This window comes from Saccopteryx bilineata, chromosome 3 (genome assembly GCF_036850765.1).
Source record: "Saccopteryx bilineata isolate mSacBil1 chromosome 3, mSacBil1_pri_phased_curated, whole genome shotgun sequence".
NCBI classification, from domain to species: Eukaryota; Metazoa; Chordata; class Mammalia; order Chiroptera; family Emballonuridae; genus Saccopteryx; species Saccopteryx bilineata.
In genome coordinates this window covers 161452159-161594099 of record NC_089492.1, presented here as the reverse complement: position 1 = coordinate 161594099, position 141941 = coordinate 161452159, and the positions used below count along the sequence as shown (strand labels likewise).

The 141941-nt window shown below is 43.8% G+C and overlaps 8 protein-coding genes and 2 pseudogenes across 19 annotated transcripts; 4 read left to right on the top strand and 6 right to left on the bottom strand.

The window, feature by feature from the left end:
• Positions 1 to 7180: 7180 nt before the first annotated feature.
• On the bottom strand, positions 7181 to 10045 carry LOC136328907 (histone H2B type 2-E-like). Its single transcript, XM_066264897.1, has 2 exons — positions 9650 to 10045; positions 7181 to 7271 (listed from the first exon to the last, which is right to left on the bottom strand). Exons 1-2 carry the CDS (start codon positions 10024 to 10026, stop codon positions 7259 to 7261), a joined length of 390 nt encoding a protein of 129 aa, XP_066120994.1. The 5' UTR covers positions 10027 to 10045; the 3' UTR covers positions 7181 to 7258.
• A 276-nt stretch (positions 10046 to 10321) lies between these two features.
• LOC136330762 (histone H2A.J) lies at positions 10322 to 20826 on the top strand. Of its 2 annotated transcripts, none has more exons than XM_066268093.1 (2): positions 10322 to 10766; positions 19353 to 20826. In XM_066268093.1, exons 1-2 carry the CDS (start codon positions 10381 to 10383, stop codon positions 19363 to 19365), a joined length of 399 nt encoding a protein of 132 aa, XP_066124190.1. In that variant the 5' UTR covers positions 10322 to 10380; the 3' UTR covers positions 19366 to 20826. The 2 variants fall into 2 exon arrangements, 1 of the variants encoding a protein (XP_066124190.1); XR_010730370.1 differs by lacking the exon at positions 10322 to 10766 and adding an exon at positions 11066 to 11144.
• On the bottom strand, positions 10802 to 11318 carry H2AC21 (H2A clustered histone 21). Its single transcript, XM_066268094.1, has one exon. It carries the CDS (start codon positions 11316 to 11318, stop codon positions 10926 to 10928), a length of 393 nt encoding a protein of 130 aa, XP_066124191.1. The 3' UTR covers positions 10802 to 10925.
• A 1205-nt stretch (positions 20827 to 22031) lies between the features above and the next one.
• Positions 22032 to 23211, top strand: BOLA1 (bolA family member 1). The gene is made up of 2 exons (XM_066264894.1): positions 22032 to 22118; positions 22471 to 23211. Exon 2 carries the CDS (start codon positions 22474 to 22476, stop codon positions 22885 to 22887), a length of 414 nt encoding a protein of 137 aa, XP_066120991.1. The 5' UTR covers positions 22032 to 22118; positions 22471 to 22473; the 3' UTR covers positions 22888 to 23211.
• A 4929-nt stretch (positions 23212 to 28140) lies between these two features.
• On the bottom strand, positions 28141 to 41058 carry SV2A (synaptic vesicle glycoprotein 2A). Of its 3 annotated transcripts, XM_066268090.1 has the most exons (14): positions 40943 to 41058; positions 37598 to 37659; positions 36419 to 37363; positions 34756 to 34936; positions 33819 to 33970; positions 33572 to 33705; positions 32845 to 32934; positions 32494 to 32604; positions 32222 to 32310; positions 31407 to 31571; positions 31076 to 31209; positions 29874 to 30080; positions 29135 to 29294; positions 28141 to 28731 (listed from the first exon to the last, which is right to left on the bottom strand). In XM_066268090.1, exons 3-14 carry the CDS (start codon positions 37038 to 37040, stop codon positions 28548 to 28550), a joined length of 2229 nt encoding a protein of 742 aa, XP_066124187.1. In that variant the 5' UTR covers positions 37041 to 37363; positions 37598 to 37659; positions 40943 to 41058; the 3' UTR covers positions 28141 to 28547. The 3 variants fall into 3 exon arrangements, with proteins under 3 accessions (XP_066124187.1, XP_066124186.1, XP_066124188.1); XM_066268089.1 differs by lacking the exon at positions 37598 to 37659; XM_066268091.1 differs by lacking the exon at positions 37598 to 37659 and having other exon boundaries at positions 36419 to 37143.
• A 10550-nt stretch (positions 41059 to 51608) lies between these two features.
• Positions 51609 to 57018, bottom strand: SF3B4 (splicing factor 3b subunit 4). 2 transcript variants are annotated; one of them, XM_066268087.1, is made up of 6 exons: positions 56897 to 57018; positions 56337 to 56465; positions 55558 to 56100; positions 55037 to 55243; positions 52173 to 52346; positions 51609 to 51998 (listed from the first exon to the last, which is right to left on the bottom strand). In XM_066268087.1, the coding sequence occupies exons 1-6, from the start codon at positions 56928 to 56930 to the stop codon at positions 51811 to 51813; spliced, it is 1275 nt and encodes a 424-aa protein (XP_066124184.1). In that variant the 5' UTR covers positions 56931 to 57018; the 3' UTR covers positions 51609 to 51810. The 2 variants fall into 2 exon arrangements, with proteins under 2 accessions (XP_066124184.1, XP_066124185.1); XM_066268088.1 differs by having other exon boundaries at positions 55055 to 55243.
• A 1342-nt stretch (positions 57019 to 58360) lies between these two features.
• On the bottom strand, positions 58361 to 68928 carry MTMR11 (myotubularin related protein 11). 3 transcript variants are annotated; one of them, XM_066268084.1, is made up of 17 exons: positions 68686 to 68928; positions 68245 to 68335; positions 67333 to 67454; positions 66694 to 66754; positions 66382 to 66524; positions 65776 to 65854; positions 65525 to 65660; positions 64331 to 64418; positions 64095 to 64183; positions 63888 to 64012; positions 63382 to 63448; positions 62755 to 62825; positions 61703 to 61869; positions 61223 to 61396; positions 60765 to 60947; positions 59427 to 59720; positions 58361 to 59098 (listed from the first exon to the last, which is right to left on the bottom strand). In XM_066268084.1, exons 1-17 carry the CDS (start codon positions 68749 to 68751, stop codon positions 58961 to 58963), a joined length of 2094 nt encoding a protein of 697 aa, XP_066124181.1. In that variant the 5' UTR covers positions 68752 to 68928; the 3' UTR covers positions 58361 to 58960. The 3 variants fall into 3 exon arrangements, with proteins under 3 accessions (XP_066124181.1, XP_066124182.1, XP_066124183.1); XM_066268086.1 differs by having other exon boundaries at positions 58960 to 59098; positions 59427 to 59569; XM_066268085.1 differs by lacking the exon at positions 67333 to 67454.
• Positions 68929 to 71471: 2543 nt separating this feature from the next.
• On the top strand, positions 71472 to 71609 carry LOC136332543 (U2 spliceosomal RNA; annotated as a pseudogene).
• Positions 71610 to 72983: 1374 nt separating this feature from the next.
• OTUD7B (OTU deubiquitinase 7B) lies at positions 72984 to 137330 on the bottom strand. Of its 6 annotated transcripts, none has more exons than XM_066268077.1 (12): positions 137020 to 137330; positions 98854 to 99003; positions 93062 to 93250; positions 90705 to 90932; positions 88810 to 88911; positions 87206 to 87333; positions 82329 to 82441; positions 80145 to 80272; positions 79700 to 79849; positions 78980 to 79094; positions 77593 to 77677; positions 72984 to 76680 (listed from the first exon to the last, which is right to left on the bottom strand). In XM_066268077.1, the coding sequence occupies exons 2-12, from the start codon at positions 98936 to 98938 to the stop codon at positions 75472 to 75474; spliced, it is 2532 nt and encodes an 843-aa protein (XP_066124174.1). In that variant the 5' UTR covers positions 98939 to 99003; positions 137020 to 137330; the 3' UTR covers positions 72984 to 75471. The 6 variants fall into 6 exon arrangements, with proteins under 6 accessions (XP_066124174.1, XP_066124176.1, XP_066124177.1 ...); XM_066268079.1 differs by having other exon boundaries at positions 98854 to 98999; XM_066268080.1 differs by lacking the exon at positions 93062 to 93250.
• On the top strand, positions 94925 to 95048 carry LOC136332602 (U4 spliceosomal RNA; annotated as a pseudogene).
• Positions 137331 to 141941: the final 4611 nt, after the last annotated feature.

Below are 141941 nucleotides of genomic sequence, written 5' to 3'. Positions count from 1 at the left end.
TCTTATGAGTCAGTGGCTTTGGGAGCCCCGAATGGAAAAGGAAGTGTTTTCCCACTGTGTGTATTTCTTGCCCACCAGGTGCAAGCTTCTCCTTCAGCACTCCGCCATCTTGCTGCTTCTCCTTGCAATGCTAGTTTCAGAAACCGAGGAGAGCAAGCCCCCCAGTCTGCCCCATTTTATAGTGTAGAAATCAAAACCTTTAAGCCAATATACAAATAAGGAAGTCTCTGATACAAAGCCACTTATCTGAGGCATAAATGGGGTTTCTCATAAGAGTGCACCACCCCACATCATGCAACAGTCAAGGGTGTGGGGAAAAGCTTAGTTTTGAAAAGATCTTAGTATTAAAAGGGCAGGAAAGTATTTTAAGACTAAGCCTTAGGCTATAATGACTTTGCTGGCTTACAACCTGTCTCCTACACCCAATGCAAACTATAAGTGAGCAAATATATATATCATATTTACAAACTTATTTGACCGACAGAGATCATTATTATATTCTTTTTGTTTGTGTGACAGAGACAGAGAGAGGAACAGATAGAGACAGACAGACAGGAAAGGAGAGATGAGAAACATTAGTTCTTCATTGCAGCTCTTTGTTTTAGCTCCTTAGTTGTTTATTGATTGCTTTCTAGTATGTGCCTTGATGGGGGGGGGGGGGTTACAGCAGAACAAATGACCCCTTGCTCAAGCCAGTGACCTTGGGCTCATGCCAGTGACCTTTGGGCTTCAAGCTAGTGACCATAGGGTCATGTCTATGATCCCACGCTCAAGCCAGCAACCCCATGCTCAAGCTGATGAGCTGTGCTCAAGCTGGATGAGCCCGCACTCAAGCTGGCAACCTTGGGGTTTCAAACCTGGGTCCTCTGCGTCCCATTCCAATGCTCTATCCACTGTGACACCACCTGGTCAGGCATTATTTTGTTATTTTATTCAATAATTATTGAGTATCTGTTAGATACCAGGCAATCTCCTGGGCAGTGAGGATTCAAGGTTAAACAGAATGGTGTGGTTTCTGCCTTCTTGGACTTTTCATAGCTAGACTTGAAGATGGATATAACAAGTTTAATGTGAGAAAAGAACAGATACAGAGAGTATAACCTAACATTGGTACTGATAGTGAAGCCTTCCCTGAGGAAGGAACTTTTTGGATGAGACCTGAGGAGGCTGGTAAGGAAGACTGTTCCAGGCAATAGGTGCCATCGGCAAAGGCCAGAAGGATAGTGAAAGACCGCAGGCTTAGCGAGTTAGGAGGAACTGCAAGAGTATGTATCCTTGTGAGTGAAGATTCAGAGGCCAGGGTTTAAGGTCCTCCTGCTTTTCCTGACCATTTAGGCACTTACAGGATGCTGTCGGTCAAATCAGTTTGTAAATATGATATATATGTTTGCTCGCTTATAGTTTGCATTGGGTGTGAGAGACAGGCTGTAAACCAGCAAAGTCATTAATAGCCTAAGTCTTAGTCTTAAAATACTTTCCCGCCCTTTTAATACTAAGATCTTTTCAAAATTAAGGTTTTCCCCACACCCTTGACTGTTGCATGGTGTGGGGTGGTACACTCTTATGAGGAATCCCATTTATGCCTCAGATAAGTGGCTTTGTATCAGAGACTTCCTTATTTGTATATTGGCTTAAAGGTTTTGATTTCTACAGTATAAAATGGGTCAGACCAGGAGCTCTCTCTCTCTCAGTTCCTGAAATTAGCATTGCAATGAGAGGCAGCCAAGATGATGGAATGCTGGAGGAGAAGCCAGTTTGTGTAGAGTTTGTGCAGAGAGAAGGAGATGGGAAACAGAGGTGAATAAGGCTGGTGAGCTAGAAACCTTTGATTCTAGGAATAACAAAGAGTCGGTGGCTTTGCGAGCCCTGAATGGAAAGGGAAGTGTTTTCCCACTGTGTGTATTTCTCACCCACCAGGTTCCAGCTAGGATTAAAAATGGCCCACCAATTCTTGGCTCCATTGTTTCATTACCGTCTGTTCGAATAAAATGCAAACCTGCTCAGGCCAGGTGGCTGTGACGGTGATCACAGCTACTGGCTTTATAATCTCATACCTAACAATGCTTAGGAGTCAGAGAGGAGGACTGATCCTAGAGAGCCTTTCTTATAAAACTTAATAATAATATTAACAGATAATATCTACCAAATTAGTAGATATAGATTTTCAATCACCCATATTAAATGAATGATTAAACGTAGTTTACCTAATCACATGAACAGTTTCTCCAGTAAGGGTCAGTTTCTGAAACCTAAACATAACTGCCCCTCAGACTTAGTTTCTGTGCCAGAGTTACTGATTAGCCATGTTGTAAGCTCTTTAGCCTCCTTCTTAAAGGAATAGGACTCCTGTAAAGCCAGAAGCCATGGCCAGAGCCACTATCACAGCAGCCCGGCCCATGCAGGTTCGCATTGGATTCGGACAGTCGGTAAAGAAACCATGGAGCCAAAAACTGGTGGGCCATAGTCTTTAATCTAGCTTGCACCCGGCGGGCAAGTAAAAATACACACTGGGCTCCAAAACCCAGTCACATTCAGTGCTCACAAAGCTACTGATTTATCCGAGTTTCCTAGAATCAAAGGTTTCTAGCTCACCAGACTTATTCACCTCTGTTCCCCATCTCCTTTCCTTATCCCAGATACAAACTCTACACAAACTGGCATCTCACTCAGCACTCCGCCATCTGCTTCTCCTGGCCTACTCCACATGGCCTCCTTCTGCTGCTGGCTCTACTCTCTCCTCTAATCATCCCAGGAACCAAGAGCCAAACTCCCGCTCCGTTCCTATTTTATAGTGTAGAAATCCAAACCCTTAATCCAATATACATAATAGGGAAGTCTCTAATACAAAGTCACTTCTCTGAGGCATGATAGGATTGTACCACCTTACACCAAAAAGGGTAGGAAAGGCTTAATCCCAAAACCAAGCCCCAGGCTACAAGGATTCTCCCTGCCTTTAGCCCACCCCAACACACATTAATATCACCTGGGCAACGGCCTCTTTAACAAAGTGAGCATAATACATTTTATCTGCCCAACAACTCCCCAGACAACATTATGAAACCATAGGATATAAGAATTACCAATAGCTCTGGCTAGTTTGCTCAGTGGATGTCTTGGGTTCGATTTCCAGTCAGAGCACACAAGAGAGGCAACAATCTGCTTCTCCACCCTTCCCCCTGCCCCTTCTCTCTCTCTCTCTATCCTTCTCTTTCTCTCTCTCTCTCTCTCTCTCTCTTTCTCTTCCCTTCCTGCAGCCAAGGCTCCATTGGTTTGAGCATATAAGCCCCAGGCACTAAGGATGACTCCATGAATCCTCAACCTCAGGTGCTAAAAATAGCTCAGTTGTGAGCATGGCTTTTGTAAAGCCAGAAGCCATGGCCAGGGCCACTATCACAGCAGCCTTCTGGCCCATGCAGGTTCGCATTGGATTCGGACAGTCGGTAAAGAAACAGCGGAGCCAAAAACTGATAGGCCATTTTCTTTAATTCTAGCTTGCACCCGGCGGGCAAGTAAAAACACACACTGGGCTCCAAAACCCATTCACATTCAGTGCTCACAAAGCCACTGACTTATCCGAGTTTCCTAGAATCAAAGGTTTCTAGCTCACCAGCCTTATTCTCCTCAGTTCCCCATCTCCTTCCTTATCCCAGATACAAACTCTGCACAAACTGGCATCTCACTCAGCACTCCGCCATCTTGGCTGCTTCTCCTGGCCACATGGCCTCTTTCTGCTCTCTGCTCTGCTCTCTCCTCTCTCATGCTAATCATCCCAGGGACCAAGAGAGCAAGCTCCTATTCTGCCCCTATTTTATAGTGTAGAAATCCAAACCTTTAATCCAATATACAAAATAGGGAAGTCTCTAATACAAAGTCACTTCTCTGAGGCATGATTGGATTGTACCGCCCCACATCAAAATGAGTGGGAAAGGCTTAATCCCAAAACCAAGCCCCAGGCTACAAGGATTCTCAATACACATTAATATCACCTGGGCTACAGCCTCACGTGGGCAGCACCATCTTTAACAAAGTGAGCATAATACATTTTATCTGCCCAACAGCCTTAGATAGGCAGAGCATCAGCCCAAGACAGGGGTTGCTGGTGGATCCTGTTCCAAGCACATGTGAAAGTCTATCTCTCTGTCTCCTTTCCTCTCACTTGGAAAAGAAGAAGAAGAAAAATAATTACTGATAGCCTGACCTGTGGTGGTGCAGCGAATAAAGTGTCAACCTGGAATGATGAGGTCACTGGTTAGAAACCCCAGGCTTGCCTGGTCAAAGCACAAACAAGCAACTACTACCAGTTGATGCTTCCTGCTCCCCACCCCTTCGCTCTCTAAAATTAATAAAGTATTTTAAAAATAAAGAATTACTAATAATGTTTTACATTTTTAACTTTTTTTATGTTAAACTGAGACAGCAAGGCAGGTCTGGAAGTCTGTGAGCAAATACGTCAGATCTGTGTTTTAGGTTACTCTGGCAGCAAGTCAGAATGAATTAGAGCACCAATTTTCAACCTTTTTCATCTTGTGGCACACATAAACTAATTACTAAAATTCTGCAGCATGCTAAAATTATATTTTTTTTGCCAGTCTGACCAAAAATATAGGTACAATTTTGATTCATTCACACTGGACAGCTATTGTGTTGGCTGTTATCATTTTTTATTTGACAATCTAAGTTCAGTGTCCCTAACTAAACAGCCAGGTATTGCACACTTTAAAAATTCTACTGGCATTCCAGTTGAACATTGCTGGATTGCAGAGGTTTTGAGCCTAGGAGAACAACTGTAAAATCCTATCACTTTCTCCCACTTGAATAGAATAAGTATACTGCTCACGAAAATTAGGGGATATTTCAAAATGAATATGAAGTGATAAAATATTTTCTAATTTTTATAGCAGAATGTTGGTATATATGTTTCATTCCTCATCTGAGTCCCCTCCCAATTGAGAGCAGAGAATTTAATCATGTTCATCTGTGGAACCACCATGACACAAAATTAAAGTGCACTAAAAAGTGCAGGAAGGACTAGAAACAACCCAACTATCCATGAACAATGACTAGATTAACAATTGTAGTGTAGCTATATGATGAAATGCTACTTTTAGTAATAAAAATGAATAAACTGATAAAAAAAATGAATAAACTGATACATGCAACAGTATGAATGAATCTTAAAATAATTACACTGAGTGAAAGAAGCCACATACAAATGTGTATGATTCTGTGGGTCATATAAGTTTGCAAATATGATGTATATATATGTTTGTTCGCTTATAGTTTGCACTGGGTGTGGGAGACAGTCTGTAAGCCGGCAGGGTCTTTATAGCCTAAGGCGTAGTTTTAAGACTAAACCTTTCCCACCTTTTTAATACTAAGATCTTCTCAAGACTAAGCTTTTCCCCACACTCTTGACTATTGCATGATGTGGGGTTGTGCACTCTTATGAGGAATCTCATTTATGCCTCAGATAAGTGGTTTTGTATCAGAGACTTCCTTATTTGTATACTGGCTTAAAGGCTTTAATTTTTACACTATAATATAGGGAGATCAGGGGCTCTCTCTCTCTCTCAGTTCCTGAAATTAGCATTGCAGAGAAGCAGCCAAGATGGCAGAGTGCTGAAGGAAAAACCAGTTTGTGCAGAGTTTGTGTAGAGAGAAGGAGATGGGGAACAGAGGTGAATAAGGCTGGTAGGTAGAAACCTCTGATTCTAGGAATACTCGGATAAGTCAGTGGCTTTGGGAGCCCTGAATGGAAAGGGAAGTGTTTTCCCACTGTGTGTATTTCTCACCCACCAGGTGCAAGCTAGGATTAAAGGTAATGGCCCACCAGTTCTTGGCTCCGTTGTTTCATCACCTTCTGTCCGAAACAAATACAAACCTGCACTGGCCAGGTGTCTGTGATGGTGGCCATGGCTACTGGTCATACAGATTCCATTTACATAAAATTCTAGAAAGTAAAAATTGTTTATAATCAGCTAAAGCAAACTAGTGGTTGCCAAAGGACAGGGATGGGAACAAAGGAGAACATTGGTAAAGGAGGCAGGTGAGAAGAATTATGAAAGAATATCAGGATACTCTGGGGCAAGGGGTGATGGGTATGTTCATTATTTTGATAGCAGTGATGTTTTCATAGATATGTCAAATTTTAGCAAATTATACTTTAAACACATGCAGTTTATACCTCAGTCAAGTTGTTGTTAAGTACAGGTGGGCATGGAAGGGAATGAGTTATGAAGTGTCATTTGAGCTAGAAAATATGACCTTAGCTTGAAAGAAAGCTCTGGCCATATTTTCTAGAAGAAGTTCAGTCCAGACCTAGGAAGGAACAAACAGGTTCAGGAGAAGGTGAATAGACCATTTTAACTGGAGCAGAAATTTTTTTAAAAAAGGAAAAGCAGATGATTGAGGGCCTTGAATATTAAGCTTTTTCAAAGCGTACATTGGATTGCAGTTCCAGTACTTACTCCCTAAACAATGCTGGACAAGCATTGTTTTCCAGCATTGTTAACTTTTCCATGACTCAGTTTCTTTTATGTATAAAATAAGGATGATAATAATGGAAGGTATCTTAAATGATGGCTGTAAAGATTAAATTAGGCAATACATGTAAACCACTTGGCAGAAGACCAGGTAAATAGGTACTCTAAAAAGGATACAGAACCTAAAAAGCAATTATTATTATAACCATTATTATTATTAAACTCAACATCAGCAAATGTATACAGATGTTTGAGCAGGAGAAAGAAGTGACCAAGGAGGAGATTCCTTAGGAGAGTTCATCTCACTATTTTGAATTACCTCCCCACCAAAGTTAAAATAATACCAAGCTCTATCATCTCTACCCTCTTCCTCACTCTGAAACGTCCTTCCTAGTAAACACCATGTCCAGGAGGAGCCCATAAACAGCAACTAAGTTTCTCTCAAGTTAGTGAAGGGATTCTAGCTGATAAATCCTACCACTGTGGGGACAAACTAGACTGAGTTGAACTATGGCCTCTGGGATAGACAACCAGAGCCCTCACCCCCAATCCCATCCTCAAGACCACCACCACCACCACCATAGAGGTATATTCAAGGTGCATCCTGTAGTGAACAGAGTAGGTAAAAAAAATTTATTTTAATTTTAAAGCATAGATACTTCCCTAAAAATTTCAGAAGGAGGCCCAGATTTTCAGTTACCTTACTTTCTCAAGGCCTTTAAACACAACTAGTTTGTTCTCTGGAAAGTTCCTGGGAAGAAGCCTCTGTGCTTCATTCAGTCTCCTTGCCTATAAAATGGGAGATAATAATGGTAACTATTTCATGAGGCTCTTGTGAGTATTAAGAGTCAATATGTGTAAAGGATCTAGAACATTGTCTGGCACATAATAAATGCTCTGTGGGTGTTAGCTAAAATTTCATAAGGATTTTATTTCTTCTATCTTGTTTATAATGCTTCTTATTTTTTACTTTAAGGCCAGTGGCCGTGGCCATTGTCATGCAGGTTCCCATTGGATTCGGGCAGATGGTTAAGGAACTGTGGAGCCAGATAATGGTGGGCCATTCCGTTTATTCAAGTCTCCTAACTGTGGACGAGCAAAGAGGCGGGGAAGGCCACTTCCCCCTCACTCCGGGCTCCCAAGCCCCTCAGCACTCTGGACTCACCGGATTCATTCTCCAGATTTACCAGACTCATAGGCCCCCACCAGCTTCAGCAGCGCTCCCAAGCCCCTCTGCCCTCCTCTCTTTCTCTAGGCTTTCTAGCAAAACAGGCTGGGGGGGGTGGGGGGGGGAGGACCTTAGGCAGCAAACAATTGCCCCTCCCTATGGCAGGGCATCAGGCAGTTCTCAATTTGCAATTTACCCTACCGCCCTGAGAGCAAGCACCCTCAGCCTTCCACAGATCATACACACATGGTGCTGCCCAATACAAGTAAGCAAACCTAAAAACACTTGTTACAAATGTATTTGCCCAACAGTGACCATGTATTTTTTCAATTACTAAGTATTAATAGAGTCTTCATAACAGATCTCAGTGCACCTCTGAGCTAGAAGTTTGATGTTTTACAAACATCCATCCTGCAAGCTGGAGGTGCCCAGCTTGTCCACAGGTTCACTAGTGGTTATATGTGCTAATATCATTTAGTTAAAAAAAAATATGGCAGATAAAAGAATTTTAACTATTATTTTAAATATAGTCCAGATAAAAGAATTTTAAGTTAACTGCTAACTTTATTAATAACAATACCATCTGCACACATTTGAAAACACACAAATAGGAAACATACCCCTGTAATCAACTCCACAACCCCTTAGCCAAAAGCAGAGCTGAATAACTGATCAGGCCATCAGAGTCTGTATAGCAAAATGAAGGGTTGGACAGAAAGATTTAACAAAATAAAACTAAAATGTAATGTCCTCACATCTGAGGACACAATGGTGCACAATGGTAGCTGCTTTACCAGTGGATGGATCACTTTGCTTCTCTCAACCTCGTTTATAAAAGGGTTATTAACCTTGCCTATCTTACAGGGTCTTACATGGTCTCCTGAAAAGCAAATGAGACGGTAAGTGTAAATTAAAAGCTGATCTAGCCCTGGCCGGATGGCTCAATCGGTTAAATCATCCCAAAGCACAGAGGTTATGGGTTCGATCCCATCAGGGCACATAGAGGAACAGACTGATGTTCCCATCTCTCTCACCATTCCTCTCTCGCTAAAATCAATAATTTAAATTTTTTTAAAAAGAAAAACTTATCTCGGGGTGGAGCAGGAAAGGAGGGGAGGCATTGGCAGGATTCAGAAAAGGGAAAAGGGTCTTTGCAGTGACCAATGTTCTCAATGTAATGAAAACCCAAAAGACGTTACACTAAAACATACAAAAACCTACCACTGCCACCTCCTCTTTCTGGCAAAAGGAATCTTAACAGGAACCTCCTCCTAGCTGTTGCGAGGTGACCACAGACAAATTTGGGGAAGGAGTTCCGAAAACATATCCATTATCATGTTTTCACATGCATCTAATGGGAATGAACCGCACCCATCCATCGTGGAAGTGATTAAGGGGTATCCGCTATGTGCCAAACACTTAATGGCACTCATATAATATTAATGTAACCCAATCAGGAAAAGGCTGGGACCTGGCATAAGTGCCCAGAATGGCTGGTGTCCCCAGGAGGCCACAAAGCAGCTATCAAACTCTTGGGAAAAATTCTTCAGGGTTGTGACTCAGTGTTTAAGAAACCTGGGCTTAGTTGTGTACTGGGTTCTTCCTTAAATGAAAACGGCTGACACCACTTCGTTTTTAAAACGTTGACGAAACATACCCAACAGAGGCACCAAGACATCACATTCTACAACTGGAGTGTGGGAAGAGCAGACTTCAATCTTTAGAACCGACTCGTATGGGGAAAAAGACACAGGGACGGGTTTAAAACGCTCCTCAGATTCGAAGAGCAAAGCCACTCACGCGCCAGGAACCTGTCAGAGGCTTAAAAAGCTACGCGTAGTATGTCCCGTGAACTTTAACTAAAATAACTTACTTTGTGAGAAATATGAAAATCTAACGTACAGCTCTTTCTGGTGACTAGGTGGGTGGCTCTGAAAAGAGCCTTTGGAGGCAAGCAGCCAGCGACTCGTGGGAGCGCCGCGTCCCGGGAGGGACTCACTTGGAGCTGGTGTACTTGGTGACGGCCTTGGTGCCCTCGGACACGGCGTGCTTGGCCAGCTCGCCGGGCAGCAGCAGGCGCACCGCCGTCTGGATCTCCCGGGAGGTGATGGTGGAACGCTTATTGTAATGCGCCAGGCGGGAGGCCTCGCCGGCGATGCGCTCGAAGATGTCGTTGACGAAGGAGTTCATGATGCCCATGGCCTTGGAAGAGATGCCAGTATCAGGATGCACTTGCTTGAGCACCTTGTACACGTAGATGGAATAGCTCTCCTTCCGACTGCGCTTGCGCTTCTTACCATCTTTCTTCTGGGCTTTAGTAACCGCCTTCTTCGAACCCTTCTTGGGCGCCGGAGCAGATTTCGCAGGCTCCGGCATGGCAAAAAAGTACACAGACGCGCCAGAGAACGAAGTGAGAGGTTAGGCGAGACTGGTCCTTTTATAACCACCCTTTGCAAATTAGGGCTCCAGAAGTCTTTCATTTCCATTGGGCCATATAGTAACTTGCGTTTCCTGTAGTAGTTACGTCACAATGCTTACACTGGACTTTATTGGTCATTTCTGGAGCCAATTTAGAACCAATGAAGGACGCGTTTCTGACCCCACCCCTAGGAAAGCTTATAAAGGCTGAGTATTGGGTTGTGTTTTTTTTTTTTCTTTTGTTTTTATTGTATTAATTTTGTTTGGTTGTGAAGTTCTGAGTTCTAGTAGATTTTAATCTCATTTCTGATCATGTCTGGTCGCGGGAAGCAGGGAGGCAAAGTTCGTGCTAAGGCCAAGTCGCGGTCGTCCCGCGCCGGTCTGCAGTTTCCAGTAGGCCGAGTGCATCGTCTACTGCGCAAAGGCAACTACGCTGAACGGGTCGGGGCCGGCGCTCCCGTCTACATGGCGGCAGTGCTGGAGTACCTGACAGCGGAGATCCTGGAGCTGGCGGGCAACGCCGCCCGAGACAACAAGAAGACACGTATCATTCCTCGTCACCTTCAGCTGGCCATTCGCAACGATGAAGAGCTTAACAAACTGCTGGGTAAAGTCACCATCGCCCAGGGCGGCGTCTTGCCCAACATCCAGGCCGTTCTGTTACCCAAGAAAACCGAAAGCCACAAGGCCAAAAGCAAGTAAATACTGACAAAATAAGCCAAAGACTAAAGGCTCTTTTTAGAGCCACCCAAGTTTTCAAAATAAGAGCTAATGCGCCGTTTTGTGGTCAGCCCTTCATGTGACACGTTGGTGGCTCTTAAAAGAGCCTTTGGGTGAGTGGGACTGGTGTAACCTAATTATTTGTTCTTGCCGGGCTTATGACTCTCCGTTTTTTTGGGCAACAAGACAGCCTGGATATTGGGCAAGACACCGCCCTGGGCAATGGTAACACCCCCAAGTAACTTGTTGAGTTCTTCGTCATTTCTCACAGCTAGCTGCAAATGGCGAGGAATGATACGCGTCTTCTTGTTGTCTCGGGCGGCGTTGCCGGCCAGCTCCAGGATCTCTGCTGTCAGGTACTCCAGCACCGCCGCCAGGTAGACTGGCGCGCCGGCCCCTACCCGCTCGGCGTAGTTGCCTTTGCGCAGCAGGCGGTGCACACGCCCCACGGGGAACTGCAGGCCAGCGCGGGATGAGCGCGATTTGGCCTTAGCACGAGCTTTGCCTCCCTGCTTTCCGCGTCCTGACATCACGGTTAAAAGTACAGTTATAGCTTGTTTTACAATGAGAAGGATGTGGAAAGAATAACGAATTTGATGAAATTTATAAGAGTTACCGGGAGGGGCTGAAGGGAGGTAGTTTGATTGGCTAAGACAGGCTGTCAAACAGCCAGTAGGAAAGCAGAAAACAGACTTCTGTTTGCATCCGGCATTACCAGGAAATGACGAATTTCGTAAATACCTACCAATTGCCGGGAGCCACATCAAAGCTCCTTATTTGCATGCCAGGATTTTTAGAAATTTTCAAACAGAGCGCTGTTTGAGGGAGGGGGGTTCCGAGTGGCATATTTTCCAGTTTAGGGTGGTAATTGTCTTCTTTTGATCCAGTTTAGAGCTGGGAGGGAGATCCTAAGAAGTAACCAAAGGGACTGCAGAAGGCTTACTCCCACTCAGGGATACGAGATTATGAAGACGATTATCTCCTTGAGCCCTAAATTACCTTCCAAATCCTGTAGTGTGGCTTCGCCCCACTCCTACCGCCTGCGCTCCGCAGAATCCGGAGTGACTAAGGACTACAGTAGTTTGGTCTCTTGACCTCCAGGAGGCGTCCGATACCGCCTTGAAACTGGCTTCCTTGGCTTTCAAAATGTCCTCCAGCTTTCTTTATCCTCCTCCTATTGCTCTGTCGGTCCCTAAATCCGCGTGTCCCTTCGGACTGTGCCTCACTCCCGATTCATTTTATTGTTCATTGTTCTCGAAGAGTCTTACCCACTTCCATTGCTTTAAATTGACATCCAGACTTGATACAGAAACTCGGACCTTCATACCAAAATATTCACTGAGTATTTCAACCCATATGTTCCAACTACTCGACCTATACAAATGCAAATTTATTCCAAAAATGCCCACCCTCCACTCTTTGTTCTTTTTCCTGAATTGCATCAACAGTCTTGCAGGTATCTAAGCCAGAATCTTCTTGTTAGATAGGATAGTTATTTGGGCAGGAAAAGAGAGGTTTTTTTCTTTTGTTTTGTATTTTTCTGAAGTTGGAAACTGGGAGGCAGTCAGACAGACTCCCGCATGTGCCCGACCAGGATCCACCCGGCGCGCCCACCAGGGGGCGATGCTCTGCCCATCTGGGGCGTCGCTCAGCCGCAATCAGAGCCATTCTAGCGCCTGAGGCAGAGGCCACAGAGCCATCCTCAGCGCCCGGCAAACTTTGCTCCGATGGAGCCTTGGCTGCGGGAGGGGAAGAGAGAGACCGAGAGGAAGGAGAGGGGGAGGGGTGGAGAAGCAGATGGGCGCTTCTCCTGTGTGCCCTGGCCGGGAATCAAACCTGGCACTCCCGCACTGCCAGGCCGATGCTCTACCACTGAACTAACCGGCCAGGGCCGGAAAAGGGAGTTTTATCTCACCCAGTCCTAAGGTCTGCCAAAACAAAATCACCAGACATTCAAATCGCCTTGAAACCCTGTATGTTAGTCCCAGTATCAGGGAAGGGGAACCTTGAAACCCTGCTAGCCCTGATAAGGGGAAACAAAGCCTTAAAGCTAAGAGTATATAACTCCTATGACCCCAACAGGACAGGTGCTCAGAATAGCTGTTTGCCCACTGTGTTTTGTGCTTTGCTTAATAAACTACTTGCTTTCCTTAAACATTGTGTTATAAAGTACCGTACCCCAGATTCCGAAAGGCACCGTACCTCACTCCATCAGGTTCACGTAGAGACACCCAGTCCAGATGAATTTTGAAGAGTTTTATTAAAGGAGGAGGTTTATTAAATATGCCGGCCGCATATGGCTGACACAGAGCAGCAGACCCAAATCATGTGCCCCAAAAATATTTCAGAGGCTGCTTATATACCCGTGATCACACTTGGGTGGGTAGAGCATGACATCGTGGCACAAGTTGACAACATTTGTTTAGGGGATACACAGAAACATTAAGACTTTCAAGGTAACACAATCAAAGATGATTACAAACCTTTTAGGGTTCATCTTCTCTCATTAGCCTAGAGGTATTTTACTCTCAAGATTCCAGGAAGGGGTAGGAACCACAATCAATGCAAGGTGGTATGTAAATTCTGTCTCCAATTGAAAGAGAAGAAGTTTCTGGGTTAACCTTTATTTTAGATTTAAAACTAAATGACCCATTGTTCTTGCAAGCCAGAAACTTCTATATTCTTCTCCCTCCCCTCCCCAAAGGAGGGATGGGACAGGAAAGCCTAACTTTTCCTCCTAGAATATCAATATTAATTTTTCAGCTTTTTGGTACCTTACAACAGTTGCAGAGAAAAAAAGAAATAATAAAAGCCAACCTGCTACCTCACTTGGGACTGGCACTATCATCTTGGTAACCTGGCCCTTTTCTCTGTTGGAAAGTAATAAATTCTGCTTCAGCATTTCTACTCATTGTGAAATTTCTCACAACCCGTGTCACCAGTGACATAACAGTACTCCTCCCTATATATCAGCATATGCAGTTACTTCCTTAACAGATATCTCTTCAGCCTTTTTCTCCACACTCCTCCTGAATGCTTCATCATCCTCTCTTAGATCAGCAGCAGAGCCTTGCAGAGTTTGCAGATTCCTAATCCTCTACCTGCCTTTCATAGACATCTTGCCTAGAAGTTCTTTTTCTTCCTATTCAGCTTCCCATACCTGGGAGTTCTACATCCCACACAACATTTTTGCCCTTTCCTGAGTATCCCATAAGGACATGAAATAGAATGCTATAGAGTAAAGAATAAACAAATTCTATTCCTTGAGCCCTTTTCTGATGTTCTCTTTTATATTCACTTTTATTCAACATTTATAGTATACAAGCTATCTATCAAGCTATGGGTATACAGAATGCACACTATTACAAAAAAACTTTGTGATGAGATGCCTCTAGAAAATGGAAGAATTCTAAATTCTGGAAGTTAAACTAATATCAGCTATCTATAGAGGTTATCTCTGGTATGAATGCTGGCATAGACTTGTGAAACACTCAAATCCAATCAAAGGTGGTGGGAGTGTTTCCTCAGTAGTAGAATGTAACTTAAGATATTTCTACCTGACCAGTGGTGGTGCAGTGGCTTGAGTGCCAACCTGAGATGCTAGGCCCCCAGTTTGAAACCCTGAGGCTTGAGCACAGGCTTACCAGGTTGCGCATGGGATCACTGGCTTAATTGTGGGATCATCAACATGATCCCAAGGTCACTGGCTTGAACCCAAGGTTGCTAGCTTGAGTAAGGGGTACCTGGTTTGGCTTGAGCTCCCCATCAAGACACATATGAGAAGCAATCAATGAATAACTAAAGTAAAGCAACTACAAGTTGATGCTCATCTCTCTCCTCCCTCTCTCTCTCTCCCTCTCCACTTTCTGTCTCAGTCTCTCTCTCTCTCTCTCTCTCAAAAAAAATTTTTTTAATCAATTATATCATTTCAGAAGACACATGTGTTAATAAAAGATATGTTCCACATAGAGTCTAAACAGGGCAATTATAGTAGGTTCTCCAACACTGAGTATATGTCTGCTAGACACAAAAGTTTGGGCAGTTATAGAGGGCTCCATAGTTATGAAAGAATCAACCTTTTGGCCCTGGCCTGTTGGCTCAGTGGTGGAGCGTCGGCCTGGCGTGCAGAAGTCCCGGGTTCGATTCCCAGCCAGGGCACACAGGAGAAGCGCCCATCTGCTTCTCCACCCCTCCCCCTCTCCTTCCTCTCTGTCTCTCTTCCCCTCCCTCAGCCGAGGCTCCATTGGAGCAAAGATGGCCCCGGCGCTGGGGATGGCTCCTTGGCCTCTGCCCCAGGCACTAGAGTGGTTCTGGTCGCAACAGAGCGATGCCCTGGAGGGGCAGAGCATCGTTCCCTGGTGGGCGTGCCGGGTGGATCCCGGTCGGGCGCATGCGGGAGTCTGTCTGACTGTCTCTCCCCGTTTCCAGCTTCAGAAAAATACAAAAAAAAAAAAGAATCAACCTTTTGTCACAGCCTGAATGAAGTATTTCTGAACACTATCTAATTCTTAGTTCAGATTCTATGCTCAATTAACAACTTTCTGATTATTCGATTTCAAGATAAAAATACGAGGCTGAGAAGGGGAGGTCCAGTTATGGGAGGATGCATCTACTGCTAGAAGTTAATAAATTTGCATTCCGGACTATTCATAAATTTCTTGTGTATTGTATTAGTGTGAGTCTCTCCCCAAGAAGCCAATCAACTCTAGAAGTTCTGATAGTATCAAATTTACAGACCTACAGAGTCTGAACCCAGACAGTGGAGACCCCACCACAACTCTAGCATCCAGAAAAGCCCTGCTTGAGGAACCAGTTGACTTTCTGGACTCTGATGTGAGTCTCTCCCCTAGAAGCCAATCAACTCTAGAAGTTCTGATAGTATCAAATTTACAGACCTACAGAGTCTGAACCCAGACAGTGGAGACCCCACCACAACTCCAGCATCCAGAAAAGCCCTGCTTGAGGAACCAGTTGACTTTCTGGACTCTGATGTATGTTTTTACTTCTATCACAGTTAAGGAAGATCAAAAAGAAAAGAGTTTATACTGAATTCTTATTATGTGAAAATTTCTATGCTGAGGGCTACCTAAGAAGTAGATATAATTGTTTGTTTCACAAATTAGATGTTAAAGGACTTGCCATAAGTCACACAGCCACTTACTAAGACATGCTTGGAATCCAGGTCTGCCTAAGTTAAAGACTGCTCTTTATCACTTTATTCTCACTGCTCCACTAACTAGATGTTGGGCTTCATGAAGTAACTTAACTTGCCGAGCATTGCTTTCTTACTCTGTTAGAGAGAGAATTAGACAATACTATAGATTCCATCCAGCTGTAAAACCTTATTAATAAGTCAAGATATGCTAATATCTTTCAAATTATCCCAGGCTCAATTACTATCTATTGCTCCCCAGAGGTCCTTTTCCAACATCCTTACAAGAGCTATTAAAAAGCAAAGCAAAGCAGGCCATTTATAAAAGTAGTACAACATCACAAACAGGCTGGATCTTCATTCCTTAACACCTCTGGGATTTTTAACTAAAGGAAACTGAGTTCCTTCCCAAGCGATCTAGATAATCAAACATTTATTTTGTACTCTAACTCTATCCTACCATTCTACCATAGTCCTCTCCCTTCCTCTTTCCCTCCACCTCTCCCCAGCACCAACCCAGCCTCCTTCACATAGAGCTGCTCACCATTCAGGAGATGAGCAAGGCCTTTCCACAGCTCCCTGCCATTGTACATGCTGTTACCCCTGGCTAGAATGCTTCATCCTCATCTTGACCTACAAAATCTTCCTCATCCTTCCCATTTCAGCCCAGATATCACCTCTTCCTTCATAAGGTCTTCCCTATTCCCACACACAGAGCCTCAGTGTACTCACATCTCTGTTCACATCCTGGTCAGAGCACCGCGTTTAACTGTTCTTTTTTTTTTTTTTTTTTAATAATTTTATTTTTAATGGGGTGACATCAATGTTGGGCAGATAAAATGTATTATGCTCACTTTGTTAAAGATAACACAAGGAGGCCGTCGCCCAGGTGATATTAATGTGTGTTGGGGTAGGCTAAAGGCAGGCAGAATCCTTGTAGCCTGGGGCTTGGTTTTGGGATTAAGCCTTTCCTACCCTTTTTGATGTGGGGTGGTACAATCCAATCATGCCTCAGAAAGTGACTTTGTATTAGAGACTTCCCTATTATGTATATTGGATTAAGGGTTTGGATTTCTACACTATAAAATGGGGTCGGAGTGGGAGCTTGTGCTCTTGGTTCCTGAGGTTAGCATGAGAGAGCAGAGAGAGTAGAGCCAGCAGCGGAAGGAGGCCACGTGGAGGAGGCCAGGAAAAGCAGCCAAGACAGCGGAGTACTGAGTGAGATGCTAGTTTGTACAGAGTTTGTATCTGGGATAAGGAAGGACATGGGGAACTGAGGAGAATAAGGCTGGTGAGCTAGAAACCTTTGATTCTAGGAAACTCGGATAAGTCAGTGGCTTTGTGAGCACTGAATGTGATTGGGTTTTGGAGCCCAGTGTGTATTTTTACTTGCCCGCCGGGTGCAAACTAGGATTAAAGGCTATGGCCCACCAGTTTTGGGCTCCGTTGTTTCTTTACCGACTGTCCGAATCCAATGCGAACCTGCATGTGCCAGGCGGCTGTGATGGTGGCCTTGGCCATGGCTTCTGGCTCTACAATCAATAAATCAGAATACATATATTCAAAGATAACAACTCCAGGTTATCTTGTCGTTCACTTATGTTGCATACCCATCACCCAAAGTCAGATTGTCCTCTGTCACCTTCTATCTAGTTTTCTTTGTGCCCCTCCCCCTCCCCCTTTCCCTCTCCCTCTCCCTCCTCCCCCAGTAACCACCACACTCTTATCAATGTCTCTTATTAACTGTTCTTTAAACTTGGTCTCATTTCCTTTCTGCTACCACCTCCAAGGAGGAACCATGTCAAGGGGACAGGCTGTATACGCAGGCAGAGGTGGTTATAGCCTCAGGCAGGGGTCAGGAACCTTTTTGGCTGAGAGAGCCATGAACACCACATATTTTAAAATGTAATTCCGTGAGAGCCATACAACGACCCGTGTACATTACACATTATCCAATAAAAATGTGGTGCTGTCCCGGAGGACAGTTGTGATTGGCTCCAGCCACCTACAACCATGAACATGAGCGGTTGGAAATAAATGGATTGTAATACATGAGAATGTTTTATATTTTTAACATTTTTTTTTTATTAAAGATTTGTCTGCGAGCCAGATGCAGCCATCAAAAGAGCCACATCTGGGTCATGAGCCATAGGTTCCCAACCCCTGGCCTAAGGCTTAGTTTTAAGACTAAGCTTTTCCCCACACCCTTGACTGATTGCATGATGTGGGTGGTGCATTCTCATGAGGAATCTCATTATGCCTCAGATAAGTGACTTTGTATCAGAGACTTCCTTGTTTGTATATTGGATTAAAGGTTTGGGTTTCTACACTATAAAGTGGGGCAGACCGGGAGTTTGCTCTCTCTCAGTTCCTGAGATTATCAGTAGAGGAGAGAGCAGAGAAAGGAGAGCAGAGTAAGGCCACGTGGAGGAGAGGAGAGGCAGCCCAGATGGAGGAATGCTGAAGAAGCCAGTTTGTGCAGACAGAAGGAGATGGGGAACAGAGGTGAATGAGACTGGTGAGCTAGAAACCTTTGATTCTAGGAAATCTCGGATAAGTCAGTAGCTTTGTGAGCCCTGAATGAGTGGGTTTTGGAGCCCAGTGTGTGTTTTTACTTGCCCACTGGGTGCAAGCTAGGATTAAAGCTAATGGCCCACCAGTTCTTGGCTCCATTGTTTCATTACCGTCTGTTCGAATCTAATGCAAACCTGCATGGGCCAGGAGGCTGTGATGGTGGCCGTGAATACTGGCTTTACAGGCATCCTGTTCTTAGTCCCATCATAACATTTAGCAATCATCCTCTCACTTGTCCGTCTTTTCCAATGTTCTGTTAACTTTTTGAGATCAAGATCTGCTTTATTCCCCAGCCCGCCAAACTGATCTGATGCACAATTACACTGGGGAACTTTTTTTTTTTCATTTTCAGTTGCATGAGGTTTTAGAACTGTTTCTAAATATCTCTGCATCGCTGATTCCAAATCTGAAATCTGTTTTTTGGTGCATGCTCTAGTTTTTATACAATTTTAATTTCTTTTTGTTACAGTTAATGGCATGCATTGGGTTTTAAATTGTTACAGTTAATGGCATGCATTGGGTTTTAAATTGTTAGTTAATGGCATGCAATGGGTTTTAAAGGGCAATGACTCCTGGATTGAACATAACCACAAGGCAATTAATGTTTTATAAACATCACTTTTACATAATTGTAGTTGTTTTTAAATGTAAAAAATTATTATCTGATAAAAACACCCTCTTATTTTGTTTTAAGATTGAATCATGGCTTCTTCAAGTAGACATAAATGTAAGAATAGTCCTGACACTTTCTGTTATATATATGGCTGTTACACACTTCAACATCAAAGATGCAATATTTCATCATTTCTGACACATGCATATATTTCCTATTTTCAAGTTCCCCTTCGTGATCAAGACAAGAACTGGGCTCCTCATCTTGTGTGTCATAATTGTGAGGAAATGCTTCATGACTGGACAAAAGGAAAACACAAAGGAATGCCTTTTGGTATTCCCATGGTTTGGCGTGAACCTAAGGCCCACAGCAGTGACTGTTATTTCTGTCTGGTCCATACAAAGGGTATCGGCAAGAAAAAATGGCATATGATCACATATCCTAATATTCCTTCAGCAATACGACCTATCCCACACTCTGAGACACACCCGGTTCCAGTCTTCAATGGTTTTATTTCTTCTAAGGTCAAAGAAAGTGAACATGGTGATCAAGTGTATTTTGATAAGATGCATGAGGAAATGGTTGTAGAATCTGAAGGGTCTTCTGATGCCAAGCAGTCATTAACCCCTCAGCAGTTTAGCCAACCCGAATTGAATGACTTAGTAAGAGTTGGGCCTATCAAAGAAAGCAGCTGAGTTATTAGCCTCCAGACTTCAAGAAAAGAATGTACTTCATCAGTCAGCTAAAGTATCCCATTTCAGGAAGCGTGAACAAATTTTTGTGGACATTTTTTCCGAAGCCAAACACTTTATTTACTATCATGATATCAGTAGTCTTCTCAGCCAGCTAGGTGTTACCACTTACAGTCCAACAGAATGGCAGGTCTTTCTTGACAGCTCTAAACGGAGCCTGAAATGTGTTCTCCTACACAACAGTAATGTTTATGCAGCGGTTCCAATTGGTTATTCAACTCATCTGCAAGAAGATTATAATGACATAAAAATTGTCCTCGACTTTCTGAAATATGAGGAGCATAACTGGATCATTTGTGTGGATCTTAAAATGGTAAATTTCCTGCTAGGACAACAGAGAGGTTTCACGAAGTATCCTTGCTTTCTGTGTTTATGGGACAACCGAGCTTGGGAGAAACACTGGACACAGAAGGAGTGGCCAAAATGTGAAGCTCTGGAAGTAGGGATGCAAAATATTGTGAATGAACCTGTAGTTAATCGAGACAGGATCATTTTTCCCCCACTTCACATCAAACTTGGCTTAATGAAGCAGTTTGTTCAGGCTCTGAATAGAGAAAGTGAATGCTTTCAACATATTATTTCTGCTTTTCCTGCCTTGTCTTTCAAGAAGATAAAAGGTGTATTCGATGGACCTCAGATTCAAACCCTCATATGTGACAAAGAATTTGCCAGGAAGATGAATAAGGAGGAGAAAGCAGCATGGCAGTCTTTTGTGGCAGTTACAAAGAACTTCCTTGGCAAGAAAAAAAGCAGAAAACTATGAACTTCTGATTCAAAGGATGCTGTTGGCTTTCCGTGACACTGGATATAACATGAGCGTTAAGATTCACTTCCTGAACAGTCAGCTTCATAAGTTTCCTGAAAATCTTGGAGCTGTTAGTGATGAGCAGACTACTGCTGGAGCATCAAACGAGATTGTCCTCAACAAGTACAAGTACAAGCATGAGCTACAAATGCAAACTTTTGCCTGAATAGAATTTAGTTTTGCACAAATTTTATGATTAAAATAAGTGTTTTAATATGTTCTATTTTGAAATTGTAGACAAATTCTGATGCAATCATATCTTTAAGTGTATTAGTGTATTTACTGCATTATATAAATTATTATATTTTCACAAAGATGATGCCCAAGAAGACATTCTATCTACTTCATTATGTTAAACTAAATGTTGAAAATTTTACAATAAGATGAAAACCTAAATCTTGAATTGCAATAAAAACTGTAGCTTACAGAGAAAAACTAATGTCAGATTTGAGAACAACACTCGATTTAGGTAAGAACAAGTGTTTTTGTGGATGCAACAAAAATTTTGTTCCCCAGCATTGTGTTCAATAAATGGAATGGAGTTCTATTTACTTATATGTAAAATAAAGGAGTGGAGCTATATGATTGGCAATAAAATGCATGGAATAACCCAATCCCAATTGCGCAGGTTTCCAGAGTTTTTGGGTTTGTTTTTTTTTTTTTTTTTTCTTTTTTGTACTTTTCTGAAGCTGGAAACGGGGAGGTAGTCAGACAGACTCCCGCATGCACCGGACTGAGATCCACCCGGCACGCCCACCAGGGGGCGATGCTCTGCCCATCCGGGGCTTCACTCTGTCGCGACCAGAGCCACTCTAGCGCCTGGGGCAGAGGCCAAGCAGCCATCCCCAGCGCCCTGGCCATCCTTTGCTCCAACGGAGCCTTGGCTGCTGGAGGGGAAGAGAGAGTCAGAGAGGAAGGAGAGGGGGAGGGATGGAGAAACAGATGGGCGCTTCTCCTGTGTGCCCTGGCTGGGAATCGAACCCGGGACTCCTGCACGCCAGGCCGACACTCTACCACTGAGCCAACCGGCCAGGGCCTTGGTTTTGTTTTTGGTTTTGGTTATTTTTATTTGTTTGGCACCAGAGTTTAGTACTTTTAATTTGTCCCAAAGCAAAACCAAAGTGGCTTAAGCAAAATCTTGATAAAACATTCTGCTCTTCTTTATACCTCCAATGTATTTTGTTTTTGTTTTTGCTTTTTTGTGAAGAAGGTAGCATTCTTCCACTGCCCAACCTCTGACGACCTCACAAATTGGGAGAATCAGAGACTACAATTCCCGTGAGGCCTCGGGGCATCACGTAGCGTCTGCCCATTCTGTCGCGTAGCAAAAACTCCATTTCCCAGCGTGCCTCACTCAACGCGAGCAAAGCATTTCGCCTGCATCAGGAGTCGTGTACCTGCGCCGAAACTGGTGTGGCTAAGGCTGAGCCGAAGGTAGACAGGGTCCTGTCCGGGGTTCAGAGGGGATGCTGGCCCTGCGGGAAAACCCGGAATTTCACGTACCTACTTTTGCCACCCTTGTACCATACCTTGTTAATCCCCTTATTAACGAACGTGCCTCGTGCACGGGCCTTCTCTAATCGCCCCGACACCCGCTGCCAGCGGCAGCCTAATTCCCCGACGTCATACAGGAAGGGGGCGGGCTTCGGTGTCGCTTCTCGGCCGGGTTCCCTGCAGCTACGGACTGTGGACAGTGACCGGTGGGGGTGTGAGGGTGGAAGTGGGGGTGTCTCTCACCGGGCGGGAACCCAGGCCCTCACTGCTCTGGCCCTTGTCCCTGTGTTAGCCGATGCTGAGTGGGCAGCTGGCCAGACGCCTGTTCTCCATGGCCGGCCCCGTCTGTCTGCCCCGGGGCAGCGCGGGATCAGGGACCATAGGTCCCGTCGAAGCTGCCATTCGCACGAAGTTGGAGCAAGCCCTGAACCCCGAAGTGCTGGAGCTGCGTAACGAGAGCGGCGGCCACGCGGTCCCCCCAGGCAGCGAGACGCATTTCCGTGTGGCGGTGGTGAGCTCTCGCTTCGAGGGACTGAGCCCCCTGCAGCGGCACCGGCTGGTCCACGCTGCACTGTCAGAGGAGCTAGCTGGGCCGGTCCATGCGCTGGCCATACAGGCGCGAACCCCTGCCCAGTGGAGGGAGAACCCTCAACTGGACGCGAGCCCCCCCTGCCTGGGTGGAAGTAAGAAAACTCGAGGAACCCCCTAAACTCCAAGAGAGAAAGGACCAGGATCCGAATGGGTTAGGTGAGAGTAAACTACTGGGGCCTTCTCTTCAATACAGTTCAATATTTGTAAGGAATTTGGGCCGCTGGGACCCATTCAACCGGTATATACATTAATTATTCTCTGAAGATAGCAACTCATTTCAGATCGAAGCTAACCCAAGAAAAGAATAAAATTACTAATTACTGCTTTAGCCCTACACTATTCAGGAAAAGCTACCTGGTCGTTTTATGTTAAATTGTGCCTTTGCAACCAACATATCTGATGAGTTGGAAATAATCCTGTATATTAAAAGACATATGAAGTAGTTTCTGTGTTATTAATGTCATGTTGAATTAGTACTACAGATGTTCTTGAGATCCTGTAGCCTAGAGTAGTTTGGGAGGGCTTCATGGTGGAAGTGACTGACGTAGTTGGCTCTTTAAAGGAAAGTACAGAATTAAACCAGAAGTGGGTAAAAAAGGTGTTGCAGGCAAGGGGAGGAGCATATACACATTTCTCTACCCCTGCCCCCCCAAGGACAGGAAAAGGCTAGACTGGGCAGTGACTGACTGGGTAAGACAGGACTAGCCGACACATTTGAGTTTTATGCTGGAGTAATGTGCCTAACATCTAGTCCATTTCCAAAAGGATTTGTGCTTTTAAGAAAAATCTTTAGGTGGAAGGGAGGCACACCAAAGCAATGAAAAGATAATAACCTAAAAATGAGTATAGAAGATGAAGAAAACTTTAGCCCTTTTTCCTGAGCCTTCCGAATGTTAAGCCTTACTTCTGATAAATGCTCAAGTCTAGATCAGCAAATTTATGATGATCTCAATGTAGAAATACAACCTAGATACCAAAGAAACCCCTTGATTAACATGTGTCTTCACCATTTAGTGGGTCAAGAGTTTAGACTGCATCTGGTTGGGCGGTAGGGAGTCAGTGAAGAGTTTTGAGGAAGAGTATGCCAAAGAGCATTGTGGGGCAGATTGATCAGGAGTGATGTTTATAAGTGAGTTGGCATGGGAGCTTGAAGACAGATATCAGCCAAGGCTGAAAGTGGAACCCTGACTTAGAAATCAGCTGTGGGAATGGAAAGAGTTGATTTGAGAGCTACCATAAAAAGTCAGAAAATAGCTTAACTAGAACAAAATAACGAGTGAGAGGGGAGTCAAGGATAAACTTGTTTTCAGATCCCCACACAGATAAGAATTGCCAAGGGAGCTTATGTAAAATGGAGATTCCAGGTCTCTTCCAAAAACAGAATTCTGATTCCACAAGAATGGAATATGGAAGCTATATATTTAAAAGACAGGGCTCTGGCCGGTTGGCTCAGTGGTAGAGCATCGGCCTGGCGTGCGGAAGTCCGGGGTTCGATTCCCGGCCAGGGCACACAGGAGAAGCGCCCATCTGCTTCTCTGCCCCTCCCTCTCTGTCTCTCCCCTCCCACAGCTGAGGCTCCACTGGAGCAAAAAGATGGCCCGGGCGCTGGGGATGGCTCCTTGGCCTCTGCCCCAGGCGCTAGAGTGGCTCTGCTCCCAACAGAGCGAGGCCCCGGATAGGCAGAGCATTGCCCCCTGGTGGGCGTGCCGGGTGGATCCCGGTGGGGCGCATGCGGGAGTCTGACTGCCTCCCCGTTTCCAGCTTCAGAAAATTAAAAATAAATTAAAAATAAAAAAGACGAGAGAATTTGGAGAAAATTGATTCAATTCCCAATAAACATTACTACAAATATTTGTTTTTGTTTTTGAGATTTTTATTTTGTTTCTTAGCAAGAGACAGGGACAGACAGGAAGGAAGAGAGATGAGAAGCTTCAACTTGTAGTTGCGACACTTTAGTTATTCATTAATTGCTTTCTCATATGTTCCTTGACTGGGGTCTCCAGATGAGCCAGTGACCTCTTGCTTAACCCAGCGACCTTGGACTTTAAGCCAGCAACCATGGTGTCATGTCTAAGATCCCATGCTGAAGCCGGCAAATCCAAGCTCATGTTCAATGAGCTCACATTCAAGCCTGTGACCTTGGGGTTTCGAACCTGGGTCCTTAGCATCCCAGATCAGTGCTCTATCCACTACACCACCGCCTTGTCAGGCTCATTTTTGAGGTTTTTAAAAAATATTTAAAAATTTAGTTTTGGTAAATTTTATTTTACTGTGATGAGAACAGTTAAAAAATGATACCTTCTGCCTGACCTGTGGTGGTGCAGTGGATAGTGTTGACCTGGAACACTGAGGTCACTGGTTTGAAACCATGGGCTTGCTTGGTCAAGGCACATGGGAGTTGATACTTCCTGCTTCTCCCTCCTTCTCTTTCCCTCCCTTTCTCTCCTCTCTAAAATGAATAAAGTCTTTTTAATAAATAAATAAATAAATAAATAAATAAAAATGAGATGCCTCCCTAACAAATTTTTAAGTGTACCATTCATCATCACTGACTATAGGAACAATGTTGTATAGCAGATCTTGAGCTTATTCAGTGTGCTTAACTGAACCCTTATGCCTGTTGATTAGTAATCCATTTCCTTCCTCCAGTCTCTGGCAACTACCATTACATTCTCTCATTATATGAATTTTTTTTTAAAGATTTTTTTAAGGTTTTATTTATTCATTTTAGGGAGAAGAGAGAGAGAGAAGGGGGGAGGAGCAGGAAGCATCAGCTCCCATATGTGCCTTGATCGGGCAAGCCCAGGGTTTCAAACCAGCGACCTCAGCATTCCAGGTCCTTGCTTTAATCCACTGAACCACCACGGGTCAGGCCATTATATGAATTTGATTGACTATTTTAGATAACTTATATAGGTGGCAGCATGCAATATTTTGTCTTTCTATGACTGGCTTATTTGACTTGGTATAATATTATACTCATGGTTCATCCATGTCCCATGTTGCAGTTTCCCTTTCTTTTTAAAGGCTGATTAATATTCCATTATATGTGTCATATATACCACATTTTCTTTATCCATTCATCTGTCAGTGGACATTTTGGTTGTTTCCACAGTTTAGCAGTTGTAAATTGTGCTCCAGGATCCTGACTTCAATTCTTTCAGTTAAATACCCAGAAGTGGGATTACTGGAGTATATGGTTAGTTCTATTTTTAATTTTTTTAGGAACTTCCATATTCTTTTCCATTGCAGCTGCACCATTTTGCATTGTCACCAAAATATGTGCAAGGATTCAAATTTCTCCACATGTTTGCCAACACTTTTTGTCTTTTGGGAGTTTTTTGGTAATAGCTATCTGATGTGAGGTGATAGCTTGTGGTTTTGATATGCATTTCCCTGATGATTAGTAATGTTGAGCATTTTTTCATATACCTGTTGGTCATTTGTATTCTTTGAAGAAATATCTCAAGTCCTTAGCTTGTTTTTTGTTGTTGTTGTTTTGTTTGTGACAGACAGAGGGAGGGACAGATAGGGACAGACAGGAAGGGAGAGAGATGAGAAGCAACAATTCCTCATTGCGGCACCTTAGTCTCCTTAGTTGTTCATTAATTGCTTTCTCATTTGTTCCTTGATGGGGGGGGCCTACAGCAGAGCAAGTGGCCCCTTGCTCAAGCCAGTAACCTTGGGCTCAAGCCAGCGACCTTGGGCTCAAGCCAGCAACTGTGGGGTCATGTTTATAATCCCACACTCAAGCTAGTGACTCCGCGCTCAAGCCAGATGAGCCCACACTCAAGCCGGCAATCTTGGGGTTTCGAACCTGGGTCCTCTGTATCCCAGTCCAATGTTCTGTCCACTGCAGCACCTCCTGATGAGGTCTTAGCTCATTTTTTAAATCAGGTTATTAAGTTATTTGCTATTGAGTTGTAGGACATTATCCCAAGTCTTCAAATCTGGGAGACTGAGAGGGCCTTTCATCTATAGAAATAGGAGGTCAGAATAGAGAAGCCAATTGAAGATACCTCAATGTAATACTTCGTGTTACTCTGGCTTTCAGTTTGGAGAGAGATGAATCATTTTCTATGTCACCATCTTCCCTTCCAGCAGGCAGAACGGACTTGGATGTATGTGAGTGGAGAAGCAAAGAAGCAGACATAACCATTTTGGATTTTAAAGATTGGTTGTTTTTATTTTTCAACAATATTTTTTATTTTATTTTTCACATCAACAGAGTTGAGTTTAGGGTTCCCCAGGAGATCAAGAGAGATGGATGGGGTCTGTCCAATGGGTGCAGAGGAGGGCTGCAGTGAAGGGTGAGGAAAGGGCACACACACACTGGGCACTGGGGGAGAAGGTGGTCCTTTGAGCACAGACACCAAAGAGTTAAACAGTCACCTCCTGGTTCAGTGTTTCAATATAGGGGGAGTGACCATAGAGGGTTGGGACACCAGACACAGCATGAGGACGGTGAATTTGGATTTTCTGTTTTCACTTTTTTCCTTTTAACATTTTACAGCTAAAAACTACAACAAACACATCATAGCTGCAGTGGTGGGGAGGGAGGCACCAAAGAAAGCAGTCACACAAAGTAGGGTGGGGCAGGGGCAGTTTAACCTACAAGGGCTATTGTGTGGAAAGGGTGAGATGGGGAAATTGAGACTCTGGTGCCTGCATCAGGGCTCCCTGGCTTGCTACCCAACCTCTTTCCACTTCAGAGGAGTCCCTGGGAGGGCCCCTGCTTCCTGCCCCTGCCCCAGCTCCTTGTGCTTGTTGATCTGCTGGTTTGACCATGTGCCTGGTTTCTTTCCCTCCCCTGTCCCCCTAGGGCCCTGAGAGGAGACAGGTTGGGGGTGGGAGAGCTGCTGTGCTGTTATCATCTGTGCTATAGTAGGTGGACCCTTTCACTCCAGAGGAGCCCTGTGCTTGAGAGGAGGGAAAGTACCCTCAAATCTCCCTCTAGACTGTGGTACTCTTATCCCAGCCTGGCCTGGGGCTCCTCCCTCTCAGGCCCAGCACAGAAACAAGATTAGGGGAGGTACTGTGGAAGGCAGGATTGCGTGTGTGTCCACTGAAATTACCCTTGGCTTTTATTTTAGGGCAGTATAGTGACACCCCGCCCCATCGTGCGCTCACACACACACACACACACACAAAGTACACATGCAGTCCTGATGAGCTGCCTCAAACCAATATATAAATAAATAAGAATCATAAAGTTAATTTCATTAAATTCAGGCTTCTTATAGCCTAAATTGACGGGGAAGTGGAGGCTAGGGGCTGAGGTTTATTGCTACTCCCCCAGCATTCAACAGGAGGTGTAAGAGAGCACTCAAGGCCCTTCCCACTTTAAGTTCTTCTTTTGGTCCATGATCTACACCAAGCTCCAGCCCCCAGCATAGCCACATGCCCATGATTTCACCCGGGCCCAGGCAGAGGGAATGAGGGGGAAGCCTGTTCTGGAGCTCCTGGAGCTGAGAAGAGCAAGGACCCCCCCTCACTAACACTGGGGGAGCAGGATGGGGCCAAGTCTTCTCTTGTGCAAAGTCAATGGTGTAAGGAGGTGGGGAGTAGAGCTGCATCCCAAAACTGGGATGAAGCAGCCTTCCCTGTAGTCCTTGCCCACATACATGCACACATACACACACACACAAGGAAGGCTAAGACAACAAACATGGGCATGGGTAGTGAGGGCTCTGGGAGCCAGGATGGCAGGGCAGGGAGAGGGAAATAGTTGTTGGTCTCACAGTGTGCCTGCCACCCCTGAAGCCCCAGAGACCCCCCTCACTGCAGCACCTGCCCCCGGGTCTCAGGCAGCTTCAGAGCCAGAGAGCTACCGAGGGCAAGGGCAGCAGAGGCAAAGAGGATGGGAGCAGCCTTGGTGATTCCCACAAAGGACGTGAAGATGCTGATCCCCAGCACTGCTGCCAGCTTACACAGGGCATTCAGGAAGCCGAAGGCTGTGGTCCTGTTCAGGGGTCCCCCAGTGCAGCATGGGGAGGCCAGCCCAGGAGGAAGACAAAGGAAGAGGCATGGGAGGGTTCATGGGGGAAGGCAAGGCGTGGGCAAGTAAAGGAGAGATGACAGGCAGTGTCCAAGAGGAAGAGGAAGGTCAAAGGTCAGACAGGTGAGGGATGCATATCAGGGAGTATAGGTAAATTGAGAGGCAAGGGGTAAGGGGACCAAAAAAATAAGTTAAGATTTCAAGGAGTGAATACAAAAACTACCAACTCTTAGAGGAGAAACTGAATAGGAATGTGTATCCTTTCACCCCTAAAGATACTTCTCCCATTCAGCCCCTTCCTCACCCCACTTCTTCCCCACCCTTTAGGCCCTCAAACTGCTGCCCGACCCCACCATACTCCAACTACCTCTTGTCCGAGGGGTAGAGTTCAACAGTCAACACGTCCAGCGCGTTCCAGGATGCAATGCTGACCCCCCCAAAAAGGCAGAGCAGAGCGATCATGGCTGACTCGCTGTTCCCAAAAGACAGGAAGAAGCAGGAGACACACGACATCACGCTGGAGCCAGCTAGAGCCAGGAAAGGATAGAGCAGTGTAAACCCACCACCACCCACCCTGTCTCATCAACTGTTGTGGAGGGCAGCCAGGTGACTCTTTTCCGAGTTACCCAAAAGGAAGGCTTTTCACTCATCCCCAGCCTCCCTTATAATTTTCTTCTTAGTAATATCAGTACCAACAACTTCTTCAGCGCTGGCTATGGGCCAAGCAACTCAATGAATTATGTGCACTGATCTAATATGTCAACCCTAAAAGGCAGGTTCTGTCATCACCCCCATTTTCCAGATGACACAAGTGAACTCACAGAAGTTAAAGAACTTGCCCAGGGTAGGTGATGGAACTGAAATTCAAAACCTATAACCTCAAACCCTGCACCCTGAGACAGATGCTATCCGATCTACCTCCTTTACCCACCAAACTTCCAGCCCAGGCCCCGCCCCATCCTGCAGCCACCCCCTTGAGCAGAAAACCGGAGAGAAACTTCTCTGGCTGAGCTCTCTCACAGACGAAGTTAAAGACAGTTGACAGTCTCCCTTCCCCACAGCACCCTAGTCAGTCCTGACACCACCACCCAGCTTCTCCCCCTTACCAAGCATTCGGAGTCTGCCAATCTTGTCCATGAGCAGGGCAGACACGATATTCCCCGGAAGCACAGCCAGTGTCCCCAGGAAGCTGACAAAGTACACCATGTAGGCACCTTCTCCCGTCCCTGTCACATCTAATGGGCAACCTTCCTTGTTGTGCAGGAATGTGCTATTCACCAGACGACTATTCACAAACTTGTACTCAAACAGATCTGAGGATGAAAGGATGAGGGTCAAGACAGACAGGCAGTCATGTCAAGCAAGAGAGGGTGGCTGCTACAGCTTATGGCTCAGGGCTCTGCCTCTATGGGGTTTAGCACGCATTACAAAACATCAAATAACATCACCATAGGAACTAACAATCTTAACAACAGAAAATGTCCATAGTCTATCCAATGAAACAGTGTGACCATCTGTTTCCAAGTTTTCTTATCAGTAATCTGCTTCCTGTTCATTTTTTTGTCAGCCCTGCTACTAGCAGTTAGCAATGCCATAGGTTTAGGAAAAAGTGAGAAAAATATTTAAAATCATTCAAAGTCCTATGCACTATTTTTTTCTGCAAGATGGGAAAAGCTCACAAGTCCTCCATTAAGAGGTAGGGAACCCAAATTAAACTCACAATTCCAAAATTTCTTGTACATATAGTTCAAGAATCACTGTTAAATGGATTCATGCAATGATTCCCAACCTTTTCCCCATCAAATATTTCTTTTATTGTTTTTCTTTTCCCCAAGGGCCCTGTTTTGAATGATTTTTGCCCTCTTCAAAAGTGCATTACTGCCCTGGCTGGATACCTCGGTTGGTTAGAGCATTGTCCCAATACACGAAGGTTGCGGGTTCAATCCTCAGGCAGGACACATACAAGAATCAACCAATGAATGCATAAATAAGCAGAACAACAAATTAATGTTTCTTTCTCTCTGTCCCTTTCTCTCTCTCTAAAATCAATCAATAATTGTTTTTAAAGTGCATTACTATCACCATATTTTGTTTTAATTCCAGGCAAAGGCAAAGAAATTAGATATCTTTGTCAGATATTCTATTACAGGAAAAAGTTCAATTTCCATTAGATTTTTAGAATTATTGGTGGTATCTTGTAGGCCCCATACCACCTTCCTCCATGGCTCCAGAGAACCCTGAGCTAGGGACCACTCCTCAAGATGTTCCCAACCCTGTGGTCTGACAGCCACTGGCCACTCCACTTTACCAGTGTTATAGAACACGGTGTTGATGAATGTGCAGTTGCGGAAAAATGTGTTGCTGGATGTGACATCCTCAAAATAACACTCCTCAAAAAGGGAATCTTCAAAGGACACTGACTTCAGACGCAGCCCGATGAACCTGGAAGACCAGGATGGTGAGAGGCACTTCCCCTCCTCCTGAGCCCCTCCTCCCAGGCTGGAAGTTCTAGGGAGCTGTGGCATTACAGAGAAACCACAGATCTTCACCCCAAAATATCTGTCTCAAAACTCCCAAATGCATAAGAGACGAGGAGTAGAGGGACAGAGGAAGACTACAATGTGAAGGTCCCCACATACTTGTCATTGAAGTACTGTCCCCCTCGGTGGATCTGGTTCTCCAGGGTGAAGTTAAAAGTCACATGCTCTACATGCTCCCCAGGGAATACTTTGGTGCGGGCTGCATAGTCCACCGCCTGGAGATGGCGGATCATGTCAGGAAACCAGACAGTCAGGCCATAGTAACTGAAGAGTCAAGGGCGATGGAATCAGACAGGGCTCAGGGATTGGAACCAGGCAGTCCAGGGTAAGGAGGAAATCAAGGATCAGCCCACGTCAGGACCTTGCTTACCTCTCCGGCTTCACCCCTCATCACTCCTCCCTTCATTGATTACTGTGGTTCTTCTGACCCTCCCGCCATATAAATAAAAGAGTACTTTATCTTCCAGGCATTTGCTCTTCCCTCTGCCTAAAACAGCCTCCTCAACCTACCTTCAGCCTAACCCCCATTCATCCCTCAGGACTCAGATCTGGGCTAGGAAGCCCCTCTGCTTTGCCCAGGACAGTGTGTACTTCCCCCATGTGGCACTTATCACACTGCTGTATGCTGGTTTTGTCTAGCTTCCTGACCAAGAGGTAAACTCCATGAGGACTGAGTCCAAGTCTATTTCAGCCTAGTACAGTACCTGACACAGAATAGAAACTTAATACAGTTCAACCTGTAATATAAGTTTGTTGGATCAGTGAATGCTGTAGAGGAGCAGGATGGAAGATCACGGGATCTGAACAGCACCATCCCTCATTACTCGCCTCCTTCATTTCCATCTTCCCCACCTCCCACCCAAACCACACACCATCATGTCGACCACAAACCACAACCCCACACACCTACTCACCTGAACGACATGGTGAACCACACACCCATCATCATCAGAGTGATGCGTCGATATTCTGTTCCAAAACAGGAGAGGAAATTCCCCCAAACCTAAGCAGAATAGAACAAAGTTGGATAGTGGCCACACTAACTTCAAGCACCCCAGATCCCCATATTTCTCCCCTACCACCTCCCTTCAGTTTACCCATCCCTGCACACACAGGTCAAGCCCTGACTTCCTCTCCACCTCTCCCACTTCCTTCTCTCTCTCTCCACCATCCAATCCTCCATTACCTGCCCCCCCAGGCTCAATGCTCGGACCCCCCAGCGCTGGTACCAGGTCCCTGTGTCTGACTGGATCTCAATCAACTCATCCTCCTGGTGAATCGTCTTAATGTGGGTTACCTGGGGTCAAGAGAAGGGGTGAGCAGTCACCTATTGTCTGCATTTCCCAACCCCTTCCAGGTGCCTGGCTTTCTCCTACAGTAGCAAAATGGGAGGAAGGGGTGGACAGGATGCCTTAAGAGATGTCATTGAGGGAGGGTGTGTTCAGAGGTGCCTACAAAGGTGGGGGTATCCAGAGAGGGCCAGGTGGGGGTTGGAGTGCAGTGGCTTGGAGGACTGAGGGGGAAGACTGTAACTTACTGAGAAGACTCTCTCGGGATGCCCCTTGGCTCGCATGTTGGTGTCATGAACTTGCTTCAGCACCATCCATGCCTCATCATGCTTCCCATTCTAGAGCCGACAGAACCCCCACATCCAGGTTAGCCCTTCCCTGACCCTGGGTTATAGACCCCATCCCACCAACCTAGCTTCTAGAGTTATAGAACACAGAAAAGCTGCTACCCCAACCCCTGACCTATGGGCACATCCATCACCCACTATGAAAGAGACCCAGGGAAGACATAATCAGACTTGGGCAAGAGTGGCAGGAGTCTAGGAAACAGATACAAGCATACGTCCTAGGGATCCTTGGTACAATGGAAAAGGAAAAGAAAACAAGTGGGTGGGAAAGCATGCAGTCAGAGAAGGAGCAGCATTCTAGCCCTGCTGGACCAAGGTATAGTTGGAGGGGAGAATTGGAATTAGAGGGGTTAGTGGGGAGAAGAAACTTCTGTGAAGCTATAAGGTCAGGGCCAGGTCCCCGCTTGTCAAATTCTAATCCACCTATGGTTGAACAGGCTTCCTGGTTTCTCCACCCACAGACCTCTTCTAGTGATACAATCTACACAAAGGAAGTAAGATCAAGTCCAACAGAGTATGGGCCCCCTGAGGAAGGAAGGCATCTGTATAGTATCAAACCCCACCCACAGCGGTGTTTGAACTCAGGAGCCCCTGTTGCCACACCCCAACCCAGCCCCAGCCCAGTCACCTCCAGGAAGAAGCGGGGACTCTCAGGCTGTGTGGTTAGAGCCCCAATAGCAAACACAGAAGGAAAAGCGCAGACGAGGACAAAGACCCTCCAGCTGTGAAACTGGTAAGCAGACCCCATCTGAAAGCTCCACCCTGGCAGGGGACAGTCATAGAATCAGCAGAGAGGCCAACTGGCTGGGAGTTCCCACCACAGGGAGCACAGGGGAGGAGGGAGACAGACGGGGCATTCCTGGCGGGCTGCTCACCGTAGTGGGGGATGATGGCCCAGGCCATGGCAGCTGCGTAGACTCCACCAATCATCCAGAACATGCAGAGCCAGCTCAGATGCTCCCCACGTTTCTCCTGGGCCAGAAACTCCGAGAAATAGGAGAAGACAATGGGGATGGACCCTCCAATCCTGGAGGGCATTGCAAGAATTCAGCACTGAAAAACAGCCACATTCCTGATCTCCTGCCAGGGGTCTCCCCAGCGCTCTGGATTCCCAGTCCCTTTCATTGTCCAGACCTTTCTAAAGAGGTCCTTCTCACACCTTGTGCCCTATAAGCTCCCTCACCACCAGCCTTCAGGCACCCATCCTTGGAACCCTGGAACAAGACAGCAGGTCTCAGGGAAAGGGAAGGGACATTGAATCTTAAGGATACTGCAGAGGTGGAAGGGAGGGAAGATAATTACGGAAAAAGGGAACATTCCACCCCCCCAAAAAATAAAGATGAGCAAAGGAGAGTCTGAGGGCAGGTATATGGGGCAGGCCAGAGAAGAGCTTGGAAACAAAGAGGCAGTATGTGCAGGTAGAAGTGCAGGAGTTGGATGGGTCAAGGCTTCAGAGTTCAGGGTGTCAAATGCAGGAAATACATAGACTCAGGAAGGGGATAACTCAAGAGTACACAGGTGCCCTGGGGTGAGGCTAAGACCCACTAGCCTTCTTCAGGGAGCCAGACTCAGAAAGGAACTAAAGGGAGGGGTAGAGGAATCAGGAGTGGAGCAGAAATGGAATGGCCTCTGGACGGGTAGTAGACAGGTCCTGGACAGGGAGAAGCTGGCCTGAAGACAGTGGGAGAAGAAAGGAATTTATTCATTCAACTCACACATACTTGAAGTGCTGGCACTATGCCGGGCTCTACAGATATAACAGTGACCAGAGCACAGTCCTGTCCTCCAGGGGCTTAGGAGGTGGACACTCACCCGACCCCAGAAAGGAGGCGGCAGAAGAGGAAAGTGCCATAACCCTGGACAAAAGATGAGAAAAAGGCGAAGACGCTGTTGACGGAGAGCGAAATGAGTAGACACTGCCTCCGACCCAGCCGATCAGCCAGACCGCCCCAGAGGAAGGCTCCCACCATCATGCCCAGATAGACGATGAGGCCTGATGGGAGGAACACAGAGGAGGAAGGATATGATCAGACCCACTTTAATTTTCCCATTCACTGAACATTTAATGATCTGAAACTGCAGCAGAATGTGCCAAGGACCTGAGGACTTCAAGAAGCTGACTGAGTCTACCCAGAGGTGAGAGCAAATGAGAGAAGCATTTTGAGAGCAATGATGGAAGGCCATCTCTGTAGGCCCACAGCTCAGGGTCAGGAATACAGACACAGCAGGACCTCAGAATTCTCCTTTCAGAATTCTCTCGCTCTCTTGCTCACCCTTTCTCTCTCTTGCTGTCAGCTAAACAATGTCCCCATCTCTGGCTTGCCTGGAATGAGGAATGGATCTAACCAGACTCCTAGACCCAACCAGGATCCCTTCCATCCTCCCTGCCTTGAGACCCTCAAAGTAGCAGGAGGGGTCTCTCATGTTCCCTGGGAAAAGAGCTCTAGTCCTTTACTTCTCCCAGGGAATCCTCCCCACAAAATCCATCCTTCACTCCTTGTAGTTCCAAAACTTCTGGTCCTAAAACTCTCCTGTTTCTTCCTTCATAAATTCAGAATTTGAAATTGTTCTTAAAAATCATCTACTCCAGCCTGATCTGTGGTGGTGCAGTGGATAAAGCATTGACCTGGAAATGCTGAGGTCGCCAGTTCGAAACCCTGGGCTTGCCTGGTCAAGGCACATATGGGAGTTGATGCTTCCAGCTCCTCCCCCCTTCTCTCTCTCTGTCTCTCTCTCCTCTCTCTCCCTTTCTGTCTCTCTCTCTCCTCTCTAAAAATGAATAAATAAAAAATTAAAAAAAATAATAATAAAAAATCATCTACTCCAAACTCCCCATTTTACCCATGCCTAATCCATGCCCCAGGGAAAAGGGACCTGCCCAAGACCTCACAGCAACTTGGTGGCAGAGCAAGACTGAGATCCTTTATGAGTGAGTCTAGGCATTTCCTCCCTCAGGGTCCTCATCAGAAAGGACCATCAGGAACCATTCACTGGCCTGTGACTCCCAAGGCTGACCTAGAGCTCCTCAGGCTGGAGACAGGCCCAGGATTCTTCCCCTGCCTCCACCACCCCAAACCGACCCTTCCCAGATAATCTAGGGAGTTTGAATACTGACTTCTAGTCGCCAAATCCAGGAAAGGGAGCAGGATAACAAGAGGAGAGGCTCTGAAGAAACACAAAGTGGGGTCCCTCCCACCATGGCCACCTCCTGCAGAACTAAGCAAGTCACCACCCAATCACCAGCCCAAGCCCAGCTGTCCTCCCCCAGGCTTTTCTTGCACCAACAACCTCACTGTGACCCAAACTCAACGGGAAAGTTGTGTGAAGGAGAGTACAGAGAAACCCTGAGCCCTCTGGAGACTTTCTAAAAGCAGGATCCTAGGGAGCCCAGCAGTGAGGACAGGAGTTCTCAGAAGCATGGGGTATTTACAGAGTTTGGGGCAGGATGGGGTGAAGCACCCCCAGCGTGTCTTACCCAGCATGCCTTTGTTGGAGTCAGACAGGCACATGTCTTTCTCAGCACTGGGCAGCACGAAGACCACCACAAAGACCTCAACACCATCAGCCATCAGCGCCAGACCAAGCACGAAATAGAGTGTCCACTGGAAGCGGCCATGACCACACTCCTGGAGGATGGCTTCATACTGCTGGGCCAGTTCTTTCCGTTCTTTCTGCCGCTGTGCTGGCCCCCGGCCCCCAGAGGGGCCTTCTCCATCACCCAAGCCTCCCCTCACTCCAGCCAGGGGTGCCCCATCTGCCATCTGCTCGCCTTTGCCCCCCGACTCTGCCCGGGGGATGCCCTGATATTCCCCCTCGTAGATCTCATCATCGTCGTCATGGCCCTCGGTGGCATCACTGGATGCGCCACCTTCCTCCTCATCCTGGGTCCCTTCCCCATGATAACAGCCATCAGCAGGGGCAGGAAAGTCATCATCATCATCCTCCTCCTCAAAGCGGGAGTAGGATCTGCGGGAATATTCGTCCTGGACTCTGTCCAGGCCTTTCACCACCTTCTTGGCCGCATGCTTCTTGACTTCCTTGGCAATGTCTTTGGCCCCACGGATGAAAGCTGCTCGGTCTCTGAAGCCCTCTTCCATGATGGGTCTCCACCACACCCTGCTCCTTATTCAGCTTCTGCTCAAGGACTCTGGAGTCAGTAAGGTCCTTCTCCCAGTCCTTAGATGAAGTACGTTCAAGTATCTTTGGGCACAGAAAAGGAGAAAATAGGACCTGGCCAGTGAATGTCTAGGAGAAGAAAGGAGGGAGAGGAGGTCTGGCCTCTATCCAGTTCATTTGGGTGAATAGGAAAGAGGGCAGGGGAGCAGGAAGGGAAGGGGGACCCAGCTTGGAGGTGCTAAGCTGGGGAGCCAGAATAACTCAGAAAAATCTGCCTACTTCTCTTCCAGGCACCACTGGAGATCTAGGAACAATAAGAGGGAGAAAAAAAGAGGTCGTAACACCCAAAATTGTAAAGAAGGCCAATACAGAGCTCCTGTCAACCCAGAGCCCCACCTGCGCCACGTGGTACAGACCTGGTCTCCTTGCTTCAAACCCCCACTATTGGGACCAACTGCAGGTCATTCAGTATAAATGCCCTTACTTTGAACTTGGAGACTAGACCCATGGGGTTTGCTCCTGAATCACAGTCACCTACACAGAGCTCTCCTCCTGACCCTCTGCCCCATAGCAAGGTCAGGCCCCTCCTTTACCACCAACCTGCAAAAAACAAAACAGGAAATGTTAGAGACCATAATTCCCTCATATTCCAGTCTGGTCTGGGTTTCTTACTGGGAGGAGAGCTTGGGGAGAATGTGTAAAAGGAGAAGAACCAAGTCATTTAACCTATTTCCTTCAGTCCACTGAAGGCATCTGAGGGGAGCTTCCAAAGTCCTCCCCTCAGGTTCCATGTTTACACACCTCCCAAGGAAAGGTCTTCTCCCAACATTGCCCAGTGAGAAAAAAGCTCGGCTTCCAGAGTCACACAGACCTGAATCTGACTTCCTGCATCAGCACTTACTAGCTAAGTGACCACGGGCAAATCTCTAAACTTCCAAGCCTCAGTTTCCTCTTACTTAAGGGGAAAGTAATGATTAGGTAACATAATACATATAAACTCCTTACCATAGTATCTAGCATATAAAAAATGATGAATAAATATTCGTTATTACTGTTTGTGGTGATTATGATATACTGAGATGCCTGCTACTCCCTCAAAAGACCTCAGAAAAAGCCACTTCTGAGTGCTCTTTTGGGTGAGCCGCAAAACGGGAAACTGGAACAGAGAAAGCCGGTCCTGCACGAAGTGCACCACGGTTATGTGATGTGAGCCGAAATCCCAGCTCTGCTATTTACTTACTAACCAATCTTGGGCAGGTTACTTAACTTCCCTAAGCTTCAGTGTCCTTATATTTAAACTGGGGGTAATAATCTCTATTTCTCCAAGCTCATGTGAGAATTTAATCTCGCAGTAAATATTCTATAAATATTAGCTTTCTACCTATGAAACTGATAAATGTGAAAGAAGCAGGAAACAGCAAAGGAAAAGTAGGGGGTCATACTCAGGTGCTCTTGCACCCAAACATACTTGGGTGATATTGAGCCCTTTCAAAACAGTCCCACGACCCGTCTGTCTGTGTTCAAACTAACTCCACGTTATCTCCAGTCAGACAAACAAGAGAAGGCTAGGGAAAAGGGAGACCTAGAACCTGAGGCCATGGAGAAGAGGACAGATCAAAAGGGGTAATGACTGGCCGCTGCTGCCTTCTTCCAGGGTATCATACATGGGCCCCCCTTCACTGGTGGGGTAGGGATGGAGATGACTGATCAGCACATACTTCCAGCAGGGGGGTCTAAAGTCTGTAGGTGCACCTCAGTCCTCCAGGGCCTCCTTTCCTAATCCCCTTTAATCCTTTCTGTTCTACCTCCAGGACTCTAAGGATAAGGAGTCCACAGATACCGCATTGCGTAGGAGACTGGTGGAGCATGAAGGGGCCTTGAACCTCCCCCAAAAAAGACATTCTCCAGAGAGAGACATAGGCGCACTCTCCCTTCCTTCATGAAAGCAGAGGATTCAGGACTAGATTCTCATCAGAGATCATTCCTCTGAAATATCCTGCCTCCGTTTGCTGGCACCCTCTTCATTAAGTGTCTCACACACATGCACAGGCACACACAGGCACGAGCACACTCGCACAGGCACGCACAGGAGCCAGGGAAAACAGGGTAAGTAACGCTGTGTGGTTCAGACAGAAGCACTGGCAAGCAGAACCTTAAACCCTCAGGACAGATGTGAGCAGTGGACCACAATGACCAGAACCAGTGACCCCTACGTCACCTTTTCTTTGTGGATCAGAGCCCAAACCATCCCCCATGAAAGACGGAACTGTGGAATTCCCTCACTATGTGGCAATTTGCTTTCCTCTTCTTTCTTTCACGGCTAGGTTCATCCCCTAAACCCCAAAGGCGGCAGATGGACTCACCAGAAGCCATACACAATGTTTGTTATCACTATTTACCCCTGAGGGTACATGTAGGGTGGAGAAGGCCCCAGAGCCACAGCAGAGCATGATGGATCAACAGCCAGTACCCCCAGGGCCAGCAAGCCCAAGCGGTCAGGAAGGAGAGAAAGAAGACAAATTCTTTGAGCTGGTGAGAAAGTGATGCTATTTTTAGCCCCAAAAGCAGCACAGGGTGGCTAAGCCTATGGGAAACAGACAAGCCTTGGAGAGGTGGAAGCTAAAGGAGGCGAGATTCAGGGTACACAGCCCTTTAAGGTGGGCTGGTTCCACCTGACCAAAAAAAAATGTGCCCAAGAGATTCTCAGCAGAGGAGGGGGGACTGGGACTCCTGAGCAAATGCTGCCTTTCAGGACAACTCACTCATACCTGGATAAGAGGAGGATCCAGAAGAAGCCCCCCACTCACCCATTAAAGCACCTGACTTTGGGAACCACCCAGATTTTCCAGCCTACCCTAGCCCGGGTGACAAGGTCATTAAGAAGCAGTCTGTTATCAAAACATCCACAAAGGGGGAGGTGGGGGGACCATGAGAGAGAAGGTACTGGAGCATCCCTCCCTGTTAAAACTGGGCTATTGAGCCTCAGCCCCACCCCAGGACAGCCAAGGTTGCAACTCCCCTCCCTATATCCCACCCAGGAAGATAAAATACCCACAGTTCTGAGGGGGAAAGAGAGTCGGCTGAGAATGCACACGTTGGAATACGGAGGGCAGAGAGGCAGGGATAAGGAAGAGACCTCTACACACTCACAGGCATCTTACTTCCCTACCCGCATTTGTGGTTACCCCCACTTCCATCCCACCTGGGCTCTGCAGTGAGGGATGAGTCCCTAGAATTGACTGAACTGATTGTCAGCGTCTCCCCTCACCCGTGGTCCTGCTGCTGGACAAGTGCCCAACATCACTCAACACCCCTTCCCCCCACCCAGAGCAACTGCCTCCAAACCCACCATCCATGCCCCCAAACCTGATGGTTTACCATCTCCATCTACCCGGCATTTCCATTCTTCACCTCCCCCTTCCCTCCCTCCTTCACTGTCCTTCCTCCACTGCACCCCCCAAGTCCAGGCAGGCAGACTGAGGCAGCATCAATTCTCTGGCCCCAGCCAAGGTCATTTATCACTGGGGGGGGGGGGGGAGGTAGTAATCGCCAAGGTGAAGAGGGGATTACAGTCTGAAGGAACCCTATTCCGTCTAACGACCCCCCCACCCCGTCAACATCTAGAGAAGGGAGGAGGGAGGGTAGTAGAGCAAAACACCCCTCTTGCATATATATATATATGTAAATTTTATTTCAGTTAGTATATGTACAGATATAGTAACTGAAATAAATGTCCATTCAAGCCACTACCGATCCCCTCACCCCTAAAGCGGGGATGGTCATCCTCCCCACCAGCAAAGCATCTGAGAATAAAATGGCTGCAAAGCAAGGATGCTTCTGCTACGGGCGGGGTGGAGTGAGAGTCTGAGAGGAGGGGTCTCACCTGGGCTGGGTCCCCCGGGTAAGAGAATCCCGGGTGAGGGCGGAGGTCCCTGTCGCGAGGCTGACGGCAGCGGCGACTGCTCGGGTACCCGGAGAAGCAGCAATGCAGACCTGCACCCCCCCTCAACTACGCTCCGGCCCCGCCCCCCCCCCCATGCCGCTGAGCATAGGGAGAGACCATTGTTGGGGGTGGGGGTGGGGGGTAAAAGGAAAAAGGATGAGGAGGAACGCAGGGCAGGAGGGAGAAAATGATGGACTAGGGGAGTTGTCACGGGGACAAATGGAGATGGCACACAGCTCTTCCCAGCCTCTTCCTAGTAAAAGATGAAAGAAACTAAGGAAATAGTGATCTCAGGAAGACAAGTGGGAAGAGAGAACGGGGAGGTGGTGAATGAGGCAGCCCCTTCATCAGTGCCCCAGTCCCAGAATGTCAGACCCACATATTTGAGGGGTTCTCACTGCCTTCAAAGCACCTCCCTCCCCTTTCTCCACTGCTCCCAGCCAAAACCCTTTCCCACAAGCCTCTCCCAAATGTGGAGTGCTCAGACTTCAAGTTTATCTGGCTATTTTAGAGAAGGCAGGAATAACAAGGTGTGGTTTCCACCCTGAGCTGCCAGAGGCAGAGACTCCTGGATCCCTGCCAGTCTCCAGAAACAGTCCAGATTATTTACTCACATGCAGACTTCTCCGTCCTCCATTCAGGTGATGGCAGCAGAGGTGAGTACTGAAGAAGCCGGGTTTCACAGGCCTGACCGACTAAACATCTCCCATCTATTCATTGACTCCAGTGACTCAAAAAGGCACTCCTTCAGTACTCTTCCCACTTTCTTTTCACACAAGCACATTTCTGCTTCCAGGGCAGGAAGGAGTGCATCAGTTTTATCCTTTCATCTTTCCTTTGTCCCTGTCAATAACCTGGGCTTGGAGATCCAAGACATACCACTCAGTGACCATCCTGCTCCAGGGGCAAGGAGCTATGTGGTGGTTTGGGATATATGCTGAATGTGTCTACCTATTCCAGGTAAGGCTGTAGCATATTCTGAATGGAGCACTGACCTGGGGCTCTAACCTGGGTTCTTACTGCTAAAACATTATGGGCTTTTGGTCAAGTTCTCTGCCTCTCTGAAACTCAGTTTCTCACCTGGAAAATGGGGCATTTGGATGAGATGCTGCATCAGACCCCCTGAGATCTAATGGTGTGTGGTACTGCTTTGCTAAACCTGGGTTTCTTAATGCCAGGGTGCGTACATGGAGAAGACTGTCCCAAAAGACCCCACAGGTGGCATTTGTGGTGTTGAATGTACCACTGACAGGGATGTGGGCTTGGGTTTTGAAGACTCCACAGCTATATCTAGGAAATACTTATTGTGCCAACAAAGTTTATAATTTACTGAAATATAAAGCCATAGTACATACCTATTAATTTACTATAAGAAATTTAACTGTCACTCAAACTGAATGAAAACTCATGTCTGTATGTCCAGCACATTTTCTCCCTTAAGCCAAATCAGAATCATGTCTGCATATAAATGTGCAATGACATAACTGAACAGTATTTGTATCTTTAATGGCATCTGGCCATTCCTAGTGAGGAGGCATGCGAATGGATTCAGAAAACTCTTCTTGGCTACAATTCTCCAACCCCATCTCTATGTTATGGGCAGCCAGGCCAGTGCTGCTGGACTACTCTAACTGTTGGCTAAGACATTCTTCCCAGGATGGTACTTGGAACAGCTGTGCCCATGTCTGTCTCAAGGACTCTCGCATTACTAGGCTTTCATCACTGACCCCTCTTCAAGGTTGACACATTCTTCATTTAAGTATGTTAACATTTTCAATTAGGTTATATACTCTCCACTGATCCATTACTTGCTAAAATAGAAATCTTGCACTTTTAGAAAGAAAGCTTATATTTTTTCTTTTTAAGTTCTGAGGGACTTCATTGTTTATCCCAGGTACCCTGGGCCCGTGCACCTCCCCAGCTACTCCTTCCGTTTCCTTTTCTGGGTCCATTAACATTAGAGTTCGTAGGGGCTCAGTCCTGGGCCTTTCCCCCTTCTGCATACTCTCTCCTTGGCCATCTCAGGTAGTTCTATGACTTTAATGCTATCTATATGCTGATGATTCCCACATTTACATCTGCAGTCCAAACCTCTCTCCCAAGCCCAAACTCAAAATCTCCATCTGTGAACACATGGATGTCTATTAAGTATCTCAAACTTAATAGATCCATAAGCAAACTTCTGACCCAGGTCTTCCTTGACTGACTCTTCACTAAGGTGTTCAGGCCAAAAAAACATGAGAGTTGGTTGTCATTTTTTCCTTTCTTTCTCTCTCTTTACATCAGCAGCTCTTGTCAGCCCTACCTTCAAAATGTATTCTGAATCCACTACTTCTAATCAGTTCCATCACTGTCCCCCTAGCCTAAACCACATGGTCTCTCCTCAGCTACCACAACAGCCTCTTAACTGGTTCCCATGCTTCCAATCTTGCTCCCCTAAAACCTATTCTCAGCAGTCAGGTGATGCTCTAAAAACAAATCAGATCTGATCCAGCAGAAAAATGAGTGCATATATCCCACAAAAAGACAAGTATTTTCATAGCAGATTTGTAATATTCAAAAAATTTGACTATCAGCCAGCAAATGGTTAAATTGGGTAAACAAATAGTGGTATATTTATATAAGAGAAAACAACGCAACAAATTTTTATTTATTTATTTATTTATTTATTTATTTACTTTTAGGTGAGAGGAGGGGAGATAGTGAGGCAGACTTCGGAATGCACCCTGAACCGGGATCCACCCAGCAACCCCACCATCTGGGGCCCATCAATGACATATTTTTAGTGCCTGAGGCTAATGTGCTTGACAACTGAGCTGTTCTCAGTGCCCCAGGCCAACACTCAAACCAATCAAGGCACTGGCTTTGAGAGGGGAAGAGGAAGAGAAAGGGGAGAGGGAGGGGAGGAGAAGCAGATGGTCATTTCTTCTGCGTGCCCTGACTGGGACATCCATATGCCAGGCCAACACACTATCCACTGAGCCACCAGCCAGGGCCAGCCACAGTTTTTTAAGATTAAACTAAGTAGCAATGGCATAAAAAGGTCTCCCAAATATTGAACAAAAGATGCCAGACCAAAAAGAGTAAGTACATACTATATGATTCCATTTATATAAAGTTCAAGAAAAAGCAAATTAATCTACAGTGATAGAGAAAATAGTGGTTACCTCTGGGAAGTGGAAATTCATTGTGAAGGGGTAGTGGGAGCCTTCTAGGTTCTGAAGTGTTACATCTTGAGCCAGATGGTGATTATAAGGTTGAATACATATGTGAAAATCAACTGAAGAGCTGTGTGGTTTCCTGTATATATGTTATTTTTAAAATTGGATTTATTGTGAGACAAAATTGTGTTAACAAAATTATACAGGTTTCAGGTGCAAAGTTCTACAACACATCTTCCATACACTGTATTGTGTGTTCATCCCCTTGTATATATCTCACAATTTTTAAAGAAGTTTTAATGACATTTTATCACTTTCCTTTCTTCAAAACTTCCAATAGCTTCTCATTATACTAAGGATTAAATCCAAACTCCTAACAAAGGCCTAAAATGCCCTGCATGGCTTGGTCCCTGCCTGCCTCCCCATCCCCTTCACATTTCTGCGCTTCTGCCGTGGAGGTCCCCCTGCTGTTCCTCAAACATGCCCAGTGCATACCCATCAGAGGATGCTGGCCCTGAGGACCCAGCTGCCTGGAACCGTCTTCTCCCAAATCTTTACTTTATCATTCAGGTCTCTACTCAAGTCACCCCATCAGACTAACCTTTTTAAAAGAACTACCTCCTTCCCCACTTCCCAGTCACTATCCTGTAACCGTCTTACTTTTTTTTTTTTACAATATGTCCCTACCTAAAATTATTTTTATGTTTTTACTTTTTGTCTTCTACTTGATTATCAGTTCTTAGGGAGCAAAGACCTTACCTGGGTTATTTGCTGCTATACCCCCGGTATCCATTAAGTAAACACTTAGTGAAAGACTATTCCAAATAAGTTAAATATTACCTTTAGTGTATGTAATAAATTTCTTTACTCCTACTAAATATCAGTGTTGAATTGATAGGTAAAGAATTTCTGTCTGGCCTGGCCTGTGGTGGCACAGTGGATAGAGCATTGACCTGGAGCACTGAGGTCGCCAGCTTGAAACCCTGGGCTTTTCCAGTCAAGGCACATGTGCAAAGTAACTATGAGGTGATGCTTCCTGCTCCTCTCCCCAACTCCCATCCCACCTTTCTCTTTCTCTAAAATCAATAAATAAAATCTTTTTTTTAAAAAAGTATTTATTTGAAAGAAAATAATTGCCTACTGGAGAGTTGCCCCAAATTTTGGTCTAGACATATTCTTATCTCCCGACTCAGCTTTTCTCCACCAGTGGCTTATACTGGGTGAGGGGTTAACAGGACTATGGCCCAGGAGGTGGTAAATAGGTATGTGGGTAATGATGATGAACATTGGTAGAGCATTTAGCTGACTTGGGCACTTCTCTGTCACTTTACATTAACTCATCCCACCTCCCCATTAACCCTGAGATAATCACCATTAACAGATGATGAGATTGACCCACTGACTGGTTAAATAACTTGATATTATCACACAACTGAGCAATGGCAAAACTAGGATTTGAACCCAGGCAATACAGATCTAGAGCCCTTATTCTTTTTAAATGCGTCAGTTTTAAGTATATAGTTTTGGAAGTTTTAAGAAATGAATTAGGCTTGACCAGGAGATGGCACAGTGGATAGAGCGTCGGACTGGGATGAAGAGGACCGAGGTTCGAGACCCCGAGGTCGCCAGCTTGAGCGCGGGCTCATCTGGTTTGAGAAAAAGCCCACCAGCTTGAACCCAAGGTCGCTGGCTCCAGCAAGGTGTTACTCGGTCTGCTGAAGGCCCGCAGTCAAGGCACGTATGCAAAGCAGTCAATGAACAACTAAGGTGTTGCAACGCGCAATGAAAAACTAATGATTGATGCTTTTCATCTCTCTCCACTCCTGTCTGTCTGTCCCTGTCTATCCCTCTCTGACTCACTCTCTGTCTCTGTAAAAAATAAATAAAAATAAATAAAATTATAAAAAAATAAATAAAAAAAGAAAAAAAAAGTTTAAAAAAAAAAAAGAAATGAATTAGCCATGTAAACACCTCCCCCCATCAAGATAAAGGACATTTCCTTTGTCCCAAAATGTTGTTATGCCCTCCACAGTCAATCTTCCCATTCTTGACAACCACCGATCTCCTCCTGTCACCGCAGATAGTCGTCTTTCTCTAGAGTTTCATATAAGTAGATTCATACAGTATGTGGGTCTCGGCTTCTGGTATAACTTCTTTCCCCACTTACCCATCAAACTGGCAATTCTTCAACCTTACCCCCCCCACTCCAAGTACATGAGATTGTCAGGATAGGGAAGGTAAAGAGAGACAAACAAGGTCAATCACAGCACCTTTAACACATCATAAAGCTCCAATGAGAGACGCTAACAAGTACAACACCAGAACTCCTACCTTTTAGGTAATCACAACCCAGTTAGAGAGGTGATACCTCACACAGAAAGCCAAAGTAACAAAAGCAAAACATTCATTCAACAAGTATTTATTTAGTAAATATAATATAGTATAATGTGACTGATTAAGTAATTGGCTCTGATGTTCAGACAGCTATTGGTTCGATTATTGAATTTGCCACTTGGCAAATGTGACCTTGGCCAAGTAACATGACATCAGTTTCCTGATATTAAAATGGGGATAACAGAACCTACCTTGGAGGTTTAAGGATTCAACAAGATAATGTATGTAAAGTACTTAATACAGTGCCTGGCACCGAGTAGGAGTTCAGTAAATATTAGCCATTACTATTTTTATCGCTGTTGTATATGCCAGGCACCTTTCAACATTCTCATGAAGCTACCAATTAATGGAATAAGATCCCTTAAGGCAGTGTCCCCAACCTTTTCTGGGCCACAGACCGGTTTATTGTCAGAAAATATTTTCACTGACGGGCCTTTAGGGTGAGACGGATAAATGTATCATGTGACTGAGACAAGCGTCAAGAGTGAGTCTTAGACGGATGTAACAGACGGAATCTGGTCATTTTTTTAAAATAAAACATCGTTCAGACTTAAATATAAATAAAACAGAAATAATGTAAGTTATTTATTCTTTCTCTGCAGATCAGTACCAAATGGCCCATGGACCGGTACCGGTCTGCAGCCCAGGGGTTGGGGACCACTGCCTTAAGGGCTCTTTTTTATTTTTTAATTTTAATTTTTTTTAATTTTTTTATTTATTCATTTTAGAGAGGAGAGAGAGAGGGAGAGAGAGAGACAAAGAGAGAGAAAGACAGAGGGGAGGAGCTGGAAGCATCAACTCCCATATGTGCCTTGACCAGGCAAGCCCAGGGTTTCAAACCGGCGACCTCAGCATTTCCAGGTCGACACTTTATCCACTGCGCCACCACAGGTCAGGCTGTTAAGGGCTCTTAAGTGATTCAGTATAATGCAGGTATACTTAGGTTGGGATCTACGAGTCTTCTAAAATCTTTGCTTCAGAATATTGGATATTTTTTCATATATGTATTTTTCTTGGGGGAAGTTCCACAGTTCTTGTCCTCTTCTCAAAGGATTGTCGATGATCCACAATACATTAAAAGCCTCTAGGCCCTGGCCGGTTGGCTCAGCGGTAAAGCGTCAGCCTGGGGTGCGGGGGACCTGGGTTCGATTCCCGGCCAGGGCACATAGGAGAAGCGCCCATTTGCTTCTTCACTCCCCCCCCCCTCCTTCCTCTGTCTCTCTCTTCCCCTCCCGCAGCCAAGGCTCCATTGGAGCAAAGATGGCCCGGGCGCTGTCGATGGCTCCTTGGCCTCTGCCCCAGGCACTAGAGTGGCTCTGGTCACGGCAGAGCAACGCCCCCTGGTGGACAGAGCGTCGCCCCTGGTGGGCATGCTGGGTGGATCCCAGTTGGGCGCATGCAGGAGTCTGTCTGACTGTCTCTCCCCGTTTCCAGCTTCAGAAAAATACAAAAAAAAAAAAAAAAGCCTATGGTCTAGAACAGGGTTAGTCAGCCTTTCTATACCTACCACCCACTTTTGTATCTCTGTTAGTAGTAAAATTTTCTAACCACCCACCAGTTCCACAGTAATGGTGATTTATAAAGTAGGGAAGTCACTTTACTTTATAAAATTTATAAAGCAGAGTTACAGCAAGTTAAAGCATATAATAATAATTACTTATCAAGTACTTTATGTTGGATTTTTGCTGTTTGGCAGAATAAATCTTTATAAAACTTACTATAGTTAAATCTATCTTTTTATTTATACTTTGGTTGCTCTGCTACCGCCCACCATGAAAGCTGGAATACCCACTAGTGGGCAGTAGGAACTAGGTTGACTACCTCTGGTCTAGAGCATGCATTCTCAATGGGGAGTAATATCACTCCTCAAAGGATCAAAAATTGGTTCAGAAAAGGGAGAATTTTAGATATTATAATTGTTTGTGTCCCTCCAAAGGGGCATAGCATATGAGCAGATATATAGCATATCTATACAGCATATCTACTAAAATTTTATACATTGGGGCAGGGCAATTAGGAAAAAAAGTCTCCTTAGGAGGACAATAAATTAAAAAAAGGTTGAGAAACTCGTTTAGTGAACAATAAACTGAATAATACAGTACCTAAGTGGACAAGTAATACTCTGGAGAACTGCTGAGCACCAGAGTCTAGAAGAGCGAGAGGGTAGAGAGATAAAGGAGAGTTTGGGGGAGTCAAACTTAAAACACTAGAGAAGGCACTCAAAAAATATTCAATGAACGAAAGCTCAGCAATTCTGAGAATGAAGGCCTGAGATTATAGTGGTTCCAAACAGAGAAGTCGGGAGTTCAGGAAAGGCACGGATTTACTCTGATGCTGTGGATTCATCAACATGATATCAGTTAATGACTGAAAATACCACACGGGAGCTTATGTGAAAAAACAAGCTAGAAATCTGAGAATCATCAGCATAAGGTAACAGTTGCTGAAGTCCTCCTCAAGGATAGGCAGAAAGAGTCAATTAATTTACAGGGAGCTGACAGGAAGGCAGAAAGGACAGACTGAAACAAAGCCTTCCATCACCTGTGGCTGCTCCAGTGCTAGTCTTCTATACCTGGGGCCAGGAGCCAGCTGATAGCTCTGCCAGGTTCCAAGTGCTCCTGCAATTTCAGCTTACAATGACATCAAAGCAACTTCACACTAGAGCTCTGAAAGTAAGAGGTCAGTTGATCACACCATAATTTAGAAACCCAGCATCCTTAGCTACTGACATGAAATACCATGTCTAATCTTCCCCCCGTTTTAGATATACATAACCAGATGTCCATTAGATGACTACCTGCATGTCTCACAACTCACCTCAAAGTCAACACATCCCAAACTGCCCCCAAAATTCTTCCTGCTGCATACTCTTGCCCTTGATTCCACTCTCCCCTTCATTCCTATATCCAATCTAATACCAGGTCCTACTACTTTGCCTTTTAAATACCTCCCCAAAGCATTTCTTCATCTTCACCACAGCTCCTGCTATAGCAGTCATTCAGGACTTCATCTCTCACTGGAATTACTGCCTTATGAGTAACCTATTGTACTTGCCCCAGTCTTCATCTCCCTCAAATCTACTCTGCACTGCTGCCATGGTTCTAAAAACACAAATCTGTCACTCCCTTGCTTAAATCCCTGCTGTGGCTTCCCATCAGGGAGGGATAACAGCCTCCCAACCAGTGTGCTCTGGCAATGTGCTCAGATACTAATGCCCTTGGCCCTTGGGGCAGCTAGGCAGAGCCTGGGACAGCTACACAGTTCGAGCCAACTGCCTCCAGCCTGAAGCAGCCACCTCCCTTCCCCTCAGTATGCTGTTTCAAATGGCTCCATGCCATGCTATGAAAAAGGGCTGAAAAGCACTGATCTGTGGGAGTCCCTGAACTGGCTGACTTCACCCTGCCTCAACACCACACGGCTTTGGTGCATTACACACCATGCTGTTTATCAATCTCTGCTTCTGCTCAGAAATCTCCCATAGACCTGGAATGACCTTCCCCTTCACCTTTGCCTGGGAAACTTCTACCCTTTCCTTAAATTACATTCGAGTGTCACTTTATTTTTCCAAAAAGTTTTCTTAAATAGCCTTTCCCATGCTTCCAAAATATTTTTTCATAATAAATTTTGTCAGTCTATGCCCTTGGTAATGATTAGAACACCCTTGCTCATATTCACATCCTCAGCTGCCCCAGCAGAGTCCTTGTAGGTACCACAAAAATGTCACAGAAGGGAGAATGATGCACGAGAACAAGAGGGCCAGGCTCACCTTTTCTTACCTAGTTAAGGAAAGTGCATGGTTGCATAGTCAAAACCTAGCTTCAAGAAGGCGGTGATATAATGGGATTAAATACAGAAAAGAACAAGAAAAATGGGCCACTGGATTTAGTCTAGTTATTGAGTCTTTGAGGACAGATTCAAATGTGATGTAAGTCACATTTAAAGGACCAAGAATGAGAAACAATAGGAAGATACAAATTCATTATCCAAGATGTCTGGTAAAGAACAGAGGACTGACATTTTACTAACTTCTTCCTGTCTCAATTCCAACTTTGTTTTGCAGTTTAAGAAAATGACATTAAGGTAGATAGTATGCTGAGAAATCTAGCTTTCCTCCATCTCTCCTCCCTCCCCCTGGATGTATCAGTTTCCACTAGTTATTGGTTTATCCTTACATTTTTAAAATATAAACAAACGTATACATTATGTACCACCTCTTCAATAAGTAAGGTGGCACACTATACCTTGTTCTGCATGTTACTTTCTCCACTTAACACATCAAGTTCAAAATCCTGGGCTTACTTGGTCAAGGCACATATGGGAGTTGATACTTCCTGCTCCCCTCCCCTTCTTGCTCCCCTTTCTCCAAAATGAGTAAATTTAAAATATATATATATTTTTAAACACACCCTGAGATGTCTTCACAACAGTATGTAGTGTCTTCCTCATTACTTCCTACTGTGGCTCCATACTCTATTGTGTGGATTTCCCAATTTATCCATCCAGTCCCTCCCTGATGGGTATGAGTTGTTTTCAATCTGGTTATTACAAATAGTACTACAATGAATAGCTCTGTACACATTACTTCATGGTTTTGCAAGCATATCTCCAGGAATGTTACTTCTGTTCTCAACACTCACAACAACCTCATGCCATCAGTACTAAGTCTCCATCTTATAAACTAACTGTATAAGTTTGATATAAGCAAAGTCCAACTGCAGCAGCACATTATAGATCAAGTCTTTAAAACATGAATAAACAAAAAAAAACCATGAATAAACACCCTTACTTCTACACTACCATTCTTTTTATTTTTTAATGTTTATTTTATTGATTTTAGAGAGAGGAAGAAAGAGAGAGAGGAGCATCAATAAGTTCCTGTATGTGCCTTGACTGGGGATCAAACTGGCAACCTCTATGCTTTGGGACAATGCTCTAACCAACTGAGCTATCCAGCCAGGACTCCTATACTACCATTCTTTTCTCAATATACAGACATCTCTTCTTACAGAAAAAGAGAACTGTTATTTTGCCAAGGAAAACACCACAAAGAATAAACAAGGAATTTAGTTTTATTTTCTCCGTCCATTTACAAAACACTTAGTATCAACATAGTAAAAACAACCTCCTGTGAAAAAAATTACACTTAAAAAAAAAAGGCCTAAGGGATCAGTGCCTTTACTACAGCAACTCCGATTGGTCCAAGGAACTGAAAAGATATTGGAAAGATATAACAAGAGGAAAGAGAATACGAAATTACTGAGGGAGAGGGCCTCGAAGTGGGCCACGAGGAGGAACTGGAGGCCGGGGAGTGGGTCTGGGTGGAGGGAGTGGTCCCCTCTGGTAGCCATAGGGTGGGGGTCGTGGAGGGCCAGTGTATCCATGAGGGGGCATCAGTGGAGGAGGTCCACGCATACCATGGGGAGGCAGAGGACCTGGGTGACCTATAGTAAGAGAGAGAAAAGTTAGTAAAAACAAGAAATAGGAGATGGTTGATATTAGGAACATGTAGGGAAAGAATAGGGAAACAGAAGAAAGAGCAAGGGAAAAGGGGTCTGACAAAGGAAGCTGCAAGAATATGATATATGAGGGTAAGAAGCTGGCTAGAGCCTACTCACCCATAGGAGATCCAAACGGAGGCCCACGGGGGGGCATGCCCATGGGAGGAGGTCCGGGATGAGGCATTCCAGGTGGTGGTCGGGGTGGTGGCTGCCCCCCAGATCCTGGGGGCCCGGCATGGGGATGTCCTAAACCATGAGGGCCATGATGGGCCAGCTGCATCTGAGACATCCCTATGAGAACAGACACACAAGAAAAAGGGCAAAGAAAATGAAGAAAACAAAATGGAGAAAGGAGTGACATCAGTGCCCTTACCTTTGACCCCAATCCAACAATACAAACCAACCACTACCCAACCAGTCCCTCCACCACTTCACTTGCCCCTCTTATGACTTAGGCATGGCAACAGTGCTGCAGAAGTATATAACAAATGGAGTGCTTTATTCTATAGACCAGATTTGGGAAGGTAGCAGAGATACTGCCTAGACAAAGAGCTATTTTTAAAGGATGAATAAAAATTTTTCAGGTGTATGGAGTAGAAATAGAACACTGAAGACAGAAAAGATTAGAATCATAGGTGTGTCAAGCGCATAGTATGTTTCAGGAAAGCCAGTAACATGGTAATCAGGGACCAGATCATAAAAAGCCTAGAATGCTATGGTAATGAGTTTGAGATTTATTCTGTAGATAAAAGGGAACAACAGAAAAATTCTGAACAAGGGTATTTTAGAAAACTTAATAGTTTAGAAAAATTACTCTGTAAAAGTGGATCAAAGGTACAGAAAGCTGGAGTCTAAGTATAAGTTAGGAAGTTCCTACAATAAAATAAAGGTATAAGAGCCTGAACTAGAGCACTTAACAGTGGGGGCTGATGCCAAAGGTACTACTAAGACTTGGTATCAAGAGTGGGGTGAGGCCTGGCCGGTTGGCTCAGTGGTAGAGCATCGGCCTGGCATGCAGGAGTCCCAGGTTTGATTCCCAGCCAGGGCACACAGGAGAAGCGCCCATCTGCTTCTCCACCCCTCCCCCTCTCCTTCCTCTCTGTCTCTCTCTTCCCCTCCCGCAGCCAAGGCTCCATTGGAGCAAAGTTGGCCCGGGCGCTGAGGATGGCTCTGCGGCCTCTGCCTCATTTCATGGCCTCAGGCGCTAGAATGGCTCTGGTTGCAACAGAGCGACGCCCCAGATGGTCAGAGCATCACCCCCTGGTGGGTGTGCTGGGTGGATCTTGGTCAGGCGCATGCAGGAGTCTGTCTGACTGCCTCCCCGTTTCCAACTTCAGAAAAATACAAAAAAAAGTGGGGTGATAAGGAATAGTCAAACAAAGCTCCCATATTTCTGAATTAAACACCTGAAAAAGAACACTAGAGGGAGAAGAGGGTTGAAGGGAAGGGGCAAAAAGTTGGAGTTGCCCATTCAGTAGTAGGATTAATAAGCATGAACCAGAGATATAGATGTAGGAGGAATCAGTGTCCAAGTAATAGAACTATACAGGTACAAACAGAAAAAAAAGGAGCTTATTAAGGGCTGAGATTGATGAGACAGAAAGATAAAGGGAGGATTCAGAAAAATCAAGAGATAAGATTTTCAAACACAAAAACATGGCCAAAGCCAACTCACAGAGACAGACAACAGTATGGTGATTACCAGAATGAAAGAGGAGTGAAGAGGCGGAAGAGAGTAAAGGGGGAATAAATGTTGACAGAATATAGTACAGAATTGTACACTTGAAACCCATATAATTTTATTTTTTTCCATATAATTTTATTAATCAATATTACTCCAACACATTCAATAAAAATTAAAAAAAAAAAAAAAAAAAAGACAGGGCTAGTTTCAAGTAAGAGCAAGGTTAAACCAGATAAGGAGTGGAAGTGTTCCCTAGATCTGGCAATTAAGTCACTGCTTTGGGGTGAAAGGTCAGGGTGGAAGTAAAAATTAAGGAAACAAAAAACAGTAAGGACAGTTATACCCTTTGGAAAAACCCCAATTTAAAGTATTTTGTGCTTGCCATGGCCGGTTGGGTCAGTGGTAGAGCGTCGGCCTGGCATGTAGAAGTCCCGGGTTCGATTTCCGGCCAGGGCACACAGGAGAAGCGCCCATTTGCTTCTCCACCCCTTCCCCTCTCCTTCCTCTCTGTCTCTCTCTTCCCCTCCCGCAGCCAAGGCTCCACTGGAGCAAAGATGGCCCAGGCGCTGGGGATGGCTCCTTGGCCTCTGCCCCAGGTGCTAGAGTGGCTCTGGTCGGGGCAGACTGATGCCCCGGAGGGGCAGAGAATCGCCCCCTGGTGGGCAGAGCGCTGCCCCTGGTGGGTGTGCCGGGTGGATCCCGGTCAGGCGCATGCGGGAGTCTGTCTGACTGTCTCTCCCGGTTTCTAGCTTCAGAAAAATACAAAAAAAAAAAAAAAGTATTTTGTGCTTGCCATGGCCGGTTGGCTCAGTGTTAGAGCACTGGCCTGGAGTGTGGATGTCCCAGGTTTGATTCCCAGCCAGGGCACACAGGAGAAGTGCTCATCTGTTTCCCCACCCCTCCCCCCCTCCTTCCTCTCTCTCTCTCTCTTCCCCTCCCGCAGCCAAGGCTCCATTGGAGCAAAGTTGGCCCAGGCACACTGAGGATGGCTCCATCCATGGCTTCCAACTCAAGCACTAAAATGGCTCCAGTTGCAATAGAGCAATGCCCCAGATGGGCAGAGTATCGCCTCCTAATGGGCATGGCGGGTGGATCCCAATTAGGTGCATGCAGGAGTCTATCTCTCTGCCTCCCCGCTTCTCATTTCAGAAAAATACATAAAACAAAAAAAAGTATTTTGTGCTTATTTTTATAAAAGAATAGCAGAAGGAAAGAACAACCCTGGAACTATCATTGCTAAGGGAAAAGAGCAGCAGCATAAGTAATAGAGGACCCTTCCCCAGCAAAGAATACCGACCTGGATGGGGCATCCCACCCGGTGGAAATGGGTGAGGATGTGAGTGTCCATGTGCAGGATGTCCAGCCCCTGGGGTTCCTGCTGTAGGAGGACCATGTCCTCCAGCTCCAGGAGGCATAGGTGGTGGGGGCATGGCTGGAGGTATCCCAGGTGGAAGGGCTCCAGGAGGCGGCACTGGGGGTGGAAAGGAGCCAGGAGGAGGCATTCCTATAGGAAATGGAAAAATAATTAATGATAGTGAGGAGAGAATATCTTTAAAGAGACTGTTCCAATACGGCCTCTCCAGGCAGGATGATATCTATTCTCCTCCTCCCAGCTCTTTAAAGTCAAAATAAATTTTAGCCAACACAAACAACTTCAACTTCCTGGAGAAACTTGGCAACTTTCCTCCCCACCACAACCATTACAGTTCAATCCCCTTCTCATCACCCAAGAATAACTCAACGTCCTCCTATAATGGTTGTTTTTCCTGCCTTACCCCTCAAACTCAAGACAAACATAACTTGAATCAAAAGCTTTACCTGGTGGAGGAAGCCCAGACCCCAAAGATGATACAACAGGATTGGGGGCAGAGGGTGGAGGGGGTGCATCTGCAAACAGCTGATGAGGGCGATCAGCCTGGGAGAGTGGGTTCTGGGCTGCCAGAAGTCGTTCGGCTGCTGAGCCATGGCGCTCACCCTTGGAGTCCTTCTTGAAGGCATAGGACACAGTGATAGGGCGGTTACAGAGATACTGCCCATTCATAGCTTCAATTGCTGCATCCGAAGCATCAAACGAAGCAAAATTAATAAAGGCATAACCTTTGGAGTTGCCTGTGTCAGGGTCCCGCATAATCTTGGGGGTTTGCAAAATGACCCCAAAGGCGCTGAAAGTATCATAAAGCAACTTTTCATCAATCTCTGGGTCTAGGTTCCCAATGAAAATGTTGGCACCCACATCCAGGTTTTTGTTGTGAGCTGATGCCTTGTTCACCCGGATTGGCTTCCCATAGAGTTTGATCATGTTCATGATCTTAATGGCATAGTCAGCATCCTCCTCACTCAAGAATTCCACAAAGCCATAGCCTGGAGAAGTGAAAGAGTTTAACTTAAGCAAAGTGGTTTAAAATGGGGTATAACTCATCTACCTTTGAAAGCACAAAGAGTAAGAAAAACCTCAATTCAATTGAGACAGTTCCAGAAATAAACTGTTAGCAAGAAATGTTTACGTTGCTTATTCCAAAACAGTTACGAATACTGCTGGGATCCTGCGGGAGCTGTCTGTCCCTCAGAACATAAATGCACCTCTTCCACGTACTCACCTTGGTGCTGACCAGTGACTCTATCCTTCGGCATGTGGGTGTTAACCACTGGTCCGGCCTGGAGAAACAGCTCCCACAGCAGCGGTTCGCTAACCTTCTCGTCCAGGCCTCCCACATACACAGTGGCATCTGGATGGCGGGAGCAGGAGATTAGGGCGGAGATAAGAATGATAGAAAAGGCGATGACAAGAATATAAATACCAGGCGGGGAAATTGGGGGTTGAGACAAGATATAGGAAAAATAAAAAGAGGCGTTAGATTAAGCCCTTACATCTCCATGTTTACAGGAACTAGAAAATATTTTTAATTATAACTTAAGAGTTCTACTGCAAATTCTCTTTACACATTCTTTTTTGGGTGGGAAGGCAGGAGACTGGACTTGGAAAGTATCACACCTACAAGCCTTAGCCTGAACCCAGCCCCCCCCGCGCCCGGCCCAAGCAACCACCGCGGCCGGTCTCACGCCCTCCCGTTCTCCCACCCCTGCGGAAACACTGGTGGTCGCAGTCCAGGTCTCCCAGCCCCCCTGAGCGCATTCCTGACTCATTCCCTCCAATCACCCTGGTTCCGCTCGGAGATCGGCCCAGCCGCCATGCCGAAAGAGATCCCGCCGTCCCTAATCAGCGACTCGGGACCCTGAACCTCGGTCACTCCTTCCGCTTCCGGGTCTGTGGTCGACGTGAGGGCGGTGGGCGGGCCGTGGCGGTGGGCGGATCCGGATCTGGAAGCGGCCGCGGCCATCTTGGAAGCCACTGAGACGTTGCGGTGTGGTAGGTCGGTTCTTTATTTATTTATTTATTAATTAATTAATTTATTTATTTATTTATTTTTAATTTCTTTTTCTGAAGCTGGAAACTGGGAGAGACAGTCAGACAGACTCCCGCATGCGCGAGACGTTGCGGTGTGGTAGGTCGGTTCTTTCTTTATTTATTTATTTATTTTTAATTTCTTTTTCTGAAGCTGGAAACTGGGAGAGACAGACAGACTCCCGCATGCGCCCGACCGGGATCCACCCGCACGCCCACCAGGGGCGACGCTCTGCCCACCAGGGGGCGACGCTCTGCCCACCAGGGGGCGACGCTCTGCCCACCAGGGGGCGATGCTCTGCCCCTCCGGGGCGTCGCTCTGCCGCGACCAGAGCCACTCTAGCGCCTGGGGCAGAGGCCAAGGAGCCATCCCCAGCGCCCGGGCCATCCTTGCTCCAATGGAGCCTTGGCTGCGGGAGGGGAAGAGAGAGACAGAGAGGAAGGAGGGGGGGGCGGGGGTGGAGAAGCAAATGGGCGCTTCTCCTGTGTGCCCTGGCGGGGAATCGAACCCGGGTCCCCTGCACGCCAGGCCGACGCTCTACCGCTGAGCCAACCGGCCAGGGCCTGGTAGGTCGGTTCTTGTGTCGTTGGTCCTACCCCGAGGTGTCACAGCGAGCTACCAGGGCGGAGGGCTGAACGGAAACGCCCAGACTCTCTCAAGGCTGAGACGTTTCAGTGTCCCACTGTTCCCAAAACGTAAATTTGAAAACTAAAGAAACAATTTTTCCTCTATTTTCTGCCCCAGAGAAGGGTATGCTAAGGAACGGAACGCCCTTCTCCCTCCGAACCCAATGACTCATCTACCGTGCCAGTTAATACTTCATTTCCTTTAAGGGAGGAATTGCGAGTGTCAGAGCTGAAGTCACGTGCTAGCTTGCCTCGTGGTTATTGCTTAGGAGGTTAAGGGGAACCTGAGGATTACAGATGAAGTGTGACCAAAGCTGAGGGGTGGTTGACATTGAAGCCCACAGGCTTCAACCTCCAGAACATTCCTGGCCCAAGCAACCACTTCCTTTGCTTTTGTCCCATCTGTCCCTAAATAGGAGAAAAGAATCCTTTTTACCAAATTGCTTATGAATTCTGTAGAGCCTCACCTGACCCATCCCCTTATTCCTTACCAATAATGTGAATGTGACCCTCCCTCGGGTCACATCCACCCTCCACCCACCCCTCTCACCTGGGTCCTTTATTCAGACACAAGAAATAATGCCAGCAACATGTATAAATACTGTGATTTAATGAACTCCTTAAATAGAAATGTCACTACAAAAATACACAATTGGAAAAGACAAAATGTCTCCCATATCCACTTCATACCCATAAAAAGCAATAAGGGAAGAAATAGAAATTGGAATTAAAAAAGTAGCAAGAGGAGGTGAGAATGAGGTCTGTAAGCCATCTTGTTGGGACTGATGAACAGCGTCTGTGATCTCACAATTAATGGCTGGATAGCCAAAAGGGATGAAATTGCCCTGATAAATGAGGTGATCATATTCTGGGTTTGTTTCTTAATCCTTCAAGTCAAGGAAACCATATATATCATAGGCATCTCTATATCTATATATAGAGAGAGGTGTCTATGATATATATGTAATATAAAAATATAAAACCTTGAGGAACCAAACAGGACAGAGCAAGAGTTGGCAGATAGCACCACCCATCTGCAACAGAAACTCAAGTCGGGTCTTTTTTAAGGACTGTAATGTGAAAGCTGAGGCAGCCGGATCAGATAAGAAAAATGGGAAGGATTAGACAAGCCTTCCTCACCCCAGGCCACATTTTTCTATGTGCATAAGAAAGACAGCAATTTCAACCATGTTAGGAGAGAGCAGAATTTGGATCTTTTTTCTTGGAGTGATCCTCAAGAGATAATCTTGGTGTCCATTGCCTTAATAGCTCCTGAAGATGGGCTAGCTCATCCTGGAGGCCCGTGATTGTGGGAGCTGAGAGGCCCATCTAAGAACACAGTGAAGAGAGGCAGAGGAGGAGAATTATTACAGCTCTAGCTCTCTGCTTCCAAAATCTATCCACACTTCTGGCCTCTTTAATTCACTTTCCCCTTCCAGCTATGCCCTAAATTCCACTTGATCTGAGCCACAAGCAGTCCCTGCCCCCATCCAAACTCCCAAACCTATCCACTTTTGATACCATGAATGGTACTTCACTTCCCAGTTTCCCCAGCCCCTTGCTTTTCCAGCTCCTGGAAACATCTGGTTGCTCCTAGAACATCTGGGTTAGCAATCAAGCCTTTCTCCCACTCCCAATCCCTGTCTTCCATTCTCACCTGGACCTCGGGCCTTCCCCTTAGGTAGCAGCGTTTCCAGAGCCTGATCTGGGGTCCCAAATATCCAGGCAGCAGCAGCCCCATGGGTAAAGGGCTAGCTCCCCAATGTGGAGGGAGCCCCCACTCCTGATCAGCCAGGCTTTCTGAGGAGATAGCAGGTCGAGGAAGCCAACGAGAAGGGACTGCCAGCAGGGAGGGACTGTCCCGCCAAGGGCAGAGCTGATTCAGGGGAGTCAAGGCTCCTCTAGAGAAGAGCCACACAGAACTGGGGGGGCCAGGAACCAAGAAGCTTGGCTAAAGGGGAAAGGAAAATCAACTGGTGACCTAGAAACCTGATGACCCCAGTTTCCCCAAATTGGGTCAGGAAGGAATGTCCAGCTGCTACCCACTCACAATGCACTAGCACTGAAACTATAAGCCTCCCACCGAGAACTCTATCTTTCCTCTTCATCAGACTTCAGAGTAGTCCTCAGACAGTGGTGGGATTCAAATAATTTAACAACTGGTTCTCTGCTCTAATGACTGTTCTAAGTATAAAAAAAATTATATACTGAAAGGTAGTTTATTCATGCATTTAATAGTTAAATAATAACAATAAAAGAGACACACAAAACAAGATTATAAGAGTTTTAAAATATTAATGAAAAAATATTAAATAATACCTGACAAAAAACAATATAAGTTGTCACCCCCTGGTTGTTTTGCACTTTTTCTCTTTATGTTTGTTTACTGAAGTAACAAACGTGAGGGAATTAAAATGTAGCATTTCATCAAAGGTATAATGAGTTTTATGAAATGAATAAAAAAATATTACAAGCATAGTTCTGTCAAATTTTTTTCACCTATAAACGAAATGAACATTACTACAGGCACTCAGAATACACTGTTGTGCTGATACAGTAAATGTTAAAAAATAGCAAGGAATGTAAATTTGTGATTTCCACATTGGGTGGCTGCCCAGGTGTCCACCATACAGAGAACCCTGATTACAAGTGCCCCTTTAACAACCGGTTCACTGAACTCAACAAAATTTAGATATTGGTTCTGCATAACCGGTGCGAACCAGCTGAATCCCACCACTGGGCTCAGGACTGATTAAAGTCAATTTTAGGGAAAGTTGTAAAAGGTGTACATGAGACAAAAGATGAGGACCAAAAGGATGCCCACTCCTAATCTAGGGTTCCTATCTTCCCAGAGACAGGGACAATAAGTGACAGCTACATTAGAGAAGCAGGGTAGCTTTACATGGGGAACTCAAACACTATCTTTACATTACTCCCCATCTAAGGATGAGCCTGTGAGAAAGTCAAGGGAGTTTAGGGGATTCAGATACCTTACCTGCTGTCTAGGGAGCCAGGAGTCTGGGCAGTGTTCTGGGTCATAGCCAGGATTATGGAATTGTAGTATCTGTTCATTGCTGTAGCGTAAATCCCAGTCCCAGACAGACAGTTGTGAGTTAATAGAGTTCCCAACAAGGGGTTGGGAATACCCTGGGGTATAGACTTGTGTATAGGAGTTGAACTGGACAGAGGAAAAGAAGAAAAATAATGGTTAAACAAACAAAAATATATGTATAAAATCTTTCTCACAGGTCTAGAGAAAAATTATGAAAGTCTCATTTCTTACTCCAGGAACCAGATGGAGGGTGAAAGTCCAGTCCTGAGAGAGAGCACCAGCCTCCACTGTTCCCCACCCACAGACCTCAGTTTTCATAAATCAAGGCTCAATTTCAAAAAGGACTTGTCAGTAGGGATTGGAGGGGTATGGAAGACAAGTCAAAAGTGGAAGTCACTGACCTGTCCAGTCTGCTTTCCACGCTCCCAGGGAGTGTCTTTCAAGAATGTAAGGGTGTCAGGAACCCTGACACTGTCATGAAGAGCAAGAAGGAAAAACTCAGAGAATTCAAACTCAGCTGGAAATTGCTGGAGGAGCTGCCAGACGCAGTCAAGGAAGAGGAGAAACACGGGGGCCTGAGAAGAGGGAAATCAAGAGAATGGAAGGGACTATGGGAACCAAAAGGGGGGTGATGACAACCTGTGTGGGGTTGGGGGGACAGGGAACAAGGGCCACTAAAGAGGTCCAGAAATAGAAATCCAAATTGAGCATAGTAGGGGGGGGGGGTCACTCACTCATCTGGGTCTCCCTTCAAACTCAGCCTAACTTCAGGAGCCCTTCAGACCTGATTAATCTCCAGTGGATTATACTGTATAATTTTCTGATCCTTTTACTTCTGAATAACTGCCCCCCATCCCAATACTTTCCCAAAATGTTCTCACCTTTTCACTGACCCCAGTTCCCCCAAGTCGTGTCAGGAAGGGATGTCCAGCTGCCACCCACTCTCGTTGCACTAGTGATTGGAAGCCAAGCAGTGTTCGGGCTTCAGGGGCTGAAAGCAGCTGGACCAGTGAAGAGAGCAGGCCATTGAAATCACGATCGCCGCGCTCTGGGTAATAAAGAGGAAGAAGGGACAAAGAAGGAGGGGCAAAGAAACTAGGGCAGAAGAGAAAGAGAAAAGGAAACATGGCAAGAAATGAGAAACACAGAGGGGGAAAGTTTTGAGTTGGCAAGATTGAGAGGGCACATAGAAGTGAAGAGAAAACAAAGACCTTGAATGATTCACTTCATAGACTCCACCTGGATAGAAATACCCAGCCTCACATGTAGGAGGCAGCAAAGTACCACATTGTCCTTTCCATCCCAATCCCCATCCACTGATGAAAGGATGGGAACAGAGGGCAGAGAACCCTTCTGTTAGCCATATCAAGCTGTGGTGAGGAGGCAGAGGTAACGCTGAAAGACGAGTTAGAGCTCACAAAGGAGGATGCTAGCTCTAGAAGGGTAAAAGAAATCTTATGGGTCTCTGAGCAGAATCCAGTCAGGTGGGTAAAGAAAAAAGTCAACTAGGCCCTGGCCAGTTTGCTCAGTGGTAGAGCGTCAGCCTGGCGTGCAGAAGTCCCGGGTTCAATTCCCAGCCAGGGCACACAGGAGAAGCGCCCATCTGCTTCTCCACCCCTCCCCCTCTCCTTCCTCTGTCTCTCTCTTCCCCTCCCGCAGCCAAGGCTCCATTGGAGCAAACATGGCCCGGGTGCTGGGGATGGCTCCTTGGCCTCTGCCCCAGGCGCTAGAGTGGCTCTGGTCGTGGCAGAGCAACCCTCCAGAGGGGCAGAGCGTTGCCCCCTGGTGGGCGTGCCGGGTGGATCCCGGTCGGGCGCATGCGGGAGTCTGTCTGACTGTCTCTTCCTGTTTCTAGCTTCGGTAAAATACAAAAAAAAAAAAAAAAAAAGGAGAAAAAGTCAACCAATGGAGTGACTTGACCCAAGAAACTCACCTTGAAGTATTACAGAGCGAACTCGAGATGTCACTAAGACTGAGATGTCACTAGCCTTTCGAAGACAAGACCTGGAAGGGCAGACAAGGAAAAAGAGGGAAGAATGATAAGTCTGGAAGAGGGGAGTGATGGGTCATGGAATAGAACAGAGGCAGCCTCCAAAATCCTGCCTCTTCCTAAGGAGCAGAAAATAAGTTTGTTTTTTTAAGAGACAGAGTAAGAGAGAGGGATAGATAGGGACAGACAGGAATGGAGAGAGATGAGAAGCATCAATCATCAGTTTTTCGTTGCGACACCTTAGTTCATTGCTTTCTCATATGTGCCTTGACCATGGACCTTCAGCAGACCGAGCAACCCCTTGCTCAAGGCAGCGACCTTGGGTCCAAGCTAGTGAGCCTTGCTCAAACCAGATGAGCCCGCGCTCAAGCTGGCAACCTCAGGGTCTCAAACCTGGGTCCTCTGCATCCCAGTTTGACGCTCTATTCACTGCGCCACTGCCTGGTCAGGCAAAAATAACAGTCTTCTTGGGACACCAATGAGAAGAGTTAATGGAAGGCACCTTAGGAGTCCAAGTTAACAGAAGTTTGGGGAGGGTTGAATTATAAGACATGGATATAAAAAGAATACCTGACGTAGTCCAACCATCGTGTTCCTTCCAGGGCTGAGAGCCATTTATCCTCGGCTACAGATGAATCTGATAGAGAGTGGAGGGGTCAGAAGGGAAAAGAGATTAGGAGAACTTGAGATTTGGGACCCAGGGTCTATAGTCTGAAGAGTTGAGAATAAGTTGGGTAGCTGTTGCCTTGAGATAGGAATAGGAATGAAAAGTAACTAAATGACCATGGGGTTTCTAAAGGTTAACTGTGGTGATGTTTGTACATTATAAATTCATTGAATTGTACACTTAAGTTGGGTGAAGGAAGAATTTTGTGGTATGTAAATTATATCTCAATAAAGCTGTTTTGGGGGGGGATTAAGAATACACTGGGGTCTGGAAGACAGGAAATCAGTATGTGGAAGATGGGAGAGTTGAGTAAAAAACTAAGGTTCATTGGGCTGAAGAAGCAAATGGTAAACCAGGTTGGAATCAGCAGACCTAGGGGTAGGGATAAGAGGTCAAAGGCTATTCTCACCAGGCAGGCAGAGAGCCCTCAACCTCAAGTGGGCAAGTTGGACATCTGCAAGACTAGGCAGCTCATCCACAGTGTCTACCAGGACAACATCAGCATGCCCAGCCTGGAGCATGGACTCCACTGCTCTGCAGGGGACAGAATCAGAAGGTAAGGGAAGAAGTCTGTCCTGAACACAACCTTTGATTCTTCTCATCACACTTCCCTCACCTGATAGCCTCCTTGTTAGGGTCACTGGCTGTGTAGAAACCTCCACAGCGAAGAAGATCACTCCCTCCAGGGTGATGCCAGGATAGGCGCTTCAAATGGGTGAGAGGAGAATCATTGTGACAGAAACTTCTAGTCCCACCTGATCCTTGCCCCCACACTGACCTCATAAGGATCCCCTCCCTCCATAATGATCCCCAACATCCCATAACTCTCAAATCCCCAAACCTCACACTGACCGGTCCACGGCCCTGATGAAAGTGGCCAAATGCTCTCCTGACCTCACTGTCCAGAGTTCTGTTAGGGACCCAGAAGTAACGGGGGAGGCTGTGAAATTGAGAGTTATGTTACATCTTGGCTCTGTAACCTCATAATGCAAAGCTGTGATTACAATGAAGCTACTTAGGAAGGGATCATTCCAAGTGACCTCAGGTTTAAAGATGTATGTCCTAGGATGCTGGAGTGTGTAGGAAGCATAGCTGTAGAGCAGGAGTCCCCAAACTTTTTACACAGGGGGCCAGTTCACTGTCCCTCAGACCGTTGGAGGGCCAGACTATAAAAAAAAACTATGAAGGCCCTGGCTGGTTGGCTCAGTGGTAGAGTGTCGGCCTGGCGTGCAGAAGTCCTGGGTTCGATTCCCGGCCAGGGCACACAGGAGAGGTACCCATCTGCTTCTCCACCCCTCCCCCTCTCCTTCCTCTCTGTCTCACTCTTCCCCTCCCACAGCCAGGGCTCCATTGGAGCAAAGATGGCCCAGGCGCTGGGGATGGCTCTACAGCCTCTGCCTCAGGCCCTAGAGTGGCTCTGGTCTCAACAGAGCCACGCCCTGGATGGGCAGAGCATTGCCCCCTGGTGGGCGTGCCAGGTGGATTCCGGTCGGGCGCATGCGGGAGTCTGTCTGACTGCCTCCCTGTTTCCAGCTTCAGAAAAATAAAAAAAAATAAAAAACTATGAACAAATCCCTATGCACATATCTTATTTTAAAGTAACCCCCCCCAAAAAAAAAACGGGAACAAATACAATATTTAAAATAAAGAACAAGTAAATTTAAATCAACAAACTGACCAGTATTTCAATGGGAACTATGGACCTGCTTTTGGCTAATGAGATGGTCAATGTTCGGTTCCATATTTGTCACTGCTAGCAGGAACAAGTGATATGACATGATTCCGTAGCCCTGACGCGTGCGTCCCACGTCACCGTAGTACTGTATGTGAGCAACGCCACGCTTTGCGACATCCGCATCCTATGCTCCTCTCACTGACCACCAATGAAAGAAGTGCCCCTTCCGGAAGTGCAGTGGGGACTGGATAAATGGCCTCAGGGTGCCGCATGCGGCCTGCAGGTCATAGTTTGGGGACCCCTGCTGTAGTCAGAAAACTGGGAAGATTGGGATGGCTGCAGGGGTTGAGGTGCAATGGAGAATCGATCACCTGGTGGCTATGTCGAATCTCTCATTGACGAGACTGACCCTCCAGCCACTTGCCCCCTGCTTTTTCTTCTCAGTTTCCCAGTCTTCTGATGTTTCCATGAGGGAAATAGGTGGTTTTCTGGAACTAGGACTCTGGTCTGGGGCAGGAGAGAGACACAGAGGAAGAGAAAAAGGACAGCATCTCAGCTCTTTTGCCTTCAGCAAGTCTGTTTTTTCAGACTCTACCCATTACTTACCTCAAAGTACCCTTACCAGACTTGCTCAGAGTTATCCCTTTATATTGTTGGGCTTCACTGCTCTGAGCTCTGGCTTGGACAATGGCCATGGTCACCTGTGGAGGAAAGGACATCCCATCCCTTTGGCTCAGACTGAAGTGAAAAGAAAGAAATGAGGTGTGTTGCTTCACTGTCTTGCCACAAATAGCAGCAAAGACAGCCCATAACAAAGAGAACTTCCAAAGGTCATAGGGACTGGGGCAGGAGAATGGGGCTAGAACCACAGAATCACAGAATGTTAATTCTGGAAGGAATTAGGAATAATATCCTCTGTAGCTCCAGTGGTGCATTTGGTTAGCACGCGGTACTTAACAGGAATAATATCCTCCAAACCTCCTTGTTTTTTTCAAGGAATATGCTTGCCCACAATCATGCACCTTATATCAGTAGAGGCAAGCTAGAATTCAGGCCCTTTATGCTCATTATACTATCATTTATCCCAGCCTTTTCCCCACTCCTTGAGGAAAGAAGCAGTGAGAATGATAAGAGGGATCCTGGGAAATAAGGGAGTATATGGAATTGCCAGGGAAAGGATCGCAAGGTTCTAAGGGAAGGTGGGGTCCTTGGTTTGGGAGTATCTTACCTGAAAGGCCTGAGGCTCTAGTCCTCCAGCCTCAAAACCAACTCTCAGCAGCCGGAAGTCTCGGCCGTGAATCAGGATCTCCTCCGGGATAAATTTAAGCAGGGACCCTGGACGGTGGAGTTGGACTCGGGACAGGCTACTCACTGAAGTCAAGAATTAGAGAGCAATGTAGCCATGGATCAGGGTCCCTCTAGGAAGAACTCTACCTACCCACCCCACTGCATCCCTGGCTGTCCTCTAAACAGAGGAAGGGTGGAGGAGGGGATCCAACAACCCCACCAATGAGCCCTTTCACCAAACCCCCACGCTTACCGGCCTCTAATCGCCCAATGTTGACCAGGGAAAAATCATATTCACTGCTCAGGGGAGTCTCCTAGGGAGCACATGACATGCTAGAGACATCTGAAATCTCACATCTGCTCTCAGAAGACCTTCACCTTCCTATAAATAGATCCTATTGACTATCTAATACATTCAAAAGACAGCCCTTACGAACAACTCTATCTAACTTCCTATAATGTTTGTCTAAATCAGGGGTAGTCAACCTTTTTATTCCTACCGCCTATTTTTGTATCTGTTAGTAGTAAAATTTTCTAACTGCCCACCGGTTCCACAGTAATGGTGATTTATAAAGTACGGAAGTCACTCTGCTTTATAAATTTTATAAAGCAGAGTTACAGCAAGTTAAAGCATATAATAATAATTACTTACCAAGTACTTTATGTCAGATTTTTGCTAAGTTTGGCAGAATAAATCTTTATAAAACAACTTACTATAGTTAAATCTATCTTTTTATTTATACTTTGGTTGCTCCGCTACTGCCCACCATGAAAGCTGGAATGCCCACTAGTGGGCGGTAGGGACCAGGTTGACCAGCACTGGTCTAAATCATCCTAGACTCCCCAACCCATTTCCCACTAGCTGTTCTTACCCTTGGCCCAAACATCTCACCTGACTCCGCTGCCATCCACAGGGCTGGAAGGTGACCCTCAAGTTGGTGCAGATCAGATTTCCAGGCAATTCAGGTTCCAGCCCCTTCCGCACCCCTGGGGCCCATGCTAGGATCTGCTCCCCTACAGCAGAAGCCAGGTTATGACTATTCCCAGGGCTGATCACACAAGTACACCCATTCCTCCAAGACAGGAAGATCTACAGAGGGCATATTAACATCCTCCTCTAACTCCTAAGAATGAAAGCTTAGAAGGAGAGAATTTGTAATATTTTACTCTAGAGCAGTGGTAGTCAACCTGGTCCCTACCGCCCACTAGTGGGCGTTCCAGCTTTTATGGTGGGCAGTAGCGGAGCAACCAAAGTATAAATAAAAAGATAGATTTAACTATAGTAAGTTGTTTTATAAAGATTTATTCTGCCAAACTTAGCAAAAATCTGACATAATGTACTTGGTAAGTAATTATTATTATATGCTTTAACTTGCTGTAACTCTGCTTTATAAATTTTATAAAGTAAAGTGACTTCCGTACTTTATAAATCACCATTACTGTGGAACCGGTGGGCGGTTAGAAAATTTTACTACTAACAGAGATACAAAAATAGGCGGTAGGTATAAAAAGGTTGACTACCCCTGCTCTAGAGCCTAGAACAGTGCCTAACATATAGCAGGCACTTAAATATTTATTGAATAAGTAAATGAGAAAAGGGGTAACAGGATCAAGAAAGCAAAGGGACCATCAAGGTCCAGGCTCCCAGACAGCTCTGGACAGGGAAGAGAACAAGTGTCAAGAAGCACTTTGAGCCAGGAAAGGGATAGGGAGGTCTCATTGGTGACGATATGAAACAAAGTGTCAGTAGGATGAAATTTGAAGGCATTTCTGAAGATCAGAAGTACTGGAAGGGCATTATCACCTGGGAGGCATCCAGAGGCCAGGAAACTGCCAAGTTGATGACTTCTGGGCTCTGGCATTGCAATCCCCTGGACAGACTTCGGTCCTGAGAGCTGTGAAGGGTGTAGGGTTAGCTCAGGCCTCTCCAACCCTGAGGGTCAGGGATTCCCTCAGCAGCCACCTTTGGAGCCCTACACTCAGACTCCAGGGGAAACTGAGATCACTGGCTGTGGGAAGCTCAGGACCGGAGTTGGCAGACAGTAAAGGGAGGGGCTGGTTAATGGATAATGACACGATGAACTTGAGACTGAAAAAGACAGACCAAGCTCCATCAGCCAGAGTTGATATAAGACACACCCTCCTCTTGCTCTAGGTCCTTTTCTTCTTTTATCTCCCCATCATCCCCACTCACACCCTCTTGTCGTCCAACCGCTCCCCGCAAGCTCAACTTTCCTCTCCTTACCCCCATCTCTGGTTCCTCCTTCTGGGGGGCGATGTTGAAACTCTGGCCCCGGCCCCCCCACCACATTTCTCTGGCTCCATCCGGGGACGAAGCAGTTAAGTGTGGGAAGCCTCAAGGATGCTTTAGCCCCTCAGGGAGAGGCTGGATCTGGTAGTTGAAAGGAGGGAAGTTAGGGATGGGGCAGGGGAAAGGAGTGTTTGAGGTGCAGGGAGCATGACTTGGGGTCTTTGAAAGGTGTGTCCAGTCAGCCCGCCAGAGTCTCCTCGGAAATTTTAGTCGACTCTGGAGAGGGCGGGAGAGAGGCCCAGCCCCTTAAAGGAGCATGCACACAATTTTGGGAAAGTGGAAAGGAAGTGGAGGAGTCTGGGAAAGGTGAGGGGAAAATGGGGAACTGAGGGAAAAAATACACCCAGATTCCCTACTCCCAGCTCCTATTCACTTTCTGACCATGAGCATTGGAGACTGAGGGTAGTAGTAATACCCAGTATTAAACTAGAACAATTTGGGCCACTTCTCTAGACTCTCTAGAGTGACGGTTTCCCTAAGAAGCTGAGGTGTTTTCTTTTTTCTCTTTTTTTTTTCTCTTTTTTATATCTTAAAAGGGGCAGGAGTGAAGGAAATGAGAGGAACGCAAAAGTAGTTATGGTCTCCTTACTTCCTCCCCTGAAAGACCTAACAAAAAGGTTGAGAAGTAAATTTGACCTCAAGGGAGTTTTGCCTGGGGATACCCAAGAATTGCAGAGGGGGTCAAGTTAGTGTTTTTGTACATCCTTCTCCAGAGAGCTTGCAACATACCTTGCGTGCAGGGTGCAGTGGGAAAGGTACAGGTATGTTTATGTGCAAGTTCTGGGGTGGGGGGTGAGAGACCCAAGGAAAAGATCTCATCACTTAATCAAACACACACACACACACACACACACACATTAGAAACTGGAGCGCAGTCCTGGTATATGACCCCTCCCTCCAGCCCAGATACCAGATCTCCAAATTAATAATTCATGTTCAGGACTTTGAAAGCTGAGGGCTGGAAACCTCTGTTCAGTTCAATAATTCCATTCTTCCCCCCATGCCACTCCCTGCAACCCAAGAAGCAAAGGGGGGTGGGCACTAGGAGGAAAGAAAAGGAACTGCTAGTGAGGGGACTGAGGTAAGAATGTAAAATCTATATTTAGGAAATAAAATACAAAGTAAGAGTTAATGAGCTGCTGTTTATTGATTTTGAGTCTGTACAGAGGCAGCAATCCTTAGGTTGGGGCCCCAGTTTTCCAAAGTGTCACTCTTTTCTCCAAGCCCCAGCACACACACCCTTCCGGCCTCAGCTTTAAAAGCTCCCTGACTTGGCTGCAACTGTGGAAATAGTGAAAATGCACATTGTGAGACAGGGAGTCAATCTGGAACAAAGAGGCGTACACCTACTACAAAGGTGGCCCATGAGCCGGATTCTTGAGGTCCTACTAAGCACCCCCACTTCCACCCCTACCTGCATTCCACGGGTCTCAATCTCTGGATAAGAAAATACTTCCCAAGGTCTGTTGCCATTGGAAGAGGTGTGTATCAGTTTAAAAATCTCACTATCCACCTTCCTTCTCCCCACCACACTTCATTAAAGAGCCTCATTCTGTTTTTTTTTTTGTTTGTTTGTTTGTTTTTTTAATACTTTGAGGTAAGGAACAGCAGAGGAATATAGAGAAAAACATCAGGGGATTTGGAGGAAGTCAGAGGCAGAAAAGAAATGGGTGACTTGGATTAGTACCCATCTAGGACTGCAATAGAGGCAGCAGTTGAAGGTCCTGCACCAGCAGGGCTACCGCGCACCACCCCGCGCATCCCAGTGGAGGTTCAGTGTCTGAAAGGAAGAGTGGAAAGGCAAGGGCCTGTATCAGATTTTTCCATTTTCAGAATCCTGATCTGGTTGCAGGTTTGTGCCAGGAGTGAAGGCTGCCAGGAGGCGCAGCTGGAGGAGGTGGAGCAGCTGAGTGACTCACAAGATGAGTCACAGATCCAGTTATAAGCACAGGAAGAGGCCAAAGTCCTCCCCCCCACCCCACTCCCATTAGTTCCTACTGTCAGCCAGCTTTCCGCCCCATTTCTAAGGCCCTTACCTACGAGGCCATGAAGGGGTGTCTCTACCTGGGAGACTTCATAATAAATATTTTGTTAATCAACTTAAGTACATGGGGCAAAACACCCTGTGATTTGCAGGCTGTCTGCAAAGTGAAAGAGACAGAGTGTCTGTATGACTCACTGCATCTGCAGTGGAAGGGTCTGGAGGGAAAAGGCAATTAGAAAAATTTGGGCTGCAAGATTCCAGGCCAGGAGGGGGCTTCTAATTCCATCTCCTCACCTGTGGCTATGTGTCTAGGGCACAAACTATTGGAAAAGGAAGAGGACACAGTCCAAAGCTGTCAAGTAGCTCAGGGACAATTATCTCTGAAGCTCCTTTATTGGGAAAAGAAAAAACCATGTCTGCAACATTAGACATGAAGCTATTTAGAAAGGAGAAAATGGTGAAAGCTAGGTTCTTAGAAGTCATTCAGAACCAGCTCCATTCTTTCTGGTTCAGTATCGCCTCCCAGATATACAATACAAAGTCATTGCTAATTTTTGTTTCATTGGTCTGTGAGCTTTAGTTTTGCCTGAGAAGAAACTGAGCCAACAGAAGAGAGTACTTCCCTCCTGGCCCTGGATAGCAGTGTTTCCCACCATCCCGTCCAAAAAGACTGAATCTTTAAAAAGAAATTACATATATATATGAGACCTTTTTACTTTGATGACAGAATCTAGTAATCACTTCTCGGCCTTTTGGCTAAGATCAAGTGTAGAATCTAGTATGAGAGAAAAACTTTTGGTTAAATCTTGTAACCCTCAATAAAACCAGCATAGATTGAGAGGATTTTGGAGGCTTATCTTACAGTATAGTTGTCCCATCAGGGCTGGGGTGAATTAAGGCGGAAGGATAGCTCTGTCTTAAAAGGGGAAAATCTCTCCCAATAAAAACCCAGTACATACCTCAACACCCTGGATTAAAGGAACTAAGTGCACTTATTTAAGCCTGAGACATTATCATCCCTCCGTAAGGGTTATGAGGTCTGCCTCCTGCCTTCATCCACAGACCTCCCCTTAGCTAAGTAATTTTTGCTCATTTTGAGTGCATACCATGTACTACTCTTCCTTTCTCCCAACACAGTAATCGCAAGGGCTTGCCTCTTCCACCCCATCTTCCCAAAATACCACACACCCACCCGTTCATTTTCCAGGCATTATTAGTTCACCCCCACATCCCACACAACCCCCTGAAAGAATAAAGCAAAATAACCCTTACTCATCCCTACAGAAAAACATCCAATGACTCAGGGTCCCTCATCCTTAGAATGGAAAGGTTTTTAATGCCTCAATAAATAGTTACCTTCCCAAATTAAGAAAAATATTAATTTATTTCTTAATAAAAAGCCAAAGGGCCTAAATGAAGCCCTATTTTACCATACTCACCCCTAGGCCACCCCCCAGAATTTTCATCTTTTTTTATTTGAAAAGGTCAGAAGAAAATGGAATTGGTTCATTTATAAATCAAAACAAAAACAAACATGACACAGGTTTTCCGATTTTGTTCATTTGTCCTCACTTTTTAAAAACAAAGTATCACCTAGAACTAATAACAGCAAATCCAAACACAGCAATCCAGTGGGAATCGAAACTTCCGTTTTATTCTCTGGGGAAACCCCTGACCTGTTTCCACGCCTATTGGTCCAGGCCTGCAGTACAAACGGATACCTATGAGAAAGCTAGGCGAGCTGTGCACATCCAGGGTGTATGAGCCAGCTGTTGTTCAGGTGCATGGCAGTGGATGGAAGCCTATGAGGTGGTGGTCTCACTAGTGTTGTTCTAACCCCAGAAACAGGGTGAGGTGAACACGGCACTCATTTTGGGCACAAAACTTAAGTGGTACCCAAAAACTCAGTAATCAAGATACTATTTTAATGCAGTATTATTTTTTTTGAAAATCAAAAACTATCCTGGCCCTGGCCAGTTGGCTCAGCGGTAGAGCGTCGGCCTGGCGTGTAGGGGACCCGGGTTCGATTCCCGGCCAGGGCACATAGGAGAGGCGCCCATTTGCTTCTCCACCCCCCCCTCCTTCCTCTCTGTGTCTCTCTTCCCCTCCCGCAGCCAAGGCTCCACTGGAGCAAAGATGGCCCGGGCGCTGGGGATGGCTCCTTGGCCTCTGCCCCAGGCGCTAGAGTGGCTCTGGTCGCGGCAGAGCAACGCCCCGGAGGGGCAGAGCATCGCCCCCTGGTGGGCAGAGCATCGCCCCTGGTGGGCGTGCCGGGTGGATCCCGGTCAGGCGCATGCGGGAGTCTGACTGTCTCTCCCCGTTTCCAGCTTCAGAAAAATACAAAAAAAAAAAAAAAAAAAAAAAAAAAATCAAAACTATCCTTAAAAGAAAAAACCCACAATGAACAAAGTATGAGAATTTCAAATTAAGACAGGACTCAACTTGGTACTTGCTCCTCTCTACCTGACTTCCCCTCACCCTAATCTGTCCTGGTGAATCCTGTCTTTAAAATTTTGATACTTTATTCATTATGAATTTTTTGGAATTCTTTTTAATAAACTTTATCTTGATTACTGAGTTTTTTGGTACCCTCTCAAGCTTTGTACCTGATTGGAGTGCCTGCCTATCTCAAACTAGCCCCGGTCCTTCCCAGAATATACATATACCCTCCTTTGGAACCTAACTCCTTTGAACTCATTGCTTCCTTAAAACTGGTTTATTTTAAAATAAAAGCCTAAGAATTCATAGTCTCAAAAAATGAGTCAATCAACAAACTATCAGGTTTGGAAAACAAGTGACTTTCAAGTTTGTTGAGAAAGGAACCTTTCTAAAACGTGTGTAGTTCCAATAGAGGTCAGTCTTGGTGGCTTTGTTACCAAGAGGGAAACAGGATGACAACTTTCCTGTTTGGATAGAAGCACATATGGCAAACGCCCAGCCCATGTCTGTCTCAGATCAAATGTGGGGATTACATTCCACGGGGTAGGTAATGAGTACATACCTCCGAAGAGAAACTCAAATACAGAAAAATAGCCCCAGTGAACACCTGGACCCTTAAGTACACTTATTCCCCTTTGTATGTGCCCAGGAGTATATACAATTGCATAGTTTATTTTTTCCCAGGGGGAAAAAAAAGTAAAAAGGAAAACTGGCCCAGGATAGGTCAACTGGTTTAAAGCTCTTAAAAATGGTGCTGGCCACAGCGTTGGCTGTCCAGACTTGTGCTTTGTGCAAAATGCAAAGGAGCTCCCCCACTGTGTCCACCAGCCACTTCCACACCCTGGGGAAAACGCTCAGGCCAGGGAAAGGGGGAAACCCCATGACAGATCAGCTCATTGGGAGTCATCTGTGATCTGTGGTTACAGTTCACTAAAACAGATTTCTGTAACTACCTTTTTATAAATTGCCCCAGCCCCTACCCCATGTTTCAACATCAGTCCTTTTATCAAAAATATCTCTTCTTACAAAGTACTTTTTATTATTTTAATAAACTAACCACAGATTAAGTTCAGCTATGGCTTAACAAAAGAAGCCGGGATGTTAAGTTCATTCTCCAAAAGTAGACAGGAAGGAGAAAGAATCACTTAAATAGGAAAAAAGAAATTATTATTTTTTAATGTTTTTTGCTTGCTGGGGTGTGTTTTCCTTTAAAAAATATTTTCAAAAAAATAAGTTGCTTTCTACAGAAATGCAGCAGCAGAGAATGGTAGTGCTCTATTTAGGTTTTTGGTTTTGCTTGGAACAGTCTGGCCAAAGGTCTGCCCTCCCACCCCTCCCAGGCGCACTCACACCCCAACATACGGTTATTGCTAAGTAGTTTAAAAAAGATGACCTCTGCACGGATTCACCTAGAGAAAATTCAACACACACAAGCTGCTCTTCTCATCCCTTTCTTCCCTCCCTCAGAAGGGCCTTTTTAAAAAAATAAAATAAAAAGTCTTTTTAAAAATCACAATCTTCTTAATTTAACTTAGCTCAGGCCTCAAAAAGAATGAGGAAAAGATAGGGAGCAGGCCACCTCCTCTCGAACTAGAACAGATGACAGATGGTGTTTAGAAGGAAATAAAATATAAGATGAAAAGGATTCTCCTTTTAAGTTCTTCCCTTTCCCATCTCAGTAAACCAACTGAAACTACCTCCCTACTAGGCACCCATGAGCACATATTACTGCCCTGTCTTTTCAATCTTTCAGGAGGAAGAATTTACCCAACCCTAATTTCTATCTTAATTCAAATCAATAGCAAATTTACCTAATTTCCCAGCTTCTCTCCAACTCCCAACTCCACCACCATGTGCTTTTTTCCAATCTAAAAGAACTTTGGTCTGTTTTTTTCCTTTTATTGACTGAGAACCGCCTTTCCTGTTCCTTACCCAGACAGCTACACACCTCCCCACCCCCACCCCCACCCCCACCCCCAACCTGCTCCTACTACTCCCCCTTAGGTACTGGGGTGGACCCAAGGGTCAGGAGATAGAATCACCATCTTTCCCCCTTGAATCTCCTCAGTCCCATCAAGTCAGGATCTGCAAAGGACTAGTGCAACCCTCGAGGCACCGTCCAGCCCTGACGTGTTCTTGCCAGCCTGGCAGTCTCATGGGCATATGTCAAGTTTCTAGCCAGGTTCCCCCCAGCATTACTGCATTTGCCCCCTCAATATGGGGGCTGGGTCTTGATGAGCCAATGAGTTGAGCTTCGCTTTCTTTGTTTAGCCCCCTTGCCCTCCAGGGCCCCCCATTCAGAACCTGTGCACCAGCAGCTCCCCACCTGGTTCCCGTTCCCGCCTCCTCAGTTCTTCCCTGTAACAGTAGGAGCAAAAGTTGTTTGTCTCAGGGTGTCCATAGAAGCTGCAGTTCGGCTGTTTACATTTGGTCTGGGTTGGGGGAAGCCCCCTGGGCGCTCCAGCCCAGCCATCTGGCTCAGAGAGCTCTCTGTAGCCGTTGCTATAGGAATCAGCTACCCGGAAGTGGGGTGGTAATAATGCACCCCTGTGAGCTCCATCCTTAGAGTGATTGCGGGGCTCCAGAGAAAGGCTGCTGTCCTGATGGGGGTAGGGTCGCCCAGGAGGACACTGTCTAGGGAAGGTGGCATATGGTGGTAGGCCCCCCGCCCACGGACCCCCTGCCAACTGCCGCCGGGGTTCCTGGCAGTGAACTCCACCCCCAGAAGGCCGAGGGATTGTAAAACCCCCAGGGTAGCCAGTAGAGAACACCAGTGCCTTGGACTCTGTTTGGGGGGCAGTCAGCAGCTCCTCTCCACCATCTGGCTCTGGCTTTTTGGCAGGAGGAGGCCCGCCCCCGACCCCTCCATTCATGATCTTCCTCTCTGCCTCCTTCTGTTTCTGCTCCGCCAGGAATCTCTCCTCAGCATCAGCCATGTAGCGCTGGATCATCTCCTCCTGATACTGGTGCCGGTGACCCATCTTCAGGGTTCCAACAAAAATAAACTTCCCCTCCCCTTGCATTGCATTCCTCAGGATGCTCAGGCTCTGCATCACTTCCTGGCTATACCTGCCCCCTCCGTTACCCCCGGACTCAGGTGCGGGCTTCTCAGACACAGGCCCGTCCCCAGCGGCCTCCTCTTTGCCACCCTTCCAGCTCTTGAGAGAGTTTTTCTTCTTCCTCTCCAGTGTCTCGGTGCCACTGCTTGCCCCTGAGCCCATTCCCACCCCTCCAGGCTTAGAGCCCTTGCTGTGCATCAGGCCTCCCATGTTCTTCTTGAGCTTGCTGCCCAAGGTTTTGCCAAAACTGCCCAGTTTGTTGGCCACAGAATCCGTCCTCTTCTTATCCTTCTCCCGATCTCGTTTTGACTTCTCTTTCCACTTGCTGCCCTCATTGCTGGTAGAACTGCTGCCAACTGACTCCTTGTCTGACTCCCCAGACTCAGGAGTAGACCGGGGCTCATCTCCAGCTGAGGCTGTGGGGGACTCAGGCTGGGCCAGGGGAGCCTGGGAGAGACAAAAACACCACTGTCAGTTATCCCATTGGTCCCCAGGAACTCCTAGCTCATCTGTCTGGCTCAGGGGCTCTCTATAGCCACTACTATGGGAATTAGCAAAGTGGAGGAGGGAGTAACACCCGTGTACTCCATCCTCAGAATGACTGCCTAATTTCAGAGAAGGGCTGCTGTCATGATGGGGGAGGGTCACCTGTTAGGGCACCGTCCTGCCCCAGCTCTGGTGGCTCTTCCATGGATAAGGGAAAGATGTCAATAATATCTAACTTTCATCACCCCCTGAAGTGACTTGCTTCTGTAATAAGGAGATATTACAATGAAGCCTGACTACTCTTCTAGAGCAATCGGTAACTATATAATATCTGGGTAAGAAGGGAGAATATTCTGTAGACACCAGAATGTCCTTTATTATAAATTTCTGTATGCCAAATTCTTTCCAAAATTAAAAAAAAGTTTTGACTAACCACATCCAACCAACTCCAACCTTATGTAGCCCCTCAACTTGCCCTTGCTCCTGTGTTCCTGTTCTACGGGCACTAATGACATCTTCAGAACCTACTGGATCAGCTCTTTAAGCTGTTCTGTCTCCTCTGGTGCCAGAGGTCTATGTATGGAGAACTTGGGACAAAGTAATGACAACTTCAAGTTCACCCAAAAAGTCCAGAAAACTTTTCTTGGAGAATGTATTTAGCAGAGACAGGTTGGAGAGGAGATGTGGGAAAAGGGCACTAACAGACAGAAAGGCAGGAAAAATGTCTTTGGGAAGTTAACCAATATTTTCCACCTACTCCTAATAAGGAATCACAGCCACTACTGATGAGAGGTTCAGAAGGAGAGCACAGCAGCTCGCCTGGCTCTGTCATTGAAAATGAGGTGTGACAGGGCAAGGTGCAAATGTCCTCACCTGTGCATCAGAGGACACAGGGACCCACTGCACATTCATGTAGCTATGCAACAGGTGCAATTTGACCTCCAGGGATAGGATTACACTGTGCAAAGGAGAAAAAAGGAATTAGAAATGTACTGCTACCTTTAAAAAACAAAGCAGAATGGCCTGACCAGGCAGGCATTGACACAGTGCATAGAGTGTTGGACTGGGACATGGAGGACCCCAGTTCGAGGCCCTGAGATCACCAGTTTGAGTGCGGGCTCATCTGGTTTAAGCAAGGCTCACCAGCTTGAGCCCAAGGTAACTGGCTCGAGTAAGGGATCACTCGGTCTACTGTAGCCCCCCAGTCAAGGCACATATGAGAAAGCAACCCATGAGCAACTAAGGTGCCACAACAAAGAATTGAATTGATGCTTCTCATCTCTCTTCTGTCCAGTCTGTTTGTTTCTCTTTCTTTCTCTGTCTCAAAAAAAACAAACAAAAAAAAACACACACACACAAAAAAACGCAGAATGATCAGTTGGGGGGGGGGGGGTAGAGTGGGTAAGAACCACATGCATGGCTTGGGACTCAGACAGGGTTGGGTTTGAACCGTAGCTCCACCAATTACTAAGCTGGATGACCTTGAGAAGTCACTCAACCTCTCTGAAACTCAGATGGGCTCAATAACAGGTACAGATAATCGTATGTCCTCTAGGGTTGTTATGAAGATGACAATGGCATTTAGAAAGGGCACAGCACAGTGTCTAGAAAACAGCAATTTCTTACTAAACAGTAGCCATTGTTATCATGGTTGTTGTAAATACTATTTAGAAGGAGCTTTTGAAAGTTAGGTAAGAACTTATTTAAAAAACCATAAACTCTGGGTTTTTTCATCAAACCCTCTCGCTTGGGTCTCAGTTTCAGGAGCCCTAAGAAGAAAGCACTGGGTGAGAGGTAAGGGAGGAGCTTCTACATTCATACGCTCGTCATGGGAAAATGTGGTGGGAAGCACCAGGAAGCTAACCCAGCTTCCAGGAGGCAGAGCAAGGAGTGGCGGAGAACACCCAGAGCAAATTATTTTGGTCAACTGTTTAAAACCCCTGTCACTTGGTCTGGGAGAAAAACTGTGAATTGAGTATCTTAATTTTCTGGTCACTGCTTTGGGGATTCTGGGAGATATCAGTGCAAGAACACCCTTCATATTGTAAGGAAAGAACAAGCTGACAGCCCAGGATTCCCATCTTTCACAGCAAGAAAAAGCAGTTTCACTCTGTCCTCCACCTGTCTACCTTCCCAAAGACACGGACGCTAGGATATGACTGTCTTGCCTCTGAGCTAAGGAAAATTCCCCAGGAGACAGATGCTGCATGCAGAAGAGATCACAGCTACAAAGAAGATGGAAGGGCTAGGCCGGCCTTACCTGGCCAGTCGGACATTGTCATTGTCATCTTTGCCCCACTCCCAGCTCTTTCCAGGGTCCACAGCAAAGTGCAAGGGCAGCAGCTTATGCTCTGAATCTGTAAGGGGGATCACAGCTGGAGGGGGAAAAAACATGTCATCAAGGAGTCTCTTCCAGGAGAGAGGAAGGCAGCTGAACACAGGCTGACTTCACTAGAAAGGAGCTGAATTATATAGCACAGGCATAGGCTGACAACTGCAGTCACTTCTCAGCTCTTGCATGTCAATTACCCTGGCGTCAGAAACTAACAGGCTGGTTTTCCCTTACTACCCAGCATACAATTTAGGCTACTGATCTCCATGACTCCCCACCAGTCAGTCAACTAACACTCTTGATATTCTTGCCAGTAAATGTGTATTCAGGGAACTGAAAGTCATTAAGACAAATAGAGAAAAGCATCATTTGAAAGGTTCTATGACCTTAACACTTGAGCTCTTTACTTCAGAACACGGAGCAGGGAATACAGGCTTCTATGTTTTCCCCCAAACCTTTGTTTCTTTGTTTGCTTAATTTTAAAACCCTGGTATAACTTGTAGCTTTAGTAGAACAGTATCAACATGCGCTAACTGGGCTTGCATATGACTTAATTCTTTTGTCCTATATTCTCTCTCATTTCAGTTTTTCCAAGTGAAAATAAAGCAGACCAAAAACCACCAGAGACATAGACACTGCATTCAGTACCTTGTTCCTTGCTATTCTCCTTCTGCTCCATGGACACAAGCGCAGAAAAGTGGGCCTGATCATAGGCGAGCACCAGAGGGGAGCGGTGACATTGGCTGGCTGGGACCTCCAAAGGTAGATAGATTCCCCCAAAGGGAATAGGGGCAAATGCTGCAGGAAACCACAAAGATTACTGTTAAGGCTACGTACGTTCTGGCCTAGTTTACAGTCCCTCTACCCCACTCTGCCATGTGAGTTCCCCTTTCATTCCAACCCTCATTAATAATCCTTTCCTAAGAAGCCCCATCGATTAACCTAAACTGCTTTACTCTGAATCTTTTTAAGAATTTTGCATCTTTCTAATTTACACCTTGTTTTTCTCCAAAAGGTCTACAATACCCCCTTTCCTGCATCCTCCCAGCGCTTAGGCCAAGGCTCTGCCAACAGTGAGGACTGACTGACTCACCTTCTCCCCCAGAGTCCCTCAGCATGGTGTCTGCCACGACAACGATGGGCCTCCTAAGCACATGGGCGAGGACAAAGACGTGGAATTCTTCTAGACTCTCATACACAGGCTCCTCTGAACTCTCCACCCTAGAGTGCAGGAGGGGAGAGGGGTAGCAGTGCAATGCGAGGGAGAGGGAAAAAAACAAGAGACCCCTGAAGTCCAGCTCTGCAAAGAGGAAAAGGAGGAATCCCTTTCCATGGTTTTCTAATCCTGAAGCTGCCACAGACATGGATGTTTACTTATGCCACCATGGCTGTTTCTACTTCCGTTTCACAGATGGAGAAATCCAAGAAGGTGCGAGGGCTAAAGTAGTGTCAGGAATCTGAAGGCAATTCCTCTCTTTTTTTTTTATTTTTTTTTAAATTTTTTTAATTTTTCTAAAGGTAGAAACGGGGAGAGACAGTCAGACTCCCGCATGCGCCCGACCGGGATCCACCCGGCACGCCCATCAGGGGGTGACGCTCTGCCCACCAAGGGGCGATGCTCTGCCCATCTGGGGCATCGCCCTGTTGTGACCAGAGCCACTCTAGCGCCTGGGGTAGAGGCCAAGCAGCCATCCCCAGCACCCGGCCATCTTTGCTCCAATGGAGCCTCGGCTGCGGGAGGGGAAGAGAGAGACAGAGAGGAAGGAGAGGGGGAGAGGGGGAGAAGCAGATGGGCGCTTCTTCTGTATGCCGTGGCCGGAAATCAAGCCCAGGACTTCTACACGCCAGGCCGACGCTCTACCACTGAGCCAACCAGCCAGGGCCGGCAATTCCTCTCTTAACACTTGTCTTTTTCAACAACCCTCCCCAACTCTCTTTATAAAGTAGTTAAACAGACAACTGAGTAGCCACATCCTGCTGACTTCACCACCACAACCACCCAGACATCAAACTGTGTCTAACAAAAACAAAAACAAAATTTCCCCCTCCTATGTCCTCTCACTTGGAAAACAGCCTCACTACCTACCTAGTAGCCTAATCAGAAATCTGTGAAACATTTACTGTTCTTTATCTCTCCCCTCCAATTAATTACCTGGCCTGGCCAATGCCATCTCCTAAGTGCCTCTTGTATTTGTCTCCTCTGGTGCATCTGCAATCCACCACTCCTCCCTGGATTACTACAGCTGCCTTTGCCCTCCCCCCTGCATCATCCGCTCTGCTGTCAGTGTGTCTAAACACACAAATTTGCTCCTGTCATTTGCATACTCACAGCTCAGTGGTTTCCATTCCCTGAAGCAATGTTATTCAACAGTAGGTACTTACTACAAATGCAGATTTCTGGGCCTGACCTCAGTTCAACTCAAGGAGGGAGGTCCTGAAATCTGCATTTTAAACAAATTTCCCAGACTATTTTTATTAATTATAAAGTTTGGATCGGTTATAACATTTAACTTTTTATTATGGAAAATTCCAAAAATTTTAACATACCGAAACTAAAAAGAACATTATACTAAACTCTCATGTGTCCATCGCCCAGCCTCAACAATTAAAAGCACATGCACAATTTCATTTCACCTATACCCTGATCTATTTCGCTATCAGCTGCCATGCCCACCCCACTTGATTATTCTGAAGCAAATCCTAGATGTAACATTTCATTCATAAATATTTCAGTTTCTATCTATCTCTAAACAATAAAGAACTCCTTTTAAATATACCCACAATACCATTAATATCACACTTTAAAAAGTTAACAATAATCAAACATGTAGAACTGGTTCACATTTCCCCAACTGTCTTATCTATGTCCACACATTCCAACTAGTTGATATGTCTCTTAAGTGCCTTTAAACATACATTCCCTCTGCCCTACTATGTTCCTTGCAATTCACTTATTGAGGAGATTGGGTCATTTGTCCTGCAGTTTCCCAAAGTCTGAACAGGATACAATTTTGTTTGCTTAGCGTAGGACAAGAGAAGCCTCAGCATGGCACACCAATCTGGGCTGCCCACTTTATCTATCATTCTGCACACATACACTATATTCCAGCAGCAGTGAATTACCTAAGGTTTCTAGAACATACCATGCTGCTGTTACACATTTCTGTGCCCTTGCCATGTCCCCTCTTTCCTCCTAACATTCTCTCAGCACAGAGCTCGTTAGACTCTGGGGATGCAGTTAAGATTATGTCCTGCTCCCCTACTTTCTCATACTCACCCACCACAGTTGGCTCCGTTGGTACCTATATGCATGCGGGGTTCACTTGAGGCCAGCTTAATCAACTCGTTCCATTCCTTCTGCCACTCATCCTCTGTGTACACCAGCCCTGACTGTGTGAAAGACAGGCAGGGATATCAGGCAATCAGAGGGTAGGTTCAGGAGGCAACAGCCATTCCAACTCACTCACATTAATTCACTCCCTAGTCTCTTATCACCTGTATTAGAAAGTCAAATCTCTCCTCTCTTTTAAAACCAAGATTCACAAAAGAAGTCTTTAATTTCTCTCACATTTTCTTCCATTCTTTACAACCCATTGCAATCTAGCTTCTGTTTCTGCCCTCCAGCCTATGCCTTTCACCCTCCACATACCACTTCACCTAACCAACTCTGGGCAAAGAACAGTGACTTTCTAACTGCTAAATTCAGTGGACTCTCCAGTTCTCATCTTTTCAGTCTTCATGTGGCACTTGATCGCCTCTTTAAACTCCCTTCTTCTTTAGCTTCCACACATGATTTTCTCCTATCTTTGTGAACTCTGCTTACCCCAGAACTACTGTTGTTGTGTCAATGATTTTAGCCTTGGTTACTCCTAGGCGGTCCCCTCTACTGCCACAATCTCATCGACTAGCATCTATATGCCCAAGACTCTTAAATTCTCCCTCTCCAGCTGCAGGAAACCACAAAGATTACCGTTAAGGCTATGTTCTTGCCTAGTGGGCAGTCCCTTTACCCTGCCCTACTAATTAAGTCCTCCCTTTCATTCCAACCCTCATTAAATAATTCTTTCCTAAGAAGCCTCATCAATTAACCCCAATTGCTTTACTCTGAATCTTTTGAGAATTTTGCACTGTTCTAATTTACACCTTGTTTTCCCCCTAAGGGTCTAAGATCACCTTTCCTGCACTCCTCTTGGTGCTTGGCCCAAGGCTTGGCAAATAATGACTATAATTCCTATACTCACATTCAGCTGCCTACTGAAGATCACTTCCACTGTACCTCAAACCCTACACAATCAAAACTGAACTCCTACCTACCTCTTCCAAATCCACTCTTCTTTCTATATTCCTACCTTAGTGAATAGCACTAATTAGCATTCAAACACCCAAGCCAGAAGCCAAAGAGTTATCAGACTCCTCTCCTTTCACCTACCCACACCCAGATCCCTTTAGTCAACCATCTTCAAGCATGAACTACTGCAATGGACCCATAATTGGTTTTACTATTTCCAGTCATACATTCTTCTGATCCACTTTCTACAGCTTCACCAGAATGATTTTTTTAAATGAAAATCTAATGATGTTTGCTTACTGCTATAAATTCCTTTAAGAATCATCATTATCTATTAGATATAGTATAAACTCCTTAAGCATAAAATACAAAGTCCACTTCCTGGACTCTACCACCTCTCTAACCTATCTCATTTTATAGTTTCTTTTAAGATTTTATTTATTGATTTTAAAAAGAGGAAGTGGGAGAGGGAAACAGAAAGCATCAACTGGTAGTTGTTTCCCATACGTGCATTGACCAGGCAAGCCCAGGGTTTTGAACTGGCGACCTCAGCATTCCATGTCAATGCCTTATCCACTGCGCCACCACAGGTCAGACTCATTGTAGTTTCTTGAATGCACCATGTTGTTTTATATTTCTGAGCTTTTGTGTAAGTTGTTACTTCTGCCTGGAGCATCCCACTCACTATCCATCTGGAGAATGCTTTATCAACTGTCAGAGACTTAAGTATACTCTGCTGTGACCCTTTCCTAAATCTCCCTGGTAAAACCAACTACTCCTTCCTTTGGGCCTTCCCTCAAATGCTCTCACAAACTCCTACTGCAGAAGTCATAACCGATTTCTCTGTAATTATGTATTTACATGTCTATCTCTTACTGCTGCCCTTAAGGGCCTGGACCAAGTTTTTTACAAAATGTTTAGTGCCCACTATGTGGTCAGTAATCATTAAGCACACATGCTGAGTTAAACTATTATTTTCATCAAAGGAGCAGGAGAGGTGGTAGAAACCATTTAAGAATATCATATAAGCTTTAGGATAATATATGATGATTTGGGAGATGGGTTTACCTCATTATAATTGGCTTACTCATTTGGTTTTTTTTTTAAAATATTTTATTTATTGATTTTTTTTTTAGAGAGAGAGGAGTGTGAGAGAGAGACAGAGAGAGAGAGAAGGGGGAGGAGCAGGAAGCATCAACTCCCATATGTGCCTTGACCAGGCAAGCCCAAGGTTTCGAACCAGCGACCTCAGTGTTCCAGGTCGACGCTTTATCCCACTGCGCCACCACAGGTCAGGCACTCATTTGGTATTAAAATGAGCTTGTACTGCTTAAACACACACTGACAGAGTGAAAAAAGTCCCAGCGGAAATATGAGGGGCACAGGAACAAATTTAACAGGAATTAAAAGAATTTCTGTGAGCATATTCTACTTTAATTTTAAAAATGACAAAGCTATTTTCAGTGTGCAAAAAGTATATCACAATTTTTTTCAACTAAAGATAACAAGAACAATGCACATGTTATATATGGGGTTTTCGCGTCACTGTGATATATGGTCAGTGATTCACATCCAGGAGGATCTCCCTTTCACCTAGTTCTGCTTGCTGTTCTTATACACACAGCCACTAGGTGGTGTACCCCTCTAGCCTGAAAATATCTTTTTTTTTTTCTTTCCTTTTTTTTTTACCGAAGTAACACTGGTTACTAAAATTATACAGGGCCTGAAAATGTTCTTACTGGGTTTACCACTAATTTCAACACAACTAGAGAAGGTCTGGGAAATCAGAACCATTTTAGTTTGTTCAATGTTTGGTACTGGCCAACAGAAGCTCCCCAACCCATTGCCACTCTCCTCCCACTCCCACTCCCAAGGTCTGAATCATCTGAGTTGAGCTAAAACAATTATCTAGATAGACCATATTGCTAGTATGTAACTTTAAATTAAATGTGTCCAGTAAAAGAATGTTCCTTTGGTAGTGTTCCTTTGATAGCCACTACTCTCTAGGAATGTATTTTCACTGGAGACTTTGAGGGAATATGTGGCTGACCAAAGGACAGAAATTGGGTATTTCTGGGTTTCCTCTCTAAGTAACACCATAATCTAACCCCACATTTAAAATAATAACTATAATAGCTCAACAGCTGGAATTGGGCACACCTATTCTGATTGTTACTGTCACTTCTACTTAATAATTAGCGCTCTCGTTTTGCCTTTCCTCATCTCCGGAGGGTCAAATCTAAGGTTCAGGTTGTGTGAAGAAGGCAAACTCTGAGCTGGCTCCAGCTCAGGCAAGTGAAGGTCTCCACAAGGCCCAGGCCAGCTCACCAGAGTGCCGGGGTGGGTGGGACACAGCACTTGCTGTTTACTTGTCCTTGTCCAGTGTATCTCCTTTCCTGAGGAATCTTTGAGGGCAGATGCTGATCAAAGATAGGATTCAGATCTTAATATTATCATAAGTTAACAATGGCTTCTTTTTTTTTGAGAAAGAAATAGAACATATTCTACTTACATATTTTAAATGTTCAGGATATATAAAATTCTAATGACTAAAACTAAGAAATCTTAGTTCTATATATGGCCAGCTCTGATAGAACAAGAAAAGAAAGACGATGGAAAGAAAAAGGTAAGTTTCTGAGAAGATATTTCCACATTAATGCCATAAACATCCAGCCACACACATGGCAAAAAACAGATACACCCAAAGAGCAGGAGATAACACAGAAGACAGAACTAGGGGAAAAGGAAATAGGGAGACCCATTGTCTTTATATAAATGTTATTGTAAGTATTAAAGGAAAGGGATGGGTAAGCTTTTTCTATCAAGATGCAGATAGATAGTAACCCTGTTAGTCTCTGTAGGTCATACCCAGCTACTCTGTCCTGCTGCTGCAGCAGGAAAGTGCTTACATAAACATACCCATGTAAATGAATGGGCGGGGCTGTGTTCCAATAAAATTTATTTGTTGTTTGTTTGTTTGTTTTTCACAAAAACAGTTGGTGGGATTTGGCTCATGGGCCATTGTTTGCCCCACCCCTGCTATAGGGATGGAAAATACAAGCAGTCCATTTTTACTTTCTGTAAAAAAGCAGCTATAACATTTGCTAAACCTCTGAGAAATACCACTCAAACTCAATTTAACAGGCATGCTTTTCAATTTTTAAGACAAACTAAGTATTTGAAAAATAAATGGTATATATCAGTGGTCCCCAACCTTTTTTGGGCCACGGACCAGTTTAATGTCAGAAAATATTTTCACGGACCGGCCTTTAGGGTGGGATGGATAAATGTATCACATGACCGAGACAAGCGTCAAGAGTGAGTCTTAGATGGATGTAACAGAGGGAATCTGGTCATTTTTTAAAAATAAAACATCGTTCAGACTTAAATATAAATAAAACGGAAATAATGTAAGTTATTTATTCTTTCTCTGCAGACCGGTACCAAATGGCCCACTGACTGGTACTGGTCTGTGGCCCGGGGGTTGGGGACCACTGGTATATATGGCCAAAAATATTTTTTAAGCATTTTTTTTCTACACAGTCTAGTCTTATTATAAGCAATAAAATCAAAACAATACAGAAATCCTATGGACTTGTCATATCTCATTTTGCAAAAGATTGCCACGGAAGACTTATTGAGTGTCTATCAGGTAAAAACCAGTTAGACATTCCCTCGATAGGTCTCGGCTTCCCCACACCAGTACTCAGGGCTATAGTGAAAGGCATTCATACCCTATGGTGTTATCTGCATTGTCTATAATTTCCAGGAACATAGGAGGACCTAAGTAAGCACCAGGAGATACTTCCTATGGCAGGCACTGGGCATTTCCCTGCTAAACTTTGGAAAACAAGGGGCTCCCTCACCTCTTTATTCTGCTGTGTTTGCTGCCACCTCCAGCGTCGTTTTAGTGCTTCCTTCTCAGCTCCCTTTTCCATCAGCGCATACAAAGCTTTCCGCAGCATCAAGTCCCGATCATGGAAACCCCACATCCCTGCGGCAAGGAAACCTAATGGTAAGACATCTTACCATGACTCACCTCCACTTATTAATATTGATACACAGACTCTGGCATGAAGGAACTCAGGGTGAAGCCCAAGTTCAAAGAAACCCATCTGTGACTTAGAGGAAAGGTTCTTTTGAAATAAAAGATGTTCCTACTCTGGAGGTTCAGAAACTTGAAAGTGTAGGATATACTACATCCTACAAACTCCTGACAGGAAGCCCTTACTCCTGATGCAAGTGTAACAAACTAAACAGGGTAGTAGCAGATAAGACAGGCTGGGCACATGACAAGCAGCATCAAAGCTTGAGGGATGGTTTAAGAATGGGGATTTTTTTTCTTTTTTTACAGAGACAGAGTCAGAGAGAGGGATAGATAGGGACAGACAGACAGGAACAGAGAGAGATGAGAAGCATCAATCATCAATTCTTTATTGTGGCACCTTAGTTGTTCATTGACTGTTCTCTGATATGTGCCTTGACCGGGGGCTACAGCAGACCGAGTAAACTCTTGCTCAAGCCAGCGACCTTGGGTCCAAGCTGGTGAGCTTTGCTCAAACCAGATAAGCCTGTACTCAAGCCAAGACCTCGGGGTCTTGAACCGGGGTCCTCTGCATCCCAGTTCAATGCTCTATTCACTGCGCCACCGCCTGGTCAGGCGAATGGGGACATTTTTTAAGCTAAGGTAAATAATATACTGAATTATAAATTATAAAGGACTGATGAAAACATCCTTTTAATATACCAAAAAAAGGAATATTAAGTAGAATTATATACACACACACACACACACAACTATGTATTGCTTGCTTTCTGCTGCTTATTACTTCTGAGGGCTGTCAGAATGGGACCCATGATAATTCTGTGTTCTCCATGTGATTTCTTTTTTTTTTTTTAAAGAAGAACATTTTACACCTTTTTTTATTTTTTACAGAGACAGAGAGTGAGTCAGAGAGAGGGATAGACAGGGACAGACAGGAATGGAGAGATGAGAAGCATCAATCGTTAGTTTTTCATTGCGCGTTGCAACACCTTAGCTGTTCATTGATTGCTTTCTCATATGTGCCTTGACCGCGGGCCTTCAGCAGACCGAGTAACCCCTTGCTGGAGCCAGAGACCTTGGGTCCAAGCTGGTGAGCTTTTGCTCAAACCAGATGAGCCCGAGCTCAAGCTGGCGACCTCGGGGCCTTGAACCTGGATCCTCTGCATCCCAGTCTGACGCTCTATCCACTGCGCCACCGCCTGGTCAGGCTCCATGTGATTTCTGAGTAAGACTAAAAACCTTCTCCTCCTGTACCAACACACACATACACACACGCACACGCACACACACGCACACACACATATCCTTGCTGTGAACCATCACTTCTGCCTATGATCACAGTTGGTTGGATTAAGTCCTGCATATGACATTTAACTCTACTGATTCCTTTCTATGAGGGAGTGGACAGCCACTTCCAAGACTCACCAAGAGAGGCTGCGTGCAGGAGACAGTTTCCATCTCCAGTAGTTGCCAAGGGAAGCAGCCTCTGACAAGTGGGGTCTACACTCACCCACCAGTTCAAACGCCCTATAGAAACAGGAAGAAAAGAAGAACAGATTACCCATAAGCTTTTCCCACTTCTCTATTTTTAAAACCGATTCCAAATTCGCCCTTCTCGGAAGTTTACCAGAATAAAACCATCATGTTATTACTCTTTATATCTTCTTCATTTATAACTAGTTGATTAGAATCTGGTGAGCACAACCAGTAAGATCGGTGGTTCTTAAAGTGAGGACAACTTTGTCCCCAAGGAGACATTTGGCAATATCTGAAAATATGTCTGGCTGTCACAACTGATTAGAGGGATCCTACTGGCATCTAGTGGGTAGAGGCCAGAGAAGCTGCTAAACACAATACAATGCACAAGGCAGCTCACACAAGAAAAAATGATCTGGTCCTAAATGTCAACAGTGCTAAGGCTGAGCAACCCTGGGTTAGATGATGAGGCCAAAGTCATTGGCTGAAATCTGTATTGGCTACTTGGTCTGATTCCTTTGCTCTGGCCAGATTAGTAAATATTGCAGCAACAGAACTCAGCATAAATCCATCATCAATAAAAGAAAAACAACCCCAAGCACATGTTCAAAAGTGTCATGCAAGTATCATCTGCATATATGACAGTCCACATGTCAGCATGTATATGGTATGACTTTAAAGACATGAACAATAAGACAAAGTACATAGAACACCCAATTCTGTAGTTATCCTATAATTGCCAATCCATTATTTACACGAGGAACATATTTTATGAATGATGCTTAAAAGTTTTCTTTAATTACTGAAGAGTCTACAGAGAGAAACACTGGCCTATAATCTCACCAGATAACTTAACTTTTAAAAAAAAGAACAATAAACCAATGCATACAGTTAGTACAGAAGGGTACAAAATGAAAAAGATTTCTTTCCATGCCCGCACCCTTCACACTCAATCCTTCCATGGGAGGTTTTTAATACCTAACTAGCTTTCCCAGAACTCCAGCTATCTCACCCCATCATATGAACTAATTTTAACAATAATTTAAGATAAACACAATTGCTAAGGTAAACAAATCTAAAGCGTATATATATAAATGCGACTTTCAGATTAATCACCATTGTGCATTGTCTACAGAACTGGTTCTTTCTGTTCACAAGGTGCTCCAGAGCCAACTACAATTCAACTATATTGTTTCCATGAATTAATTTTTTTTTTTTTTTCTGAAGCCGGAAACGGGGAGACAGTCAGACTCCCGCATGCGCCCAACCGGGATCCACCTGGCACGCCCACCAGGGGGCGACGCTCTGCCCCTCCAGGGCGCCACTCAAGACCAGAGCCACTCGAGCGCCTGGGGCAGAGGCCGAGGAGCCATCCCCAGTGCCCAGCCATCTTTGCTCCAGTGGAACCTTGGGAGGAGAAGAGAGAGACAGAGAGGAAGGAGAGGGGGAGGGGTGGAGAAGCAGATGAGCGCTTCTCCTGTGTACCCTGGCTGGGAATCGAACCCGGGACTTCTGCACGCCAGGCCGATGCTCTACCACTGAGCCAACCGGCCAGGGCCTCCATGAATTAATTTTTAAGTATTAATTCCTAGGCCTTTCATGGGTATATCTGGCTTCCCTTCCATCAAACAGGAAATTTCTAGAGGACAGTATCTAACTTGTGTCCTTTCTTTAACCTGAAGAAGCACCTAGCTCAGTGCATGTTTATCTGACTGCTGACTTTTCCTGTAATCAGACCACACACCCAGACTGGAGGCTACTTACTGGTCAAGCCCAGCCCCATGTGTGGCTGTCTGTAGGTAGAGAGCAGAGGGAAGAGCATGGAAAAGGAAGCACTCACTGACCTGCCTGTTCCAAGGCAACCAGCATGGACTGTTCAATGAGGTCTCTCTCTATGAAGCTGCGGAAGTCTTCATTGTACACAGTGAGATCAGGAAGCTGGAAGGCACAGACGGGCATTTCCAGGGGGTGCTCACTGCTCCCCCCACCCCCACCATTGGAGGAGACATGAGACCGGGCCAGAGAAACAATGCTGGAGCTGGCGTGGGAGATGCCCCTAGACAGGCGTTTTTCTGCAATGAGAAATGGAGTCACCTTAGAATATACACAGCTCATTCAGAGAACTTTCCACTCAGGGAAAAACTGAGTCTCACTGGCTAACAAATACCACAACCCTCTTTCTCAAGCCAAATACAATGGGAGAAATTCAGAAAGTGGTATTTTTGTGCACTCACATTAACACCAAGTATACATTCCTCTACCCTTTTGGAAATTTGCCTGAATTTCCTCTCCCCATGGCTCTGTCTTTTTCCACTCTCATTTCCCAACATAATAGGGACCCATGCATTTGGCAAGTTGGTCACTATCTGGTGGGAAGAAGAGGGAATAAAGGAAACGGGGCTCCATTTGGCTGGATTGACTCAAATAATCTCTCTAATAATTTGAGGGTCTTGGAGAAAATAAAAAAGGATTTCCATTATAGAAAATTAGTGAAAAATCTCACACATTTAGGAACTTCCTTACCTATCATCAATAACATTTACTGACAGTATTTACTACAACTTTTAATGATACTCATATTTATTAGAAATTTATAGGTACAGTCAATTCTTACTTAATATGCTACAGAGGAAGACAGTAATATAGACAGTGCCTCAAATGATTTCATTTATTTTGAATACACGGCACTTACAATGAGATAGCCCATTGTGGTCATAATTTGCTCAGTGCATTATTATAATTCACTTGCATGGTTTAAGTTATATAAAGATTATATAAAAAAAGCTAAAAAATGTGTTGCATAGCAGTTTTTACTTAATTCATTTTTTGCCAAAGATGGTGTACAAATTAAGTCAAGACTTGTCTAAAAGTTATTTTATATGATGTTAGTTTTTAAAACTCTTTTTAGGTATTTAATAATTTCTCCATGCCCATGGTAAAAAATCAAAATACTATCAAAAGGTACAAAGTATTACAAAGAAATCTCCCTCTCATTCAAAGTTCCTGTTCCCCAAAGGCAACCTTTTATATCCTTCTAGAACTTTTTATGCACAAAAAACACATAGAGCTTTTGAAAGAATTTTAAAATGTAAACAGGAACATATATCCTGCATCTTACCTTTCACAATAGATTTGAGATTTTTCCAAAATAGCACATCAAGTTCTACCTAATTCTAATGGCTGCAGAATACTCCACAATATGGATGATCACGATTTCTTTAACCACTCCTCTATTAATGGACATTAAAAGCTGTTTTCAAACTTTACACTAAATATATTTGTGTTTATGTATGTATGTATGTATGTATATATGTACATATGTATTTAAAGGATATATATTCAGGCAATCCCCAGGCTATGAACAAGATAGGTTTGAAAATATTTAAGTATTTATACATACATACACACACACACACACACCCCTAGACACACATGCGCCCGCGCACACAAACATATGATAGATTTCTAGAAATGAAATTGCTGAGTCAGAGTATATAATGCATTTTTAAATTTTGGTAGATGCTGACAATATTAACAGAATGGCCTCCAAAGAAGTAGGTGGTAGTGACCCTTCAAATTCTATCTTAATGTGGACCTTATCTCAACAATTAGATTGTATTCTCCTTCCTCTATTTTTTTTTTTTTTTTTTGGTATTTTTTGTATTTTTCTGAAGCTGGAAACGGGAGGGACAGTCAGACAGACTCCCACATGCGCCCAACCGGGATCCGCTGGGCACGCCCACCAGGGGGCGACGCTCTGCCCCTCTGGGGCGTCGCTCTGTCGTGACCAGAGCCACTCTAGCACCTGGGGCAGAGGCCAAGGAGCCATCCCCAGCACCTGGGCCATCTTTTGCTCCAGTGGAGCCTCGGCTGCGGGAGGGGAAGAGAGAGACAGAGAGGAAGGAGAGGGGGAGGGGTGGAGAAGCAGATGGGCGCCTCTCCTGTGTGCCCTGGCCGGGAATTGAACCTGGGACTTCTGCACACCAGGCCGATGCTCTACCACTGAGCCAACCGGCCAGGGCCTATTTTTTCAGAGCATCTGAAGAAGGGCTTTATTCAGGATAACACTCAAGATGCAGAGTGACAGTGAGGGGCTCCAGCACCTGGACAGATTGAGGCCACCTCTGACCTGACTCCACTTAGCAGTCCCGCCCTTCCCTTCTACTCCCTCTACAGAAACACTCCTCAGTCACTCCAGTACCTTGAACGATGTCATCCTGCCGCTGTAGGGGAGGTCGGGGAGGGCGAGCAGACTCTCTATCAGAAAACCCTTTCTCGGAAGTCCTGCAGGCACCGCTCCCTTCACTAAAGGGCTGGGGCAGGTTCCCAGCATGGACCTGACGCAGCTGTTCAAAATCACTGAGGGCAGCACTCACATCCCAATTCTTTCCTGTCAGGAGACAATGCAGAAAGTGAACTGGGCACTCAGAGGCTAGGGAACCGGAGGAAAGACACTACACAGTCACTCTAACCGTCCCATCAAAATACACACTCACGCACACTTCAGTCATTCTCCTTTCCTACTCTGCTTTTTCTTCATACCACTCCTATCTAAAATACAATTTGTTTACTTATTGTCTACTTCCTAGCTAAGCTCCACAAGCACAGAGACTGTCTCTCTGTACTGAAAGGGCCCTTCAGCCTGACCTGTGGTGGTGCAGTGGATAAAGCGTCGATCTGGAAATGCTGAGGTCGCCGGTTCAAAACCCTGGGCTTGCCTGGTCAAGGCACATATGGGAGTTGATGCTTCCAGCTCCTCCCCCCTGTCTCTCTCTCCTCTCTCTCTCCTCTCTAAAATGAATAAATAAAATAAAAAAATAAAAATAAATAAATAAATAAAAAAAAGAAAGGGCCCTTCAGAGACCTAGTAACCTCATTTTACATATAAAGAATATGAACCCTAAAGAAATAAGAGTGACTTGCTCAAAGTCACAGGTAGTTTGCACTAGGGCCCAGCAGGACTCAAACCCAGGCTCCTAATTCCGAGACCGAGAGGGTTCTGAACCTAGGTGTCTTCGAGAGTATCCTAAGCCATCTGAAATTGTATACAAAGTTAAGGAATGTGTATTTCTCTAAAGAAAGAGCTACTAGCTGTCATCAGATTATCAAAAGGAATTAACTCCCCACCAAATTTAATCATCGCTGCTCTACTGAAGACCCTAAAAGATAGATTTGTCATAAGTGGATTTTCTTGCTTTCTCCAGTTAAATTACTAAATAAATAACACATTGCATAATTGTTCACACTTCTTCTGTTCTGTTCCGTTCCATCTGCTACCACCTTAATTCAACTCCTATCACCTAGTGTCCTACCTGTAATCCACTTTAAAGAATTTCACGAGACTACTCTTTCTAAAGTACAGTTCTGATCATTTCAATTTCATAACAATCTTTTTTTAAAAAATATTTTATTTTATTTGTGGGGGGTGGAGCAAGAAGCATAAACGCATAGCTGTTTCTCGTGTGTGCCTGGATAGGGCAAGTCCAAGTTTTGAACAGTGATCTCAGGGTTCTAAGTCGACATTCTATTCACTGCGCCACCACAGGTCAGGCCATAATGATAATCTTTTTTTTTTTCTTTGATAGAGACAGAGGGAGGGACAAATAGGAACAGACAGACAGGAAGAGAGATGAGAAGCATCAATTCTTTGTTGTGGCACCTTAGTTGTTCACTGATTACTTTCTCACATGTGCCCTGACGGAGGAGGGAGGGGCGCAGCAGGGCGAGCGACTCCCTGCTCAAGCCAGCAAGCTAGGGTTCAAGCTGGTGAGCCTTGCTCAAACCAGATGAGCTCATGCTCAAGCTGGCAATCATAGGGTTTCAAACTTGGGTCCTCTGCGTCCCAGTCCAACGCTCTATCCACTGTGCCACTGCCTGGTCAGGCCATAATGATAATCTTTACTGACTTACCACTGTCTATGGAATAAAGCCTAGGCTCTTTTGTGTGACATTCAAGGTTTTCTATAAAACCTGATCTATTTCTCTAGCCTTTTTTTGTACTTCAATTTCCATGGCTATGAAAGTGGAGATATCATATCGGGTTGTTATGAAAATTAAGTGAACTAGCTTTGCACAGTGGCAGTATCATAGCCAATGAGGTTTATCCGAGGCGAATTATTGCTAATTGAAAATTAAGTGAACTGAAAGCACTTAGATGAGCACTTGGTATACAGAAAGCATATACATGCATTTAATGCTGTTGTTGTTATGTTTCTTTCTTATTATAATTCTCTAGTTAAGCTGTATTAATTATCCAAGTATGCTGAATTTATTTCTGAACCGTTACATTCACCATTTGTTCCAACTCCCCCTGATCACTCTGCTTCAGTCATACTGGCCTCTTTGATGTTCCTAGAACCTGCTCAAGACTGCTCCTGCCTACAGCCTTTCTGCTCACCATTCCCACTGCTATTCCCCAATGTACGCAGACAACTCCTCACCTCCTTCAGTTATTTGCTCAAATGTCACAGCCTTAATAAGGCCTACCCTGACTACAGTTAAAAATCATTCCCTTTACCATTTTCTGTAACACTTATAATACACTTTATAATTTATTTGGTTATTGTGTTTATTATTTATTGACTTTTCTTCTTTTCCAAATGAGAGGAGGGGAGGAGATAGACTCCCACAAGCGCCCCGACCGGGATCCACCTAGCAATCCCGCCCCCCCGTCAGGGGCCAATGCTCTTCCTATCTGGGGCCATGCTCCCAACCAAGCTATTTTTAGGACCTGAGGGAGAGGCTCCATGGAGCCATCCTCAGCCCCAGCGCCGATACACCCGAACCAATAGAGCCATGGCTGTGGGAGAAGAGAGAGCGAGATAGAGGGGGAAAGGGGGAGGTGGGAAGAGAAGCAGATGGTAGCTTCTCCTGTGTGCCCTGACCAGAATCAAACCCAGGACATCCAAGTGCCCAGCCAACACTCTACCACTAAGCAGTTGGCCAGGGTTATTTATTGACTATCTTTACCACTATAAGGATGTCTTTATCACTCTCTAAGGATATTGACTTTTGTTTTGTTCAAGTATCTAGATCCTGGCAAACAGTAGGTACTCAAGAAGTATTTTCTGAAGAATGGAGAACTTTTGTCCTAAATTAATGAATGAATGAATGAATGACATCTGTCTTGAACACTAGATCTATATTTCCAACTGTCTGCTAAACTCCTTATAATCAGGTCCTCCTAAATGACCAAAACTGAATGTCTATCATCTTCCCTCCCCAAACTCACTATTGCCCCTCCTCCTCCTGTATTCCCTAAATCAACAATAACACCGCAATCCCTCTAGGCAGAAACTTCAGCTACCTTCAGCTCCTCACTATTCCTCAGACCCCATTCCCCCTCCTCCCTCACTTACCTGCTCAATCCTCAGGGTGGTTTAGTATACCTGAAACATCTCTCAAATCTATCCTTTCTTGTCTATTTCTATTATCACTGTCCTAACTCAAGTTTTCATAATCTTCACCTGGTCTTTGATCTTTTGAGAGGGGCTCTCTAGTCTCTCTAATCCTAAACTCTCCTCTCTCAAATTTATTCACTGCAACCAGAGTTAACTTTTACAGAAAAAGTACAAGACAGAAAGAAAAATAGAGAGAAAATGACAGGTCATTTGACTCCCTTTCTAAATTATATCTAAATCCATCCACCTCTCACTCTGTTGCTACCAATGCAGCTCAAGTCACCACCATTTGTCACCTCAACTACAGCACTATTCTTTTTTAATTATTATTATTATTTTTAATTTGTGTTAACATGGATTCAAGTGTCGTAATGAATTTAACACCCTCACCCCCCCTCCCTCATGTCCCTATTTACAACCCTTTTGCCCCCCTCACCCTAACTCCCTTCCCCCTCCCCTCTGGGATTTGCTGTCCTGTGATCTGTATCTCTGTGTTATGTATATATAATTTCACTAATCCCTTCACCTTCTCTGATCCCATCCCCTCATCTCCGTTCCCTCTGGTCCCTGTGACCCTGCCTCTGCCTCTATTCCACTCCTCAGTTCACTTTGTTCCTTAGATTCTACATATACGTGAGATTATATGATATTTGTCTTTCTCTGCCTGGCTTATTTCACTCAGCATAATAGTCTCTAGGTCCATCCATGCTACTGCAATAGGTAAGATTTCCTTCTTTTCCATGGCTGTGTAGTATTCCATTGTGTATATGTACACCAGCTTTTTAATCCACTCATCCACTGAGATACTTGGGCTGTTTCTATGTTTCTAGATCTTGGCTATTATAAACAATGTACAGCAACATTCTTAACTGATTTTACCCCTTCTTCTCTGACCACCTTCCCACCATCCATAGCCTTCAACCAGCACACTGTCAAAAACTCAAAACCACTGATGTCACTACCATGGTTAAAATCCTTCATCAGCTTCCCATTGAAAAAAAGAATGAAATTTAAATTCGTGACCATGGCTATATTCTGTTTCCCGCCTATCTGACCAGCTTCCTATTCTTCTTGCACCAGTCTTTCTACCTCACTCACATTTTTCCAATGTGCCAAACTCTCTTTCACCTTAGGTCCTTGTATAAGCTACTTCTTCCACATAAGCACTCTCTTCTACACCCCTTTGTCTTGCTACTCCTACACATCCTTCTAGGTTCGGCTCACATGTTATTTCCTCAGGAAGTCCTTTCTGCACTAATTTTGATTTCTCTCTTACACTTCAAGAGCATTTCTTTCAAAGCGCGTGTGTGTGTGTGTGTGTGTGTGATATGAAAGAAAATGCTCAAGCATTAATTTGTAATATAATTCTTAAGAGCCAAACTCTGAAACCAGATTGCCTAGGTTCAAATTCTACTTACTATCTCTGAACCTCAGTTTTAACATTGTAATACCGGGAATTTCAACCCTCATTTTCCATTTCCAAACTAAGCCTCTAATCACAGGTAGCTAAGCAAATGTCAAATTGTCACACCTTTCTAAAAGTTGATAATCTAAAAAATTACCCATGTAATATTAAGAACTTGCCCCTTTCCCCATAGGCTTATCTATTTGCATCATTATATATTTTCATCATCAAAAAGCGTATCTGCTAAATAATGACTCCAAAGAATCCCACACTGCATGATTCTAAGCCTTAAGGACCTTAAATCCAGAACATTTAAACGTAAGTGTAGGCCCTGGCCAGTTGGCTCAGTGGTAGAGCGTCGGCCTGGCGTGCAGAAGTCCCGGGTTCGATTCCCGGCCAGGGCACACAGGAGAAGCACCCATTTGCTTCTCCACCCCTCCCCCTCTCCTTCCTCTCTGTCTCTCTCTTCCCCTCCCGCAGCCGAGGCTCCATTGGAGCAAAGATGGCCTGGGCACTGGGGATGGCTCCTCGGCCTCTGCCCCAGGCGCTAGAGTGGCTCTGGTCGCAACAGAGCAACGCCCCGGAGGGGCAGAGCATTGCTCCCTGGTGGGCAGAGCGTCACCCCTGGTGGGCATGCCGGGTGGATCACAGTCGGGTGCATGCGGGAGTCTGTCTGACTGTCTCTCCCCGTTTCCAGCTTCAGAAAAAAATAAATAAATAAATAAATAAATAAACGTAAGTGTATGTACATATATAAGTAAATGGAAATAGCAAAATGGAAACTTAAAATTAATTCACTCTACACAGAATTACCCAAACAAAGTAGGAAAGGAAAAAAACCACAACTATGGATGAGCCTAAATATGAAAATCCAAAAGTCATTTATATGTAAAGAAGTCTTAAAGATCTAGTTTTGTGTTTAGAAAACTAATATTTTTACTTGCAGTGCCTGAGTATAAATTGGTAGTAGAGAAAGCTACCCTAAAAAAATTTAAGGTGACAAGAGGATTTTGCATTTTAAAAATTATGGTGGGTAATTTTAAAATCTACACAGAGTAGATTATTAGAAGTAACTTAAATGTTAAGGCCTACCATAACAAAAAATCTTTCTGATCACCTTAAATGTTCCAAATCGTCTGAACACAGATCACATTTTACTTTCTTTTCATTCTCCCCAGTGACTCTTACCTTCCAGGAGGTCTCGGGCCAACCCTGGCTCAGCTCCTGTGGAACGAACAAAATCCGACAGGACAGCATCCATGTCCAGGGTCATGTGCTCATTAAGTACTTTCAGGCAGCGAATGTTGGGAGAACATAGATCACAATGTAGGCCTCTACCTGGGAAGAAATAAACACATAAGGCTCACATTACACTTGAAGGGGATGATCACAGCCCCATTTCAGCAGGTTCCTAACCAAATGGGGAAACTAACCATCCCAGCTCATTCATTTCAGCTGAATTTATTATGAAGAATAACATTTAGTTTCCTAATTCCTCATTAATATTAATTTCTTCACTACATTAACCACAGAATCATAATACCACTCCAAATAATGCTCTCCCCCTTCCTTTCTACAGTCTTACATTTCTACCCATCAGTTTGCTTATGCAAACTAATGGAAGGGAGCAGGCTACCACCCTGAAGACCCCCACACCTATATTATTCTCTAACACAGCACCTTGTTTATTTCCTTCCTAGCATTTGATACACTCTGAAATCATTTTAAATTAGTTACTATATAGCCTCCTCTAATATGAAAGTTTCTTAAAAGCAAGGAGCTTGAGTATCCTGTTTACTAACCTGTGGCCAGCAAGCATCATTTGGCACTTTGCAGTACTTGGCACACTGGCCCTCAGTTAAGTATCTGCTGAATGAATGAATGAATGAATGAATGAACACTAAACACTAAATAACTTTACACTGATCACTCTTCTAATGCTAGCTGAGGAAATGGGAGGAGCAAACTGACAGCTAGAAAAACTCAAAATAAAACCATAAGCTATTATGCAAAGCAAAGTAGAGATCCCAAAGGTTCCTAAAAAAAGTCAATCTTTGTCCACCAACTCCACCCAGGACAAACAATTGCCAAATAAATTCTCCTGAAAAATAATCCCTTCTATCAGACGTGACTTTGGCAGGAACTATGTCCCTGACTGACAGCCTGGCACCAATCCACATTCCTCTGAAGTTAGCTGTCCCAGCTGAGGAAGCAATAACACAGTGAGGAACAACCCAACCAACTTGTGCCGTATCACACAGGTTGTTTACAGCTCTCTGTAGAAGAGGACTGCTCCGAAAGTGACCATTACACACCTGCCCGATCACAGCCACCAACCCCTGCCTTTTGGGGAAGGCAAAAGTAGAATTCTCAAAGGTAATGGTGACTCAGATGACTGTCTCTTCAGAAACATCTCCTCCTAAACAATCTAAATCTAGGGGTGACTCTCAGATACTTTTTCTTCATACCACCCTTGCCTGTTTAGCGGTATGATCTACCCTGATTTTCTGCATTCCTTAGAAATATTAAGGCAATCATTTGTGGGTTATAAGCCCAGTAGAGGTCACTAACTTGTAACACTGAGTTGTTCTATGAGAGAGAGGCGGCAAATAGAAAGTATTCTCATGTCCAGTCCCCATAGCACAAGAGATCCACACATGCCAGGACATATTTGCATCCTATTTGCCACTCCAACATCTAGCACAGCATCTAAATACTGCAGGCAGTCAATCGATGTCTGATGAATAAAGGATTAGGTGAACCTCCATGTCAGCCACCACCAAACCAATCAATTTGAAGCTTAACTTAGCAGATCAGAAATTCTAGGGTGTTTCATACTTCATATGGCTCCTCTATTTTCTAAGGGCCTTCCCTGGCCCTGGACCATCTCTCAAAATTTTAGGACTTCTCTTTCTTAAAGAGATATTACCTGTACTGTCACTACTTCTGGATCCTCCTAGCTTATGATTTTTACCTACATCTATATGTATTAGCTGGTGACTTTTGTCAAATTACTTACAGGGTTTCAGTTGCCTCTTGTGTATGCTAGACTTGGATTCAATGACTTCTAAGACTGTTTCCAGATTTAAAAAATGAACTTCATCAGTTCACTACCACCTCATAAACTATAATCCTTAACTTCTCTTTCGGTCTATGAATTATCATTTCAATATCATGATTGTCAGAAAAGGCTATAAATCCATAAAGAACTTTTGGCCTAAGATACCTCAAATTCATAATGTTATAAAATTAATTAGTTCCTTACATTCAATACTTAAGAATTAAATTCCTTCAGAATTCACAGATGGGTGAATGCTTTCTCCCACCCCTAATACTGATAAGAATTCCTTTTCTAGGTCCATTTGAGTCACTGTCTTAGGTCATAGGAGATGGTAGCAGGCCAAACTATCAATACTTAAATGCACAGAATAGTCCAAAAGCATGCTTGAAAATAAATTTCAATCTTCTAAAAAAGAAAATGCAAAGGAACTTAGTAAAGCCACTTTGATAACCTTCTGAAAGAATGTGGGAAATACACAATAAGCAGCCAGATGCTTCTGAGGGAGCGAAGCCAATGAAAACCATCGCTGTCAAGCCATCATAGATCTCATATGCCAACAAAGGTCCTTCTTTTCAAAAAATATAAAAAAATAATAATTTAGCAGTCCAACATTATCTAGAATGACTTGCTCAAAAATTTAAAGCACTCAATCATACTTTTTGGCAGCACAGTCTTGTATTTGATGTCTGCAGGTGTGTGCCATTGACTCCACCCTAACCCACCCAACAGGTGAGAACAGCTGCTTTTGTTACATCACCACCAATACCTGCTTGGAGCTTCTCAAATTCCAAATGGGACAATCCAAGGCAATGACTGAAACACACAGTCTTTGGCTCTGTGTCAGCACACAGGAAGGGAAAAAAGAACACAAAAGGCTGGCTTTCAAACTTTCAAATGAAACAGAAGAAGCATGCCAATAGTTGTTCACTGAATGGTATTTAGACAAATCTCAATTGGAGTCAAAACCTTCCAATCTTCTGATAGGAAAAGACTTCAGCAATTATTTAATCCAATGTCGCCCCCATGCAAGAAGCCTTCCTTCTATTGTATCTGACAGATCAATCTATCCAGTCTCAACATGAATACGAGCTTTGATGAAGAACTCATTCCTTTGCCAGCATGTCCATTTTATTGTTAGACAGCTCTAATTATTAGGAAATGCTTTTCTAAACTGAATCACCAGCCCTCCCCAACCTATAACTTCCACATAATGGTCCTTGTTCTGTTCTCTACAACAATAAAATCTACTCCTGGGAAGGATGAAATTTTCACAGAAATGATTAAACTAAGCATTCCTTTAAATAAAAATCTGCTGCCTGACCTGTGGTGGCGCAGTGGATAAAGCGTCGACCTGGAAATGCTGAGGTCGCTGGTTCGAAACCCTGGGCTTGCCTGGTCAAGGCACATATGGGAGTTGATGCTTCCAGCTCCTCCCCCCGTCTCTCTCTCCTCTCTCTCCCTCTCTGTCTCTCTCTCCTCTCTAAAAAATGAATAAATAAAAATTAAAAAAAAAAAAAAAAAAAAAAAAAAAAAAAAAAAAAAAAAAGAAAATAAATAAAAATCTGTTGTGGATCCACACTGCAATGTGTTGAGCCAATGAGCTTTACAAAATCCTTCCTTATATATCAGTTCTTGCTTTCACTTGCATTCATTTGTAAATGTTTATAGTACAAACTCAACATTGTGGAATAAATGAAATCGGGTACCTTGTTCCAAACTGACTCTGCTGCTATCTTAGCCTCTCTCCTCCCAATTTTTACTTCTGTGCCCTCTTGAACTGATGGCAACAATAAGAATAAAAAACAAGTGAATTAAGCACTTTCAAAAAACACTATCTTATTCATTAATGACAAACCTCCTGCATTAGGTTTATTATTCCCAATTCACAACAGAGAAATGAGGCTTGAAAAGCCAGGTGAATTGCTCAAAGTCTGAATCCGGATATTTTGAACACATGTTCTCTCTACTACACTGCCTCCCAAGGAAGGGACTAGGGCTTTGCTGATTCCCAGAACCATACTGATTCTTACCCTTTTAATTCATTCAGCAATAGGAAAGGGATGTGCTTATCTCTCATAGTTATTAAAGACATAGACACCTGACTTATACTTTCCTCATTTTAAATCCTATCATTTTCGCCCTGGCCGGTTGGCTCAGCGGTAGAGCGTCGGCCTAGCGTGCGGAGGACCCGGGTTCGATTCCCGGCCAGGGCACACAGGAGAAGCGCCCATTTGCTTCTCCACCCCTCCGCCGCGCTTTCCTCTCTGTCTCTCTCTTCCCCTCCTGCAGCCAAGGCTCCATTGGAGCAAAGATGGCCCGGGCGCTGGGGATGGCTCTGTGACCTCTGCCCCAGGTGCTAGAGTGGCTCTGGTCGCAACATGGCGACGCCCAGGATGGGCAGAGCATCGCCCCCTGGTGGGCAGAGCGTCGCCCCTGGTGGGCGTGCCGGGTGGATCCCGGTCGGGCGCATGCGGGAGTCTGACTGTCTCTCCCTGTTTCCAGCTTCAGAAAAATGAAAAAAAAAAAAAAAATCCTATCATTTTCCTCAGCAATTTTAACACCCACTCAAACAATCCATTTAACAATTCTGCCTAGACTTCCACAATCTCTTCAAATGCAAAAATTTCCATCTCTACTTCAACAACTTGGTCCCAGATCCTGCCATCTCCTGAAACCATTCTACCTAAATCTTCAACTCCCAACATCTTACCCTGGCTGCAACCTCATCTCCTTCCAGCCTTTCCTCATCGCTGCTACAATGCTCTCTCACCTCAAGATATCCTCATCTCAGACTGAGGGAGCCAATTCCTTAACCACCTTATTCATTAATTCAACAAATATTCACGGAATTGCCTACTATGTGTTAGGAGTCATGGTCAGGATTAGGAACAATCTCTATCCTCATAAAGCTTCTAGTATGAAAAAATTTAAAAACCCAGAAAATTTCACAAACAATAATAATGTATTAAAGAAAGAGTGAGGGGAGGAGTGTTTTCTGTTACAGGGACAGGAAAAGTTTTCCCAAGAAAGTAATATTACACCAAAGAATAGAAGAACGAGTAGAAACTACGGAGACAAACTGGGAAAGAAAGAATGCTCTGAGCAGAGGAAACATGTCTGGACATGTCCCGGGCAGGGAGGAAGAGAAAGATAAGGTGCAAACTGAGGATGAAGAGAGGGCCTAGGGGGACCCTACTAAACATGAGATTTTATTCTAAACACAGTGAGAAGCCACTGAGGGGTTGTAAGCAGGGGAAGGACATAATCAGACTTGAATTATTTAAAAAATTACCCTACTTGCAGTGAGAAAAACAGTTTGTAGGGAGCACAACTGGATTTAGGGAGAACTGATTAGCATATTATTATAAAAGGGATGATGGTGAGCTGGACTAGGAATGACAGCAGTGAAGACTGAAAAAAATGAATAGATTCCACTTTGTCCCTTTTTGCCTAACTGAACGTGAACCCAATGACTGATCACTTATTTACCTATAAAAACCTAGATCTTCATCCTTCTATTTCATCTGCCCATGTGGAGAGAGATCCCACATTCAACTTCTCTGCTACTAAATAGGGCTATTGAGCAAGACAAGCTCACATAACCTTGTAGAGCAATACAACTATGTCAGTGGTATTCAGTCCCATTCCCTTCAATGAAACACTGCTCTCTTTTGCTTGACTTTAGTACCTCAACCAGACTTCTCAGTACTATCCCATACCTTCACCATTCTCCTTGAACCTCCTGCTTATCACCTCTCTTACTCCCAGGAGATGACTCTGCCTCCAACTTCACCGAAGAAATTAAAAAACAAAGCATGAGAGTTCCTTTACATTATCTCCCCTGCCCTTACCTGCTGGCTGCTGGTCTCCTCTTCCCTGCAGAACTCTCTAAAACAGAAACACACTGATGCTACTTTCTCACCTTATATTGAGTCCTCAACCTACCAAAATGATCTTCTAGAGAAAGAGAATGGAGGTTCCTCAAAAAATTAAAAATCTAACTACCACATGACCCAGCAATTCCACTCCTGGAATATTTATCCAAAGAAATCCAAAACACTAATTTGAAATGATATATGCACCCCTATGTTCACTGTAGCATTATCTACAATAGCCAAGATATGGAAGCAACCTAGGTGTCCATCAATGGATGAATAAATAAAGAAGATGTGATACATATGTACAATGGAATGTTACTTGGCCATGAAAAAAACGAAATCTTGCCATTGCCACAACATGATGGGCCTACAGGTATTATGCTGAGTGAAATAAACCAGACAGAGAAAGAGAAATACCATATGAATTCACTTATATATAGACTCTAAAAAACAAAATACACAAACAAAGCAGAAACAAACTCACAGAACAAACTGATGGTCACCAGGTGGGAAGGGGTTTAGGAGATGGGTAAAAAAGATGAGAGGGATTAAGTACAAATTTCTAGTTATAAAGACAGTCACAGAGCGTGCGGAGGACCCGGGTTCGATTCCCGGCCAGGGCACACAGGAGAAGCACCCATTTGCTTCTCCACCCCTCCGCCGCGCTTTCCTCTCTGTCTCTCTCTTCCCCTCCCGCAGCTGAGGCTCCATTGGAGCAAAGATGGCCCGGGCACTGGGGATGGCTCTGTGGCCTCTGCCTCAGGCGCTAGAGTGGCTCTGGTCGCAATATGGCGACGCCCAGGATGGGCAGAGCATCGCCCCCTGGTGGGCAGAGCATCGCCCCTGGTGGGCGTGCCGGGTGGATCCCGGTCGGGCGCATGCGGGAGTCTGTCTGACTGTCTCTCCCTGTTTCCAGCTTCAGAAAAGTGAAAAAAAAAAAAAAAAAAAAAAAGACAGTCACAGGGATATAAAGTACAGTATAGAGAATAATATTGTAATTGTAATAACTATGTATGATGCAAAAGGTACTAGACTTATTGGGGTGATCAATTTGTAAGATATATAAATTTCTAACCACGTTGTTTACCTGGAACTAACATAATACTGTATGTTAACTATAATGGAAAAATAAAGTTTAAAAAAAGAGAGAAAATGACACTGACATTGATAAGATCATCACAGTCCTCTTTATTGCTTATCTAAGTGATCTCTTTGTAGCATTTAATACTGGCCTGACCTGTGGTGGCGCAGTGGATAAAGCGTCGACCTGGAAATGCTGAGGTTGCCGGTTCGAAACCCTGGGCTTGCCTGGTCAAGGCACATATAGGAGTTGATGCTTCCAGCTCCTCCCCCCCTTCTCTCTCTCTGTCTCTCCTCTCTCTCTCTCTCTCTCTCTCTCTCTCTCTCTGGCTCTCCCTCTCCTCTCTAAAATGAATAAATAAAAATAAAAAATAAAAAAGCTTAATAAAAAAAAAAAAAAAAGGCCTGACCAGGTGGTGGCACAGTGGATAGAGCGTCGGACTGGGACGTGGAAGGACCCAGGTTCGAGACCCCGAGGTCGCCAGCTTGAGCGCGGGCTCATCTGGCTTGAGCAAAAAGCTCACCAGCTTGGACCCAAGGTCGCTGGCTCCAGCAAGGGGTTACTCCGTCTGCTGAAGGCCCGCGGTCAAGGCACATGTGAGAAAGCAATCAATGAACAACTAAGAAGTCGCAACGCGCAACAAAACTAATGATTGATGCTTCTCATCTCTCTCCGTTCCTGTCGGTCTGTCCCTGTCTATCTCTGCCTCTGTAAAAAAAAAAAAAAAAAAAAACTTACTGACCACTCTTCCTGCCCCTCTGGCTCTGCACCTTGGTCACCATTGTGGGCTCCTCCTCCTCTGCCATCACCAAAGGTTACAGTACATCCACAGTTCTAACCTCAGGCCTTCCATCCTCCCATTTTATATCTTCCCCATGAGAAATTTCATGCATGCTCCTGAGCACCCAGATGCTGATGACTCCAAATGTATTTGCAGCCCCAAACTCTTTACACTTCACCTGGGGATCCCACACACACTTCACACTCAGCACATAAAACATGAGCTCATCCTCTCATCTCTGTCCCCCACCCTTTCAAACTATTTCTCTTCCAGTACTGCCTCTTCTAGCAAATGGTACCATCACCCCCACAATCACCTAAGTCACAAGCCTGGGAGCCACCCTGGATTTCTCTATGTCATCCTCACTCACTAATAGTCTTTTACTAAGTTTTACTAATTTTATCTTTAAAAGTTCTCAAAGCCATCCAGCACCTTCCACTTACTACATCGCTTTTATTCTCTCTTGGGTTATCATAATCTGGACCCCAGGAAATAGTTTCCGTTAGCTATTTCTCCCTCTTCCTCTATCCATTATTCACAGTAGTTACTTGTGGAGACTGATCAATCCAAAATGCAAACATGATAGCATCATATCCCACTGCTCCACATTCTGCAATGGGTCCCCGTTGACTAAAGTTTAGGATTCAAATTTCTATATATGAGAAGTAAGATCCTTCAGGCTCGACTCTACCTAACTCTCCAGCCTTATTCACTCTTTATCATTCCACTTCTCATACTGGTAGGCAGGTCCCAAGTACACTATGAACTTCAAATTTCAGTTCTTTTGCACATGCTGTTCTCTCTGCCTGGAATGAGTCCTGATCTAGCGCATGAATTCTTTATCTCTTCTTTCAGTCTAACTTGAGTACTACCTTATTTGCAAAACCTTCTCTTGCCTCCCAAGTTAAATTGCCCACTTCCTCTTTGGTGCTATACCTTGTACTCTATCTACCTCTATCACATTATTTATCACACTGTACAGTATTTGCGTTTATTTATATGTTCGTCTCCCCACAAAGTCATGAGCAATTTGAGGGCAGCAAATCCGTCTTGTTCACCCACTATCTCTAGCAACAAAGTACCCAGTAGGTACTCAGTTTCTGTTCAGATGAACTGAACTGTATTTGTACTGGTATCCCCCAACACACACACACACACACACACACACACACACACACACACACACACACAGCATTTGCTGATAATCAGATAATCAATGTCGTAAATAGCCAAGTCCAAAAGATATTTGCTTAAGATTGTTATATTTTATTTGCAATATATTTCTCTTCCTAAACATCGTTTAGCTGAGACTAATGTTAAACTCAGTCTGCATGCTCTGAGTGCCCAACTATTTAGTAAAAAAGAGAGAAATGACCCAAAATTAAATATTGATTGTAGATAACAGAGCTATTTTAAATGCCTGAGAAACTACTGACCCTACATTCTCTCATCAACAATATCTCCCAAAGCATCCACATTCTCCCTCCATACCCACTCCCCTGGCTCCACTGATGCATTTCAGCTGTGTCCGAGTCCTCTCCAATTCCTCCCAAAACGCACTGGAAAACCACAACATTCAAGACTGTGAAGAATTTTCGAAGGTCAGAGACTCCTCCATGTCTATGATGTCACTCCAGAGGAATCCAGACAAGGAGAAAGAGGAGGGACAAAAACCCTTAAAATTTCACACAATTCTTGATTAGGTGGGAGGGAGAGATGAAAGACTGTCTTGACAGATTGTTTTTAGTTAATATGGGTCCTTCCAAGTGAACAAACAAAAGACAACCTTCTTAGAATAAAGAAAATATGACCAAATTCCATATTTAAAGAGACCTATATATCACTAAATGGTACAACCCAGGAATAATAACATGGGTCTAAAAGAAAGAAAAGTGAAATGAAGTAATGTGTTAAAGGCTTTAGACATCATTTCATTGGAATGTCCAAACAACTGTAAGAGGTGTGTTTATATTATTAACCCCACATTATAGCTGAAGACACTAAAGCTCACAAAGGTAAGGTAATCTACCCAAGGTTACAGAGGTAAAAAGGTGGTAGGACCAGATTTTTCTGAACCCAGCATACCCGACCCCCAAGACCGGACTCTGGCACCGTACCACACCTGGTCCAGGGAGCTGGACCAAGAGAGGACGGGCAGCCCTCCTGTGTAGGAATCCACTCTCACTGCTCAATTCTTTCAGCTCACACGGAGAGACCTGGCTCTGAGTTTAGACAGATCTAGGTTCAAATCCCCAATCTACTACTACTTACCCATGTGCAAATCATGGGTAATAATATAGCCATTTGTGCCTATGTTTCTTTGCATAAAATGGGAAAAATATCTGCATTTCCAGTTTCTTGTTAGGATTATGACTCAAGATATGTAGTGCCTTTGGGGGCAGTGCCCAGCACACAGTAAGTCCTCAATGTCAGCTGCCTTCTTTCTACCTAATTCCCTCCCACACACTCTGTGCTTCACCTCACTGGTGCCCAACACAATCCTGCCACCTCTCCTTCGAAAGCTCCCTCTACTCCTCCCAAACTCCAACTCTTACAACCATTTCCAAGGCATATCTTCATACATACAGACAGCATCCAGTTTCCATCATTCCCTTTCCAGTGTCCTTCAACTCTTTTGAGCCCTAAAGAAAAATGTTGTAAATAAGGGGTCCCTTGGTTGCAACTTCTGCCAGAAGGTCCCTCAAAAATAAACAGCATGAGAAAAATGTCTGTCATCTCCTAGATGACATTTTTGAATGACAAATGACATTTGCTCATTCATTCCCAAATCTCCAGGAACAGCATTTCACATATACCTACTAAAATTCTAATGTCTTAATCTACCAGTCTTACTTCCCTACCTTTTACCCCTTACTACTCTACTCATTCCAGATTCAAAGATTTTATAATATTCTCTTTATCTCAGACATGTTGTCTATTCTTTTTGGATTGCTGGAAAGAAATGATTACATCTCCTCCTACTCACCCTGCACAACACCGGGATGCTTTCTACTTCCACTACAGTACATGCTCAGGGAATGTCTACCTTCTCCCTAATCATATACTCTTAACACTCTCAAAACAACTTATGAGTTTACCATATGCTATTGTGGACACATACTGTACAAAATCAAGAGTTGGCACCATGGCTTCATCACTGTCACTGGTATGTGTATATGTCAGAACAAGATTTAACTTTTTTTTCCCAAGAGTTTCTCTTTTTTTTTTGGTCTGGCTTATAACAGCAAAATGAATCGCTAAGAGACAAGTGCTATTAATAGCCAAACACTGCCTTACCTGTGGTGACGCAGTGGATAAAGCATTGACCTGGAATGCTGAGGTCGCCGGTTTGAAACCCCGGGCTTGCCTGGTCAAGGCACATATGGGAATTGATGCTTCCTGCTCCTGCCCCTGTTCTCTCTATCTCTTTCTTCTCTCTCTCTACTCTCTTTCTAATAAAAATGAATAAATAAAATCTAAAAAACCAATTTTTAAAAAAATAAATAAATAGCCAAATGCTAATATAAAGATCACGGAGCCCTGGCCAGTTGGCTCAGTGGTAGAGTGTTGGCCCAGCGTGTGGAAGTCCCAGGTTTGATCCCAGGTCAGGGCACACAAGAGAAGCGTCCATCTGCTTCTCCACCCCCTCCCCCTCTACTTTCTCTTTCTCTCTCCTCCTCCTCCTGCAGCCAAGGCTCCATTGGAGCAAAGTTGGCCCGGGCACTGAGGATGGCTCCATGGCTTCCGCCTCAGGTGCTAGAATGGCTCTGGCTGCAACAGAGCAATGGCCCAGATGGGCAGAGCCCCCTGGTGGGCTTGCCAGGTGGATCCCAGTCTGGTGCATGCAGGAGTCTTTCTCTCTGCCTGTTTCTCACTTCAAAAAAATTAAAAAAAAACAAAAACAAAAACCATTACAGAGAAGTTCACAGAGAACTCCTTATGAACTAGCATTTGTCTTTTCAGTACTACTGGTAAAAGGTTCCTTGCATTACAGTTATTTGGGAAATTTAATAATTTAGAAGGCTTATACAATGGAAGTTAACCTTTAGGGGAAAAAGGGCAGAGTCAGTCATAGAGAAAGTCTGTTATAATATTGGCACAACAACAGTAACTTGACTAGAAACAGCAATCATGTTAATGCTTATTTTTTTTAGATCCAGACCAGTATGTCTGTTTGCCACGCACAATGAATTTTTTGTTTTTCCTCTCAGATAGAGCCAAGGATAGTCCAAGGTTTGGTTATAAATAAATTAAACTTTTAAAAGAATAGCTTGTAAAAACAAATATTCTACTTGATCCCTTCAAGATTCTGATTACTGAACTTTTGACATGAGAGAAAAAATAAATACTACAAATCAACAGAGGTTATTCCAATAGCAATACACACTATTTGTCTAGACTCAACTTTCAAACATTCAGTAGCTAACAATCCTGTCTCCCCTTTTTGATTCCTAGTTATAGGTATTGCACCATCAGTTATAGAACTTCCATTTAAGGAGAGAAAAAGAAAAAAAATTCTATTAGCTCTTTCTTTTCAATGAGGTGGCAGAGGCAGAGAGATGCAGAGCTTCATGAAGACCCTGAGTGGCAAGACCACTGCCCTTGAGGTCAAGGCCAGTGACATGTCAGTGACATTGCGAATGTCAAAGCTAAAATTTAAGACAAGGCGACACCCACCTGACCAGCCGTCTGATTGTACAGGCACACAGCTGGAGGACAGCCGCACTCGCTCAGGCTACACTGCTCAGAAGGAGCCCATCTGCACTTGGGAGTTTCATCTGCAGGGTAGTGTTATTGAGCCCTCCCCTCTCTGCTGGCTCACTCAGAAGTACACTACAACAAGATGAGCTGCACAAGTGTTATGCCCGCCTGTATCCATCAACTGCTGCAAGAAGTTTGGCCACACCAACAACCTGCACCCCAAGAAAGAGGTTAATAAGGCCCCTTCACTACATCCTCCGCCCACAGGGTGGCCTCTTTCCTGAACCCCATGGCCCTGGAGCATCAATAAAGTTTCCCTTTCACTGACTAGAAAAAAAGAAAAAGAAAAAATTCCAATTACTGTACTATCTACAAGTAGTTATCCATAAGAAATAAATTCACTTTGTACATTTCTTCTAGTAAATTAACTTCCACATATAACTACTAATTTTTTTCAATATTTTATTCATTTCATAGAGGTGGGGAGCAAGAAGCATCAACTCATAGTTGCTTCACTTTAGTTGTTCATTGCTTGCTTGTCATATGTGCCTTGACCAGACAAGCCCAGGGTTTTGAATCGGTGACCTCAGCATTCCAGGTCGACGCTCTAGCCACGCGCCACCCCAGGTCAGGCATACTACTAATTTTTTAAAGCCTCAATTTTTAAAAACTTGCCTTTTATAAAATTACATAATTCAGTTTAAAAAAGATACTTGTTACTACTTTTTTTAATTCTCCATCTGCAAGTTCCATAGGTCCATCTTTCCTGTCCATATGTAAACCTCACTGAAATGCCTACAGGCCAGTATGTAAAACATTCACTGGCACTTGCTGTTATCATAAAATACTTATAATACCAGTTAGCCCTCCTGACACTCACATCTTATCTCTCCAATTTGTTAGTCATTCATTCAAAATTTACCAAACTGGGTCCACCATGGACCAAGTGCTGCTCTAGGTTCTGGGGATACAAATGAAGAAGAGAAGCCACAGTCCTACCTTCAAGGCACTCCAGTCTGAAGACAGATACCTAAATATGTTATTAGTGCCCAATGGGGTAGGACCAGGAACAAGGGGCAACAAGTTTAGCTAGATGGGTTAGGGAAGGTTCTCAAATTGAGTCTTTAGGATATGTAATAGTTTACCAGGCTGGTGAACATGAAACATTCTAGATAGAATTAAGATCCTTGAGGATGACACCTTTCTTCTACACTTTTAGAATCTTTAAACAGGCTGAACATACTAGATGTCTATCAAACCTCTGATTCTAAATTATTCATCAATATGTGTAGATAATTGAGAGCTAATCTATACCTAAAATAGATGTACAAATTATTTACTGGTTTCAAATGTCATCATTCACCCCATAGAAAGGTATAATCAAGGTCTACACGAACTAAAATACTTGTACAGCTGTCTACTAAGAGAATAATTTCTTGTCTACTGTAAATTTCTGCTTTTAAAGCAGTTTAGCAAATTTCTTCTTTTTTTTTTTAAGTGAGAGGTGGAAGGGTGGGAGGCAGGGAGGCAGAGACAGACTCATGAATGTGCCCCAACCGGGATCCACCTGGCAAGCTCCCTACAGGGCAATGCTCAGACCATCTGGGGCCACTGCTCTGCTGCTCAGCAACTGAGCTATTTCAGTGCTTGAGGTGAGGCCACACAGCCATCCTTAGTGCCTGGGGCCAATGTGCTCGAACCATTTGAGCCATGGCTACAAGAGGGGAGGGGAGAGAGAGGGAGAGAGAGAGAGAGAGAGAGAGAGAGAGAGAGAGAGAGAGAGAGAGAAGGAGAGAGAAGGGGAAGGGTAGGGGTGGAAAAGCAGATGGTCACTTCTGTGTGTCCTGACTGGGAACCAAACCTGGAACTTCCACATGCTGGGCCAACATTCTACCACTAAGTCAATGGGCAAGAGCCAAATGTCTTCGTTTAATAAAAATTTTCAAAATTAAATCGTTTTTGAGATTTCTAATCCCCTCTTTTCTGATGGAAAACCCATACACACAGAGAAGCTAACAAAGCTTAAATGAAACCCAGAAAACAAGGAGCTTGTATCTAAGTTCTCTGAATCTGAATATAGGGTTCATCAGTTCTCCAGGGATGTAGAGCAAAATCAAGCCAGTCTAGTCATACAAATTCCACAGGCTAAAAAGAATACTTTAATATTTTGCTTTTAAAAATACCATCCATGTTCATCCACACTGTCTACTAGCTGTCACCATCCTCTCCACACCCTACCAACCCCTCCAACACACATACATTCTATTTTCAGGTTAAAGTTAAGAAGCAGAAACTCTAACCCAGATATTCTATCCTGAGTATCATTTAGGGCTCTTTCACTTATTCATATCAGCTATACTTTTTGTGATAATAATTTTTTTTAAAAAAACAACCAAGCCTCTTATATTTATGTACATAAACATACAAGCATACAACACAATCTGACAATTCTGTTCTACATGGGAACACAAACTATACACTTCCATTCTTTATGTAATTAACACTTCACATTTGGATCTCATGTGGAATAAGCCTGGTGGTGAGGTACAGAAACTCAGTCTATTTTCCTTGTTCAGCACTTTAGAATTATGGATTTTAGAATTAGGACATCAGAGATCATTTCATTTCATACACTCAAGTTACAGATGACAACACTGAGAAACAGGTAAGATTTAGTGCCTTGTCCATAGTCATAGAGCTAACTAGTGAAAAAAAAATCTTTTGACTCTCATTCCAACAATCTTTACTTGACTTCACCATATATCGATAACTTTTGATTCTCTATGTGATCCATTTTGTGGATTTACCTATGAAAACTTCCTTTCCTCCTGCCACCCACCTAAATGCCTTATTTCTAAGAAAAAAGATGAATATTTAGGAAATTTACTTAAGCAAACCACATTAATAAAGGGAAATCGCCCTGACCGGTTGGCTCAGTGGTAGAGCATCGGCCTGGCGTGCAGAAGTCCCGGGTTCGATTCCCGGCCAGGGCACACGGGAGAAGCGCCCATCTGCTTCTCCACCCCTCCCCCTCTCCTTCCTCTCTGTCTCTCTCTTCTCCTCCCGCAGCCAAGGCTCCACTGGAGCAAAGATGGCCCCGGCGCTGGGATGGCTCCTCGGCCTCTGCCCCAGGCGCTAGAGTGGCTCCAGTTGCAACAGAGCGAAGCCCCGGAGGGGCAGGGCATCGCCCCCTGGTGGGCAGAGCGTCACCCCCTGGTGGGCGGGCCGGGTGGATCCTGGTTGGGCGCACGCGGGAGTCTGTCTAACTGTCTCTCCCCGTTTCCAGCTTCAGAAAGATACAATAAATAAATAAATAAATAAATAAATGGAAATCATCTAGAAAGAAATCATGATAGCATGCTCAAATCAAAACATCATCTTTGTTTTGCTCATCATCACCTCTGAAAATATAAATGGTGTTCTAGTACTGTATCCCTGAGGTCTAAAGCGTGTAGTAAGATGGTAGGATGAAATTATGTCTGACATTGGAATAGATTTTTTTTCTTTTCCATTGATAGTTTGAAGTTATAATACACTTATCATATGCTACTAAAAAATCACAGGCCCATGTCAGTTTGCTCAATGGATAGAGCGTCTGACCCAGCATGTGGAAGTCCCGGGTTCAATTCCCAGTCAGAGCACACAGGAAAAGCAACCATCTACTTCTCTCCTCCCCTCCCTATCTCTCTTCCACTCCTGCAGCCATAGCTTGATTGATTTGAGTCTGTTCGGCCCAAATACCAAGGATGGCTCCCTGGAGCCTCTGCCTCAGGCACTAAAAATAGCTCGGTTGACAGCATTGTACCCAGATGGGGGTTGCCAGGTGGATCCCGGTCTATGCAGGAGTCTATCTCCCCTCTTCTCACTTAAATTTAAAAAAGAAAAGAAAGAAAACGAAATCACAGAAAGAACTAAATTTTATTTTTAAAAATTTTTTTTACCAACATTATAAAATTTTAATTATTAAAAAATAAATGTCGCCTGACCGGGTGTGGCGCAGTGGATAGAGCGTCGGACTGGGATGCGAAAGACCCAGGTTCAAGACCCCGAGCTCCCAGCTTGAGCGAGGGCTCATCTGGTTTGAGCAAAAGCTCACCAGCTTGGGCCCAAGGTCGCTGGCTGGAGCAAGGGGTCACTCAGTCTGCTGAAGGCCTGCGGTCAAGGCACGTATGAGAACGCAATGAATGAACAATTAAGGTGTTGCAAGGCGCAAAGAAAAACTAATGATTGATGCTTCTCATCTCTCTGCCCCTGTCTATTCCTCTCTCTGACTCTCTCTGTCTCTGTAAAAAAATAAAATAAATGTCAATTAAAACTAAATATGATTACTTTTCCATGATATAGAATCAAATTCCAAGAAAACACTTTTAATACAATATGGCACAATGTTTGATAAAGCAAAATTCATATAGAGGGTTAGTTAATATAAGATCACATTCTTTAGTATGCCCTGGGAGAACAAAGGAGGTATAGAATTGAAGTGGCTTAAATATATATTTTTTTTCCTGAAGTTGGAAACAGGGAGGCAGTCAGACAGGCTCCCGCATGCGCCCGACTGGGATCCACCCGGCATGCACACCAAGAGGCTATGCTCTGCCCATCTGGGGTGTTGCTCTGTTGCAACCAGAGCCACTTTAGCACCTGAGGCAGAGGCCATGGAGCCATCCTCAGCGCCCGGGCCATCTTTGCTCCAATGGAGCCCTGGCTGCGGGAGGGGAAGAGAGAGACAGAGAGGAAGGAGAGGGGGAGGGGTAGAGAAGCAGATGGGCACTTCTCCTGTGTGCTCTGGCCGGGAATCGAACCCGGGACTTCTGCACACCAGGCCGACGCTCTACCACTGAGCCAACCGGCCAGGGCCTAAGAATTAAATTTTTAAACACGAGAAAACATGAACTAAAAACCAAGAAAGCAATAAAACACCAACTTTTAATAAATTCTTCCTTCTTGTCCAAAGGGCAAAATGCCTAGAAGCATTAAAGTATTCATCTTTCTCACAGTCTCATTTATTCATGCTTATTTGCAGGAAAGCGACATTTCTTACTCCTTTTCGGAAGGGCCACCATTGGTACAGCAGTACCTAAGGTCACTGCAATCTTCCCCTAATGAAAACCTTAACCTCCTGACTCAGTCGTTCAGTAAGCACTTAGTGAAGATCTACTCTGTGCCAGGCAGTCTGCAAACTGAAGGGAACACATCAACCAATAAGTCATCATCCCTGCTTTCTACAAATTCTGGAAAATCCCAAGATAGGTGTTACCTAACTTCCTTTATTCAACAAAGATTTACTGAGTGCCAGACACCAGAGAGAAAAAAATAAGAAGAAATTTTAAAAAGACCTTCTTTTTTACTAAACAACTTGCTCTTTTGAATTATTAAAATAGCATGTTCTTCTCCAAAAATGCCAATCATCAGAAGTTGACTGTAAAGGTTTTGGATGATAACACCTAACCAAATACTTGGGTCAAAGATACTGTTTCCTTGATCTTACTACTTAGTGAGGCCAGGCAAATTCTGTCCTGGACTGATACATTTTTGTTATTCATTATAAGATCCATATTATAGGGATGTGATTGAGCTTACCAACAAACTGAGATAAGTTGTTTCCTACATAGACAGTTGCTCCCATCTAAGTTAAACATGTGACAAACCATGTTACACTTTCTTGCCACCACACAGTACATCAAAGTGGTAAAGGCAACCCTTTACAATGACACAGCAGCAGGCCAAATTTTCAGGGTAACAGGTCTCTGCTTTTCCTTCTCCCTTTCACAAAAAGTACAAAAGGTATCAATTAATACAGAAGTCATGTGTCAAATATCCCATTTTCCTCTGACAATTTTTTCTCGAAACTAATCCAAGAAATCAACCCTTCTAAGAATGAGTCCTATCCCATTAATATTTTTATATTATTATTGATAGTGGAGGTGATAGCAACTGCTAGCTTTGCAATACACAAAATACTGTCAAATACATTACCTCATTCACTAAAAAAAATGGAGAGGAGATAATAACATCACAGGCAACAATCTCAAATACTGAAAATTAAACCCAATTTAAGTAGAATTGAAAAGTAAGCATTTTCAATCCTACCAAAGGGTCAAGAAGTTACTTCTATCAAAAAAGCAGAGGATTCGCCTGACTAGGTGGTGGCGCAGTGGATAAAGCGTCGGACTGGGATGAGGAGGACCCAGGTTCAAGACCCTGAGCTCGCCAGCTTGAGTGCGGGCTCATCTGGTTTGAGCAAAGCTCACCAGCTTGGACCCAAGGTCACTGGCTTGAGCAAAGGGTTACTCGGTCTGCTGAAGGTCCAAGGTCAAGGCACATATGAGAAAGCAATCAATGAACAACTAAGGTATCGCAAGGAAAAACTAATGATTGATGCTTCTCATCTCTCTCCGTTCCTGTCTGTACCTATCTATCCCTCTCTCTGACTCTGTCTCTGTAAAAAAAAAACCCAAAAAAACAACAAACAAAAAAAGGGGAGGATTAACTCTAGCAATGCAAAAATCACAAATTTCTCCTTAACTGTGCCCTTAAATACTAGGCCTAATTGATTCAATTTGTATACATTAAGACCATAGTCTCAGCAAAAATCTGATACTATAAATCTTTGTTACTCCAACTCTTTCCTGAATGCTTTACACACAGTTTAAGGCTCAGTAAGTATTCTTTGGAAGAAGAAATACTTAACAATGAGGAAGCTACCCAAGAAAGAAACCGACAGAACTGAGCATTCAAATACCCTTTTAAGATTTAACTTACATTCACTGTGCGCCAATAAAAGTACCAAGCACTAGGTTTGACAGCCACATAAATCATCTCATTAACCTCATGAGCCATGCACTGATACTCCTGAATCCCCCAAACTACAGTGACTAGATCACCAATACTAAATAGTTCTAACATTTGCAATCTTGATTCCACCTAATTATTCCCTAAAACTCAACTGGAATACAATTCCTGCAGAAACTCAGCTCCTCACTCTCCTAGACAGAAGTATGTTGTTAATGCTTTCTACTAAGTAATAATGCTCACAGAAAAAATCCTTCTGTCTATTTTTAAGCTCTTGACTCCAAAATAAACACCATTCATCCCAGATATGGCACATCATAACAATGGCCATAATCTAAATCAAGTATTCTCTTGGATACACTAAAGAATAAACCCAGAATGCTAACAAAACTGAATTTCAGCTGGGGAGAAGACACTGGATTTTAAATAGTCAACCTCAAGACTATTTCCTAGTCCTCTGAATACAGAAAGCCTTCTCTATTTGAGTGAATTGAAGGCAAATTTGACCCAAGTTTCATCAGAGAGAAGCGGGGGAAGGAGAGAAAAAATATTCCAACTGGCATGACTACATTACAATGTTAACAACACATTACTCACCATTGTACTACAAGAAAGAACTTGCAAGTGGGCAAGGAACATTCAGGAAGCCAAGGAAACAAAACTCTCCCAGTCCTCAAAGCACCAACACATTCAAATACCAAAACAGGTCACACTATCCAGTTTCTACCCAGGTATGAGTGGGTGAAGAGGGAGTACGGACAGGGAGGGGAAGAGGAAAAAGCACTATAGGGTAGGTGTGCCTGTCCGCACCCAGGCAAATTTCTTTCTTGGGTTCATCAAAAGACTTTTTAACAAAGAAATACTGGGGGGCCCCACCTGTTTTTATCATGTTATTTATATAATACAGAGAACCTGCAATATATGTAAATGGCAGCTTAATGTGCTAATAGTTGTAGACATTCCCTTTGAAAGCCATCAGGTTTATGGCTAAATCCTAGCTCTGTCACTTTTCTAGCTGTGTGACCTTGGCCAGTTATTTAACTTCTCTGTGCCTTAGCAGGAACCTCATCTCATATTCACTGTGGTATCCTCAGCATCTTTTTTTTTTTTTTTTTTACAGAGACAGAGAGAGAGAGTCAGAGAGAGGGATAGATAGGGACACAAAGATGGGAACAGAGAGAAATGAAAAGCATCAATCATCAGTTTTTTGTTGTGACATCTTAGTTGTTCATTGATTGCTTTTTCATATGTGCCTTGACCGCGGGCCTTCAGCAGAATGAGTAACCCCTTGCTCAAGCCAACGACCTTGGGCTCAAGCTGGTGAGCTTTTGCTCAAACCAGATGAGCCCGTGCTCAAGCTGGTGACCTCCAGGTCTCAAACCTCAGTCTTCCGCATCCCAGTCTGACGCTCTATCCACTGTGCCACCGCCTGGTCAGGCTCCTCAGCATCTTACATAGTGTTTGACTATTTTGGATAAGTATTTCATTAACACAGTAATAAATATTCTGGATGAATTAACCTATAAATAGGTTTAAAAATATCTATCTTATGGCATTATTATGAGTATTAAATGAGGTAATATATAAAGCACTTAGTGTAGGGTCTCACTATTAAATAAAAAAAGTTTTCTTCTCTTTAATCACCAGCCAGGTCAGAAGTTAGAACAGATGAGTTATGGCAAGGATTAAGATGGGATAAGAATTATATAGAAGCCAAGCATTGGAAGATGTGTATTACTAGGGACCTAGTTATAAAATCCAGAGGAGTATTTGATCTTGGCAGATGAAATTAAATAACAGTGCCAAACCTTTGCAGTACCTACATAATAAATATCCAGAAAATGCTATTTTGAGTCTTTAGGTATTTGTTCTCAGACAGCTTAAAAGTCTGGTTGAGAAGACAAGAGACGAGGTAAGGATGGAGTTGCATCTTAAATATACCTGTCTACCCATTTAAAAAACAAATATAAAGAGTTTTTCAGAAGACTATGGAAGTCTCTAAAAATTTCCCATTAGCAAAAATACTCTATTGATTCATAGTATTTACTGGCCTTTTAACGTAGTAAGATCTGTGTAAGAAGGGATCTGCTGAAGGCCCGCGGTCAAGGCACATATGAAAAAGCAAGTAAGTAAATTGTGCTTAACTGCTGACAGGGTAGATAAAATGAGAAAGATTTGGGTCCAAAATTCTTCTCCCTTTATTCCAAACTTAATGCGGCCTTTGAAGATACTTCATGACAGCTTGTAACCAAAGCAACTTATCTACATACAGGGGGAAGAACTATCTCATCTTCAAAACTGAAGTTCAGAGAATATACGCAATTAAACCCAAACTTTGAAGGCATCTTTTTCCTTGACTATGAAGACCTGAACCTCAGAAGAAGACAGCTCTAAGAAACCTGATCACTATTGCATAATGAGCCTGACAGAAATACGTATACACATTTAATGTCTAAATATGAGGAAAACCTTTGTAGAACTGAAACAGCTTGTGGTTAAACCTCATCATAATGTGGTCTTCAACTTCCATTTCACTTCCCAGGCATCTGCTCTTTTTAACCACTAAACCCACCTCCTAAGCAGTATAATACAGTAGAAAGAGCAACAAACGACATTCAAAGGAAAAGGCTCTACACCAAGTTCTACCACTTAAACAGTTGTTTAACTCTCTGTATTCAGTATTAACCAAGAATGTGGAACTAGACTCGGTCTCTTCAAAGGCTTCCAGCCAGGTGTCCCTTTGGAGAGTAGACATATAAGAAACCAACCAAACCCAGCTCCCCTATTGCTAAAACCCAGATTAAAAACATATACGTTGTTCTGGCCTGACCAGTGATGGCACAGTGAATATGGCATCAACCTGGGACGCTGAAGTCCTGGGTTCAAAAATCCTGAGGTCACCTGCTTGAGTGCAGGCTCATTTAGCTTGAGCATGGGATCATCAACATGATCCCATGGTCGCTGGCTTGAATAAGGGATAACTTGCTCAGCTGTAGCGCCCCCTGCCCCCAACCCTGTCAAGGCACGTATGAGAAGCAATCAACGAACAATAAATAAAGTGCTGCAACTACAGGCTGATGCTTTTTATCTCTCTCCCTTCCGGTCTCTCTTCCTCTCCCCATCTCTCTCACTAACAAAACAAAATCCATACAGTTGTTCTTATCTATCCCTTTCCCACAAAAAGTTACCAAATTCTATTTATTTTCTTCAAATCACTGAATCCTCCTGTTTCTCCATTACCATCCCCCCTGTAGAGACCCCTTCCCCAGGATGATTACAACAGTCCTCTTACTGGTCTTGCTTCCTCCATTGTATACTAGAAACATACAATGGAGGAATCAACTTTCCAAACATACTAATTTACACATAAAATTCCCTGCTCATGGATTTTTCACTGTAAGGATAAACCAAACTTCTCTGCATGAGATGTAAGGCCCTCTCCAACTTAACCAGTCTCACTGCTCTCCTAGGTGAAACACTATGTAACAAATTGTCTACCGGGTCTGCCCCTAGACGGATGTAGGCTCAACTTGCTGTGCTCCTGCCTTCAACGTTTCCACTCTATACTTATTCAGTCTTTTCTCTTCTCCATACAACCCTATAACTGTACTCCTCACTTGACACTTAGTACCATGACTTAGTATCACATTTATCTTTTTATACACACTCAGTCTTCACAACTAATTTTAAGTCCTTGATAACTAATTCTTTCTATACCTGAGGCCTAACTTTTCAGAAGGCAGATGGCCAATAAAATGTTGATGATAACTATAACCTTGAATAATCATTTAAATTTTCTAGGTCTCATTTTCCTCACCTAGAATATGATGTCAATATGTAGATTTCCTTTCAGTGCCAAAACGCTGTATGATGGTGTACATACTACTGATAGCCTATATTTAGTTCTCACATATCTTATTTTCTACATATGTATTTATATATATGCAACCATGTCCTGTTTAATCCAGAATATAAATCCCAAAGGGTCAATTCTCCCACTACTTGTTTATTTACTAACAGTTCCTTGACATCTTTCAAGCATCTTGTCCAAATTCTAGTACACAGGCATTCAGTAGAAAGGAATTTATAGTCTCAACCAGGCAGCAAACATCAGAGAGATTTACATAGATAATCTTTTAAAATCTTAATTTCTTTTTTTTATATCTTTTTTTTTTTTTTTTTACAGAGACAGTCAGAAAGAGGGATAAACAGGGACAGACAGACAGGAGCGGAGAGAGATGAGAAGCATCAATCATTAGTTTTTCATTGCGCGTTGCAACACCTTAGTTGTTCATTGATTGCTTTTTCATATGTGCCTTAACCGCGGGCCTTCAGCAGACTGAGTACCCCTTGCTGGAGCCAGCGACCTTGGGTTCAAGCTGGTGGGATTTTGCTCAAACCAGATGAGCCTGCGCTCAAGCTTGAGACCTCGGGATCTCAAACCTGGGTCCTCTGCATCCCAGTCCGACACTCTATCCACTGCACCACCGCCTGGTCAGGCTAAAATCTTCATTTCTATAATGAAAGTGTATAACTACTAAAAATTACAAAGATAACGTGAAAGAAAAGTAATGTTTTTAAAATGATAGGTCACCTTGTGTCAAACAGCTAAACTTTATTTTAGGCATTCAAAGAAGCTAGGATACAGCATATCTCAAATCTAAATCTCAAATTTTATTTTCAGAATTCTGAGAAGTATTGTCAGTCAACAGGAACCAAGTATCCTTCACGTTAAGTAATCCTGTCCTTAGTACTTAGAGAAAATTTCAGAAAATGAATAGTTTAGGCAGGTGAGCTCCCAGTTCAAAGACAAAGGCAAATGCTCACAGAAGAACTCATAAGAGCAGGTAAATTTTTAAAACAAATGAAAACCTACTAAAATATTTTTGTTAGCAGCATTGTACGTTCCTACTGTCTTGCCTCAATTCCACATACGCAATCATATTCATATAAACATCAAAACTTACTAATACAAAAATCTAAAAGGAATTTTCTTCTTTTCCTTTCATGTCAGTTATTAGTGATTCAAAGGCACCAACTCTTTTTAACTAACTCTGATTTTTCAAAGAACTATTTTAGAACGCAAAATTGTACCTTCAAAGCTGAATTCCGTTTCCAAGTAGTATGTATGAATACAACTTTGATACAGTTAAGGTACAAGGTTTATAAAGATTTCCAAGCCAGGTTTTAAAGGATAAAAGGAAACAGAAGCTCTTTAAATGTTTATACCTATCCCCTTTTTCTTTTCCTGTTCTTCAACCTACTCCATGATATCTACTAACTCCTACTATCTACTCTGTTCCTTAGCTCCTTTCCCCTCTTTCTGCATCCCACTAATTCTAAGAATTGTGTGGGGATCTACAAGGTAAGAGTCTGGGGCCAGGAGCTGGGTGGGGCTCTTGCCCTCTACCCTGTTAAGTCTCCAAATAAAATGAAGGGCCACAGACAGTTTTCCCTTCTATGGTTTTTGCCACCACCATATCTCCTTTATCAAGACTAGGCTTGAGACACAGAGATAGCAGGAAAGAGTGTGGGGGAGTCACTTACTCAAAGGAACTATAAGCTTATTGAAACCAACTCATACAATTCTAGGTTGTTATTTACAGCAAGTTTCATCTCAGGCTTATTTCCCAGAGCCTATCCTGGCCTACAACCCTCACACATTCCCCCAAAAACCTTCCCAACTATCATATTTTTCACTCCATAAGACACATCTGCCCATAAGACACACCTAGGGTTTTAAGGAGAAAAATAAGAAAAAAATATTCTGAACCAAATGGTGCATTAAAATATTTAATAAGCCTGACCAGGCGGTGGCGCAGTGGATAGAGCGTCGAACTGGGATGCGGAAGTACCCAGGTTCGAGACTCCGAGGTCGCGCGCGGGCTCATCTGGCTTGAGCAAAGAGCTCGCCAGCTTGGACCCAAGGTCGCTGGCTCCAGCAAGGGGTTACTCGGTCTGCTGAAGGCCCACGGTCAAGGCACATGTGAGGAAGCAATCAATGAACAACTAAGAAGTCGCAACGCGCAACGAGAAACTGATGATTGATGCTTCTCATCTCTCTCTGTTCCTGTCTGTCTGTCCCTGTCTATCTCTGCCTCTGTAAAAAAAAAAAAAAAAAAAAAAAAATTTAATAAAATACCATATTTTTCCCTCCATAAGACTCACAGGCATATTCCCCTCCACTTTTAGGGGGGGAAAATGCATCTTATGGAGTGAAAAAGACGGTATACTAAATGCATGCTAGGAAACAAAACTTCTGACCAAAAATGTGAGCTCAACACAACTACCAAAGGTCAGCTGCAAATTAAAACTTCAGAAATGCACTTCAGAATTACAGAAGGATTTGGTATTATCCACTTCAAAAAGGTTCATGATGTTCTTCAGAACCCCAACAGGAAATCCAGGCCTTAACGTGTTAGGTTGAGCCATATACATACAACTGCTGATATTTGACTGCTTTCACCTACAAAATTGTGGTTTTGTATATTTCAACTAAATATTTAATTTCTGCTTGGCAGAGAAGGGAAAAGCTTCTGTGAGGCCAAAATCATGTTATTTTGGGACTATCCATTGGAGAATTAATAGCTTCAAATTACTCTGCTCAGTTACAATCTGGTCTTGTTAATAAAAAGGAATGTCATTAAAATATATGTATGTAGTATATTCATATATATGTGTATACTAGGGCTTTCTTCTTTAGGGGTCAACCCCTGGTTCTCAGCAGTGTTCATTAGGTGAACAAACAGGCTGTTTTTTCTCAACACCAACATCCCATCTCCAGGGAAGGTGTCAAGACCTTGATGACAACAGCAGAATTTGATAGCCAGTGAAAAGAGTCTGGCCATAAGAGCACATTGCCTCAAATGTCATCAGGAGCAATTCCCAGGAGCTTCCTTGTTGGGATAAGATCAGTGATCAATTCCCACTTCATTTCGCAGGGAATATTTGCTGTCATCTCCTTCTGGAAGTTAGGCTTGACTGCTCTCACCATTTATATGCATTTTTATATAATTCTCAGCATGAAAGTTTCTTTTTAAGCTTTATTTTTCTTGGGGGCCACTATAATGCTCATAATTAAACTAACAGTTAACCATCACAAAGGACTGTCTTAATTTTTTTATTCATTAACCATTTAGTTGCTAATGAGTACAAAATGTCTTTTATGTGTAAATTATTGTGGCAAGCCTCATGAGAGATACACAGATAAAAGAGATCATTTATCTGCTTTCCAGGGAGTATAGTGGAATAGAAGAGGCACAGGAAAGGCACAAATAAACTAAAATACAGGAATACTGTATACAACTATCACCAGACAAGCACCAATAAAGTGATAGAATTCAGAAAAGGGAAAGATCATACCATTAAGAGAAAAAAAACTCAGGAAAGTTTCCATGGAAGATATGATTTAAATTGGAACTTTGATGGGTAGGGTTTTTTAAAAGGCCAAGCAGGGAGAGCAATGGAGGAAACAGGTTTAAAGATTAGTAGAGAAAATGAACCAGAACTACATGTAGACACATATGAAAAACAATGGAGAAAAGATACAAAAAGATATACTGTATTTCCCCATGAATAAGCAGCACCTTAATTTCAGGACCCAAAATTTGAAAAAAAAATTATTACATAAAGTTATTGAACTCAAGTTTTATTCATCACAAAATTCATACAACTATCACTGTCAAAACTCCCATCCATTAGCTTGTCATCATCTGTGTCCGATGATGAATCACTGTCTTCATATATTGCCTTGTCCTCAGTTCCATCTATGGCATTTGAAATGCCACACTTCTACAACCGCTGTATAAGACGCACCCAGTTTTTAGACCCCAAATGGTGCGGGGAGTGCGTCTTATACACGGGGAAATACAGTATACGGTATTTGAGTCTATTATTGTAAGATTTCAAAACAAAACTATATGTTTTGTGTATATATATATATATATGTTTTAAAAAATAAAGAAAGGTATATAACACGAAATGGAACGATACATAGCAAATCAGGACAGTAGGCATTTCCTGAAAAAGAGGAAGGAAGAAAGGATGCAGAACAGGGCTTTAGCTATACCTACCATTTTATACCTTAAAGTGAGCAAGGCATTTAAATATGACAAAATGTCAATATCCATTAAACTTGGGTTGTTGGCTCAAAATTGTGTTAGGGATTTTTCCCTGAACTTTTCTAAATAGTATTTAAAATATTTCATTATCCAAAATGTTTGAATTAAGAAAGTGACTGGAATGGTGGAGTGATTAACATAAAATAATAATGAGCAGCAGGATGGTTTTCTTAAGCGTTTAAGGGAACACTTGATTAGTTCAGTTTTAGACTGAGGGAGGACCCTTCCTCTCCCTCCCACATCGTGCACAAAGGCACCTATCACAGAGTGGGGCGGAGCTGACAATGCACAAGAGGTTGTCATTGCCATCCTATATCAGACATCTGAGGGCACTGAGAACCACCTTCCCACATAACATAAATGCCACGTAACCAAGTCACATGTCCCCAAAACAAAGCCAAGGAAACTTCCAGTTACATAGGAATTCAGACAAAGACTCACTGTGAGTAGCTATTCTGTGCCTCCTATCTCTCCTCCTCTCCTCCAAACACAAACAAAAACAAAATGTACCCTTGCCCACTTGAGAAAGAATTAAGAATTGGCAGCTCCGCTAAAGTGGACAGTTTCCAACCAAGGCCCTCTTCTGAAGATGCTAACAGTGCCCAGAAAAAAAGAGTAAAGAAATCATGACAGAGTTAAGTTTTGAGAAAAACTTATCAATGGAACATATCCATCCTTACACATCCCCTTGTATCCCAAACTTATCAATGGAACATATCCATCCTTACACATCCCCTTGTATCCCATCTTTCCCCAGGGGAACTGAAGGACCTCAGAGATGTCCTCTGTCCTGTTTTGGGGTGCTTCTCCAGCAAAAATGACTAAAACACAAAATTCAAACTAACTTAGCACTTTAAACCCAATCACTTTCCCTAACAAAAATCCAATGGAATTAAAAATATAGGAAAGATTTAGAATCCAAATATGACATATCTTGTTTTTCTTAGATATTGTTTTTGTCAGTGCCCAATTTGTATCTTTTACCAATTTCACCAGCATAACTTAAAACTAAGTTTAAAAGAAAACAACTTGAAAGGAACTTAATGGGAGAAATAAATATCTGCACACTCAAGAAAACAAATACCTTAATTATCCTACATCTGAACCATTGCAGCTGAATAATCCTAACATCCTCATCATTCCACTCCAGGGCACCCAACTGCCTGAGGTCAAAAACCCCTAATCCCCGAGGCATTCTCACAGCAGCTCTTCCTCAGCCAGACCTGGGGAAATACCATTGTTCACTTTGAACTGGTAAAATGGAATGGAATGACATAAATCTCTGTCTTCTGACACAATGCAGTGTGGCAGAATGTAACAAACACTAGAATGGGGCTGTGAAGGAATTAAGAGAGGTGACCTAATATTTATTAATCACCGCATTACAGACACTAAAGATTGAATTCCAGACCAAACTATCACTAAACTAGTTCTGTGATCCTGAGTAAACCTCAGACATTGCATTTGAATATGAACAAGGGAGACTACGAAAGCTTAACAGTCTCTCCAGTTCTCTTGTTCCACAGTTCACTCAACAACAAATATGGAACTGTTGAGAATAAAGTCATTTTAAAAGCCTTCATCTTGTTCCTCTCCAATCCACCCTAGACACCACTGACAAAATAATCTTTCTAGAACATGAAATTTACTTTAGCACCCAATGTGGTTCATCATTTACTCCAGCACAAGATAAAGTTGTCCATGATCAGCATTACCTACATTCTCAGCCTCATCCCCTGCCTTCCTATCCTGCCCTCCAGCCACAAGAATTACTTAAAAATTACTTGAAGAAGTCTGGCTGTTTTGCTTCTTTAAGCTTTTGTTCATGCTGTTTTCTCAGCCTATAGTCTACTTCTCCCTGTCGCCTGTAGGGTATATCCTTAACTCATCTTGCAAGATTCAGCACAAATGTCATCCCTTCCGGGAGACACTTCCCAACTTCTGCATGCCCAACTGCAGGCCCCTCTGTCCCCACTACATACTTTTAGTACAGCATCTATAACCCTTCAATCCACCCAGATAATTACACATCTGTCTCCTCTCACTAGATCCATACTCTCCTTATAGGCAGAGACCTTGTCTGATTCATCCGTTTCCTCAGTGCCTAAGACAGTGCTTGCAAGAAGACCACTCATTTAAGGGGTATTTGATGGAGCAGGGAATAGAGGAACAGAAAACAGAAAAGAAGAAATAATCTGGCCTGAAGACTAGAGAATAGTTATTTATCAGCACCACCATCTTTGGCCTTCTGTTCTTTCCTTAAACTCTAGTCTTCGGAGAGCTCATTCATTCCCTTGGCTACAGGTACATCTTTGTGCTAAACTGCACACCCACACTCCCAATGTAGCAACCCCACCTCTAGCCAGCTTTAGACTCTTCTCTAACAACTGGAACAGCTTTCACATGGACGTTTCATTGTCACTTTAAATAAATCCGACACACCTCAGATTGAACTCTTCATAGTTTCCTAAAACTTCCTAACTTTATTTCAGTCAATGTCTCAGAAACTCTTAAAATGTTTTAGTCTTACTTGACTGATCACTCTCCTTCATCTTCCACACCCCATCTTCATGATTTCAGTTTTTCTTCACACTTTTTCCCTCTTTCCTCTCCTTATTCCAACTCTCCACACAACGCTAGCGCATCACTTCACACACCTGAGGTGCCAATCTCCCTTCCCTCCAAGCCAGCCTTGTTCCCCACTATCATCATATTACTATCCTAATCAAAAACTCTCAGTGGTTCACAATTTTCTATCATTTAAAATCTGAACGTATAAGCCTGGCTTTTAAGACCCTTTATAAACACAGCCCCAAGCCAGCCTCAAAACCCGTGTCACTGGTCTGCACTGCTGCTCCTCAGTCTCATCACTGCCCTGAGAGTACCCCACCTACATCCCTACTCCTGGCTTTACTTAATCCCTCTCAGCTGCAAAATCAGTACTTTTGTTGTTATGTCCTTCATCCAACCCTTGTACCTAATATAATTTTATTTATTTTTTAATTTCTGGAATCAGTTACAATTCCTGTGACATCACTCAACTACTCGAGTATTCTTCTCCCAAAATACCTATGATATGAAGTGTATTGTACTATGCAATCGATAATATAATTTCACATTTTAAAATTTTGCCTGACCTGTGGTGGCGCAGTGGATAAAGTGTCGACCTGGGAACGCTGAGGTCGCCAGTTCAAAACCCTGGACTTGCCTGGCCAAGGCACATATGAGAGTTGATGCTTCCTGCTCCTCTCCCTTCTCTCTCTCTCTCTCTCTCTCTCTGTCTCTCTATAAAAAAAAAAACAACTGAATAAAGTTAAAAATAAAATATTTAAAATTTTATTTGTGTGGCATAACAGAGGCTCAATAGGTTCATTCCTTCCTATTCTCCTTACTCCCAACTACAGTGTAAATTCTTCAAGAGCACAAACCTTTTAACCTAATCCTCCACAGCAATGAGCATAAAACTAAACTCAGAGCAGGTCACTAAAAATAATGGTTTAGTAATTTCACTTATCCAGAAATATTTCTTCAGGCAAATAAAAGGATAAACCACAATCCTAAAAAATACAGCTGAAAATAATCCTGAACTATACTAAATTAAGATTGCTGAAATTTCCACCTCTGATTTCCAGCTCAGAGATACTATTAAATACAATCTCCTGACTCAAAGAGGTAAATAATAATACTGTGCTCATGACATCACAAGCATCTAGTTTAGTAATGATAGGGGGGGCAGGAATGAAGGAAAGTAAACTGACTGAAAGAACAAGGTTGAAAGAACTGTGTGATTGTTTATTCTTAAATGTGGACACTACTTATTCCTTTTATTAAATTGGCCATATTTTCAAACTAGTTTGCTTCTAGAGAAATCTGACAGATTTTCAGGGAACTGACATCTGGAAAAGCCTCTACAAAGCCCAAGTCTTTTGAAAAGGCCACCTTAATCTTTAACTATGCAACATATCACAATAAGATTCCTCCAAATACTGTGAGTGGAGACTCACTCTGGCTACAACATAGCATCACCTATCAATCGCTCTTAGACATAAGGCAAAGAGCCTTAGAAGCCACATTGGACCCACACAGATTTTGGAAAGAAACTGTTCTTCATTAACACATGCAGTCTAGTCTTAACTATCCACAAATGAGTTGTTCATTTTATGGATTGCTGAGGCAAAAGATTTGACTGTTCTTCACCATCAGTGCATTTTCTTCACCATCAGGTGAAGGGTGAGAAATGCAAATTCATTTCAACATCAACGATTCCCCAAAATATGAACATAAATCTGGTTTAAAAATAATGCTTTTCAGCCTGACCTGTGGTGACGCAGTGGATAAAGTATCAACCTAGAAACACTGAGGTCGCCAGTTCGAAACCCAGGACCTGCCTGGTCAAGGCACATATGGGAATTGATGCTTCCTGCTCCTCCCCCCTTCTCTCTCTCTTTCTCTATCCTTCTCTCTAAAATGAATAAAGAAAATTTTTTTTAAAGTTCTAAAAATAATGCTTTTCAAACCAAGAAATTTCTTTATTACCTACTATTGCTCCCTACCATAGCAGGGGAAGTTAAATATACTTAAAACATGATACTGTCCTTACCATAAGCTCTTGAGGAGAATTCAGCCATAATCTTGAGACTTTCCCACAGGTCGGTACAATATGAAACAGACAGAAGCAGAGTTCAGCATAGTGAGTAAGGTGTATGAATACAAGAACTTCTACAAGGAACCTTATGTCTCTTGGCTAATCACTCTAAGCTAGGATCATCCAGAAGAGAAGCAAAGGAGTCACAATGTACCGATGCCTGCCTGAGTCTTTGTCCCTGAGTTCCTGGACCAGAGGGCTCAATACTTCTTATTAAATCCATCCTTTGTTCAAGGAGCTACAATGACTCTATTGACCCTTCCATCAACACACCACAGAGTCGAGCCATTGAGTCCCCTCCACCCTCCTGCTTGCTCTACCCATGACTTGACCAACCCACACTCTCCAGTCACTCTCACTTATTCCCCGGACAAACATAACTTAGTTACTCATCCCATCAGTCCACTCTGCACATTCTATATTTTCTGCTTGAAGACCTTTTCTTTTCCTCCTAACACTTACTTGAATGCTCACATATTTTATAGGTAAAAATAGAGCATCCAAGTCAGAGAGCATAAACCTTAAACAAGATCTGAACCAAGTTTCATCTAACACTATAGCCCATGCCTCTTTATGACTAATCCATTGCCTCCCAAGTCCATTTCAAATCTTACTGATTCAGAAACATTGCCTAATTCATCTCATGCTCACATTGTTACTTCAAGTTTTCTAGATTTTACATACTGCATTTGTAGCACATTAAATTTGGTTTTGTTTCTATAGTTTCCTAAATGTTAAAGCTTATAACACTCTGCCTTCTCATTTATTATATATCACATTCCCCAACCCTGCCCTGTCCTATTTTTGTCCCAAGAGCAAAAATATCTGTCTTTTCACCTTTTCTGTCTTCCCAAAGCCTGTCACTGGAGCATGAAAACTCTGCTTTACCCACCCGAATGTCCAATCATTATCCAGTAAAGACTTCTAGAAAAGGAAAGAAAAATGGAAGGAAGGAAGGAAGGAAGGAAGGAAGGAAGGAAGGAAGGAAGGAAGGAAGGAAGGAAGGAAAGGAGAGAGGGAAGGAGGGAGGGAGGGAGGGAGGAAGGGAGGGAGAGAGGAAGGAAGGAAGGAAGGAAGGAAGGAAGGAAGGAAGGAAGGAAGGAAGGAAGGAAAGAAGGAAGGAAGGAAGGAAGGAAAGAAGGAGAGGGAAGGGAAGGAAAGGGAAGGGAAGGAAAGGAAAGGAAAGGGAAGGGAGGGAAAGGAAAGGGAAGGAGGGAGGGAGGGGGAGGGGAGAAAGAAAGAAAGAAAGAAAGAGAAAGAAGAGAAGGGAAAGAAAGAAAGAAGAAAAAGAAAATCAACTCCTTCCTTCTATCATATTATAAAATTAACTGAGTTCAGCATTTATGATAAAACTGCCTGCAACTTCATTCCAGTTACACCAATTTTAATTATCTAAATTTATCAGGGCCTATTGGGAAGATTGCAGTCTGCCATTCCACAGTGCCCACATTCCCATAGGAAAGATACCACTGAAGTCACCCATCAAAGCATTGTTCCGCACATGATCTTATCAATAGACGCAGAAAAGGCTTTCGATAAAATACAACACAATTTTATGTTTAAGACTCTCAACAAAATGGGTATAGGTATAGAAGGAAAATATCTCAACATGATAAAGGCCATATATGATAAACCATCAGCTAACATCATATTAAATGGCACTAAACTGAAGGCTTTCCCCCTTAAATCAGGAACAAGACAGGGTTGTCCACTCTCTCCACTCTTATTTAATGTGGTACTAGAGGTTCTAGCCAGAGCAATCAGACAAGACAAAGAAATAAAAGGCATCCATATCGGAAAAGAAGAAGTAAAGGTATCCCTTTTTGCAGATGATATGATCCTATACATCGAAAACTCCAAAGAATCCACAAAAAGACTACTAGAAACAATAAGCCAATACAGTAAGGTCGCAGGATACAAAATTAACATACAGAAGTCAATAGCCTTTCTATATGCCAACAATGAAACAATTGAGAACGAACTCAAAAGAATAATCCCCTTCACGATTGCAACAAAAAAAATAAAATACTTAGGAATAAACATAACAAAGAATGTAAAGGACTTATATAATGAAAACTATAAACCATTGTTAAGGAAAATCGAAAAAGATATAATGAGATGGAAGAATATACCTTGTTCTTGGTTAGGAAGAATAAATATAATCAAGATGGCTATATTACCCAAAGCAATATACAAATTTAATGCAATTCCCATCAAACTTCCAATGACATTTTTTAAAGAAATAGAGCAAAAAATCATCAGATTTATATGGAACTATAAAAAACCCAGAATAGCCAAAGCAATCCTAAAGAAAAAGAATGAAGCTGGGGGCATTACACTACCTGACTTCAAACTCTATTATAGGGCCACAACAATCAAAATAGCATGGTATTGGCAGAAAAATAGACACTCAGACCAATGGAACAGAATAGAAAGTCCAGAAATAAAACCACATATATGTAGTCAAATAATTTTTGATAAAGGGGCCAACAACATACAATGGAGAAAAGAAAGCCTCTTCAATAAATGGTGCTGGGAAAACTGGAAAGCCACATGCAAAAGAATGAAACTGGACTACAGTTTGTCCCCCTGTACTAAAATTAACTCAAAATAGATCAAAGATCTAAACATAAGACCTGAAACAATTAAGTACATAGAAGAAGACAGAGGTACTCAACTCATGGACCTGGGTTTTAAAGAGCATTTTATGAACTTGACTCCAATGGCAAGAGAAGTGAAGGCAAAAATTAATGAATGGGACTACATCAGACTAAGAAGTTTTTGCTCAGCAAGAGTAACTGATAACAAAATAAACAGAAAGCCAACTAAATGGGAAATGATATTTTCAAACAGCTCAGATAAGGGCCTAATATCCAAAATATACAAAGAACTCATAAAACTCAACAACAAACAAACAAACAATCCCATAAAAAAATGGGAAGAGGATATGAACAGACACTTCTCCCAGGAAGAAATACAAATGGCCAACAGATATATGAAAAGATGTTCATCTTCTTTAGTTATTAGAGAAATGCAAATCAAAACAGCAATGAGATACCACCTCACACCTGTTCGATTAGCTATTATTAGCAAGACAGGTAATAGCAAATGTTGGAGAGGCTGTGGAGAAAAAGGAACCCTCATCCACTGTTGGTGGGAATGTAAAATAGTACAACCATTATGGAAGAAAGTATGGTGGTTCCTCAAAAAACTGAAAATAGAACTACCTTATGACCCAGCAATCCCTCTACTGGGTATATACCCCAAAAACTCAGAAACATTGATACGTAAAGACACATGCAGCTCCATGTTTATTGCAGCATTGTTTACAGTGGCCAGGACATAGAAACAACCAAAAAGCCCGTCAATAGATGACTGGATAAAGAAGATGTGGCACATAATACACTATGGAATACTACTCAGCCATAAGAAATGATGACATCGGATCATTTACAGCAAAATGGTGGGATCTTGATAACATGATACGAAGCGAAATAAGTAAATCAGAAAAAACCAGGAACTGCATTATTCCATACGTAGGTGGGACATAAAAGTGAAACTAAGAGACATTGATAAGAGTGTGGTGGTTGGGGGGAGAGGGGGGAAAGGGAGAGGGAAAGGGGGAGGGGGAGGGGCACAAAGTAAACTAGATAGAAGGTGACAGAGGACAATCTGACTCTGGGTGATGGGTATGCAACATAATTGAACGACAAGATAACCTGGACTTGTTATCTTTGAATATATGTATCCTGATTTATTGATGTCGCCCCATTAAAAAAATAAAATTAAAAAAAAAAAAGCATTGTTCCGGGTTTTCCCCTTGATGGGGTGAATGTTTACAGTAAGAAGGGGCGTTCCCTTATCCCTTATGATGTCCTCTGCCAGCATCCTTAGCATACTCAAGGCATTCAGGAGTTCTAAAACTTTAACAAGTGTTATTCAGTGTCCCCCATAATAACCTGAGAATTTATTTTTAATACTGAGTTATTCCATCTTAATTCACTTGTTTATATACATTGAATCTCAAAATTCCAAACAAAGCTGTCTGAGAACTGGGAATAGTGGTGGGCTACTGGGCTATCCAACACTTAATCCTAGGTTTATTAAATCCCTTCAATCCTTACCTCCAGTCCCACAGAATATATGTAGTTCAACTAAAGTTGCTAAATACAGATATAAATAGAATTTACCAGATATCATCACTAATATTGACACTAAACCAACTCACAAATTGGAAGAATGATTGTCACCAGACACTGAGACGGTGTGTGAGATTTTTAAAAATTACCTTTTACCCTCCAAATTAAAGTTTTTTTAATAGGTGTCCCAAAAGAATGAGACTAAATAAAGGTATAGGAAAATGTCTAAGCTGTTGGTGACATAACTCCACCAAGTCCAACTAACAATCAGCATTCATACTGGTTAGCCTGTCTTATACAAATCAGCAGACAGTCCTCCATTTGGCAAAGGGTTACTTTTTCCTTTTTTTTTTTTTTTCTTCCACAAGGGAGTCTTTGGCATTAAATGAAGGGGGCAAGTCAAATCAGGCAACAAAAAATTAGTAAAAGTTTGGAAACTGTCTTCCTTCCATCTTTCCTTCCTGCTTGAATGCGTAATGTCCAAAGTGGATATATATCTGCTCAATTCTAAATTATTCATGTTAATGGATAATTATCAGCAGAAAGGTGGTAATCTAAAATGGGGAAAAAAATTTTTTTAATAACCTATTTCAGTTTTGGAATATCTTTTCAGCATATTTACCTTCTCAATTATTTCTAGCATGAGCTAATATTTGTATTCATTTCCAAACCCTAAGTACATAGTAACCGGCCACTTACTCAGGGAGGTGCTCTGAGGCATGCAGGGTAGCTAGTGGAAATTATAACAGACCAGTATTCAGATTCCTGATCAACAATATCACAGTTCGGTGCAGCCTTCAAAATATCAATAGTCTATCACAGCAGCATGGTTACTAAACTTTCAATGAACTGCTCCAAAAACAATGAGGACAATTGTTTGCCTATAAAGTATTCATTTGTAAATTATGCAGAGCAAATGTTTAATTACAAGTCTGATTCTCCTTAGCCACCTGACTTAAGTCCCTGTAGTCTTCTCCACCCCATCAGGAATGCAATCTCACTAGCAAGGAAATTTTTTAAGTTATATAATACAGTTTTGGGATTAGTTAGCTACCTTTTTGGACTAGCCTTACTACTACCTCTTCTGCTTTGTCCTTTCCTACCTTAGAAATAGGTTCTGAAAGACAAAGGAGTCCAACCTGCTCAAAGATCTCCTAAATAAACAGTATGATTAGACAAAGACTGAAAAATTACCAGCTTGTGATTTTCTAAAAAGCATTTTAAACACGTACTTATAAGAAGATTAGGAAAATATGGGTCAAAGTCCCACTAATTCCTGCTTTTGCATTCATGAGAATCCCTTAAGTAAACTTTCACCAGTCACGTTCTTTCAGTATTTATATCTGTATTGTGCCCAGAGGAGCCACCTATGTTAGAAAGACTACCTAGACAGAGAGGGAGAGGATGAGAAAGAGAGTGGAAAAGATAGGGGGAGGGAGGGAGGGAGAGTCTGAAAGCGTTGGTCCTTGTGAGCCGAGAAGCTAAAAATATGCCAGCCCAGTAAACAAATCCCATTCCATCCCAACCGGAGTCACACCGTTAACCTAGTAATTAAGAGAAGAGGAGTGAGATCACGCAGCCCGCGGCTTACTCCTCATCAGCTTCTAAAGTTTCCATCGGTTCATGGCAACTTTGCTTTTTTCTGAAGTTCATAGGCCTGCCCTAGAATCTCTTTCTAAACTCTCGCACACACTCAAATTTTCTCGCTCCCTTCCTCCATTACTGGACGCACATCAGTTTGGCTATCGATAGGGGAAAACAAGCTTGTTGTCTGTTCATTTTACTTTTATATTGAGACTTTACAATGAACTTTATCCTACTGTGAGGCAGTAGTCTGCACTCCTAACTACCTTAAACCTCCACCATCCCTCCCCGAAAGTCTAGGGGGATGATCCAAACTGCCCAGCACACTCTGGAGGCCAGGAACCGGGGAGGAGGCCGGCACCGCGGGACGCAGGTGAAAGGGATGAGGCCGGGACGAAGCAAGTGGGCCGTCAGGGCGAGGAGGGGTGCCGAGAGGCGCTGGCTCCGGGTAAAATAGAATCGGAAAGGAGAAGGGGGTCAGTGGAGATCAGAGGGTCAGAGTTTGGGAGACTGAAGAGGCGAGAGGGGCGGGGGCGGAAGGGGGAGGGTGCCAGGGCGGGGGGCTCCGTTACCCTCTCGGCTCCCCAGGCAAGGCCCTAGGCCGGGGTGGAGCGCAGGGCCCGGCCGCCTCTCCTCATTCCTCTGCTGTGACCCGGGGTCCGGCCGCCCCTCCCCCGACGGCGGTGGAGGCGGCGGCGGAGACTGCGCCCGCGGCTGTTGCTCAGCACCGGATCAGGAGCTGGAGTAGGGCGGGTCCGATCCGGACTGGACTCCCACAGTGGCTTTTTGCCTATTCCACAACCGGTCGCCGCTCCGACTCGGGAGGTTGGTTCAGGATCGGTGGTTCTCGGTCGTCCGGCCGGAAACAAGCGCTAGTTTCCGGCCGGAGCGGGTTGGTAGTGGCACCCAGGCCGCCCCCGAGCCTCTTCCAGCCCCTTCCCGCCCCGCCTTCAGCACCGCCCCGCCCCGCCCCACCCTCAGCCCCGCTTTCCTCCGCTGCGGTCAGTTTGACGCTTACCCTGCGCGTGACCCGGGGTATTCCTGGCCAGTGTTCTGAAAGCCCCGGGGTTGAGAGTTCCTGAACCGCAGCTGGAGGGGTCAGGGTGGACTCCTGCGACTTTGCAATGGACTCAGCTGGCTACAGAACTTTGGGAAGAAGCAGAAAGTAGCAGAGTAATTCTTAAAAAGTAAGAGGGATGAAAAGACTCGAACGAGAAGACTGAAATGCTAGGTAGAGTCTCTAGAATGAGAAGTCCCAATCATTCTAGAGTGGCCAGAGAAAAATTAACAACGCTTCTACCAGAACAGTCTCCCCCCAGTTGTACACTCCTTAACTCAAAAGTAAACACACCCTTCAGTATAAATACCCAATACCTGTTAATTTGCATAATGACGATACTTTATTGACAACTGACAGCTTGTTAGCACAATTAAGAGAAGTTACAGTAGAACTTTTTTAGTAATGTCTTTTAACAGCATTACAGCATAATTCAATTGAACAAATATTTATTGAGTCCCTACTATGTGCAAGGTACTCTGCTCATTAATATTGGGGACACAGAAATGAACAAGACGTAATTTCACATGTCAAGGATCTTACACCTAAGTAAAATGCATGAAACTATTATAAGGCAGAACTCACATATGTAGTATGTGAGTTACAATGAGCTATGGCTATGAGAACATAAGCTTCCCTGGCACATAGCAGACCTTCCATATTTGTTGAATGAATAAATAAATACTAGGAGAATGTGGACTTTCAAGTAAGAAGTGCCATTTAATGAATACCTTTCATGACAAATACAAAATGGGGCCAGTCCCTGCCATAACTGACCAAGAAAATATTGATACTTCATTCAGATTCCTAATATTGTGGCACCTGGTCTGCATATTCAAAATGTTTATTGTCTAAATCAGTGTTTCCCAACCTTTCTAAAATTTTTATGTTCCCCCTATGTAACATACATAATTTTTAACATTAAAAAATTGATTTGTTCACTTAATAAACATAAATGATAGGTTCTAGGAAGAAATCACTATGAAATTGTTAACAAAACACAGTAAGTAAAATTTCAAAACATATAATGAAAAACAGAAACTTAAATTCCAAATAATTTTAATACAGATTTTTCTATATTAATTTATTATTTTAATTTAGTGTGATCCTTGCGCTTGATGCTTGCTGCACAGAGATTTTATATTAGGTTCCAATTTGGTTAGCTTTAGTCTCAAGTCTCCACGTTGTGTTATATCCAGCCGACTTCTTTTTTTTACCAGTAAATCATTTACAGCACTAAATCCACATTCAGCTAAAAATGAAGATGGAAACGGTAGCAATAGTTTTCTCGCACATTTGGTTGAATTTGGGTATTTCATTTCTGTTTCCTCACAAAGCCATGCCATCGCTCCTTTGATATTAAATAAAGCTTTAACTGACTCATCATTTTGCAATTCTGTGAGTTCTTCTTGATACTGCATATTTGATATATCAGACAAATCCACTAACATTGGCTGCATCATCCATGTTGGGAAATCAATTTGTTTTAAATCAGAAAATCTTTCTTTTAAATCAGCCGATAGAATATTCAAATGATTGGCAATAACAAGTAAAGCGGTATCAGTTACTTCACATTTTTGGAGCCAATGAAACTGTTTAAAGTTTTTGTTGTTAATATGTTTCTGACATAACTCAATATTGGTAATGAAACCAAATATCTTTGCTTTTGCATCGACAAGAGTTTTATTTGTTCCTTGAAGTTGCTTATTTAATATATTTAGTTTTTCAAAGATATCGGCTAAATAACTCACAAATGCTTTACCATCTATTGTTAACAGATACTTCATTTCAGGTTTGTCGCTTAAAAAATCACTAAGAGTCTCAAACAGTTCCATAAATCTTTTCAAACAGTTTCCTTTAGATAGCCATCTTACTTCAGTATGAAGTAAAAGTCTCACATGGTCTTCATCTTGTTCTTCACAAAATAGCTTGAAAAGACGCTCCCATTTGGCACTAGCTTTAATAGCATTAACACACTTTATTACTGTATGTAATACTTCATTCAGAACAGGCGAGATGTTTTTAGCTACCAAGTTTTCCCTATGAATAACACAATGCACAAGAATCATTTCTGGATTCGCATCTTTCATCAATTTTAAGCAGCCATGTTTCTTGCCCATCATATTGGGAGCACCATCTGCAGCACAAGATGTTATATTTTTCATTGGTATATCATTGACATCTAAGTAGGTTTTTAGCTTATTATATATATCTTTGGAGGTAGTGGTGCTTTCTAATCTTTTACAGAACAACATTTCTTCAGCAAAATGTCCTTTATCAATATATCTTACGTAAGTTATCAATACTGCCTCACTGTCTCTCAAAGTTGATTCATCCATTTGCAAGGAGAATTTTCTTGTTTTCAGCTTTTCAATAAGTTGTTTTTCAATATCCTCACTCATTTCGTCTATCCTTCTGCTAACAGTATTGTCACTGAGTGGCATAGCTTTTACATCTTTGTCATCTTTTTCAAGAACCGTTTTGAGAAATGCTGATATTGACGGTTTTATTAAATTCTCTCCTATAGTGTGATTTTCTCCAGTTTTAGCGATGAATAAAGAAATTTGATAACTAGCCTCAAGAACACGATTAGTTGAAGTATGAGCAGTAAATAGAGACTTTAATGTTGTTCTTTTTTCAAAATTTTTCTTTAAAGTTTTAAAGTAACTCAAATCTGAATTAATATGAGCACTATGTTTCGCCTTCAAATGCGCCTCAAGATGACCTCGTTTCATTGATTTGTTGGTCAAGCATTGCTGGCATAAAAGACAAAAAGGAATCCGTTCATCATGAACAGCGGGTATGAACCCAAATTTTAAATATTCCTCCGAATATTGACGAGTTTTTTCTTGCTTGCACCACTCATTTTACTATGGGCTATAAGAAATAAAAATAAGATCAATTAAAAACTAATATTAAAATATATGTTAAAATTTATTCAATGTGACATAGAGTAAACATATACTAAAAATTCATATTTATTTAAATGTATATAACACGTTTACTACACTACCACCGCAAATCAAAAGGTATCTATATTTTTTCCACTTGACAAAATTTTCTGGAAAGTAATGCTTCTAAAATTAAAATTGTCGTGCATGCACTATTATAGCCCCAATAATATTTATAAAATATTAGTGCTTTCTAGCCCCGATGCAAGAAGTACTTAATAAAGAGTTTCATATTGATAAAAACAAAATCAAATACTTACCAATTATATCTATACAATATATATGTGTATATTTATTAAATCAACGAGCTTTTACAACAGTTTTGACTGACACTTATTTCAAATTAACGCCAACTGAATGATGTGAAACACTACAGAAGTTGCGATGGGCCAATTAGGTGAGAATAACTGCGTTGTTTAGCGAGTTTTTAAAATGTCCGGGGTTCCCCGCGGCAGACGGCATGCTCCACGGTGAACCCAGGACAAAGTTTACTTGACGACGCCAATCACCCAGTTGATATTTTGGTCTCGTCAAACAAAATTATACTTAATAGTTATTTACCGCAATTATTTAAGAATTGCATTTTTTGTTAAATTTGGCACCGATATCTATCAATAGCATTGCATTTAAATGGCCCGGGGCAAAAGAGTTAAAGTCCTGTCGAGTCCATTTTCAAATTGCCCCCCTTAACTATCTGAATTGCCCCCCTGTGGGGCGTGGGCCCCATGTTGGGAAACAGCAGTCTAAATTGTGCCTGTTAGAACTTTTTCTTTTTTAATTAGTCAAACTTTCTGTCCCCTCACTACTTTCGGAAGTCTTCAGTTTCTACACTAGTAGAGAATAGACATTTTAGAATTATCCAGCTCAAGGCTGAGAAAATCGACACCTGAAATTGGAAACTTCTCAGATAGCTATACCACTTGGGGATACTCTGGGTTTAGAGTTGAAGATTTAGGCCTCGGCCTAGGGCCATATCAAGGCCAAACAGGTTAAGTGCCTTGCTTCAGGACCAACAACACAGGTTGACAAGCAGAGCCATTTGGCCTGGGCTTCAAGTCTGTGGGTACTATAAATTTTGGCTACAATTCAGTGGCAAAGTTGAGGAGAGTATGATGAGACTTGATCATTTAAGTTGTTTCAAGTCGAACTCCATTGATCACAACCACTTCTTGCTAGATAAGCCTGAGGTAGGAGGACAAATACACAGATGAGGAGCCTCAAAAATCTAAGTTGTCTTGGCATTCTCCCTTCCAGGAGTATGCCTGCACCTTCCTTCCTTTCCTTCTCCTCTTCTTTCCCCCAAGTGTGTTTTCTTATCTCTCTGTTTCTCCTAAGCTCTAAGGCATCCTAGGAGACTTGCAACCAGGGGAGCAGTGGGCAGCAGCCGCTCCTCCTTGTAGGGTGGTGGGCAAGGGGAAAGGTCACGTGAAACACCAGACCCGGGAACTTGGCTAGAACCGCCCACATCCAGGTGCGCCAAAAGAAA

Coding starts and splice junctions, on each gene's coding strand:
- SV2A (XM_066268090.1), bottom strand. CDS start 37,040: ATGGAAGAGGGCTTCAGAGACCGAGCAGCTTTCATCCGTGGGGCCAAA. Junction 31,572..32,221: donor TGGTTCACCATGTCGTTCAG/GTGAGTAGGTGT, acceptor TTGACTCTTCAG/TTACTATGGCCTGACTGTCT. Junction 28,732..29,134: donor CTCTACCCCTCGGACAAGAG/GTAGTTGGAGTA, acceptor ACCCCTGAACAG/GACCACAGCCTTCGGCTTCC.
- BOLA1 (XM_066264894.1), top strand. CDS start 22,474: ATGCTGAGTGGGCAGCTGGCCAGACGCCTGTTCTCCATGGCCGGCCCC.
- LOC136330762 (XM_066268093.1), top strand. CDS start 10,381: ATGTCTGGTCGCGGGAAGCAGGGAGGCAAAGTTCGTGCTAAGGCCAAG.
- LOC136328907 (XM_066264897.1), bottom strand. CDS start 10,026: ATGCCGGAGCCTGCGAAATCTGCTCCGGCGCCCAAGAAGGGTTCGAAG.
- MTMR11 (XM_066268084.1), bottom strand. CDS start 68,751: ATGTGGTGGGGGGGCCGGGGCCAGAGTTTCAACATCGCCCCCCAGAAG. Junction 68,336..68,685: donor AGGAGGAACCAGAGATGGGG/GTAAGGAGAGGA, acceptor CACCCTTCACAG/CTCTCAGGACCGAAGTCTGT. Junction 64,184..64,330: donor TTCATCAGGGCCGTGGACCG/GTCAGTGTGAGG, acceptor ACCCATTTGAAG/CGCCTATCCTGGCATCACCC.
- OTUD7B (XM_066268077.1), bottom strand. CDS start 98,938: ATGACCCTGGACATGGATGCTGTCCTGTCGGATTTTGTTCGTTCCACA. Junction 79,850..80,144: donor GAGGGACTCTGGGGGAGAAG/GTGAGTCAGTCA, acceptor GGTTTCCTGCAG/CATTTGCCCCTATTCCCTTT. Junction 79,095..79,699: donor GGAGAATAGCAAGGAACAAG/GTACTGAATGCA, acceptor TTCCCCCTCCAG/CTGTGATCCCCCTTACAGAT.
- H2AC21 (XM_066268094.1), bottom strand. CDS start 11,318: ATGTCAGGACGCGGAAAGCAGGGAGGCAAAGCTCGTGCTAAGGCCAAA.
- SF3B4 (XM_066268087.1), bottom strand. CDS start 56,930: ATGGCGGCTGGGCCGATCTCCGAGCGGAACCAGG. Junction 55,244..55,557: donor GTCTGGGCTTCCTCCACCAG/GTAAAGCTTTTG, acceptor CATTTCCTATAG/GAATGCCTCCTCCTGGCTCC. Junction 52,347..55,036: donor GGGTGGGATGCCCCATCCAG/GTCGGTATTCTT, acceptor CTGTTCTCATAG/GGATGTCTCAGATGCAGCTG.